General features: G+C 37.0%; 6 protein-coding genes and 2 long non-coding RNA genes across 14 annotated transcripts; 3 read left to right on the plus strand and 5 right to left on the minus strand.

Annotated features, from left to right (window-relative positions):
* Positions 1 to 23,852: 23,852 nt before the first annotated feature.
* LOC113303718 lies at positions 23,853 to 28,037 on the plus strand. Of its 4 annotated transcripts, XR_003337720.1 has the most exons (8): positions 23,853 to 24,055; positions 24,468 to 24,682; positions 25,358 to 25,440; positions 25,536 to 25,700; positions 26,128 to 26,418; positions 26,867 to 27,064; positions 27,430 to 27,516; positions 27,624 to 28,037. It is a non-coding gene; the product is annotated as an uncharacterized LOC113303718 (long non-coding RNA). The 4 variants fall into 4 exon arrangements; XR_003337722.1 differs by lacking the exon at positions 26,128 to 26,418 and having other exon boundaries at positions 27,624 to 28,036; XR_003337721.1 differs by lacking the exon at positions 24,468 to 24,682 and having other exon boundaries at positions 27,624 to 28,036.
* A 7,488-nt stretch (positions 28,038 to 35,525) lies between these two features.
* On the minus strand, positions 35,526 to 47,128 carry LOC113306310. The gene is made up of 6 exons (XM_026555261.1): positions 46,747 to 47,128; positions 44,668 to 44,720; positions 37,569 to 38,114; positions 37,348 to 37,465; positions 35,938 to 36,561; positions 35,526 to 35,779 (listed from the first exon to the last, which is right to left on the minus strand). Exons 1-6 carry the CDS (start codon positions 47,126 to 47,128, stop codon positions 35,526 to 35,528), a joined length of 1,977 nt encoding a protein of 658 aa, XP_026411046.1.
* A 2,247-nt stretch (positions 47,129 to 49,375) lies between these two features.
* On the minus strand, positions 49,376 to 53,864 carry LOC113304750. Of its 3 annotated transcripts, none has more exons than XR_003338355.1 (5): positions 53,622 to 53,864; positions 52,957 to 53,008; positions 52,637 to 52,781; positions 50,392 to 50,527; positions 49,376 to 49,768 (listed from the first exon to the last, which is right to left on the minus strand). XR_003338355.1 is itself a non-coding variant. In XM_026553892.1 (4 exons), exons 1-4 carry the CDS (start codon positions 53,704 to 53,706, stop codon positions 50,510 to 50,512), a joined length of 300 nt encoding a protein of 99 aa, XP_026409677.1. In that variant the 5' UTR covers positions 53,707 to 53,864; the 3' UTR covers positions 50,200 to 50,509. The 3 variants fall into 3 exon arrangements, 1 of the variants encoding a protein (XP_026409677.1); XR_003338356.1 differs by lacking the exon at positions 49,376 to 49,768 and adding an exon at positions 50,029 to 50,047; XM_026553892.1 differs by lacking the exon at positions 49,376 to 49,768 and having other exon boundaries at positions 50,200 to 50,527.
* A 7,654-nt stretch (positions 53,865 to 61,518) lies between these two features.
* Positions 61,519 to 78,584, plus strand: LOC113303720. The gene is made up of 2 exons (XM_026552779.1): positions 61,519 to 61,718; positions 77,548 to 78,584. The coding sequence occupies exons 1-2, from the start codon at positions 61,660 to 61,662 to the stop codon at positions 78,260 to 78,262; spliced, it is 774 nt and encodes a 257-aa protein (XP_026408564.1). The 5' UTR covers positions 61,519 to 61,659; the 3' UTR covers positions 78,263 to 78,584.
* Positions 78,074 to 80,682, minus strand: LOC113303721. 2 transcript variants are annotated; one of them, XR_003337724.1, is made up of 4 exons: positions 80,520 to 80,682; positions 79,886 to 79,937; positions 79,536 to 79,672; positions 78,074 to 78,319 (listed from the first exon to the last, which is right to left on the minus strand). It is a non-coding gene; the product is annotated as an uncharacterized LOC113303721 (long non-coding RNA). The 2 variants fall into 2 exon arrangements; XR_003337725.1 differs by lacking the exon at positions 78,074 to 78,319 and adding an exon at positions 78,881 to 79,265.
* A 48,545-nt stretch (positions 80,683 to 129,227) lies between these two features.
* On the plus strand, positions 129,228 to 130,735 carry LOC113303722 (peroxidase 27-like). Its single transcript, XM_026552781.1, has 4 exons — positions 129,228 to 129,508; positions 129,611 to 129,799; positions 129,890 to 130,055; positions 130,165 to 130,735. The coding sequence occupies exons 1-4, from the start codon at positions 129,296 to 129,298 to the stop codon at positions 130,569 to 130,571; spliced, it is 975 nt and encodes a 324-aa protein (XP_026408566.1). The 5' UTR covers positions 129,228 to 129,295; the 3' UTR covers positions 130,572 to 130,735.
* Positions 130,736 to 130,847: 112 nt separating this feature from the next.
* Positions 130,848 to 137,064, minus strand: LOC113303724 (probable glutathione S-transferase). The gene is made up of 3 exons (XM_026552783.1): positions 136,934 to 137,064; positions 136,204 to 136,831; positions 130,848 to 131,322 (listed from the first exon to the last, which is right to left on the minus strand). Exons 2-3 carry the CDS (start codon positions 136,522 to 136,524, stop codon positions 130,963 to 130,965), a joined length of 681 nt encoding a protein of 226 aa, XP_026408568.1. The 5' UTR covers positions 136,525 to 136,831; positions 136,934 to 137,064; the 3' UTR covers positions 130,848 to 130,962.
* A 163-nt stretch (positions 137,065 to 137,227) lies between these two features.
* LOC113303723 (probable glutathione S-transferase) lies at positions 137,228 to 138,273 on the minus strand. Its single transcript, XM_026552782.1, has 2 exons — positions 137,827 to 138,273; positions 137,228 to 137,721 (listed from the first exon to the last, which is right to left on the minus strand). The coding sequence occupies exons 1-2, from the start codon at positions 138,145 to 138,147 to the stop codon at positions 137,362 to 137,364; spliced, it is 681 nt and encodes a 226-aa protein (XP_026408567.1). The 5' UTR covers positions 138,148 to 138,273; the 3' UTR covers positions 137,228 to 137,361.
* Between the last annotated feature and the right edge of the window lie 5,906 nt (positions 138,274 to 144,179).

The following is a 144,179-nucleotide window of genomic DNA, read 5'->3' on the forward strand; positions in this document are numbered from 1 at the left end:
ATGGTTTTTGGTTTTGAATTCACAGCAAAGGTTAACTTGCATAGTATATCAGCTAGAGATCCCTACTAGTTATCAGTCATCTCTTACTGACAATGAGAGCTTGGAAAAACTTTTATCTGTCGATACTCTAGTTTAGAATCATGTCCGTCATCGTTGCAAGTTGTGTGCTGTATTTCTGATTGTGATACTTTTTTTTATCAGTTGTGAAGTTTTAGAAGGTTCTTTTTTTGTATGAAGTTTGATTCTGTGTTCTATCATATCACTTACATTATGTCACTAAGTTACATATCTTATACACATGGATGTTTGGTAAATGTTACTTTACAGGTTACTATGGCAGAAGTGGTGGTAGATGAAAATGGACTTCCTGTTTCGAAAAATGCAACTAAGGTCGGCCACCTGAAGGGCGTTCTGATTCGCGCTCATATTCCCGTCTCCTACAAAACTTGGAAGGATGTGCCGGATAAATACAAAGATAATGTCTGGACTGAATTGCTGGTAAATACTTATCTTGCGCTATGATTTATGTCAAACTGTTGGTTAGAACTGAACCTCTGTTTTTTCAGACATCGTATCGATTACCGGATACTTGTAAGATGAATTTTATAAAGGGGATGGCTCCTATATGGAGGATATTCAAGTGGGATCTGAGGAAAGACTACCATGATCCATATAACACCTATGAAGAAAGGGTCGCTCATATTCCTCCAACTGTAAGAGAAGAGGACTGGATAAAATTCTATGACAATGAAAAAGAGGAAGCCCAGCAGAAAAGCAGAGAAGAGCATAAGAAATAAAGGAAAAGATATGATTACGCTCATACTTCTGGTCACAAACTTCATAGTATGGTAAAAGCTGAAATGGTATGTATATCACCTCATAGTACATGGAATCATAACTTGTAGTTTCAAATTATTACTTGATTTTAGTTCTACATCTTGTAATGGAGTAGTCGCTGAACTTGTTAACTTGTTAAGAGTAGTTTTTAAGATATTGTATCTGTAATGGAGTAGTCGCTGAACTTGTTAACTTGTAGTTTTTAAGATCACTACCTCTAATCACTTATCGTATTTCTTAATTTAGGAGAGCGAGAATCCTGGAGTTGAGATCACCACCTATGATGTGTGGATTAAAAATCATACACAAGAGGGTGGGAAAATTCTACCTAGTGCGCAACCATACTATATGAGTCAGGTTATGCTTTGTTTTTGTTTGTATATTGTTCTAATTTGTTCAATCCATCTAGGATTACAATATGTGCTCTACATTACAGGATGAGCTTAAGAAGGCGCAAAAAGAGACCAAGGAAAAACTAGATGCTGGTGAACCTGTGGATGAAATGGATGCATTGATTAAAGCATTTGGAAAGGATTCTAGGGGATGAGTTCATGCTGTCGGTCCTATTTCCCGTACACAGTATGATTATTCTGCTCCTGCGCTTGCCAAAGTTGCTGAATTGAAGTGCAAAGATGGAGAACTTAAACATGAGGTGAAGCAGTTAAGTGGAAAGATGGAGGTTTTGCTTCAAAGCTTTGGATCCTTACGTAACATTGTGCAGGACATCTAATCTGGACAAGCATCATATATTGCCTCGAACCACTTCGATAATGCACATGGTCCTGCGTGTTCACCTGCTCAGACTGCTTCAGCTGGCCAGAATAGTTCACCTTCTCATTCACTTCCACATAAAGTTGGATCAGCAGTAGGCTCTGATGGGGTCAAATGTTCATTGGTGAACTTGAATAATGAGACCATTGCTATTGGTCGATTTTGTGGCAGTGAATTTAGACGTACGGCTCACGGATCACCTGTAGCTGATGATCATGCAAAGGTGTTGGTGGACCTCATACTATTGCCAGATGAACCGACCATAAAAGCTAACAAGTTTGTGAAGACCTTTCAAGAAGTTGGAATTGGTGGCTATGTGTTTCATCCAAAATTCTGCGTCCAATATGATTAGAAGGGTTTGTCTTTTTGGAAATGATGAAGATATCTCAGCCATCAGCCTATGCTTTTTTGCTATTATGTCAGCCATCCTTTTTGCTATTTTTGCTAATGTTCACACTTTTCTATGTATGCTGAATATATCGATATGTAATCATATGTTGTTTTGCATAGGTAAACTCTGATGCAGTTGTGCTTAAGGGAGATTCTTATGCAAATGTGCGTAAGAAAGTACTAATTTTAACTGAGAATGATTTTGATATATCTTTTGTGAATTTTACTTTGTGTATGAGTATAGTTTTTGTTGCTATGTATGTGTTTTTAGTTGTGTAGGTGATTTCAGTTAAGGTATGCTGAAGCAATAAGAGCCACCATGGAAATATTAATCCCTGGTAATTACTTTATATGTTTCTGCTTGTTCATGGATATAGTATTACTTGATTTGTTTATGCTCGACTGCAGTTAAGATTTTAACCTTCAGTTTTACACTTTCTTGCGAGGTACAACACTTAATGATCAAATTGTTGTTGGATTATGCTGTTGGTGACCTTCATCTGGTAAGTCTCTTTTGTGATATTCTTGACATCGTTCACAACCATGTCTCTGTAAAATAAAAAATGTTTTTAATCTTAAATAAACATTAGCCATTAGGCATTAGGTTATCATCACAATGCAAGACATATTCCAATTTTTCGTCAAAGTGATATCTCATCATGCAGCGCATTTGTTTTATGTCATGTATTTGATGTCAAGAAGAAGAAGAAAATATGACGTGCGGAACCATTTTAACCTTCAGTTTTACTACTCACTTTGACCTGTAGAATGAAGAATGTTTTACTACTCATTTTGCTTCTTTTGAATGGAGAATAAATGTTTGAGCTGTAGAATGAATTGCAACTGATGATGTTTTTTGTGCGATCTAAACTTAGTAGTTTTACTACTCACTTTGACCCTTATTGTATTACTAGGATGTGACCCGTGCCGTAACGGCACGGGCTTTGGTTTGTTCATGTTGACATTGAATACATAAATGCTAGTTTCTCAACGTATTCGACAATCGGTTTTTAGATGAATTAAAATTTTGCACTCCCTTTATCCCATTATTTTCGTCCCTAATATTATTTTTATTTGTACCACTGTAATATCTACATCCCTCCCTTCGTCGTTGGGAGTGAACCTTTTGTAACTGTGTCATGGTACAGTTAAGGAAACTTAAGGAAATCGGAACTTAAGTTATTTTTTTACAGAAAATTTACCTTATTGAAGTCTAGCCGCCACTGTGAAGATAAAGTGAACATTACTTAGAGCAAGTCTTATGGTGGAATCCAACCTATTTCAAGTGTGGAAAAACCATGGAATGTCAAGTATAGTGGCTTCCAAGTTGGGGTCTTCCACAGAAAATCCAAGCAAGGTTCCATGGTTTGGTAGAAGGGTCCGTGGAATCCATCTAAACGCTAATAAGAATAGCGTTGAACGCTAATAAGAATAGCCCTAAAAAAACGCTATTAAGAATAGCGTTTTTTTTTATCCGTAGATTTAAAATGAGTTGTTGATCTAACGGCTGGGAAAAAAGCGTTATTCTTAATAACGTTTTCTTAGCGTTATTAAGAATAACGTTTTTTTAATGCTATTAAGAATATCGTTTTCACCATTCCACCGCTACATTTGCACTTCCATCCACAATTCCAAATGCTGAGGTGGCGTGGAAGATGGAAGATGGAACTCTTCCGCCATCAGACTTGCTCTTAAAAAACGGGTAATATCAGAAGAAAAAAGGACAAACATGAAAAGCCTTATTTTTGTGGGACGTGCAGTAAATTTTTACGGCTTCCCCTAAAATACAAACTTTTTGGTCCTTACTATGTTGGTTGATTGTTTATTCGGGTTAGGTTTCTATTAGTGTCGACCAAAACGCACAACTCATCGGTTGTAACTATATAAAAAATCATCAAGAGAAAATCTTTGCATTTCTCTACATAGTTTTATTTCCGCTCACCCTTGCAAATTAACTGAACTCAAGTGAGGGTATCCAAATGAATTTCATATAGCTTAAGCATTCTCTAAGATTCTCTTTATGCCAGTATGACACCCGGCCTAAGAAAACAATCAGATGAAAATTTCGACAAACTTGGGAGTTAATAAATCCAGGTAATAAACAATTTATCTTGTCCAGGAATTGTTTCAACTTGGGAATCTATGTGTTGTGGAAAATTCATTCATTTTTGTTTATGTTTTAACCTTGATCATTAAACAATCGCTTGAGGTGGTATCATCCCGTTCTTTGCTCCGGCCATTATTTACCGCCCATTTTTTTTAATGGTCACTACAACATGACAGGAGGTCGGGTATCTAAGCACCTGCAAATATCAAACCATGGAAATCATAGATTATGACAGGAAGGAAAACCTAACTGTGTACTGATATCCAAATTTAAATAAAACAAATATGAGTTAAGAAGAAAGAAATAAGTCTGTTCGACAGATACAACACAACAACCTTTCTCAGTGGTAATGTTAGGAGCTCCCTCACCAACAGTTACAAATTCATTGTTTTTTTTCCCCAATAAAGGTTAAAAAGAAGGGAATAGCGACAAAATGAGCGTTGGACGAAATCAAACTATGCAGTACCATTAGACAAATCATTAACATACAAAGCCATAATTTAGGATGATAATATGACACACACCTATATCATAAAAAATGTGGCCATCAGTTGTAGATGGATGCTCGAGCTTTCAGACATAATCGGACAGTCTCGTTGAGTACCAGCTCATTAACATTTGTAGAATCTCATTTTAGCATTTAAAATGAACGTCAATAACTTACTTAATAGTGCAAATGAAGACAATTAAAAACTAAAACACATAAGTTGAAAGAAAATTAAGAATCTAATTTTTTCTACAAATTCCAGTTCTCTTCGGCACGGAACATCAGGAATATATTTAGTTTCCAATTCTTGAAGTGAAATAGCTTAAAATACAATATATATGTCGGACAAACACAATACCAAAGGGATCGGTAGCAACTGAGCAATCTGGAAACACAACAAAGATCAAAACCAACTTTGGCATCGAATATATATGCCTAAGTAATTTGCTTTTATCAAAAACCAACTTTCCGTATAGCCCTTTCTACACTGATTTTATCCAGACGATGCTATATTGGGAGCTAACAAATTGCAATATAAGAAAACCTACAGACAAAGAGATGTGTTGGTGGTAAGCATTATATTCCTATTAGTTGAATTTGAATTTGGTCAATAAAAAGTACGAATAATAGGAAATCTAGGCATGAAGAATACGCCGAGTACCAATCCACCCTAAATTTCACTTGAAAATGATCCTTTTTGTTATGAAGTCCGAGCAATGTCAATCTATGTCAAGTGAAACGCGAATAAAGGGATCTAAAAAACATTTTAATGGAAAGATATATATACACAAAAATTGGTAACAATCAACATGCACGCACTAAAGGATACACAACCACTTGAACACCAAAAAAAGACATTAAGAAATATATCATCTTCTAGATAAGTTGTGCAGGTATTTCATTTTTACTTGAAAACCTCCATAAAAAGAATTGTTATACAAACAATATTGAAATAACAAATTAGAACCTATATCTATCTCTATAAATAAATAAAAAAAAAAGAACTGGCAACAAAAAATTTTTTAAAGCAAAATCCGATCATAAAAACGTTGATTAGTTAAGATACCGAGCAATTTAGCACAATATACATTTCACTAAAAAATCAGCAACCGAAAAAAAATCAACAAAATTAATGTGAGATCATTACCTATGTTTTGGAGAGTAAGAGGTGATTAATAGCTTATCAGAAGAAGAAGAAAAAAGGATGGAGGAGGAAAAGTAGAGAAGATCAGAAGAAAAAAGAAGGCATACTCTTCGACTACAATCCAAGAGCTTAGATTATTGTTTTTCTTATTTCGCGTTGAAGTGGGAAGGTCATTATTAAACGGGGATGTTAATGGCATTGTCTGGGAATTTTATTTGGGTGTAACGGAAGAATCATTACGATGAAATTGAAGGGGGGAGTTAATGACACGTATTAGTCTGGACCATCCTTTATGAGATCAAAATGTAGATGACCGTACATATAATGGCTCAATCTTTACCGTCTTTTATGTGTCCAAATTATAGATGGCCGTTGATGTAGAAAAACACCGTTGTCCCTTATAATATAGATTTGCAATAGCGTAAAACTGAAACCGCAACTCGTTTTTTTTATCAATCATAATCATGGATAATTCTGTGTCATTGGTATTTTTATACATGCAGGTGACGTTAAAGGAACCGGACTCAGCTAAAAATGCTTGTGAAGAAGCTACACCCATGATTAATAGCCGCAGAGAGCTAACTGTATCCTAGCTTCATAAGGTGCATGTCGTCCCAGGGTGATTACTTCCAACTGATAAAATGGCAACTGTCACGTTACACCAAATCTTGTAGAATGCATAATGTCTAGTTTTACATAATCTTGTGTACTTGTTTCTTATCTTGTGAATCCAACATACTAAGTTCAAATGTTGTCTTGTGTCAATATGGTATGCGAGGGTTTGCGAAACTCTATTTCTAAATGTATTGTTTACTTGCTTGCAGACGAAGTGGTTATAAAGAATGTTGAGGACAAGCGGATATTGAATAAAGAAACAAGTGGATTCAGGTAAAAGAGTCATCTGCCTATACTTAGCAGCTATGAATCATCTGACAGTTGAACTCATTATGAACACAAGTATCATATACTTAGCAGTTTTTTTGCTTCATGGTTGAATGTTGAAACAATGAATGTTTGAATGACTTCTTCTGAATGAATGTTTGAATTGGGTTGGATTGAATAACAACATAATCCAGGGGATATGGTACTTGCAAGGTAAAACAAAATGGGTGGGAATTAATTTTGACCAGGTCAATGAAAATTGACAGTTTTTTTTTTCAGTTACCAAAAAATTAGTAACGGCAAAAAAATGTTACTAATTTTTACCAGGATAATATGAGTCAGTCAACGTTGACCTGGTAAAAATATTAGTAACCCTAGTAAAATTTTAGTAACGGCAAATATCTGGTTACTAAAATTTTACCAAAAAACTGAAGTCAGTCAACGTAGACTTAGTCAATATATTCGTAACTCTATTAAAAATTTGGAAACTGTCGTATGGTGGTTACTAATTTTAAATCCGTAACAGCTCATCTTCGGTTACTAAATCAGTCACAATCCAAAATTCGTAAAGGAAACATGTAGGTTACGAAAATTTGGTACACCCTCTTTTGTAACGGCTCGGGCGCGTTACAACCCCATTTTGTGACTGAAATAGTGAGTTACTTAACCCTGAATATGGTGTAGTGACACTTTGTAAGAGTTTTTCAAATAATTAGTGAAATCTTTTGTTTGTCGAATCGTTGTTTGTTCTTTTTTTGTTCTCTATATTGTTATTAAATCGTTACAACATCTTATTTGAGACGAACCTATAGTAGTGTTTCTCTATTAAGAGAGAACTCTATTAGATTCTATAACTTTCTCATTTATCATTATTTCTTGTACTTGATTTACTTATTACTCATCATAATATTCCAAGTAACCATTTTTTTTGTGGTCTATATATCCGGACATATATTAGATGAACATTTTTGATACATTACTTTGTGGCATGAGATGAAGATATTCTATAAAGATTGAGGAAACATGAAAATATTGGGTTATGTGCAAACCTTGTACATTCAAGTACTTTAAGAGTTGGTAAATCAGTTTCGTCCCTTTTTTCCTTCTTTTTTTTTGGTATGCAAAAACCTTAAAGTGTATAATAAGTATAATTAATAATTAGACTCAAAAGTATTGTAGCACTATAAAAACAATTTTCTACATGAGCTATAATTTTATATATAAACAAATTTTAAAGTAGACTATTTCTATATAAAGAAACTTTAAAGTAGGCTAAAACTATTCTGGTAAGGACGACATTTCTTTAATGGTTCTTGACGAATTGCTTAAGAACCATGGACATGACCTTATTCATGTATGATGATATGAGCGGGAAAAAATATTTAGTGCACCAATGTGTTATAAAATCGTCATATCATACAAAATATTAGCGATGGCCAACAACTACACAAGAATACAATCTAATCCCTGGTCCATTAACAGAGAATAAGAGTGTTGGAACAATTGCTGGATTATGCCTGCACAAAAAATAAAAATCAAACACGGAGCAAACGTTATGGCTGAGTTTCGGACTAGGTCGCTCTTTAAGACTTTTCCGACTCTGCCCAAGATTGTGCAAGCAGTTCGTCTATGTCACGTCGTCCCCAGGATAAAATAACCGAGATCAATCTCTTACAAAATCGCTCTTGCACGGTCAGGGGACGTGAAACTTCTAAACTTTCATTCTTGCTCCGAATCACTCTTGTTGAAAACAAAAAAATGTTCACACTTTTGTTATCTTTCTAAAAAAGCATTTTTATTTTCCTAACTCAAAAAACATAAAGAGAAAAAACTGTTTTCATTTTTCCACCCAAAAATATGATTTATAGTCAAAGGTTTTAAAGATTTTAATGAAAGTTAATTATGTTATAACTCACATAATTAACACCAATTAAACATGAAACGGTCAAGACATTGAAAACAAAATAAATACCTTCTTTTATGCAAAACATAATGAGTATTAAAACTACCTTTAGTGGGAAATTAAATTTTGTTTTAAAAACATATATCCCAACAATATCCCACTTAATGTATATTTTTTAAAACATTGAGCAAGAACTTATAGAGTTGTGCATAAGCAAAGGTGTCCCGCGACTTGAACCTTTACGTAGTGTTAATAAGCTCTCTTAAAATCTCGCTAAAGAGTGAACATAAGTCTTGAACTCTATGAGATAAAAATATTTCTTAACACACACGACTATACCAATGTAAAGTCTAAAGTTAGCACATTACGTCGCTGCACTTGTATCCCAGTTTAATGAATGATCTAGAAAACTGCCCATATTTTCATAGAAAGCGGTCACACTTTCACATTCATATATGTGAGCTTATCAAGAATACTTCTGAAAGTACCTCACTCTAAATAGAGATATAAACATCATTAAGATTTTAAAAATTAAACTCAACCTTTAGTCACTCCAGGATATCATGCCATGGATGAATTCTTCAAAAGCATGATTCTCGCACGTCCATATTATCTATGACTTGGTGTCCCATTTGAACCTATATTTTAGGAGCTCACTCCATAGGTAAAGGTTACCCTTTTGAACCTACTTTTGATATCTTGAGTTATAGTTTGGTAACCGCATCATAAATAACTCGATCCCAATAATATATATCATTCATGACTTCGTTTAGTCCCTCTGAACCTATTTCTAGGTTGGGTATCAATTACAGATGATTCAATCTCAATGATTCTCATCCCGTAATATGTATTCACATCTTCTTATTAATCCTTTCGTCAAAGGATCGTAAAATTTTTCATACACTATATAATCCATTCTTATAACATACTCTTATAGTTTTAGTTGTAGTTCCCAACTCTTGCAATAGCCGCGGTACTATCACATTGAATTAATATGTCTGTTAATATTTCTCTATCTAGTAGAAGACTGAATTGCTCCAACCTTTAGAGGATTCACCTGAAATGTATTTCCAAGTTTGAGATGCATTTCAAACACCTCATAACCTTCTCAATATTTTACTAATTTTCAATACAAGGATTATTTGTTTTTTTGTTTTTTTTATCATCAAACCATAAGTATTTCATTCCACAAGAAACGTATACATGATGGTTTTAAAGAGAAACAAGTACAACATAACATGAAACAAATACAAACAAAGATAAAAACGTAAATAAATCGCGAACAGAAAGAGCGATCTACTACGATAACACCCAAATCTTGTACTATGAGGTTGGAGATGAAATGGTATTCGAAAATTATAAATCGACCATTTTGATAGATTTTCTTCTTGGAAAAGTGATGCTCCTATGACAGAGGAGTGATATGCCCAAAATTCTTCATGTGCAGCGACTAACCCGAATTCTAGATTTATTTTTCTGATGAAGAAATATTGATCTTCGCCCGTGCCAAATCGCCGATGTACTTTTGTCAAGAAAACCAAACACGAACAAATCCGTAGAAAAAAAAACACTATAAAACTGTAGATAAAATCACCCAAATAGCGAAGATAAAAATCGCTCTAATAGCGAAGAAATTATTGGAAACAACAAAAATAGGGGTAATTTTCATTACCTCCCCTGTAAAGGTTGGTAATTTGCATTACCTCCCCTACAAAAATAAAATTAGCAAAACCTTCTCTCGTCAATGATTCCTTCTATTCCAATTTAGCTGACTCAGCACTAACTTACACATGGTTTTTTGTAGGGGAGGTAATGCAAGTTACCAATCTTTACAGAGGAGGTAATGTAAATTACCAATCTTTACAGAGGAGGTAACGCAAATTACCCCAAAAAAATAAAAACCACGTGTAAATTAGTGCTGAGTCAGCTAACTTGGAATAAAAGGAATTATTGATAGAGGAGGTTTTGCTAATTTTATTTTTGTAGGGGAGGTAATGCAAATTACCAATCTTTACGGGGGAGGGAACGCAAATTACCCCATAAAAATAACTAAAAAACAAGAAATCTTTGCTCAGATCTAGCTCCTAAAGGACTAGATCTGAGCAAAGGAAGAAGAAGAAAGTTGGTGGGTTTTCTCTAGTTTTTGAGTGGTGAGAGAGGAAGAAGAAGATCTTACAAGGATTATTAGTAAATCTGCAAAAAAAAAACCACTATGGAAGCAATATATTAAACCCACACTACTGAATATATATATATATATATATATAGTCAATAAGTAGCAAAGAAACATACTAAGCTACCATACTCATGTCTAATGCAAGCAAACACAATCTCAAAAGCGTTAGCACTAAACCAAAAGAGTGAAAACGATCTTACAGTCAGACTATATATATATTTCTATTTCTTTTAAATTATCTTTTCATTATAGTGAAATAGATCCAAAGAAAGAATAAATTCATTTTAAAAAAATATGCACCATCTTCATTTAAGTTTTTCATGTCAAATAGTAAACTAAGCATGTTCTTAGTTTCATTTACACCATCTAAGTTAGAATATGAATTCAAGAAATTACTTATGCATACAAAACCAAGATTATTGTGCATTTCACTTTCATCAATTCTGAAATCATTCGAACTAATCAAGTAAACATTTTTTCTTAAGTTGTTTCAGAATATATATGATGATTTATTTAACTTATATGCATTCCTTTCTTGTAAAAACTTCGAAGTTTTCCACTTGGTCAACAGAGATTCTTATCTTTAACTTTCACAATCAAGTATATGTTTCTTCTTATGACTATAACAAATCATACATGTTAATTTAGCGACATGAGTGAAAATGTCAATGAAATGTATATTCTCTGTATGCTTATCTAAAAATAATAGGCGCATAAATTTTGCCAAAGATTTAATTTTTTGAAGAACAAAGTTACTCTCTATGAGAAGTTATCTTCCAAATTATAAACAACAAAATATTCATGACTAAATATTAGTCTCACTATATATGCTTTTCTAGGTTCATTCTTAGTGAATTACTTGTCACCTTCATTTTTCTAATTTCTCTAATTTAAATCAAAGTTGGTAAAACATAGGGTATGGAACCCCCACTAGTTTTTTTTTTTGACTCAAACAAGAATTTCAAAACAATATCTAAAGATTCCAAAAATTGTGAAAAACTAATGAACCAATGATCTAAACCCAAAACGTTTTACACAATATAGAGAATAAAAATTCAAACAATTTTCGTGAAAACAAAATTGCCTAATTCACTAGTCAAAAGATCATATTTGATATCAAGACAAGTTACTCGAAGCATCTTTATAAAATTCTCAAATATTTTATTTCATCCAATATCATCGCAAGTTGTGTAAGATTTGAAAGTGTACATGCTTTTATGAGTTAGGTAACATTACATACATGTTACTCAAACAATTCACCAAGTTTATAAGAAAATATATCATCCTCATATTCATCACTAACTCATTGATTTCTTAAAAGCATGACAAAATCTCATATTTCAGAATATCCAAAATTCAATTCATGTTATGATAAAATTGTAATATTATATTTAAACATTTTATCCATAACATATCATTTGTAGTAGTGCAATGATCAAATTCAACAAATTTCTAATCTCAATATTGTTAATAACAAAATATGCAGAAACTAGATTCTTTCTCATTTCGGAAGTATGAACATCTTTAGTAAAATTGTTCTACACGAAGTATACTTTGAGACTTACCAATACCGAAACTCCTAGTGATGTGAGTATATTTCAACACCTTTTTATTTCAAATTGATTTGATTCAACTTTTGAACCATAACTTATCAAAACAAATATGGCGTAAAACACCAATATATACCAGTCTCTCACCGTATCTACAATTCACATTAACCTAGCTTGAAAAGCGTTGTTAATAGTGTTTGATATCCTTGCAACGTCGTGCAAGCATAACAAATAACTTCTTAATTAATATTATGTTCATTTCTTGGTGAGAGTTGATATTTACATTTGTTTTGACTAGGTTTCTAATAATTTTGGTTTTATTTTCGTATCAAATTCTATCTCATAAGTTTTAAACTTATATGAGTCACATGTTTATTGTCATACACGTTAATTCTCAATATCTTATTTCCCTAAATATATTCTAAGATTAAACAATCAATTTATTTTCAATCTAGAACGCAATTATTTGATCACTATAATTACAAATAGTTCATCAAACATACCTCATTTGCTTTGAAATCTCAATTGTCATAAACCATAATCCATTTTTTGTTCACCAACAAAGAAATCAGAAAAACCATTGCTCCACACATCAATTAATCTCCCGTAATTTTTATTTCATTGGAAAATAAAAACTTTCTCAAGTAAGTGAATTCTCACATGTCACAATCATTTACATGTGAGCATTTGAAACCAAAAATAAGTAAGGTATGCACTTACATAATTACTAAAAATTAAAAGTTAGTACTCCAAGTTTCTCTTAATTGTCAAATATAAACTCAAAGTTCTATAGTTATTACATCTTTAATTTATAATTTTCTACTAAGCAAATTATTAAACATGTCTTGCACTAGTTTGATTTTTATCAATAATCTTATTTTTCATTACTCAAATAAGAATATGAAATACTAGAATCAAAACATGAATTTTAAATGTAATTTCTTACATCTCTAATCTCAAGTATCATGTCTCCTATTTTGGACAAACATACACGATGATTTTGAAATGATCACACTAAAAACCCAAATAGAAAATTCCAAAATGGGTCTGGAAGATAAGTTCCCGATCTACAAGTTTCATGTTACACAAGAATCCAAAATCTCTATAGAAATATTAGGACAAACAAATTCAACCAAAACTAATGCAACATTGTGCAATTTTGTGTAATACCTTAAAAATGCTTTTCGGACTCCAAAAATTATGAAATTTGGAGGGAATGATCCTCATGATGTCTAATATATCCAAAGTTAAAATTTGTAGTCCCAGTTCATTTTCATTAAAGAGATGCACGACATGTGAAAAATATCGGTTTATCATCAACAATATTTTGCTAGCCATGTTACAATCATAGTCCATTAAGATTAGACATAAAATTTAACTCAAGGTATCTAGTAACCTAAAATTTCCAAGCATCATATAAAATCGTGAAAGAAAAATTACATTGTTAATAATTCAATAAGACTTTTATAGCTCTGTACAAGATTGTGCAAGCAGTTCGTCGATGTCGCGTTGTCTCCAAGATAAAACAGCCAAGATCAATCTTTTACACAATCTCTCTTGCACATTGAGAAGATGTGAAACTTTTACGCTTTCATTCTTGCTCTGAATCACTCTTGTAGAAAACAAAAAGATGCTCACACTTTTGTTAACTTTCTAAAAAAAATATTTTTATTTTCCAAATTCGAAAAACATAAGGAGAAAACACTTTTATCATTTTTCCAACCAAAAATATGATTTATAGTCAAAGGTTTTAAAGAGTTTGATGAAATTTAATTATGCTATAACTCACACAATTTACACCAATTAAACATGAAACGGTCAAGACATTCACAACAAAATAAATACCTTCTTTTATGAAAACTTAATGAGTATTAAAAATAAAATAAAATATTATTTTAAAAACATATATCCCAACAAAGAGTAATACGAAGTAATCTAACTAGCATTTAAATAAGGTCCAAAATAAACAAAATAGTTACCTTATACTCCGTGAACAAATTTCATTAGCAATTATATTTATTGCATCAACCACACTCGGAGTTGGTGCACGGCCCCTTGGGATAATAACATCGTTGCCTACATGCTTGATGAACGCTTACGCATTATATTTACATTCAACGTAAATGTTGTGCAAAATGCAACTTGCACGGACAATATCTGGTATAAATTCGGGGTCACTGTCTATTTCATTGTAGAAATAAGACCATCTCCCTATGAGTAGTCCAAAAGCTTCCCTGGCAATATCATGAATATCTGAAATTGTATTATTAAGGAACCGTTGTTGTAAAGTATCTGTATCTCTTTGGTAAGGTACCAAAAGCCACTCTTTTAGTGGAAGTGAATGTCCGCCGATCAATATCTCGCCTTGGACCAATATGAAGAAGGATTGTTGTATAGACCAGACTCCACGAAAACTTTCTGATATATCATTTCTACAGCAATTCCACCATCACATAAATATATCGAGAAAGATCCCTATGGAGTCGACAACTCCTTGAACTGACATGAAATATACTTCTTTTGTTAACGAGTATTGTTCTACCATCCGATGATTGAGAAATCTTTCCTCGACGTGCTTTTCTTGATCTTGAGATGTGTAGTATACATGGTTCCGACGATATTAGGAATTTGTGATTTATATTTAAATCCCTTCTTAATTATATTTCTCATGTTGGTTTCTATACTGAGAAAGGTAAGGTATTGGGACTTCAGGTGCTTGACTGTTGCAAAATATCCTATATGGATCTCAGAGTGTTCTGATGATCAATATCATTATTCACCCTACGGAGTAACTTGTGGATGCATGTCGAGTTGACCGACCAACGTTAAACATATTAACCTGATCATATTAGCTAATATAATATGAGTGTATTCCAAAGATAGTATTAACTAATATAATTGAGCTTCTATTGTTTGTCTTTTATTGCAGAACTGGAATTCAGTAAAAAAAAAACACAAAAAAACCCATCCTCTATGGAATAAGGCAGTCATTTTAATGATCGGGTCTATACCAAATTTTCTTGCAACTTCTGGCCCAGATTTCCCATGTGCGAGCTTCCATATAATCATAACAATACACTCCTCAGGAGAATAATGCAGCAAGTCATTGTTCCAGTGATCTTTCATTTTGTAACAAATAAAATCGAAAGTGGACTTCTTAATCTTGAATTATCTCCTAAAGTCATCATCACTTAAGCCTTGAAAGGTTCTGGACCACTCTCTGTCTTCCAATTTTCTCTACCCACTTACTACTACTAGCAATACCACCATCAAAATTCATTTTCAAAATTCTTCCGACAAAACACTCAGATTGTTTCTAAAAAAATCCCACATGTATTCTCAATTCCTCTAAGGCATGTATTTCCTCTTTCCACTACTACTCTGACAACCAACATCGAAATCCATTCTCAAATTGTTTTCAAGATTTCCACTTCTTCTCAATCCTTATAATTTGAATGCAATTTCACCCCCAAATATCAGCTAAATTTCATGATACAGTAAAACCTCTCCGGAGGAATACTCCATATAGGAATAAACTCCATATAAGAATAAAAATTATGATCCCAACTTGGGCTAGTTATATTTAAGAATAATCCCTATATTGGAATAAGTCATATTTTTTTCTTGTCCCATGTTAAAGCTCCTACCTCCATGTAAAAATAATTGACATTGTAATATATACAGCTCTTGTCATAATCAAATTTTAAGATGAAGATATTTTTGTAACAATTTTACAAGTTCATTTTGTTTCAAAATGGATTTTTTGATTTTTTGTGTACAACTTAATACTTATATATTTTCATTCATCGATTCTGAATGTGATAATTGTGATAATACAAGTTTGATGATTTTATGCTATTACATATTTTATGATGCATTAGTTTATCATTATGTTCAGTTGCCTCTTTTTTTAATAATGAATTACAATTAATATAATTTTATCCCATCTAGGTACTCGTAGATTTTTGTTCTTTAAACTAGGAATTAAGAGATCAAAAAATAAACGAAATTCGGAGTTCATAATTTTTTTCCATAAATAACTTCAACTGTCCTTAAATATTCTCTTTAGGTTTCCATTCCTTTTAGATATTGATATTATCCACAAGATTTTTTTATGACTAGACTTCTTGCTTTGATGGCCCTGCAACAACAAACACAATCAACATAGCAACAACTTCTCTTCTCTTCCGAACAGAGATGAACATGTTACAAGTAATGATAATTTTTTTAGATATGTTTGATCTGTTATTCAGTGCCCATTCTTCTGCCCCTGAAACATATAAAACTCAAGTAGAATTTTGATATTTTATTACTAGTCATATAGACAATTTCTTAGTTTCTTGCTGTTTTTTTTTTGAACACCCAACCAAGGTAACATCAACATAATAGTTAGTCAAATTCATTATAATGTCCAGAATTCAACGGAAGCTTAGACTGCACGAGTGTGAATCGGACAAAAGCATATTGAACAATTTATGATTGTTCAATGATCTCATGAGAATCGATAGAAGCATAAGGATATTTTTTTTTGATTACTCAATAATTTATTAAAATAATAGTAGATCGATGAGAAATTAAACGAAAGTAATGTTTTTATTTATTCGATGGAACGATCAGTAATAAATGTAGTACAACGAGTTAAAAATTTCATTTTTGTCAAAAACATTGGACTAGAATTATGTACTCTTTGTTGCAGTTGTGTAGATATATGTCGTAGGCTTTCTATCCTCGCTTCCTCAGCAATAAAGTCCTTTGCTGAGTTATGTCTCCTACTTATATACTTCACCTACCCTTAATGTAATTCACTTAAAATATCGTGGATTCCTGCGAAGTGTTTTCTATTGTCCAAGAGATCTATGTGCTAGTCTTGTTAATGTTGTTTGCTAGAATTTTGCAGTCGGTGACAATGGAGATGATTGACATAATGTTCTCCTTTAACCATGTAACTTCCTTAAGTAAGGCTTTTGTTTCCGCATGAAAAGCCAAAGATGCACATTTCGGCCCCGCAGATATGTGCATGAGAGTTTCATGGTCCACTGAGTAGAGAATAAATGCAAAACCCATATGAAAAGACGAGGGTACCCAAATACACCACAATCTTTAAAATATCCACCTATAAATCCTCTTACCGAAAGTGATTGTCTATGGACAAAGTCGAGAAAATACGACAAATCGGTATTCACACTTTGTGTGATCGTCTATGGATATGAGATCAAGACAATACAACAATAAAAGTGTGGTTACTTGATAATGGGTTCGGACTTAACCAAACTCTATAGGATCACTATCAAGTAATACGAAGTTAACGCTTGTGTATTTTACTTTTAATTATGATAAACAATTATAATTGCGGAAATAGAAAAGTAAAAGACACAATAAGATTTTGTTGACGAGGAAACCACAAATGCAGAAAAACCCGGGGACCAAATCCAGAATTAAGCCGCTATACAAAATCTAAACCAACTTCGTATAGTTGAGACCAAGCAACTAAACCTAGTTCACTTGGTTTCTTCAGTAGACCTGAGCTTCCGACATTCAATAAGTACACGCACTTGAACAATTCCTTTGGATCGTATTCCAAACAGTAAAGGAACACCAAATCTGTTTGTTAACAACTCTATTGATTCTTTCCAGATAAAGATATCTCAAGTCATATGCAAAGGCTCTTCCGTTTAAATAAGTAAACTCCTTTGCCTGGTTAGATCAATCTAATCTCTATTACCTAAATAATAAGATTCGAATTTGCAATCAATCAATATAGAATCCAACAAGAAACTATAAAGCGATGCCGATCTCATGCAACTAATCAATCAGATAAATCCGATTCTAGTTGGATCTCAGCCGATCAATGTTTGTGCTACACAAAGATATGAGAAACCAATAAGAAATCTTCTTTGTCTTCAAATCTTCTTTAATCTTCAATTAAACCTTCACAACACCACTTGAATCTCTTGTGATCAATCACGCACAGAACAAAGTCTGTTCACAATGGATTATCACAAGATGTCTTTAGATGTATTCTAAAGATCCCGTCGACACGTCGATCTCGTTTGAGTGAATCTTATATCATAAGAGAATATTCTCAAGAATAAACAAACTAGGTGCAATCAAAGTTTAACAAACGTTAGTCAATCAAATCAATCGAAAACTAATAAACTGCAATTATCTAGTTTCCCACCAATTACAAGGATCGATTACACAATTCTTTTGTGATCGGTTACACCAATTACAAATATAAATCATACCATCCCAGGTGATTACTTAGGATCGGTTACACTAATTAATCAAAATCAGTCATACCAAATCATAAGTCAGGCATTGTGATTAGTTATACCAAGATACATAACAAGTTATGATCGGTACTAACGGACAAATATTGGTAATCTAAAGATATGCAATGAATAAAAATACCAATAAGCCTAGCGATCTCCCTTTCGATTCATAAAACAAGTTCACGAATGTACTTCCTTTAAAAAAATGTAAACGTTGTTTCCTAGGATGAAACTTTCACCTTTACCCATACACATAATCACAATAGCATTCATACGATTATGTCGATGTCATATCTACGGAGTTCAAAAGACAAGCGTTATACTTCGTACTCTAATTCCTTAACACTATGATCATGTCTCACTACTAGAATATAATAATCATTCACAGCTTAGCAGTTATGTTATCAATATAACACGACTTGAAATATACGTTAGGAATGAAACAATTCAAGTCAATATTACTAACCTCAAGAGTAAGGATGATGTCGTTGTTGTAGCTCGTTACTTCTTCACATTCTTTAGGTCTTCGAGTAATACTTTTATGTCTCATATTCCTAGACTTTCTAGTCTAACCTATACGAAGTTGTCTCTAGTTATAATCAAGTGACTCTTAGATGAGTTTTGATTCATTAAAATATGACAACCAAACTTGACATACTAACGCTTGGTGGGTTCAACCGAGCTATGCTCTAACACCATGGAAGTGTTATATTTCCTAAAAGAGGCGTCGATAAAGATTATCCAATCTGTGTTTATGCCGGACTTTGTGGGTTAATTCCCTTTTGGATAATTTTAGGGGGAAGATTGCAGGTACCTATTAATCTGATTAATTAGATTTATCTTGTGTTGATTTTTTCAAAAATTACCGAACATATATGTTTATATATGAGGATTGTGGATATTTTTTCCGCGAAGGGAACTAAGTATGAGTCTGAAAGCCAACCTTTAATTCAAGTATTCATCGAATCCGTATTACTTCTCGAGATATTATTTTCTAAAGATAGTCCTAATCAAACAGCTCTGGCGAACTGACAAAAACTGAAAAGGTGTTCGGTTTTTTGTTCTTGGGAGTTATACATCTGGCAGTGGGCATCGATAGTTGCATTATTGGATCGAAGTCTGGTTGAAGTTGGGAGGGATTTCGCGACAATTTCCATATAAATAATCTTATTCTTGGAATAACTTGTATTTTCCAAACTTTTTTCCAAAGAAATTCCGTTATGTTATCATTATCTTGGTCTTGCTTTACTATTAAGTTGTTGATGTTCTTTCTTTACTAGAAATTTCTTGTATGGTGATGCCTCCATATAATTTTGTCTTGTTTTTGTCTCTTTGGAGTTGTTGGTTAAAAAATTTTCCCCTGACTTTGAGTTATTGCTTGAATTTTTTCTCTGACTTCTGGTTGGAAGTATTTGTTCACTTTTTCCTAATCCTAGTTATTTTCTTCCGTTATCAGCTCTTGAACCATTTTTGGTGCATGTTCTTGTAGATTGGTTGGTTGTGAGATTGTATCACTATTAGGTATCCATAGGTCCTTCCATATTTTAGCCAAAGTTCCATTTTTTACTTGCCAGATAAAATTACCCTTAATCATGTCTAAACCTTTTTGGATGCTCGTCTAAATCCATAATAAATTCGAGGTTCTATAGGTAACTAAATAGCCGCGTATTTGAAAAGTGTTTGGCTTTAAGAAGTTGGACCCATAATTGATCTTGTTCAGTAATAAGTCTACTGACAAGTTTTGTGAGCAGCGGTATATTGAATTGATGAGGGGTTTCAATTAATTAATAACTAGATCTCCTTGTTCTATAGGATTGTAGGTACTAGCCCAAGCTTTGTTAAACGCTCCCTGTCTTTTTATCCCGTATTTTTTCCACCAGAAAATTCTTTGAATACAGCCAGTTGATCAAATGTTTCTTTTTAAAGAGCAAGAACTTGCATTTGATAAGTTGGGCAAGATTGTAAAAGGGATCTTATCAAAACTGTCCTACCAGCTTGAAAGAGAAGCTTAGATTTCCATCCTTGCAGAGTGGAGTAATACTTTTGGAGAAGAGGCTCAAAATTTATTTTTTTATTCTTATCAAAGAAGAGAGAGGTACCAAGATATCTATCATTTTTAGTCATCAAATGGACTTTTTTTAGAATTTTCGCTAGCTATTATTTCCCTATGAATGCGAGGCTACAATAGGCACTATATTTTGGAGGTTTAACATTTCGTATGTGATATCTCCAAATAAAGATATGATGTCAGGAAGATTTTTAGCATCCACCATATTTTCTTTGGTGAATAAGAAACCGTCGTTGGCGTAGAATAAATGAGAGATATTCATGGTGTTTTTGCTGAATTGAAGCCCGAACTTTTTTATTTTTTTATTTTTTTATCTTCAATCGCTTTTTGAAGGATCCTTGAAAGAATTTTCATGCTGATAAGGAAGAGGTAAGGCGAAGGAGGATCACCCTGTCTTAATCTTCTCGAAGTGTTGAACTTTGGATCGGGTGAACCATTGAGAAGGATAAAGAATGCGGTCGTCGAGATGCATTGATTAAACAGAATACAAATAATGCCTTCTTTTCTTGTGTGAAAATTCACTACACCCTGTCAAAAGCTTTTGAGTGATCTAATTTATAACATTTTCTGTGATTTGTCTCCCAAGAAAAAAAGCCGATTGATTGGAAAATATTATTTTGTTTAGAATGGGTTTAACCGTTTAACTTATTCCCTAGAATTTTTGATAGGTATGAAATCCCTAATAGTGAATATTTTCAAGTAACCTGTTATAGGGGCTGATGAAACTATTAGAGGGGCTGACATATTAAGACAAAAAAGGGTCACCTGTTAGTAATTTCAAAAACCCCTTATCTATAATATTTTTTCATAATGGCTAAAAAACCCTTATTTAGTTAGTGTTGTTAATTGAATTAGCTAATCGTTAGATTAATGAACTTTTTTTATACTTAATGAAAAATTAAATCAGATTAAGAGTTAGTTTTGGTGGAGAGATAAAATAGAGAGTTTTTTTTCGAGATTTATTTCAAAAACCTAGATTTTGATTTACTCAACCAAAATGAGTGATTTCAGTGGCAAATTGGAGGTGGGTGAATCTCTATATGATAGAAAACCCATATTTTACAGATACTCCACGATGGAGATCCTATCATAGTTGATCTCTTAGCTCAAATGTCCGTTCCAGAGAAATTTACGGTTGGAATTAATCATAGAATCCAACCGTAAGGGGTCATTTACCGTTGTAATTATTCATAAAAGCCAACCGTAGCGGCCATTTACGGTTAGTATCTGAAGAACATCCAACCGTAACTGGTTAAAATTGGGAAAACTCAATCCCAAACCAGTTACGGTTGGATTGTTGTCCTGCGAGACGAACCGTAAATAAGTTACGGTTCGTTTTTTGATGGCTAGTATCCAACCGTAATTGTTTACGGTTGATACTATTTAAGTCAAAGCCGGTCGTAAGTTGCGGTTCGTTTGTCTATTGCTGGTATCCAACCGTAACTACGGTTGCTAACGTTTAAGTCAAAGCTAAACGTAATCAACTCAAAAACTTAAATTATTTTGCTCAGGAATTTCTATGGTTGGTACTGTTAAAATCGTTACGGTTTCAAAATGAACCGTAACTGGATATTTCAAATAGTTTTTTAAGATTTACGGTTGGTAGTTCTTCGATCACCAACCGTAACACCTTCAGAAATTGATTTTACGGTTGGTAATTAAAGAATAACCAACAGTAACCCCAAATGCAACCCTAATTTAATTTAAATTTGAATGCATCTAACCTAATTCAAACACAAAAAAGTAACTCCTGCCTTGCACAACTCCTGCTAGTTAATCTATCCAGTGGTTTAAGGGTTTGAAAAGAAATTAACGTAGATTTAAGACTAAAGGAGAAGAGAAAATACGAAGAAAAAAAACTGATTTTAATTTTATTTTTTTTATTTTATTGATTAGGTTTAAACGCATTGTAGGGTAATTTATCTTTTTAAGGGATGGGAATGAGGGTAATTTAGTCCTTTAAAAATGGAAGGGTAATCTAGACCTTTAACATTACAATAGGACAGCCCCTAACTAATTTGTGGACATTATTTTCATGAATTAGTCCCTATAATAGAATCATCAGCCCCTATAATAGGTAGGGCTGCACAAGACCCGCCCACGATACCCATACCCACCCGTACCCGCTAAACCCGTGGGTTTTTAGTCCATACCCGTCCGTTGTGGGTGCGGGGTTGGTTATGAAAAAAAAATACCCGTTGTCCGTGGGTGCGAGGTTGGTTTTAGCTCATACCCACCCATACCCGCCCGAAAAACCCGCAAGATATAATGTAACATACGTTTTGATATTTTTTGATTGCTACAAATTATGCAAAGTTATTGGGAATCGAAAAAACTTTCGTACCTGGAGCAGCGTACCCAATCGAGCCATTTATCCTGACTGAAGTACCAATGTTGTGATCTTCCGATTCTACATTGGTAGTGACTTCACCTAGAAACTTAGCTAATCCAAAATCGCCGACATGACCATTCATATCATTATCAAACAAAATGTTGCTTGGCTTTAGATTACAATGGACTATTGGCGTTTGCTTGTGGTGATGGAGATAATCTAATGCATATGCAACATCTATGGCTACATTCAGTCTCTCTTCGAAACTCAATGATCTCCTTGTCAAACTTTGAAGTCGATCGTCAAATGTAACTGGGTGCAACCGGTTCTCGAGACTCCCATTTGGCATGAACTCAAAGACTAGAGCTTTGAATTCATTTCCATTAAAATCGACGCTAGAACAAGATGTCAATATCTTCACGAGACTGGGATGCTGGATGGAACTTAATGTTTTGAATTCAGCCGTGAAGTTTTTGAAAGATTCTCGTCTTTGAAGATCTAGTACTTTCACTGCAACCACAGTTGCTGTTTCCTGATTTACTGCTAATACACCTCTGTTATTGACTTCTGTTGACTGTTATTGGCTTTGTTGAAAAAAAGCGGGTTAAACCCACTTAAACCCATACCCGCCCAACCCGCAGCGGGCGGGTATTAACACCCGCCCGCTGTTTGTGGGTGTGGGGTTGGTTATAAAAATAAAAACCCGCAGCCTATGGATGCGAGGTTGGTTTTAGCTCATACCCGACCATACCCGACCATGTGCAGCCCTAATAATAGGTTGCATTTTCGAAATAAGGGTTACGAAAGATTAGTAATGTTGTAATTTTTCACTGTTACGTTTTGATCCTAACATTGATAACATATTTATATTTTAGTCCCTAGTACACTTCGTAAAATATTCCGGACTTACTCAAAAACCCTTGGAGGTGTTGTTTGTTTCTACTTTCTAGGGTCTATAGAAAGTTATTTCAATCGGTATATGAACTGAGGGAACAAAATTGAACTAATCAACAGGTTGTTATTATTAATTCATCAGGATCGATACGCTCTGCTGTTGAATTCTGTAAATTTTATCTCACATGAAATGGCTTTTATTGGGTTTCTGAACATCTTCTTCAATGGAAGAAGAGGAAAAGGTACCGTATAAGCTATTTTTTGTTTGAATACAAACAACATTTTACTTCCATAAATTTATTTCCATTATTATTTAAGAATCAAAATTCTTGTTCTTATTTAGGAAAAAATTTCTTTGACTGAACCACTTAAGTTCATGTGCCTTCGAATGAAGGTATTTCTTGGAATGCAGTAAAATAAGTGACTATTGAGGAGTTTTAGTTTAATTTCCACATACTTTGTTTTATTTTCATCATAAAGGTTCTTTTCTGGAATATGAATGGTGTTACTCAAATTGGAAATTACTGCATTTGAGTTCTTTATTAGGACAATCTTGCATTACATCTGACTCATATGTTTTCTGCAACTTGGGTTTAGGGATAGTTAAAAGTCATACACAATTTTGAAGCAGCAAGTGTTTTCTTTGTTGTTTAGGTGGGTGCTAATGAAACATTGGATTGCGTCATTGGAGTTCATTTAATGCCTTCATGTACATGCTTAGACAGATTACACCATGCTATAAATTAAGACAATGAATAACAGAAAGAGGTGTAGTGTGGATTGATCAGCATCCATCTTGGTGTGGTTGAAGAGATCGATTTGAGAACATTGTAGACGATCAATAGCAAAGAAGCTAGACAGTTTATTGTGTAAGTCCTAAAGTAAACAGAAAAAATAGATTCAGTTATTCTAGTACTTTACTGTGTTATTATTAAAAGTAATTTACTGTCTTAGTGGTGAGACGCTTCTTGAAATTATTGAAGCTTGTGCAATCTTTACGTTCTCAATGCATCCTACATCCAGAACATCTGTCTTCTTGTGGTCAGTATTTTTTGTGTTGTTATATCTCCACTTAGATTTTGTCGCTCTCTGCTGGGTGGAAGGTCTGATTTATTTGAATGATTGTTGTCTTGTGTGTAAGTCTGTAAGACTGCCAGTGTTGAGGCTTGTCAAGGGATAACTTCGGCTTCAATGGCCACCATAGCTTTTAGTTCTTTGCCGGGGCCTTGGGTTTACATCTGGTGACTCTTTGAGAAAATTAGTCTTTTGTCACAGAAACTGGATCATCCACCATCTTTATAGTATTCCTCTAGTTTTCTGTTATGTGATTTTCTCTGTCTAAAGTAGAACTTCAAATTTTGTTTTGGCTGCTGGAACCTTTAGCTGTGGGTTATTTAACAGCAGTGTCACTATACCTACCTCACTTGCATACCATCAGATTAGTGCATTGCTGACAGTAGAATTCTTATTTATATTTCCTCCATCGTGCTAGAGGTTCTTTTTTGTTCCCTTTCCTGAACCGCCATTGTTTTCTTTTTTTACAGATTTGCTGATATGAATTTTGGGAACACCTCCTCTGTTACCATTTCTAATTTCCCCGCTCTTCATCGCATCAACCTCACTTCAGGTTTGTCTAAGTGAAAGCTACCATATCTCCTATGTTCTCTTTTTTGAAGTCCTAGAATGTTGGGACTCAGAAGTTGTGCTTTTCTGGTTGTGCAGAAGTTGGTCTTGCAAAAAGCAGGACATCTCTGGTGTTGTGTTGCAATTGTCTGCAAGAAGTGAACCTTACTGATTGTGGAGCTCCCGGGGAACTTTATTTGTGAACTTTTAAGCTGAGGGGGTGGTTGCTCGGTACTCAAGTCACTGGCTTTCGATAACTGCAAGGTTTGTGTAAACTACTAAATTCATATTTTTCATTATCATGAAAAGTTGGCTTACATTTGGCAGGCATAGAAATCATCCTGCATCTAACTCATTACTCATTATTATTTTGTTCAAGTTTATGCATGTGACGTGGTTAGTAGTAGACACCAACTTGCTAGATACTGATCCTGACGTGCTTAATTACTGCTTTATTTCTAGTACTTGCTAAACATAGATTTAACTTTGTACAGAGTCTAACAGTAGTAAGATTCAGCAGTATTTCCCTAGTTTATCTTCGTGTTGGTTTCCGAGCCATGACTTATCTTGAACATGTTCATCTAGATGGTTGACACCTTAAACACGTATAATTTTGCCCCGTGAGTGAGTGAATATGAAATTGTGATCTGTCTTCTTTCAGTGGGGATGTTTTACATTTCTCTTAATGCAGATTCTACTGTTTAGTGGGTACCTACTCTGGTAGATTAAGAGAACCAAAATTTAAAGCTCAGCCATCCCTTCAACGATGGTGTCTTCAATTGTTACACCCTATACAAACCAGAATTATTATTTTTTGCTGTAAGTTGGTCTTCGGTCGCTTAATCTAGGCCTATGCCCTAAATTGGAGGCACTTGACATTGACGCACGTTAGATGGGGTTGCTAGAACTGAAGGAATGTGGTGTTTTATTCGAAGCATCCATTCGTTGTCCTCGTCTTATGTCATTAGATTCCATCTTGTGGGTAATACTTTTTCTTCTCTGTATTCCTTTGTGCTCTTTCATTAAGGTGCTTTGCTTAGTCTAAAATCTGTAATATTATAATGCATCCAATTTAAAGATGATTCCCTTCAAAAAAAAATAAAAAATTTAAAGATGATTGCTTGTCTGCCACAACCGTTGTGTGCTCTGTTATCCACACAATGTTTTTGCCTTTTCGGTGTCTTGCCAATTTGTTGGTTCTGATAGTCTCTCTTCTTTGTGTTGGCTATCACATTTGACATTCCTTGATTTATGCGATGCTTTCCTGTTTTAGTATCCTGTTTGCAGTTAAAGTAGCTTCCAGCGTTGATCCCTCTTCTTGCATCTTTAGTAGCTGCTTGTTCTTTCCGAAACAGATTATCCCGCCATATAATGTGAAACAGCAACGGGTTAGTGACCCTGATATAGTAGGGTTTTCTTTTCTTCTGTAGGTATTAAAAGTGCACGTTTGCAAGTATTTAGAGGACTTAAAAGAAGGCGTTCTTCCATCCCTCAGAGAATTGGACCTCTCATATGGTAGTATATGCCAGTCTGCCATAGAGGAGCTTCTTTCTTGCTGTACGCATTTGACTCATGTTAGCTGAACGGTGGCAGCAATATGCATGACCTTAACTGGAGATCTTCTTGAGGTGGCCCTCTTTCTGAATTACAGAGCATCATATCCCATTGTCTGGGGAGAATTAACGACCTACCAAACAGCTTGACCATTTATTACAGAATCTTAACTGCGTTGGTTGTTCTAATATCAAAAAGTAGTTGTTCCTGAAATTTGCACTCTTTTTTCATTTGTCCTTACTGAGTCTTTCAGTGTGCAAATTTCTAAGGAAGTTGATGCTGCTTGTTTTAACATAGGCTTCCCCAATTTAAGAATTTATGTGCAGTATCATGGTATTTTGGGGTAACATACAGTGATGTGCTATTGATATTTCTTCCTGACGGTTTCTAATTTTCAGTTTTTTTTTTTTTTAAATTGACATCGTTGGGATGGTTCTAGTGTTGCCGCATTTCTGAAGAAGCAGTTGAAGTTGCAGTTTCACACTGCAACATGCTGCAAACTTTTGATATTCGCTTCTGTCCAAAGGTAAGGGACAGACCCTAATTTCAATAAGTTCCTATAACCATTTTGCTTTAATAATAATACTTAAATCCAACACTAAACAAATCTTGATCTTTTGCATCCCTGAATAGATTCACTCAGTGCGCACGACAAAGTTCCGACCGGTATGTCCAAGTCTCTGAAGCATATCTTTAGTAGTCTCATCCCCACTCCATGAAATGATTGCAGCACACCCCACCAATTCTTACTTGCCAGATCTCTTTCATGGTCTCTGTGAAGTCGCATTTCATCGACCTTCACCTTCGTCCGCCTTGAATTCAGTTTTACTGGTCCCGTTGTTTGATGCAATTGCAATTTACATATATGGTCCATTTTCTGTTGTTTTTCCTATCTGTTGTGCTTGATAAATCAGCTCCGCTCGATTAGGACGACAATAAAATAAAGGGGAATATATTTTTAACATCAAGATTGATTTCAGAATAAATTTTTGATAGCCATACTGATTCCATTTGCTGGATCGACCATGTTTCTAGTAAAAATCATTGCTTGTGATTTAGATTGTAAATGGTTAAGACAAGTACTGGCAAGAAATTTCTCTTCAATTCTGAGTTATTATTTCAGTGCGTAGAGATACTTATATCAAACAATATTTGTGGCCAGTTTCTTAAGTTTTTTAACATGCTGGTAGTCCCAACTCCTAACGCATACTCAAGCTTAAAGTTTCGCCAAACTTCTGCTAACTTTTCCAATGAAATTTATCTCTGGTTAAACCATAATCCTGAACTGAGGTTTATCAAGGATAGCTTCGTCGTTTGTGGGTGGGCCGTGGGGCTAACTCGAGAAAAATATCTGTTGGTTCTTTTTTAGGTGGACTCATGTCTGTTTAGTCCTTTGGTCAAACGCCTTTACTGTTTGGTCCATAATTTAAAAAAAACAACAGACAATAATACCCTTACTTTAACTGTTACTGCCTTCAACCCACGATCTCCTAAAACCGCGTCAATTGTCTCTCTCCTTCTTTTCAGTTTCATTTTCAGAGAACCACAACTTCTTCCTCTTCTTCACTCTAAAACCCAGAGAACGAACATCATCAAAACCAAGAATCCACCAAAATCAGTCGAAATCATTTCAACTTTCGCAAATCAAAATCAAAACAGTCTTCAAAATCAGAAAACCAAACCCAGAAAATCGAAAAACCCTAAAAAAATTGAAGAAATCAAAACCCTAAATGGGTAAATCGAAGAGGAAAGTAGTAATAGATACATCTTCAGACGAAGAAGTTGAAGAAAGAGATAGCCAATTAATTATTTTTGAAGGAGATAGTCAAGAAGAAGAAGAACCGGTTACAAAGAAATCAAGAGTAAAGAAAGCAGCAAAAGGTAAAAACACTAGTTCGAAGTTGATTTTTGATCTTCTGAAGTTGAATTTTGATCTGTTTGTTGTTGATTCAGTTTATATTCCAATTTTTCTGCTGTCTGCATGTTTCTCCTTTGGTGTTTGCTGGACTTCATTTCTAGAATGAAGTCTAGAAAAATTGTGATAAGTCCATGTTTCTCCTTTGGTGTTTGCTGGACTTCATTTCTAGAATGAAGTCTAGAAAAATTGTACTAAGTTCATGTTTCTTCTATGATGTTTGCCGGACTTCATTTCTAGAAATGAAGTTTAGAAAAATTGTGCCAAGTCCATGTTTCTACTTTGATGTTTGCCGGGCTTCATTTCTAGAAATGAAGTCTAGAAAAATTGTGCTAAGTCCATGTTTCTCCTTTGGTATTTGATGGACTTCATTTCTAGAATGAAGTCTAGAAAAATTGTGCTAAGTCCATGTTTCTCCTTTGGTGTTTGCCGGACTTCATTTCTAGAATGAAGTCTAGAAAAATTGTACTAAGTCCATGTTTCTCCTTTGGTGTTTGCCGGACTTCATTTCTAGAATGAAGTCTAGAAAAATTGTACTGAGTCCATGTTTCTCCTTTGGTGTTTTCCGGACTTCATTTCTAGAATGAAGTCTAGAAAAATTGTACTGAGTCCATGTTTCTCCTTTGGTGTTTTCCGGACTTCATTTCTAGAATGAAGTCTAGAAAAATTGTGCTGAGTCCATGTTTCTCCTTTGCTGTTTGCCGGACTTCATTTCTAGAAATGAAGTCTAGAAAAGTTGTGCTAAGTCCATGTTTCTCCTTTGGTGTTTTCCGGACTTCATTTCTAGAATGAAGTCTAGAAAAATTGTACTAAGTCCATGTTTCTCCTTTGGTGTTTGCCGGATTTCATTTCTAGAATGAAGTCTAGAAAAATTGTACTGAGTCCATGTTTCTCCTTTGGTGTTTGTTGGACTTCATTTCTAGAATGAAGTCTAGAAAATGTACTGCGTCCATGTTTCTCCTTTGGTGTTTGCTGGACTTCATTTCTAGAATGAAGTCTAGAAAAATTGTACTGAGTCCATGTTTCTCCTTTGGTATTTGCTGGGCTTCATTTCTAGAGTGAAGTCTAGAAAAATTGCTCTTCAAGATTTTACAGTTCATTATCTACATTCTTATACCTGCATATTCTACCTAGATTTTGTACAAACATGAAGTAAGCCGGTGTTGACATTATCTAGATTCATTCTTGTGTTGGTTCTTCTTTGAAAGCCTCATTTTATTGAATGAACTTCGAAATGCTTGAGAGTTCACCAAGTAGAATCAACTGAAGTATTGGTCCTTCTCAAGCCACACTTTATCTTCTTTTATAAGCTATTATTTAAAAAAATGTAACCATTAATCTTCTTTTCTCTTGTCTTTATAAAAATTGTAGATAAGAAGATAAAGTGTAGCTTTGCTGGAGCCATTGCTCTTGCTGCTAAGATTAAAGCTCTTCCAAAACATGAGACTTTGAAGGAAGAACAGAGATATGCTTTGTATAGGAGTCCGTTGGGGAGTGTACCAAAGTATTTCTGGAAGGGGAGATTGTTGCTACTGAATGAATTAAGTCAATACCTGCTATCCAAGTTATCTGCGATGCACACCAGTTCATTCGTGAAACAAATGACCATATGTTCATTTTCAAAGCAGGGGAAGAAACATATGTGCTAAGATCATCACCTGAAAAGTTGTCGTTAGTGTTTGGAATACCATGTATTCCTGGAGGTGGAATAGAAGAATCTTTCCTGGACACTAGAAACGTAGCTAACTACACTACTGGAAGGTTCTATCGAACCTACGAATTTGTTCCACCTAAAAAAAAACTTTCTGATATATAGAACACATAATTGAAAGAAAAAATCATTGAGTTGATTAGGAAGAGAGGATATACTGAAGATCTTGTAACCATATTCGAGCTCTTTCTATTGTCTACTATTTCTCTTACTACTGGTGATGAAGGTTCCATCCACACCAAGTACCTAGCCTGCCTAGAGGCAATAGATAGAGTATCTCTGCCGCATCTCATACACAAGCATTTTATGGAAAGCTTGAGAAGAGGTTCTTCTGAAGGGTGTTACCTTTACTTGTTGGTGAGATGAAAGACTGTTCATTTTGTCATTTTGAGGTTTGATATTGAAATTAATTGTTGTTGATAACTGAGCAGTATAATTCTTCTCTTTTACAGCCTTGGTTTGCTGAGCATTCAAATAAATTAAAACCCAAGTGGCAGGTGAAGAAAATAGTAGACTACCGTCCAAGATTTGCAAGGTGGAATATCGATACCATTTGCAAACACTTAACGTCTAAGATGAATGTTGATGATTTTAGAGAGGTAAAAATCTAGTACCATTATATTTTATTCAATTTCATATAATGAACTATGATGCTTTAAGATAAAACTGGGAATTCATTCCATAAAATGAACTCTGACTATTAATGTCGAATCATCTGATGTTCTGGTTCATTCTCCTTGTATTGTAATGGATACCTATAAGGAATGTTTAATGAGTGTGTTCATTGTGTGTAATGAACTCAATTTTTTTTTTGTGTGTGTGCAGCTGTCGGATATGTTCTTGGAAGAATATAACGATGCTGAAAACAAGCTCCTGCAAAAGCAAAAGCCAAGACAAAGGCTGAATTGCTTGAGGAAGAATTCAGTCAAATGAATGCCCAGATAGAACATATGAAAGCTACACATGTTCAAGAAATAGAGGACCCGAGAGGTAAACATGCTGAAGAGATACAACAGTTGACAAAGAAGCATACTGAGGAGATGTTTGATCTTTTTTTAAGGCAGGAAGACCTTGACAAATCACTTGCAGAAGCCACAACTTCGAAGACACTCTTTGATAGAAAGATGGAATGCTTTGAAATATACTTGGATTCAAATAAACCTTAGGTTGATGCATTTCTAGCTCAAGGATGGAATGTGGCGAAATTCATGGCAGACCAAGCATTAGAGTACATGCGTACTAAACTTTTCACTGATGACCATAAGGCTGCTAAAGATATGCAATCAGATGCTGTTGTGGATGAGGCCGTGGAAGATGGTGTTGGAAATATGAATGATGATGTTGGAATTGCAAACCCAGATGCTGCTGTGGATGATGGAATGCAAGCAGTACCAGATGATGTAAATGAAGCTGCTGGAGGTTCTGATCATCTCTTTCCCGCCTTATCTGTTGGAGATCCTTCTGTAGAAGTTGATGCAAGTGATATTCAGAAAAATCTCCTTGATGAGATGACTGAAGTAGAGCTTCCTTCAATTCCAAACAACACCGCAGCTCCTTTGAGTATTGATCAATGTGTGAACCTGGGTAAGAATTCTAATTTTTTTCTTCCTTCTGCAAATATTTTAGTTTTATTTTTCAAGCAGAGGTTGGAGTTCATTATCATGGATGAACTCTGGATACCGTATATAAGTTGGACTTCATTCTGGAAATGAACTCTGACTTTTCAAGCAGAGGTTGGATTTCATTCTCATGGATGAACTCTGGCTACAAATATAGAAGTTGGAGTTCATTCTTCTGAATGAAGGTGTATACCATGTTTGATGTTTGATGAATAATACCATGTTTGCTGGACTTCATTTCTAGAATGAAGTCTAGAAAAATTGTACTGAAAATTGTTGTTTGAGTTCATTCTTCTGAATGAAGGTGTATACCGTGTTTTATGAGTTCCTTCTTTAGAATGAAGGTGTATGCCAAGTTACCTCTTTGATTTTGATGGAATTCATTTCTAGAATGAAGTCTAGAAAAATTGTAAAGAGCTCATTCCTACAGTGAACCATGTTTCTCCTTTGATGTTTGCTGGACTTCATTTTATAGAATGAAGTTAGTAGACCTATATGATGATGTTGTAGAATGAAGTTATATCTATTTATGAGTTCATTCTTTAGAATGAAGGTGTATATTTGTTTGATTTATGCTTTTTGAATTATTTGTAACAGCAAGTAACACAGATGATATATTAGATAGAGAAGAGCATGTGAGTCTGCAGTTTATTGATGACAAGAATGAGAAGAATGAGGATTTGAATTATGAAGAAGCTGACACCGTCAACAAAGCTACACTAAAGGCGATCAATAATGACTGTATTCCTCCTAGTTTCTCGATTGGGATGACACAGTACCAGCCCACCCCTGTGTCACAAGAAGCAACTGGAGTGGTTATTAGATCAAAGAAAGCAAAGACAACTACCGCAGATGTGGAAACAGCTTCGCGAATAGTTGCATAACTGAATGAAATAGGCCATGGTTCATCGTTGGAGCAGACTCAGAATACACCTGTGAAAGTAGTACCGGAAGAAACTAGTAGAATGGATACTAGATCAAACAAACCAGTGAAACCAATAGGGGATGAATTCATATCAGGATCAGATTATAGTTTAAAGAAAACAAGATTCAGACTGATGTTGAACAAAGAAAAGAAGGTAGTGGCAAAGGTACCACCTCAAGTTGATAGAGATAAAGAAGTGAAGAAGAAGAATGTACCACAGCGCAGCAAGAGATAAAGAAGAACCCTGTTGGTAAGAGGAAAAAGGATCCGAGCCTGCAAATGTTCAGGCAACACACACAGGCGCAACAAGAACATCGGATTCAAGAAGCAGCAGCACAGGCTCCTCGAAGAGTAAGACAAGAAATCAAGCCAAATCTACCAGAACTGAGAGGATCTCCTTTGTACCACAGATTTGATAATGCTGCGCTGGCGGTATTTGGTGATTTCTTCGGCAAAGCTATGACTACGTATGTTTCTCTTACTAACTCTTTATATGTTTCTCTTCAATAATTCTTTTTTGGTATAAACTTTTGACAGTTCATTTTTTCTTTGTATTTTTGCAGTCAAGCAGCTTGGAAAGCAGAGAATCACAAGCAAATTCCAATTTCAGTTCAAGGGAGTGAAATCGTTTCTCTGTTGTTCAATGATTACTTGGATACCACCTTGCTGGACTACTATATATACAGAAAGTATAAAACAACGAAAATGCTCAATGATAGCGAGGACAGTGAGACTCGAAGAAAGTATATCAACTTCGAGATTATGAATTCAACAGCATTCGTAAGTGTGTTTCTTCCTATCCATTGATAAAAAGTGAACTGTTTGCTTGCAGTTTGTCTGATTTAGAGAAAAATGCATGCCTATGAAGGTTATTTTATTTTTATCTATTTGAACTGTATAATCCAGCATGCATAAGAGAACTGCTTATCTAATTCATTTCTCTTTTTGTTTTTCAGACATTTTTTGCGTGGCACAATGAACTTAAGAGAACAGAAGAAGTTGATCAGTTTATAAAAGGCATGCCTGAAAAAACCGAAAAGCTTCATTCCTATGAATACTGACCCACACAGTGGTAATGCAAAATCAAAAGGGTCTCTAGGTGAACACTGGATCTGCTGGTTTTTGACATCGGCAACTACACATGGAAGCATTACAACTCCATCAAAAAGGGAGAGCTTGGTAAGCAATGCAAAGCTGACGCAAACAGAATGGCTATGTACTGCATGAAACACATCAACTTGTGTCTACAAGCTCATGGTAGGGTGAGATGCAACAATGTCAACTTTGAAAATCTTCCAGGAGTGCCAGATCAATGAGCATATCCAGATTTCCTGTCGTACACCTGCTATTGGATCAATAGAAGTGTCAATCCAACCACAAACAAGTCGCAGAGTGTTTTGAAGAAAGCTGACATGATAGAAAAGATGCAAGCAAGAAGAGTTGGGATGGCCTACAAACTTCTTACTACATCAGGAGATGAAGAGAGCTGCGGTGAATTTTCCAACTCAGAATACCTTAGCAATTGCTTACTTGGAACAGATTAAACATACAAAACTCTTTTTAACTATAGTACATTGCACAATAGATTAATTCTTATTGCAACAGAAAACTCTTATGTCTAACATCACATGAATTACCTTCTAATGTAATTGATACTCTAGTATGTTTTGTATTTCCATCTATCATATTTTGGATAGTATATAACATCAATGTTCTATCTTATGCCTTGTGTTTCTGTCTTATTTTCTTATGAATTTATTTTGTAGCATGAATGTTCCTTCTTTGATGTTTTGGTGGACTTCATTCCTGAAAATGAACTCTATGGAATTCAAGTCAGTTCTAGGAAAACTAGTGTGCATTCCTGAAAATGAAGTTCATTTCAGTAAATGAACTGATAGAGGGGCGGTTCATTCCAGATAATGAGAAATTACGCATTGTCTTACTATCTAATGGATACCTATTAACTCTAGTACTTCAGTATTTTGTCTTCTGTCTTATGTATACCAGTTCATTTACCAAAATGAACTCTATTGGTTATAGGAAAACTTGTGTTCATTCCTGAAAATGAAGTTCATTTCAGTAAATGAACTGATACATATCCCTGATAATGAAAAATACATATCCATAACCTGCTACAAAATATCAGTACATATATATCCAAAAATAAATAATATCTAAAACAAGCATTTCTAAGAAAAAAAAGGGAGTTCATTACAGAAAATGAAGTTCATTCCAGAAAATCAAGTGCATATCAAAAAGTTTTTTTTTAAAAAAAAAACTACAACCAGTGCATAATCAAACAGGTAAGAGAAGTTCATAAAAACATAAAAAAAAAACATAAACTAGAAAAAAAGGTTCATGCATACTACTCCAGCATTAATACACGACAAGTAGCTTTGTTGTGGTTCCCAATCTTCTTGCAATTTGAGTACTTCATAGGCCTCCTCTCCTTCTCATAAGCACCACGAATGCGCTTCTTTGGTGGTCTTCCCGGAGGTGGCCTTGGAATACCAGGTAGGACTCTCTCTTCAGGTTCATACGCTTCTGGACTGTCGTAATTGGGAATGGGTCGAATTGCAGGAGCATACGTATGGGAAAATGATTCGAACCAAAGTAAGGCTGAACAAACCTCAACATCTCAATACCACTCATAGTAATAGCAGAAGTGGCGTGAGCACAGGGGAAACCAAACACTTTCCATCTGTGGCAAGTTCACGTCATATGCATCAGATCAACAACATGAGAGCTAGGAGAGTGAACCTCATATATACCATTACCTGACTCCGTAACACTCCATGGACGCCCTATATCGACATGTGACTTGAGTAGAGATTTATAGATGGGAGTAAAACTATTACTATAATTTCTACCGAGCTCACGCCTTTCTGCACTCATCCTCATAATCTTTATCCTAATCTCATTAACAAGAGCAGCTGGAGGCATATCCCTTTCAGGAAGAATCCAGTTATTGAAAGACTCTGCAATAGTTGACGAGTGTGTCCCATACCTACATCCTACGGAGAAAGCATTTTCCCAATGCTTGGGATAGATATTTCTGATGTACTTGGAAACCCAACTACATCCTATGATACACATCTCATTTAAAGTAGACTCATATTTATCAACACTATAGCAGGATGCAGCTTTATGGAACAAATCTTGAACTTGTTTATACTTCTCATGTGATTTCTTGATGGGGAGGTTATTCTTCAAATGATGGAAACAGTAACTATGATAAGAGTTGGGAAAATACTTGGGAATACTTTGCTTCAGCCCTTCATGACGATCAATGATAAAGGTGATAGGACGAGATTCGATACAATGCTGCAAGTTCTCTATAAACCACTCCCACCCTTCAATGTCTTCTCCGGGAACTAAAGCATACGCAAAAAGAAAAAATCCTACAGAATGAAAAGAACACAAAAAAGAACTAAAAATGTTAGTTCATTAAAAAATATCTATAACAAAAATGAAAGTTTCATTCTTAAAATGAAGTCCATTCTGTAGCATGAACTGTATAATCAAAAAATCTATAACTTTTCTACACTTCATTCCAAAAACGAAGTCCATTCAGTAACATGAACTGTAGAATAATCAATATCTATAACTTTTCTACACTTCATTCCAACAATAAAGTCCATTCTATAACATGAACTAAGACCTTCTTCTTCAAAAAATAACAAAGTAAAACATAAACAAAAGAAGCAGGATTTCATTCCCCGCTTATGAACATCTAAAAAACTTAACAGAGAAGCTTCATTCATTCACATTTCTATTAAAAATCAAAAAAATAAAGGTTTCATTCTATATAATGAATTCCATTCTGTAGCATGAACTGTATAATCAAAAAATATATAACTTTTCTACACTTCATTTCAAAAATGAAGTCCATTCTATAACATGAACTGTAGAATCAAAGCAGCAGGAGTTCATTCCCACTTATGAACAACTAAAAACTTAACAAAAAATAAGAGTTCATTCTTAAAATGAAGACCTTCTTAACAAAATAACAAAAGTAAAACTGATAGAAATTACTTTCTTCTTGAACATAAAATGAGTTCATCCTAAAAAATGAAAAGCCTTAACAGAGAAACTTCATTCATTCACATTGCTCTTAAAAATCAAACAACAAACTCATATGAGTTATTCAGAAAAGAAAGAAAATTTAACTTGGTTTCCATTCACACCAGTGGCAGCCATCAATGTTCCCTTGAATCTCCCATTTAGAAATGTTGCATCACAGTAAAGCATAGGGCGAATGAACCGGTATCCTTCCATACATGCAGCAAAACATATGAAAAGCCTCTGAAAACGTTTAGTCTTTATCATACTCAAACTTAATATAACTGCCAGGATTGGTAGCCTTTATTTCTTCAACATACCAAATAAGATCTGTATAACTTTTTACATCATCGCCATATATCTCTGCCTTAGATGTTTCCTTCCCTTTATAAGCATGATGGTATTTTATGTCAATACCATAACAACTCTTCACCTGAGCAACCATATCATTAGGTTTTATCGACGGATTTGACTGTATTTGATCCTTGAATAGATGCTTAATCAATTTCTTCTTCACAGGTGGGTCCTTCAGCTTATAAGCACCACCACATTTATGCTCCCCATTGAATTCCTTGATAGCAAAGACACTTTTAGCGGTATCGATTGGAATACAGTGCAGATACCAAGGACATTCTGCATTCCTACCACACTTGCCTGTGAACCTGAGTCTGTCATTCTTAACCTTTGCAACTGTATAGCCATACTTTTTGCAGTATTTGCTGACAGCTAAGCGAACCTCATCAACACCACCATGAAAAACTTGACCAGCACCTTTAAAAATATACTCCCAACCTTCGGATAAAAGAGGTTTCAATTGCTCATGACCTTCCGTCAGGTGTTTAATCTTTGAAGTCTCAGTGAACCCAGTGCATGATTCATCGTCACTGAGCGACTGCGTGGAAATACCAGACGAAGAGCTAGAAGTAATGATGTGTTTTCAAAGTTGTTGTAGTAGTATGATTCGTTTAAGACTTGTGAAAACAGATTTTTAGATTTTTTTTTAATAAATAAAAATAGCGAACTAAATTAAAAAGATGTTGTGAAAATTATGGAGAGAATAGGACTAGGATTCCATAATCGGTTGATATTAGTGATTTAATAAAACAATAATTATGCAACTCAACATTCAGATTGATTCTAATAGTATTGCCTAGACATGTAGATTTCCAAAAGAATAGATGTTAATCCAAGCATAGAATATCAAAACCCTAAAGCAAGCATATTCTATCAAGAGAAAATACACCTAACTAATCAAAATCATATAAACAATTTTTAGTTCAATGCAAAAATCATAATAGAGTTGTTGTAATTAATTAATAAAAATATATCACTTTTACCGAAACAACGACTTCCTCCATAGCCCCAAGGATTGGGTTTAGCTCCGCATATTGGAAACACACTCAGAATAATTTTCCATTGCTCAAAAGTGTTTGCAAGTGATGAAATGGGAGAAAATAATGATTAAACCGGGTTTTCTCTAAACGATCCCCAAACTCTCCCTCTCCTCACTGATACCCAAGACACTCTTATTTATACTGTGAAGCCAATCTTAGGTCGACAATCATCTCAATTACTCCAAAATATCTTTGCAGTTAATGAAAGTATTTCACGGGAATATTTCCTCTCCATTTTCACACGTCTTCTGAGTTGTATGGTATATCCAAATCTTCTCATTTAATTGAGCCAAATAATGAAGAGAATATCTTCAATTAATTCCGTGAATAATTCCTTCCTGTTTTCGAAAATATCCAAAAGTATATGATTTCCTTCCATTAAAGACAAGTACAAAATCTTACTATCATGGTAAGAAGATAATCATGTCTTAAAGACACAAATATCCCCATAATATCATGACCAGAATCTCACACAGTTGAGATTTCTTTTCCCGCCAAATATATTTCCCGTGAAGAAGAAGATGGGTACCCCCTATCCGGTCCTGGGGTGCGAATAGCAGATGCCATGAGGGGTGTCTCTGATCAGCTGCTTGGGTGCAAATATCCTTTGGGTACCCCTTATCATTTGGGCGCCCCTTATCCACAAGTGAGAGTCTGAATAACAAGTTCCTTTCGGTGCTTTAGACGACTTTTCGAGACGATTTTTCCAAGAATGTTTATTTCCAAAAATACCTAAAAACACATAAAATACCATAATAAGTACAAAAAATCGAGTACCAACAATACATGAATTAAGGACAACGTAGACACAAAAATGTGTCTATCAAATACCCCCAAACTTATTATTTGCTAGTCCTCGAGCAAATCTAGAAAATAAAAATGACTACACTTAGCACGTGCAGCAAGTCGTTAAACCGCTAGGTGGCCCTAGTGGCGGAGTGTTGTCTCCGGAGGGTTTACCAGAGGTGTACCCACAAAACCTTTACTCCAGACCCTATCTATCTATGCAGAACCCTGGAAGGCACTAAAGAATCTCCTTGGTTGGCATACAATCATTGACTATAGGAGGAAGTACCCTGATGCGAAATTCCAATTGTTGTACACGAGTTTGCACTCAGCATACTAAAATTCATATATAAGTGACAGAGCTCTACTCAGATAGTTTCTGTACATCATAACCGGAGTCAACCAATCACATGGAAAGATTAAGAAGATGGATAAAGAGATGGTTAAAAGTGAACGGTGTTTCCCATATCTGTCTGAAGGCCTCTGCCAAGGTGAACCTATCCTAATGGACTGAGATACCGGTCTGACTAATATCAACACATCTGGCATATACAAGGGGACCAGTGGTCGATAAACCTAACTCTAGGTCAACACAACTGGCATATACAAGGGCACCAGTGGTCGACTTTATTGAATTTATTCCGGTTGGTCTAATGGTCTGGTCTCTTTTTTTTATTATTATTATTATTTTTTCTCTTTTTTTTTTGTTGGTATCTCAATCACTCTATTCCACCCTAGAAAAGGTAACAACTTGAATCGTGTGCCCCACCAAATCACTTAAAAAATAAAAACAGAAGGATTAGTATTCAACGAGATATGGCGAAACTACCATGTTTTTTTTTTTAATTCTAACACCTGAGCTCTATGCTTTTATGAATAGACTCTTTAGATGTTTCCATCTAATCAGATTGGTTCCTCAACTCCTACAACCAAGATGTTCCCATCCACTTAGATTGGTTAGTGCCAACCTTAATAAGCATAAATTTCTAGGCTCTGGAGTTTATTTGTTGCAGTTAAGAGCTAACAAAAAGTTTCTTCCCCACCCCCAAACTTAAATCTAACATTGTCCTCAATGTTCTAAAGATGAAATTAAAAGCATGAACAATAAGAAACTGTTACCACTTGATGGATGGAAAAAGAAATAAGGAAGGATATTACCGTAAGCATGAGTACCTCCCAGGAAATGCTAAATTTAAAGTCTTCTTCTAGACATCAAATGCCTATTGTTACCTTCCAAAGTCATATATCAATAGTCGAAACAATTGTGGGTCCATAAGACCAAATAGAGCTGACACCAGTATGAGACAACTGCACTGATTCAGAAAAATGAAAAGAAGGAGCACGTCCTCATCTAAGGTTTCTGTCAAGAAAACTGGGTTTATCTGCGACGCGTAATTGAACTTCATATGTGTGTATCGATAAATATATTCATCCGAAAAAAGGGTCTTTAATACCTGGGTTACCTCCCCTGGACAGTATCAGGAGGATCGGGTTGCGGAGTCTGAAAAGACTCAAGTAATATCTCAGATGTACAAGGCTCGAGTCCCAAGTTAGGGAATCTAATTAGGGATACGATACAATCACAAGAACCATCATTACCACCGAACTTAGGGTTCACAGACAAACCTCTAACTATTTCTTGAATTTCCTGATCTTCAGAGTCCTTAAAATACTCAAGAGATTCTTCTAGTTCTCTACCCCCAAACTTAGGGTCATCATTATTCTCAGAAAAACCTAAACCTATTGCCTGAATTTCTGGGTCCATAGAATCTTTAAAATACTCAAGAGCTTCTTCTAAAGATTGATTACATATCTGATTTAAGAGAATGGTTTACTCAAAATCATCTAAAGAAGCTACCAGTAAAGTGTCAAGCCAATTATCCTGAACCAAATCCTGAACTAAAGTGCTAATCATATTCACTTCTTCTAAATCATCATTCTCAGAAGGTTGTCTAGTAACATTAAAGACATTTAGTTCAGTGGTCATATTACCAAAGGGTATGTTCATAAGCCCAGTCCTACAGTTGATGAAAGCGTTAGCTGTGGCTAAAAATGGGCGACCTAAAATCACTGGGATTTGATGACTTGGGTCCTGAACAGGCTGGCTGTCTAGAACAACGAAATCCACGGGATCAATAAACTTATCAACCTCAATCAGAACATCCTCTATGACACCACGAGGGACTTTGACAGACCTATCAGCTAATATTAGTGTCATTTTAGTCGGTTTCAACTTACCAAGACCTAGCTGGGTGTGTACATGATACGGGAGTAAGTTAACACTAGCTCCTAAGTCAAGTAAAGCTTTATCGACCATGTGATTACCAATCGCACAACATATGGTGGGGCATCCAGGATCCTTATACTTAGGGGGTGTTTGGTTCAGAAGAATGGAACTTACCTGACCAGCTAAAAAAGCTTTCTTATGGACATTAAGCTTACGCTTTCGTGTACAAAGATCTTTAAGGAACTTGGCATAAGCAGGCATCTGCCTAATTGCTTCTAATAGCGGAATTTTGATGTTCACCTGCTTAAATGTTTCCATTATCTCGTTGAAAGTCGACTCCTTCTTTGTTGGGGCTAACAAATGTGGATATGGAGCTCTAGGCACAAAGGTATACCTGTCAGGAATTTCTTGGGAATCCTTAGAGACTGTTTCAGTTTCCTCGTCTACGGGCTCCTCTTGGGAAGTAGAAGGTGGAACTACAGTATGTTCACTAGGCATGGCTACCTTATTGTCTACCGTTTTACCACTCCTAAGGGTTGTTATCGAGTTCACATGGTTTGATGATTTCTCACCAGCTAAAGATATTTGATGGACTCCCCTAGGGTTGGGTTGTGGTTGACTAGGAAACTTTCCTTTTTCTCTCAATGTCTCATTTATCTGACTAACCTGGGTTTTCAACTCGGAAATAGCCTGAGAGTTAGCCTGACCTATTCTCTTATTTTCTTCTAAACCTTGAGCAACAGATTGCTGAAACTGCACAGTGTTACGAGTTACCAAAGCAAGAGACTCTTATAAACTCATAATCTTCTTATCCGAATGGTTCTGAAACTGTGACGGAGCTGAAGGATTCTTAGTATAGCCAAAACCTAGGGGAACCTGGGCATTACTAAACTGACCTTGATTCTGGCCCTTGGACCAAGAAAGGTTTGGATGGTTTCTCCAGCCAGGGTTATAGGTTTCTGAATATGGGTCAAACTTCTGTTGGTTATCAAACCTAGTGTTGTTATAAAGAGCATTGGCTTGCTCTTCAACGGCATGGCCTTCCCAAAAAGGCTCATTTCTTCCACTACTACCACTAGAATGACCTAATTCTAAGGCTTCTAACCTTTTGGCTATAGTTGCTATTTTGGCATCTGACTCATAAGATCCTTCTACCCTATTAACATTTCCTCTACTTAGAAGAATTGTTTTCTGTGGTTCCCTACTATTTTCCTATTTTTGTGTCTTATCGGCGATTTCATTCAAAAATGTCATCGTTTCATCAACAGTTTTATTCTCAAACCCACCTGTGCATAAGGACTCAACCATGGTTGTTGTTGTATAATCTAAACCCTCGTAGAGGATCTCAACTAACCTAACCTTCTCCAAACCATGATGAGGACATTGAGATATCAAGTCATTGAACCTTTCTAAGTACTTATATAAATATTTTCCCTCTTGTTGGGCAAAAGTACATATTTGCGTCCTAATAGACGATGTTTTATGCCTTGGGAAAAACTTATGCATAAAGGCAGAAGTAAGTTGGTCATAGGTTTCAATTGACTCGGAGTCCAAACTATACAACCAATATTTGGCTTTATCTTTTAAGGAAAAGGGTAAAAACCTAAGTTTCAACGCATCATCACTTAGGTTTTTAATTTTCAGAGTAATACAAACTTCCTCAAATTCCCTAACATGAAAATATGGGTTCTCATTCTCCTTCCCTAAAAACATTGGGAGCATCTGTAAAGTCCCAGGTTTCAGTTCATAATTTGCCTCGGTTTCAGCTAACTTGATACAAGACGGACGAGAGGTCCTAGTTGGGTTTAGCAAAGCTTTCAAAGTTGCCATTTCTGGCACTACCAAAGGACTAGGAGTATTAGGGGTACTTTCCTCACAAAGAGACAGATTCTCAAAACTGAAGTTTCCAAAAACGGGGCTCTCAAAAGAAGAGTCTTCGAGCTCCCCGTCTTCACAAGAAGAACTACTAGGTTTTTCACTAATCAAACGACCTAGAGTGTTTCTTTTCCAAGCTCGTTTAAAAACTTCGGGCATACACTAGAAAAACAAAATCAAAAAGAAAAGCCCTAAAAAGGAAGGGATGTTCTATGCAAACACAAACAAGGCTGACTCCACCACAGCAAACCTACTGATTTCTAGCAAACAAAAAGCATGATGGATCCACTTAGATTGTTTCTAGACCAGCTTCTAATCTTTCGAACGGGAATTCGTTACAATTTAAGCAAACCCCTCTGGAATCAATCCGAGTTAAAGTAAGTTGAATAGAGGCGAGGGAAGCTCGGTGGATCTTTGATACCCAAGGACTCACCGGTATTACAAGGCGGCGCAGTCACGCATTCAACTTACAGAAACCGTCAAGAACTTCGAAGTATGCTTAAAAGAGTAACCAATATTTTTCGAATGACTTTCCTGTTAAGCTCGTTACCCTATCGGTCTCGTTCTAGTCAAAATTTTAGGCTTAGGTTCGTGTTTCTTTTCCCGCCATATATCTTTCCCGTGAAGAAGAAGATGGGTGCCCCCTATCCGGTCCTGGGGTGCGAATAGCAGATGCCATGAGGGGTGTCTCTGATCAGCTGCTTGGGTGCAAATATGCTTTGGGTACCCCTTATCATTTGGGCGCCCCTTATCCACAAGTGAGAGTCTGAATAACACGTTCCTTCCGGTGCTTTAGACGACTTTTCAAGCCGATTTTTCCAAGAGTGTTTATTTCCAAAAATACCTAAAAACACATAAAATACCATAATAAGTACAAAAAATCGAGTACCAACAATACATGAAATTAAGGACAACGTAGACACAAAAATGTGTCTATCAAGCAACACCATGACAAGCCTCCTCAACAAACAGATCAAAACTTGACAATTCCCTTGAACAAGTAACATCAATTAGACCTTGAAGAGAATAATCACAATTCGTGAGAGCTTTATCACAACGACTAGTAAATCTTATGCTCCGAGGAGTCAAGTTTCTCCAATAATCACAAACATATATTTTAAAGTCATGAATCATAGTATCTAAAGAAAATTTCAACGGAATACCATCCATTTTGTAGTACACAACAGCATAACAACTGGATAGGGCCATACTGAACCTGGAAAATGAACACACACACACACAAAATAGTTCATTATTGGAATGAAGCTGAAATGAAATAGCTTCATTCAATAACATTCTAACAAAATAAAGAGTTCATTTCACGAATGAAGCCTTAAACAAAATGATCTCATTCATTAACATCCTAATAGATAAACAGAGTAGCAACAATACTTCTTCCATGACAAAAAAGAAAAGTTCATTCTCGGAATGAAGCCTTAATAGAATGACTTCATTCGTTAACATCCTAACAGATAAACAAAAGCACCAACAGTACTTCTTCCATGACAAAAGAAGAGTTCATTCTCGAAATGAAGCCTTAACAAAATAAAGATTCTTAACAGAACAACATTAATAGATTCTTCCTTAAACAAAATAAAGAGTTCATTCTAAGAAATGAAGCCTTAACAGAATAAATATTCTTAATAGAAACAACACTAATAGATTGTTCCTTAAAAAAAATAAAGAGTTTATTCCAAGAAATGAAGCCTTAACAGAATGACTTCATTTCGTTAACATCCTAAAAAATATAAAAAAACAAAGCACCAACAGTACTTATTCCATGGTAAAAGAAGAGTTCATTCTTGGAATGAAGTCGTAACGCTATTAATAGCTTCTTCCTTATCAAAATAAAGAGTTCATTCTAACAAATGAAGCCTTAACAGAACGACTTCATTCATTCTAATCAAAGAAAAACTTAGCTGATCTATAATTCAAGGAAATGATTAGCGTGAAAACTCACCAGAAACAAGAAGAATTCAAAATCAAACTCCAAAAAAACACCGATCTGCGAATCTATAATTCCAAAAACCTAACTCCAACCGAATCAATCTTCACTTCAAAAAAGTCTTGAATCAAATCTTCAAAAAAGCCTCGAATCAAATCTTTTGTAATCAAAATCTCGAATCAAATTCACTCCAAATCAAAATCAAATCAATCATCATAACCAAGTCAATCTGCTGTAAATCGAATCGATCTTGGTATCAAAAACGAAATCGAGGAAGATTTCGTAAACCCTAGAAAAAAAATCTGCAACAAAAGAAGAAAAACGAGATCAGAGTAGGAGAGAGAGAAAATTTCTTGAACCTGAAATTTATTGTTGTTGTTTCTTGTTTATATATGTCGGTAAAAGGACCAAACAATAAAATTTAGGACCAAAAGGTAATTTTTTCACGTGCAGGGGTATTTTGGTAACAGAAAAAGAATATTCCGTGTGGGTGGACAAAACCATAGGACCAAACTATAATTTATATTGCCAAAATGGACCAAACAGACAATTGACTAGGTCAATTGGACTAGACTCTCTAATATATTATTCCTAGGACTATATGGTATTTCCTTGTAAAAGTTACTAGTACTGTATTCTGGGACCCACAAATCGCACAAGGTCGCTGGTTAGAGACTTGGGACAATAATTTTTACTCTGGGACACAACAATTAGGGCAATGCGGTTGGCTCTTACATCGTATTTGCATCTGAATGGATATGACTCACCTTGATACGACTGAAATCACCTAACATTTGTTTTTTGTGTCAGATCTGATTCACCTGACTCAGAAATATACGAGTTAGTGTCCAATCCCATGAATTGGGGGTGTTTTGTTACCTGACTCAAACATGTTTAAGTCAAGTAGCGAGTCAGATCTGACTCAAAATAAAAAAATAAATGGTATGACATCTAACTCGCAGCGAGTCAAGAAACCGGAGGCGGAATCGTATGCAAACAAACATGATACTATTAATATTAGTAATTAGTTCATAATCACCATTTATTAGAGAAATAAAAAATTCATAATCACCATATTTTATTCTTTTTTTTGGGTTTTGCGAAAGAAAAATTCATCACTCAAACGTAAAGAATGACCTGATAAATTGTATAATGACCTGGTAAAAACAAAATTTTTTGAAGAGAAAAGGAGCTCAAAAGAGCTCCACATTAATAAAGGACCTCAAACAGTGAGGTTTGAACGGATACAAGCAGGTGGAGAATCAGCACTCCACCACATATTAACATTTTCATGCACAGCATGTTGGCATAACAAATGTGCCATTGTTTGCACTTTTAGGAACTGAAACAAAGTTTATATCAGTAAAAGAATTGGATAACTCTCTAACTTCCAAAATCACAGACCTAATACTCCATGGAATGTCAGAAACATTACCAAGCACAGCAGCAGTAACATTGAGAGCATCACCTTCTATTATCACTTTGGTTAAACCAAATCTTATACCCAGTTCAACTCCCAATTTGCAGGCCAAAGATTCTGCTAACAAGGAAGAAGTAGAATCAAATGTGCCGGTAACACAACCCAGAAACATACCATTATGGTCCCTAGCAATTGCACCCGCAGCACCATTGTTTGAAATGAAGGCTGCGTCAACATTGATCTCGATAGGGGTGCACATACCCTACCCATATCCGTTATTTCTACCTTATCCGCCAATGATTTAACCGTATCCTACCCTACCCGCCAATGATTTAATTCTGCAGGGGATATATAGTCCTGTTGGTACTTTTTATAATTCTGCAGGGGATATGTTCAGTTGGCTAGTTGTGATATATAGTCATGTTGGTACTTGAAGTTGCATATCGAGCTTTGAGGGGTTGTATTGTACTTTCTTTTGTAATCTTAGATAATGTTGACTAGTTTTGATATAGTCCTGTTGGTACTCGAAATTCAGTATCGTGCTATGGGGGGTTTTATTTACTACCTGCTGTTAAACGGAGATGTGGGAATGGTATGTATGATAATAGAACTGTTAAAGAATGAACTCCAGTAATAGGTAATTCACAAGAAAACAGAAGTTTTAGTGGCTTAGCGGTGCTTTAAACATCATATGTCTTGACCTCTTGCTGGTGAATTGTGTCTTTTTTCTTGTTGCTTTACGTTGCATATTATCTCGTTTTGCCCATTCTAGATTTGTTATCTCGTGGGGATCATCCCGGTTCTGTAATTCTGCTGCTACGTCATTCTTTTGGTTTTCTTAATAGTGGTTCTTTCTTCTCTTTGCTGTTGTTAATTTACTACTTGTTGTATGTATATATGGACAGGTCCTTCCCAAATTTATCTAAGCCTGAAATAGGGTATTCCCACTTTCTTCTCTCATATTTGTGATGAGCTAATGGATTACACCTATACTTTGTTTTTCACTTCCCCCTCCATTGTTTGCTTTCAACAACATGCACCAAAAGTGAAATCAACATGTTATGTCATGTCTTTTGTTGTACTCTGCATTTGGAAACTGCATTGAATATCTTGGGCATTTTTATGTTGAACTCTCCTCTGTTTTTATGTTGATTGGCTTCAACTGTTGTTATGCAGCTTTATTTGGTGATCTTAGTGCGTATTCCATCATCGTAGATGATGATTGAAGAAGGTCATATGAAGAGCTTTTGGTGGTGATACTCTTATTTGAAGAACAAGGATGTCCACATTTTCAAGGATACTCTTATTTGATTCTCTTTGTTTCTTGAGACTACAAATGGCCTAGCAGGATGCTTTTGTTTGTTTATTTTTTCCTAGTTAGATTGGCACATATTGTTGTTGCAAGATTTTTTTCTGTTTTATTGGAAAGCATATTATATTATTATGTATACAGAGTGAATAGTAGTTGTTAACCAGATAGAAAAAAAAAAGAAAAAAAAACGGTTATACCCGCCATCCTATCCTACCCGACCCGCCAAATAATGGGTCGGGTAGAATCTTACCCGTTTAGTGGCGGGTAGGGTGGCGGGTAAAAAAATTCTTACCCGCCAGTTAGCGGGTAGGGTGGCGAAATAGCCCATATCCTACCCACCCTACCCGTTGTGCTGCCCTAGATCTTGATGAAAGGATGAGAAGGAGGAGACCTGGTAAAATTGTATTCGTGGTTCATGATCAGATAGACCCATCGTTTCAAAGGGTTCACATTTTAGACCTAACGTTTAACATTTAGATGGTGCCACGCATTTCTTACGTCCAGAATAACAAGACTTGCCACACCATAGCACTGAATTCGAAGAATGCCTCGGGTCGATTATATTTTCAGCCCAAAAACTGAAACACACATCTGTCATAGAGCTCCACAAATCTTATGTGTTAAAGCCTATACTCCTAAATTGAATGTTCCGAGCCTTTAGTTCAAAAAATGAAGAATAGACTGCTCAATTGGAAGTGAATAAACCTAAATATGACTGGTAAAATTATCATGGTAAAAATGTATCAACTTTCTTGTATGCTTATTAAATGAATTGTTTTAAAATCAGTTAAGATACATAACAGTATTACTAATCTATAAAGAGATTACTGGTGGGGGAAAAATGAAAAATGAAAACAGGAAGTCTATTAAAAAACTGGAAATCGGTTTGTAAACCTTCGGAGGAAGGAGGTCTAGGAATAAAAGACATAAAAAAAGTTCAGTATGACGATGATTGCTAAGATTGGCCGGAGGCTAAAGGAGAAACTTGATTTTTATGCACCCAAGTCCTCAAAGCAAAATACTACCAAATAGTGACATTTTTTACATAAATAATACCCCCAACAGAAAAGATAGTTTTGGAAAGGAATTGATCAAATCAAAAAGGGCTGTTACTAGGAACTAGGAAATGGAGAAACTACTGATATATGGGAAGATTTATGGATACCAGGAACAAGTACACTGATTCATTAACATACTAATGATACTGAAGGTTTAACAAAAGTCAAGCAACTGATTACAAACAACACTTGGGACATGGAGAAGCTTACAAAATGTTTGATAACCAGACAATTGAAAAAGCTAAGAAGCTAAACATATCTTCTGAAAACAGAGAGGACACAGCCCACTGGATGTTCAACGAAAAAGGGATATTCTCAGTAAAAGTCATATACAATCACATTATCTCTAGAGGAAACATAAATGAAAACTGAATAGAAATCTAGAACATGAACACTCCATCTGTTAAACATTTCACTTGGAAAGCACCTCATGCCACACTACCAAACAGTATGCGTATCGCAGCCATCACTCCCAGATATTGATACAAAATGCAATCTTTGTGGTGAGGATCAGGAATCTCTAACCCACCTATTCATGAAATGTAACTACACCATTCAGGTCTGGCAATATTTAAACTTTGACATGCCAAAAGACTTCTGTATTTTAGTAGTTTATCTATTTATGGACAACTGGTAGGATATACTTATCTCCCTCTTAGATACCTAAAACATGACAAAAGTTACCTGAGTGCCGACCCTAACTACTGTATCTTAGTGTGCAGGACTTGCTAGTTTACAGGGATGGAACAGAACAGGCAAGTCTTAGCATCTTCTGATAGTTCTTCACCGTTGAAAGCATTTCATATACCTACACTAGATGCATGCAAATGTTTCAAATATCATTTATTAGTTAAAATTAAAGATTTTGAATCTTAAATTGGTGTAACCAACCTTGCACACCAATCTTCAACAATAGGAGACTCGTCTTTGTGAAATAGTTATGTTCTTAAGTCACAAATATTGAAGTTTTACGACAATCAAAAAAAGCATTTGGATTTCACAATAACAGCATTTAGATTGATTCACAATTGAGATGGTCTAACCATTATAAGCACCATGTAAGCTAGTAGCACCAAAAAAGTACACTAAGAGTCATAGGGGACACAATATGATTTAACCCCTCCATTGAGAAAAAACACAACTTTAACTGACCTTGGTTTTAAAAAAACTTTACAATTGATTGCTGACAAATTTCCCTACTCCGTCTTCTGACTGTGCAACAGAATAACGTCTGAACTGCATACCCTTTAGATGACTGAAGTCTATTTTCTTAAGCTACGACAGAATTCTGTTACAAAGAATGAAAAGAAAAATGTGAGTAGGATAATTTATTCGGTCCCAATGAGAATGTTAAAGCTGCGTAATATACAGAAGTGTCCACAAAGATCTTTACATGTCCCAATGAGAATGTTAAAGCTGCGTAATATACAGAAGTGTCCGCAAAGATCTTTACATCAAGCAACAAAAGTGCAAAACATATATAATAGCAGACATAAGTGGTATTTGTATAGTATATGAAATTCCAACTGTAACAGAACTTTTAGATAGCCTGATTCATGCAACTGACGTAACATGGGAAAACGATCTACAGGTATTCGACATCTTTAAAATGTTAGCAGAATTTATGTACAATGCTGTTCTTTTTCTTTTCATATTCGTAGTTCTCTCCTACCAATACTTCACACCCTTGGAATATTAAAGTTAAAACATCTAGCTTGTATAGCGACAAATGCTAATTATATTTGATGGTAGCAAATCATTCGGAAGGACAAAGTACATGAGGGTGAAGCACCATCAGTAATTCGGGATGGAAGCACCAAATGTAAAGGTTTCATACTCAAACCTAGTACTATTATGATGTAATTGTGCCAACTCATATGGGTATAAAAGATATGCATGTCAAACGTCAAACGTTTGCCAACCACCTGGAGAATTTAATTGATTAGTTATAACTTATAACATAAATGACAAGCTCCCGTCGGCCTCAGAATACCACAGTGCCAACACTCATTAGGTGAAGACGCTGTGAGTTTGAGTTACTTACTGGGAAACTTAACTACTCAAACAACGAATAATTGCAACATTCAGTTTGATTTCTCCTAGGAGATTGGTTTTTAACCTAAAGAGTATTTGCAATTCTTAAAAGTTTTGGACTCTAGCCAATACAGGATGAAAACACGTACAGGAAACAGTTTTAAGCATAGCGTAACCACAATGGATGTTTCAGTTAAGCCAAGGAAAGGCCAACATAATCTAATTCATAAAAGCTTCTGACACAGAAAAAACATAGTATCAGAAACTATGCTTACTATTTGTTCCACGATTTCTATCTATACAAGTTTGTCAAGCTACAGTTATTCAAAATGAATTTTACAGGGAAAGGTATTCAAATATAGTTGGTTCAAGATGTGTTTCTGATGTACAGCTGTACTGTAAAGCACGGCCAAGTGGGCCACACTTCCACATCTAAAATTCAAAGTATCATTTATGGAAGAGCAGCAGTAAGTTCTACTAGGCTACGTTTACTGATGAGGTTGGTAATCCATGGGCACCATCCCAACGAAACAGATACAACATTTAGCAGCAAGCCTGGACACTTATTCACTTACCAGAATCAACTGAAGATCTTTTACGATTGGCAGGTAAAGCAGATTCAATATACTTTCAAAAGAATGGCCAATTGCACATAACTCGATGGATACAATACATATTAAGGACATTAGGGAACATTAGCAAAAGCAGAACCAATATTTTCTCAAGAAAAACCTACTTTAGCACAGATTTAACTAACAGCTAACTTTGATGTTGTAAAAGGACTGCAATTCTAGCTCACTAAAGCATCGCAAAAACAAACACAACACCAGTTATAAGCATATGGAGATGCTATAGAAACTGCTGATCCTGCAGTTTCATTACTAAAAGGCCTCTGCAAATTTTATAAGAATGTGCAGGTTATGCACGTATAGAATGAAACATGTTCATTGTGATACTTAAAAATCAAAATTGCATCTCAAAAATCCCTCAAATATGTCTTTTCATTTGCATTAATGGTGGAATATAAAACTAATTAGTTGCAAAACTCAACGAATACCTACAAAGTTTACCTTGTTTACTGGACGCAGGGAAAATAATTGGAAAAAAAGGGGAGCAAGGTTATAATGACTGATGGGTCAGAAGTGAAGAGTTGAGTATTTTAAGAGAGGATAACATCTTTTCTACTGTTGAGAGAAAAATTATTTTGCTTCGTATCATTCCAAATTTCCACATATACAGTTCTTTGCTGACGTCAGGAATGCATATTAGTGTAACTAACCACAGTATGTGTCATGAAACATTTCACTAAAATAAAATGTAATTCTTTAGATCAAAGGAAAGTAGAAATGATAAGATATCTTACAGTGTTGTTGAGCATATCTAAAGCCATGTAAGCAGCTTTCTGGAAACGTTCTTTTTCTTCGTCTAACATTTTCTTCTTCTCAGTTGCAGACTCCTTGCACTTTTCAATTTCTTCCATTATTCCACTTGAGCTTTGATCTATTTCACTGTTTCAAGAATCATCAAAAATCTTATCTACAATAATCTACACGTTCGGAGTCTGCGACACTAATATACGGAGAATAATCTAACACTTTCGATGATATAATTGGAATATTGAATATGGAAGGACTATAGATACAAATCCTGCAGTTCGGTGCAAGTATGAGAGATCTGACTTACTTAGTCATCTTAAGCATGTTCTCCATTGCTGCTTGCACTTGTTGTGAGACATCTGCAATCATCAAAAGAAAGCAAGCAAAACACATCAAACATTACACCAGTCACCAAAAGTAGATTAAGAAAATCAGGAACATTTAGTGGATACTCGTCTAATTTATAGAAGCAAGACCAATTAACTACTAAATCGAACCAAATTTGGCAGGATTATCAACATTTCAGGAGTTAATAAGTACACTTCTGTGTTGAATTTGAGCTAATCAAACAACAAAGAGCTTCAATCTCGAAATCTATGTACATCGACAATCTAATGACAGCATTTCTAAGCAAACACATTGAATCTTCATTTATTAACAAAATCCTCACAAATAACTATCTCTGTCACATATCAAATTTCAACCAAAAACTTCAAAATCAGATACAAAGTTCATCAAATCCTCCTTAATTTGACGAACTTGAGGGTGAAATATTCGAAATCCAGAACAAAGACAAAGTTCATCAAATCTTCCGTGATTTGTTGAAATTGGGTGAAAATTTCAAAATCAACCACTTCACTTTCAACCATAAAGAATTGAACAAGATTTCGTATAACGGAAAATCACAAAAAATTGAAACATCATTCAAACGAGAGTATTACGAAGTTTTTTTGAATAGGATGGTTTACTTACCATAGACGAGAGATGAGAGCTGAGTATCAGCTGCTTCTCTTTCTTCTGTAACTACTAGAGCTAGGGTTTGTGAAGGAGACGACATGACTGGTCAAGATTTCAAAGGATTTTTGAGAGAGGAAAGTGATTGACAGGAAATGAGAATTCCCAAAAATGAATGTGTATGTACGATTCTGCTTTTTTTCTTTTCCTTTATTGGAGGGAAACAAAGTGTAGTGAGGGTTAATGATATGACACCAGCAGCGCACAATAAAAGTTAGGAGGTGTTTCGCGTGAGGAGAGAGGAACCAGTAAAACTTTCAGACGGCAAGTGAAATGCAGAAGTAAATTGGTTTAACTTGCACGGTAATGCTGTCTCAAAACTTGAGCCGTCAATAATTTACACATTTCCTACTAGGGAGGACTCGGTAGCAGTAGGCTGATACAATATAATCATCGGGTGGAATGTGAAAAACATGTTAAGCTATAAAAACCAAGATAATACTGTTTGAGTTACACAAACAACATCCATATTATTTGGGCTAAATAAAAACCATATTCATAAAAAATGAAACAAAAATCTCATTTCCATTTAAAATTGTTAAATATAGTTTTTGTTACTGTATGTATTTTCAAACCTGTCCTTATACTGTGCGTATATATTTTTCCTCTCCTCTCGTGATTTCTTTTTTTTTTTTTTTGCCTCTTTCTCCTAAGACTACCACCACCTCCTACCGTCGCACCACCACCAAACCACTACCACTTCGAGATCAGAAACCAACACTTCGTCCTCTTCCTCCTCCTTCGTATCCACCAACACCTCCTTTTTTCTCCAATTATCATTTCACATCGCCACCAACAACACATCTGCTTCCACCAAACCGGTTATGATGTTCAGATCCGACATCAACACCACCTCCTTCATCGCCTCCTCCTCCTTGTTCACTACCAGTAGCATCACCTAAGCCCTAAAATGAGAAATCATCTATTCTCATTCGATTTTTTCCCCAAATTAGTTAGTTGCAGCTGAGAGCTCAGATTGGATCTGAGATTGAGACTGGTGATTTATCGATGTAGGGGATTAAATGGGTTATATATGGAACTGGTGGTGGAATTGATTGCCGAAGTAGACAAAGATCGATGTATCTGAGATTTTGATGAATTTGGTTGATTGTTGCTGTTGAAATTCATGGGTTTGACAGAAACAAGAGCGGTGATGTTTAATGCCGGAAATTATAAAGAAGAGATGGCTTTGCTGGTGTATTTGATAGATTGGCAGCAACATCAGTGTGGGTATGGTGATGAATATTGGAGCTGAAAAGATGTGTTTAATGGAGGTAGTGAATGATTGAAGTTGCAGTGATTGAGTTTGTGCCTGTAAAATCGGTTGAAGAATGAAGGGAATGAACCCGTTTGATATTGTTTTGGTTCATGAATGAGATGCATTTGTAGTTGCTTCAAATGGAGGATACGAGCAGTGAAGATAGTCACCAGCAATATGTTGGAACCCTTTTTGGTTTCATCAATTCTACTGTTATTTTGGACCAAAATAGGTTGGAACCCTTTTTGGTTCCATCATTGGTTTTCTAACTGTGCATTATTGAGTTGTCCAAGTATATCGAATTTGGCTTGGCTTGTTGTGTTATTAATTATTATCATGACTTGATAACATTGTGTTGAATGTCGATCGCCAAAAAATGTCCTTGGTGTGTTTCCTGTTATAGTTTAATATTTCGTTGTAATTAGACTTCTTCCTGGAACATGAGAATTTTCCACGCCTTGAAATATATCAAAATTTTGAGTTTAAAACAAGTTGTGAGACGACCATTTTCCTTTTGGTTTCACATGCAATATGTTGGAACCCTTTCTGGTTTCATCATTTTACTACTACGGCAGAATAGAAATATGCTGGAACCTTTTTTGGTTTCATCAAAAAATAGACATAACATTATGCGACAATATGGTTTGGGTTAAACATAAGTAAAACAATTACAAACATTGTTTACAACTAGTTGACAGTATACTAATTGAAACCATTTAAACCTTTTATAAACTATTATAAGCATTTAAGTTTACAACTAGTTGACAATACACTAATTTTTATGTCTTCCTTTATGATTCTTTCAGTGGGTTGTCCATCAGGATCTTGTAGCACATCTTTGCTCTCATGTTTTCCACCTTTTCTGAAATATACTCTTCAAGAGACCGTGTTTCCCTTCAAGAGGCTCTTCATGTAATAGCAAACATGAAGGCCACAATCTACCCCGAAATTACAAAACAAATTTCTCAATGGTTAGCACTTGCAAAAGAAAATTGTTGGTATGAAATTACAAACATTACTGGTAGAACCAACAAGGGAATCTTCACGTTTTTCCCTGAAAAAAACTGATTTTAGCATCCAAAACAAGAATAAACTAACACTGCCATACCAATACTGGTAGAACCAAGAAGGGAAGAATAATTAAACCAAAATTGGTTTCATCAAAACTATCAGAATTAACCAACACCACCAAACCAGTACTGGTGGAACCAAATTCGACAAGGGAAGAATGATGAAACCAGAATCAGTTTCATCAAAACTACCAGAATTAACCAACACCACCAAACCAGTATTGGTGGAACCAAATTCGACAAAGGAATAATGATGAAACCATTTTTGGTTTCATCAAAACTACCAGAGTTAATCAACACACCAACAGAGTTTTGGTGGAACCAATTTATACGAATTGAAATAATGCAACCAACAATGGATTCATCAAAACTACAGAGTTAATCAACACATCAACAATTTTTTGGTGGAACCAAATTTGACAAAAGTGAAAATACTGTAACAAAATTTGACTAGAGTTACTTTCTCAAAAAATGGTTTCAGTCTAAATAAGATCAACACGAGTAATTATTTTACTAAGCAATTCATTAGTTTATGAAGAATAGATAAATTGACGATGAATCCAAACACATAAAATGCCGATCCATGTTAGTTCACACGCTTAATAATTTACGTAGAACATGAAACAAAAGATTCAGTTTACCTTTTGGAGTATTTTTGATCGTTTTACAAAGAAATTCATCTTTCTTCTTCACTTGTTGAGCATTTTTCTTCACCATTTTTACCAGCTTTTCTGATTTTAGGTCGTAATTTGTTTCAATTTTGATTTCTAATCTTAGGTTTCAGGAGAATGGATTGATTTCTAATCTTAAGTTTCAGGAGAATCGATTGATTTCTAATCTTAGATTCTAATCTTAGGTTTTCAATCGATTGTTTATCAGGCGAATCCTAGATCTGTTTCTGATTTTTGAGAAGAAAAGGAAAGAGAATAGCTAAAATAGAACGATAGAACGAGGAAATACTTATTTTGGTCTGAAAAAGCAAGGGTATTTCAGACAGTTCTGGAATTTTGGGTTTTTTTTATGTCATTTGTTTCGTTGGACCTATCTTCCACCGATAGTGACAGCCCTGGGGCTGTAACCCGCGCGTTATGTGAAAAATACTATAACCCCCTTACTATATGGGTTCAATATAGAGAAGCCCCACAAAATGGATCCTTCACTATCAACTCCATACTTTTAGTTTTTGATATTTATAGGCCCGGGTTTTGAAATTTTCCGGATTGCTGACGTCATCATTTTTTTTAATAAATCTGAAAATACCAAAAATAACCTCCACTATTTATAATTGATTTATACAGGAATAGAAACTGAAAATTAAATCAGTTTTTTTTTACTCTCTCATCTCTCTGCTCTCCGGCGATTTTCTCTTCATGATATCAAATCTTCCGAATTCGAATTGTTTCTTCACAAAATCGCTGCATTGAAGAACAACAAACAGGTGCATTGATTTTTTGATTCGTTGTATTGAAGACGAGAGGAAGAACATCATGTTATTTCTCAGAAAATCGTTGAATTGATTCAGTTGTTTTCAGATCTGACGAGAGGAAGACACTGCATTGAAGAACAACAGATAGGTTTGTATCAATTTTTATTTTCTGTTTGTATAAAACAGGTCTGATTCACTAGTTTTTCTGATCTATTTTTTTATTTGGATTTTGTACTGATTATCGTTTTTTGTTTTTTTTTTGCTTGGATTTTGTTGAGTCGGAGAAGAGGAAGAAGACAGGTTGGAATAGAGAAATCAACATTGTAGATATGTTTTCGATCTAGTCTTGAATTCTATTGATTTCGATTTTTATGATTTGGATCTTTCTTTTTTCGCTTTTTTATTTTTTGATTTGGTTGATACTGAGAACAAGATTTGGTTGACACTGAGAACAATAAGAGAAATAACATTGTTTCATACGAAGGAAAACAACAAATCTAGGTACGAAATTTATTTGGTTTGATTTCAAAACTTTTTCAATTTTTTTTCGATTATTTGTTGTTCTTGCATGTCGGATCTGAGAATTTGTTGTGAATGTGTTGTTTATATTTTGTTGATACTGAGGAGGATGAAGAAACAATTTTGTTTCAGAAGAACAACTTCAAATTGATGTAGACATGCTGTTTTTTGTTACAGTATGTGTAACTTGAGGTTACATATATATATATATCCTGTTGTATTTTTAGCATGGAATTTGTATTTTTCTGATGTTTTTTGTTTTTCGTGAATTTGTTGTGAGTTTTTTGTTTGATACTGAGAAGAGGATGAAGAAACAATGTTGTTTCAGAAGAACAACTTCAAATTGATGATGTAGACATGCTGTTTTTTGTTATACAGTATGTGTAACTTGAGGTTGCACATATATATCATGTTGTATTTTTAGCATGAAATTTGTATTTTTCTATTGGTTTTCTATGAATTTATTAATTTGTTGTGAGTTTTTTGTTTGATACTGAGAAGAGGATGAAGAAACAATGTTGTTTCAGAAGAACAACTTCAAATTGATGATATAGACATGCTATTTTTTGTTATATAGTATGTGTAACTTGAGGTTTCACATATATATCTTGTTGTATTTTTAGCATGGAATTTGTGATTTTTTTGTTGGTTTTTGTGCATTTGTGAATTTGTTGTGAGTTTTTTGTTTGATACTGAGAAGAGGATGAAGAAACAATGTTGTTTCAGAAGAACAACTTCAAATTGATGATGTAGACATGCTGTTTTTTTGTTACAGTATGTGTAACTTGAGGTTACACATATATATCATGTTGTACTTTTAGCATGTGTAACTTGAAGTTACACATATATATCCGGTTGCATGTGTATTTGTAAACAATTGTAGTATTTATATCTGTAAGACACATTGTATCTATTGCTTTCTGCATATGATATATTTCTCCCGTTGAGTGTGTTGATGGCTCATTTTATGTTTAGCTTGCTGCATAGGATATGTTTTACACGAGGGGGCAACGTCCCCGAGTGAATTGCTTTCGTTTGATTTTTGATATTTTTATTGTATGTTTGTATTTTTCAGGTTGTCATGGCTGTTGTGAGTTCCATGGAACATGGGACATGGAAACTTCCAATATTGGTTTGTTTTGGTTTAGAACATGGAAACTTCCGATAAATCTACCCAGGTTTAAAGATGCAGCTGATCCTCGTTTTTGTTATACATGCATCACAAATCTTTTTGGCTCATTTTTTGCATTAATTTGTTATTGCTTTAATAGCAAGAATGAGTAATTGGATTTGTGACCCAAATTCAAATTCTTGTTCATACAATTTGTACTTGAGAATATTCTTATTGTTATTGTTGTGAAAGACTTAAAAATGAGAGTTGTAATGAATAAGAAAAAACAGAGTCAGAATGGAACAAGCTATATTTATGTGTAACTGCGAGATACACATGCTAATTGGATGTGTAGACGGAAGTTACACATGCTTACTGGGTGTGTAGAGGAAAGATACACAAGCTAATTGGATGTGTAGACAAAAGTTACACATGCTAATTGGAAAAAAATAAACTCAGTGATGGAAAAATCTTGAATAAAATACACAAGCTATATGGATGTGTAGATGAAGGTAACACTTGCTGATTGATGTGTAGATGTAAGTTACGCATGCTAATTAAACAGATTGAGACTTGGAAAATCCTTGAATCAAGTACATAATCTATATGGATGTGTAAATGCAAGTTACACATGCTAATTGGATGTGTAAACGAAAGTCGTACATGCTAATTGAAAGAAAAAACAGACTCAGAACTGGAACAAACTATATCTACGTGTAACTGCGAGTTACACATGCTAATTGGATGTGTAGATGCAAGTTACACATGCTTACAGGGTGTGTAGATACATGTTACACATGCTAAGTAGATGTGTAGAAGAAAGTTACACATGTTGTACATCAGCACATAAAAAGTAACAAAATTATAGTTACAGACAAAGATAACAAATATCTAGAACAAAATTGCATTTGATTGAACAAGATAATTAATAATAAATACAAATTTAAGCATAATATTCAATGTAGATAAACAAAAAAAAAACATTACTCTTAAATCAAATTTTATAGGCGGATCACTCAATGTTGATCTTCGTTCTTCGCTTTCAACAATTGATTTCACTCCAATCTCACTTTTACTAGATCTTCTACCACCACTACCACCGGCACCATCAATATTCTTGTAACCACCATCACCGCTGTAAGAAGAGTGCCATAACCATAAATGCAAGCTAATTAATATAAAAACTTATCATATAACAATCACCAGCATAACCACTACATCAATATCATGTCAGTTACATACTTTCAGTGCCATCCAAGATCATATATACCTACTCTCAATATCATGCGTATATAATCTGAATAATTTAACTACAAACACAGTTTTATGAGTATAACCTACATATCAAGGCATTTCAATACAACTTTGTAAGAGAAACTCATATTCATCTAATTATATGAATGTGTAACTTCGAGTTACACATGCTAATTGGATGTGTAGACGGAGGTTACACATGCAAATTGGATGTGTAGACGCCAGTTACACATGTTGTACGTCATCACATAACAAAAGTCATCTTAAAACATGAACTTGATAACCCAATATACAAGTGTACTTGTATCAACATGAACTAGAACATCAACTACAATATTCATCAACAATGAATTTTAGGTTGTAAATAAACCCTAAATTTATACATAAAATTACCTGTATTCAAAGGAAAAATCATTTGATTCAAAAGAAAATATCGTTTTGTTCTTTTTTCTTGGATCTGTAATAAGAAAACAAATCAAATTAACAAAAATTGATTGATTCAAAAACAAAAATATTGAAACTTAAAAATCAAATTAACTACAGAGAAATAACAACTTTAGTTAATCGCCTTGTTCTTTTTTTTCCTTTCAATGTTCATACAATTTGTACTTGAGAATATTTTGATTGTTAGAATTCAAAACTAACAGCTGCAAATTAAAACATACCTATTTGTTTATCATCAGACTCTTTCCTCTCGTAATCTGCAGTTGGTTTAATCGATTCAAATTAAATTGATTTAGGATTTGAATCTGAAACTGAAATTCTTGTTTCTAACGTTTTACGATCCGTTGTTCTGATTTTAGGGTTTATCGATTCAGAAGATGATGAATAGATTTGGATTTCTATCTGTGTTTGCAACCGATTTCAGCAATTTTTCTTTTTTTTTTCGTTTTATTTTTTTTTCCTATCTGTTTCTGTGTATGGTGAGAGTGAGATCCGGTTTCTCTCACTTGAAATGAAAATGAATGTGTCTGTTTGAGAGAAAACCTAGGTTAGATAGTTATATAGTGAAGGTCAATTTGATCATTTCGATCTCTATTAAAATTTATTTTTAATTAGGGACCTGGTTTTAAAACTCTTTTAACTAGGGGCCTCATATTATGAATTATTCATGGGTGGGCCTTAGCCTAATTTTATAGTTTTTTTTTAAGAAATTTACAATATCGAGGATGATCAACCGTTAGGAATAAGAACTCGACTAACATAGTACTGGACACAATAGTATATGTTTCCTACCGTCCAAAATTAGAAGAAGAGGGATGATAATCTTATCATAAAAAGAACAGAAAAGGAAGGGTCCAAAATGGTTTGGTTCTGATTCGATACATTCAAACTTCGGTATTCAGCGAAAAGAAGTCATGGCAACTGCTACAATCATCTCTCTGACTTCAGCTACATCATCATATTTACTGCCTCCCTGTGGGCACACAAACCACGAGGGGGTCCGAACGCTCACAATCAATCATTATCATCTAAAGAGATTATGATGATGGTACCCTGGTGTTGATTCATTGGCTCAAAACCTTCGGGTTTATCATGGCCTCATCCAACAACTCCATGCGTGGCGTTTGTGCATGGGATATAAGTATTAAGGAAAACAAAACATATAAGCAAACATGCGCGGAGCTAAATGAATGTAAAGTGCTGAAATGTAAATAAGACCAAGGTTTACGTGGTTCAGCACTAAGGCCTACATCCACGGGGTTTGTTGTTTTACTATGTTCTTCACGGTTACACAAATAGTTGAATGACTTTTGGGGTTTACATGTTTCTTTCCTCTAAGGGATTAACTTACCCTTACTATTTCTCTCTCTCTCTCTCTCCTCCCCTTCCTGATCTCTCTTCCCCCTCTTCCTCTTGGTGGAGATTGGGTATTTATAAGGTTAGAACGTGGGACCCATCTCTGAAGACCGTTGGAACCTTATCTTCTTGTGTCCTTGCGTTCATCACGCGGAGGTCTGCGTTTGCCCCTTGATCCCGCAGAGGCATCCTCGCTCGTTCCACAGGTTGGTCGACACGTACACTGCTCAGAGTGTTTAATGTGGGTAGTTGAGGGGTCTGCTCGTGTCAGACAAGTGTCTTCTGCCCCTGTCAGTCCATGTCAGCTAACTTTCTCTCCACCGTTGATCTTAGATCCTCTTTTTGGGATGAGATAAAGTAACTCCTCGGGGTTTATTCGGTGTTTCGTGACGCATCATGTTTTGATGTTTTGGCCTGCATGCTTTCCACGTACCTTTTTATATACACGTGTCTGATAGTGAGATATATGTGTACACAATTTGCCCCTTTTCTTCAGGCTTGAATGACTAATGGGTGCCTTGAAGAAAAACTATCGTCGCATATTCTTCTCACTCCTAATAACTTCTCCTAGATACTTGGGCACGTCTTTTATTCGTGCATTAACTGCTTATGTAACGGGCACGTTTCCCATTCCTCCCTTAATTTCCTTCTCTTTCTTTCGGGTATTTTAAGGATAGAAAGAAAATTTAATTTCATTCTTCCTAAACACTCTCTCAGTTTTCATTCTTCCTTTAAATTTTCTGTCTGTCTTCATTGAACCTGTGACCTTAAATTCTCTGTCAGTCTTCATTGCACCTGTGATCTTAAATTTTCTGTCAGTCTTCATCGCACCTGTGATCTTAAATTCTCTCCACCTTAGCATTAACCACGCCCGCTTCTCCTGTTTGTTTCTTCTACTGCTGTTTTTGCCGGTAAGTTTTTCTTTTCTTTATTTCCACCGTTTTATGCTGTGTTGATTTGTGAATTTTCTGCTACTGTTGTTCCTTGTTTGTGATGAAGAACTTCTTCTGATGCTTGCATACTAGTTTGCCCCTGTTCTTCATCTTAAATTAAGGAAGCCATTACTTCGAGGGTGAAATTTTGAGCATGTATACTAATTTTAGGGTTGCTACGTTATCGTGGTTGTATTGCTATGGATGTGTTTTTTGATTTTTGGTGATGTTTTTTTTTGTGTAACTTGTTCTTGATTTTATTCTTTCCCGCCATGTCTGACCGTCCGCGGCCTACTTATCAGACTCCTGATTCTGGGTTATCGAGATCTCCTCCGCGTCGAGAGTCTCAAGATGATGTTCGTCGGAGTCGAGTTTCTTCTGGAGCGAAAGCCTCGTCCTCTAGGGAAGAGATTCCTCCGATAATTCCGTCTGGTTCTCGAAGAGTCTTTGATCGCTCAATGGCTCGTCCTCGTGATGATACTAGGAGTACGCAGGCTCCGCCCCGCGCTGTTGCTTTTGACATTCCTCCTCTACGTTCGTTAGTGCCCGAGCATCATCTACGGTCTTCTCCAACTTTTAAAGGGAAGAATACGAAGGCGTAGCTCCTAGGGTTGAATCTTCAAAGAATCCCCCCGTGAAGAGAAAAGCTTCGGAAGCGTTCGTTAGTTCATCCGGCCCCGCCGAGGAGGATGAGGCTGCTCCCTTGATACGCAGTGTCTCTGTTAGCAGGAAAAAAGTAACCTTCAAGCATATCGATCTTGAAATATTCAAGGAAAAGCATGAGCTTCAAGCCTTCGGGGTTCGTTTCTATGCCCCTGAGGATGATATTACGTATGAGCTTATCTCCAAGTATGAGTTCGATGAATTTCATTTGTTAACGACGGTTGGGGCATTCGAGGCTGGTCTGATGCTGCCGTTGTACAAATCAGGTGATTCCTTCTACTACGACGTGCTCGCTAGTCGTGAGGGTTCTTCCACCAATACTCACAGCCGTTCTATCCCAACTATCGGGGAATTATCTCCGCCCCTGAAGGAATGCTATCTGCGGAGTAAGGGGGAAACGTCGATGACTTGTTACGTCCCCAATCCCATGGAGAAGGAATGGTATACTCCTGAGAATTTCAATAACTCCTTCGGTGATTACGTCAATAGTAGGAATCGCAAGCCGTGGAGTGTCAGCCTTCGGAATCTCCCTGCTCCTCGAGGCGAGATTCGTCTGTTAAATGAGGTCAGCGATGCCAAGCTGAAGTATGTTCCTGGCACGGAGGCGTCCAGTCGTCGGAAACTCTTCCCCGCGCGAGAGAGGATCAAGCGCGATCATGACTACGAGTGGCACGCCACCGTTATCGAGATAGTTGGTCCGTGGGCTTACGGTTGGATTCCTGGTCCCCGCGGTTGGCGGCCTACCGAGAATAGTAAGCCCGCGAATCTCCTCCTGTTCGCTATGGAGATTTCTGCCCCTGGCGTCTGAACTTTGCGGGCATGAATTTTCCTTATGCCCTGGACGTCGTAGAGGGAGACGAGGAGGATGGTTCCGGTGCTATACTCCCACCGAAGAATATCTCAGCTGCTCAGGTACGCAGATTCTAGCTGCGCTTCTTTTTTAGAACTTCCATCAGACGGGAAAAATAATTCTTTTTGTGGTGTTGGTTTCAGGTATTGAAGAAGAAAAAGATTAGGCCGAAGCAGTCTTCTACTACGGTGATGGGCGAGGTTGAGGCCCAAGAAGAAGTTACTAGTCCAGTGAACGAAGAGTTTGCTGAGGACGAGATTACAGATGGGGAGGAACGTACTGGTACCTCCCCTATCAATGTCGAAGAAGAGGTCTTCGCTGGTCACGCTGGTGATGAAGGAAGGACAAAGCTGTGGTGGCTGATGACGTTGTCATCGGGGATGTTTCCGTCCCTGCTGGTGATGTCGCGGATACCCTTCCCACTTCTCAAGAATTTTCTTTTGATCGGATGTATTCCACGGGGGAGTTCTTTGACGAAGCCCTCGATTTTCCCGAGGACTTCTCTTTACTTTCCCCCAATGATGATTGGGATGTTCTTGGTGGTGATGGTAATGGGGATGCTACTGTAGAAGATGTTGGTGCGGAGGAGCCTGCTGTGCATGTAGGCGCGGAGGAGCATGCCAACATTCGTGTGAGGGGGTCGTGTCAGAGAAAGGAAAATCTGTCGTTGATGCGCCTGCCGATAGTCTTCCCCAGTCGCCGACGTCTGAGGGTGAGGACGCCATCATGGATTGGTTTAAGGAAAAGAATCTTCTGTTTGTCTCTCATCCCGCTCCTGTTGTTGCTGGGGAAAAGGAATCAACCGCGTATACCCGTCGCATGATGGAGATGTCTTCTAAGGCGCAGGTGTCTGAAGCCTGGGGAAAAAGGTTGACTGTTCCCGAAGCTACCCTCGTGCCGGAGCCTCCTACTTCCGTTGCCGATATGATGGCTATCGCCGACGGGTATCAATATGGCTTTCCGCAGCAGCGTGTGCTGGAGGTAAATTTTCGTACATACTTCTACGTGACGATCAGACGCTTCGGTGAAATAATGTTTTGTCATCTTGATGTGTAGATGATGAGGAGCGAGCATTGTAACCACGTGCTGTATCAGTTCTTCAAAGCGAAATCTCTGAAGCTCGAGGCTAAGCTTCGTCACCGAGAAAAGGAATTATCTGCGGCTGAGGTGGAAATAGAAGAGCTGAAGAAAAGCCTTAAGGAGAAAGAAAAGCTGGGTGAAGCAGAGGCTGATCTTCGTTCAGAACTTGTTGCAGTGCGCGCTGAGTTAGAGCAAACTCGTAGCCAAGTTTCCACTTTCACAGGTTTGGTTCTTTTCCCTCGCCGTATGTCGTCATTCTTTTATCTCTTAGTTGTTCTGTCTGAGTCTCCCCACCCTATCTCCAGTGGGTGGTCCCCGAGCTGATATGGCTTCGAAACGAAAGAGTTCGGCAAAAATCTCGTATTAGAGATTTGGTTGAGAAAATTAAGAGTGAAGCTAAGAAATGGGATGCTCGGGCTGAGGTATGGCGCGCGCGGCATGTTCAGATGGTCGACATGCAAAATCTGTACAACCATGATCGTGCTTTATTTAATGGCACACTGCTGTGGACCCGTGATAATCTGCGGGAAGCCCGTGAGCGCACTTCCTTATTGGAATCTAGGATTCAGCTGTTGGAAGAAGAATTACAGACGGCTCGATCCATTCCTCTTTCAGGGGTCCAGGATAATATGCTCCGTCTTGCCAGAGAAAGAGATGATGCTCGTGCTGAAGTCTACGCTCTCAGCAATGCTCTTTCTGCGTCTCGTGCCGACGTAGCTCGTCATGCTGAGTCTGAGAGGAATCTCGAAGTGTGCATGTACAGACTCAGCAAAGGGGTCTCAGAGATAAATAAAGAGGTCGACCATCTTCGTCATATGGACTCGATGAAGCAGGTAGAATTAGATGCCTGTCAATTTACTCTCACCAACCTTCAACTAGACTATAAGAAATTATCCGCGGAATATGATCATCTTGATGAAGTGGTGGGCCCGGGAAAGCGTATAAAATTGAAGCGAAATGAAACGGGCCTACAGTAATACCGCAAGTGCACGGTCGTCAGTTGTAGCTCGTGCAAGTACGGGTCGATCCACAAAGACTGGGTGTGTTTGGAGTTCTCTAGCTATTTTGGGCTCTAATTTGTTGTTGGTTAACAATGAAGCCTTTTGGGCTTTGGGCTTAGGGTACCTTTGGATTATAGGCTTGTTTGATAATGAAGTGAACTGAGCTTGGGCTCAGTTGGTCTTGAAGTGCACTGGGCTTTGAATGTCAATGGGCTTTGAGTACCCTTGACAGTGAACTGGGCCTTTGGTGGACTGAATTAGGCTTTTGCCTTAAACCTGAATTGGACTGGGCCTTTAATTGAGTTCAGGCTTTGATTGAATCAGGCTTTTACTTTAAAAGTGACCTGGGCCTTTGTAATGACTGAGAACTGGGCTTGGTAACCTAATGATGAGCTGGGCTTGTGCTGTGAGCCAAACTCAGTTGCAGCAGCAGCAGTGGCTGTAGCACAGGGCAAGAGAAGCAAGCTGGAGCAGCAGCAGGAGAAGTTGAAGTAGCAGGAGAAAATAGCAAACAAAATGAAGGAAAAGTGAAAGTAAAACAGTGGCAGTGAAGGAATGAGGAAAAGTGACAGTGCAATGAAACTAAACAAGAACAATGGAACCAAGGCCTAAGCCAAGGGCAGGGGTGTGAAGAAGACAGTGAAGTAAAAAAAAAGGAAGGAAAAAAGCAAAGCCAAGGCAATGGCTTTAGGCATTCATCTAGAGTGGGAAGAGAACCAGCTTGCTCACAGTCACTAGTGAGCACTAGTTTCTCCCCACTGCTCAATCAACTCAATGCTCTAAGGCTCTAACCTAGCATTGACACACAACAGTAAACTAATCCTAACATTTGAGAAGCTAACAGTTGACAAAACAAGAGAGCCTAGGCATACAACTAGAGTGGGAAGAGAACCAGTTTGCTCACAGTCACTAGTGAGCACTAGTTTCTCCCCACTGCTCAATCAATCCAATGCTTCAAAGGCTTTAGCCTAACATTCACACAAAACAGTAAACATCACAGAGATAACATAGTAACATACACAAATCAGGAGCATTTACAGTGAAATTAAACAGTGCAACATTCTAATTAAACTATCCTAACATAGATTAAACAATGAAACATTAACAAAATTTACAAAATAAAATTAACAGTAACACAGACAATTAACAGCAAACACTAAGAATAAAATTGAAAATTGAAATTAACTGAATTTGAAATTAAAACTAACCTAAACATGGAATTAAACAATAAAGTATGGAATTGAAATTTGGACAGTGGCAGCAAATGAAGAACCCTAAATTAACAGAACCCTAACTGTTTATGAAATTGAAATTAGAATTTTACAAACTAAAATTAAACCTAATTGGTAACTTGGCTAGTCCAAGAACAACCTTTAACATCCTACATCAGTTCCTATTTATAGTTTATAACAAAATATAAAACCCTAATTCGAAACCCTAATTTTTTGGGGAAAATCAAATTCTCTCACCAATTTCCTGAATTGAGCTCGACCCATGCTTGTTGATGTCCCTCTGATGCTCTTCCTGCTCCAATTAATGTACTGCAACCCTAGCTCGAGTTGTTTCATCAACTCCACACCTAGGTCAGAGAGATGTGGGTTTGGGGAAACGACTAGGCTAGGAAGAGAAAACTGTGGTACGTACGGGTTTTGGTAGAGGCGGAGAGGGGTGTAGTGAAGCTCGAGGAGCAGCAGTTGCAGGCTGCCATGGTCGGGTGGAAGGAGGAGCTGGTTTTGGGGAAAATTGATTTGGGAAGAAGAACCCGATGGAGAAGAAGGGTCTGTTTGGTTAGGGGTATAGGTTTCTGATGCTAGGGTGTGAGGCGGATGTATCAAAGGTTGATGATCAGCGAAGCGAAAGCGTAGGATGAAAAGGTGATGGAATGATCCAACAGTGCGATAGGAACGACCTTTGGATGATGAGACACAACAAAACTGACGGCTTCAGATGGAGTTAGGTACTATAGTGTTTGACAGGAGCTTCGGATTTTGATGCACAATGATGAGGCGACCGTTGGATGACAAGATGGATCCAATCTGACGGCTCTCATGGAAATGGGTATGGATAATGGAAATGGATTTGGGTAAGGGTTTTGGGCCTTGGGTATGCCAAGCCCATATCTTCTTTAAGAACAATTCTTCCTCTTCAAGCCCACTTCTAGTTGATCCGGCTCTTGCAAACATCATTCTTCGCTTCCTCCTATCGAGAGTCTTTGCCGTTCCTTTGCTCTTTTCGCTCCGTGAGATAACCAGGATTTATTTAGTACCTAAAAATGCAAAATTAATTAAGAAAAGTATTTATTCTTGAAAACAACGAAAACACAGAATATGGGATAAAATGTAGAATTAATGCACAAAAGATGAGTTAAATTCCAACAAAAAGGGATAAATATATACATTATTTGGCACTCATCATGAAGCGCGATATGCGGTTGTTAATGAGTATGAAGAGGCTTCGGCTTGTGTCGAAGGTATAATCCCATTTCATCGAGTGTGAGCTTGTTTTTTGTCTACGCTAACTCCGTGGTGTTGTCTTTTTCAGAGCTCGAGGGACGCCTTCGCGTCACAAATGAAAAACTTGAAAAGGCTCAATCTTCCTTAGCGCAGCAGGAAGAACAGACCAATCACTTCAAGAATTTAGCAGCAACCCGCGAGGAGGCCGTTGGTGCTGCTTCTAGAGAAGTGAATCGGCTATCTTCGTTATTATCCCAAGCCCAACAGCGGACAACAGTTATTAAACACAAGGCTCGTTGTCAATTGGCTGAGGAGACGAACAAGATGCTGGAGAGGATAGAACTTGGCCTAAGGAATGAACATGGTCTCGTGAAGAACTATCCTCGTCGTCCCGTTCCTTCTGCCTTGCCCAGCTCCTCGGGCCCCTCTTCTGGTGGGAGCGTCCCATCAAGTCTTCGGAATAATCCTGCCGATGGGGCCGCCACTTAGGTAGAGATCGCAGCGTTTTGTAGGATCCGCGGCATCATTATACTTTTTGTAATCATGTAACAAGGATATTTTTTGCTGATGATCCTGTAAAAGGAATATTTTTTGATTGTGTATCCTTGACTTTGGCCTTTCACTTCTTGTAATCACCCTTTATGAAATGAATCCTCTTCTTGATATACCTACAATGTTGTTTTGTTTTTATTTTAAGTATTTGTGTAAAATCAAAACAAAAGTTTTTAAGTGTTTTTGAGTGCGATACTGAAGGAAGGTACCTTCGTGATCTTCTTGAGACCTGTCACCCCGCTGGCGAATCCTGGGCCAGAGGATTCCCAGACGGTGGGGGCCGGGGCAACGTTCTAGGATATGGGATTAAAATATTTACGCACCCATTCCGTCGACCCGTTGCCTTAAGATTGGTTGGGTATCTCTTTCTGCTGGGTGCCTTCCCCCTGGTCCTACACTTATGGACACTGATGGGGGAGCCCTGAGAGATTGTAGATTAACTACTTTCCCCAATATTGTAGGTAGATTCCACTGACTTGATAATTTGAAAGCTTGTTTGATTGATAAGTTGAGGTCTGCAATTCCTCTTCCAGAGATAGAAACATGTGGAGCGGTCAGGCTCCCTTCTTCTTCTGGTACACTCCAAGCAGATTCAAATCTGCGTTGCTTCTATGGGAAGTATGGTTTGAGCCATTTAGCATTCCAAGGATGCCGGAGGACCTCGCCTTTTAGATTACAAAGGTAGTAGGAACCATTACCCGCAATGTCATGGATCATAAAAGGTCCTCCCCATGTAGGTGCTAACTTTCCCCATTTCTTTTCTTGCTGATACCGTGGGATTGTTCTCAACACATACTGTCCCTCTACAAAATTCCGTAGCTTTACCTTTTTGTTGTACTCCCTTGCTAGTCTTCGTTGATAATTTTCCATCTTTTGCAATGCTACTTCCCTTCTTCCTTCCAAGTCGTCCAACCTTTCTAACATCATATCTGTTGTGAGGTTTTTCTCCCAAGCTTCGGTCTTCGTGGTTGTCATGTATGCCCATAAGACATTATGCAGTTGTTCGCACCATCTTCCCTTATGCTCGTCTAATTGTTTTTTGAGTATAAGGGCGAGGGTCTTGTTGGTAGCTTCCGCTTGTCCGTTGCTTTGAGGGTATAAGGGGGTGGACTTGTTCTTTCTTATTTTGAAAGTGTCGAAGAGAATGTCTATATTTTTTCCATGTAATTGCTTGCCGTTATCAGATACAATTTCAGCAGGTATACCAAATCTGCAAATGATGTTCTGGAATATGAAAGTGAACACATCCGCGTCTCTGATCCTGGCCAAGGCCTTAGCCTCCACCCATTTACTGAAGTAGTCCGTGGCTACTATCAAAAATCGTCTCTTCCCTGATCCTTCGATGAAAGGCCCGACGATGTCTACGCCCCATTTTGCAAATGGCCACGGGCTATCGACAGAGTTTAACATTGTTGCCGGCGCGTGGATTTTTTTCGCGAAGCGCTGACATTATTCACATCGTCGGGACATCCTCGCGGCATCTTGTATCATTGTCGGCCAGTAATATCCTTGCGTTTTTGCCTTGTCAGCTAGTGATCTCATGCCGCTATGATTCCCCGCGTCACCATAATGGATATCATTTAGAATTCGATGCCCCTCTTTCCGGGACAAGCAGCGTAGTAATGGTCCAAGGAAGGATTTCCTATACAGGACCCCCTCCCGAAGATCATATCTTCCCACTTTGGAGAGCATCTTCCTAGCTTGTTTCCTATCCGCAGGTAAGCTTCCTTTTTCGAGAAAGGCATGTATTGTCACCCTCCAGTCATCTTCGTTGCTGAAGTCTTCGTCTTGTTTTGCTCTTGACAGGATGTCCTCTTCATCAAAGTCATTATGGATGTCTTCTCCTACCTGGTCTTCGATATTTTCTTCCATCACATCTTGATTGGTAGCGAAGGAGAATTGAGATGCAATCGAAGGCTCGTATACCCTTTCTATTTTAATACCTTCGGCATTTTTATCCCTCAGCATGGATGATATATATGCTAGGGAATCCGCGTGCCTGAGGTCCCTTCTGCATAAGTGCCGGAACTTAATGTTCGGGATTTGTGATGCCAATGTTTGGACCAAGGCCATGTAAGCTGAAAGGGTGTCATCGTACACATTATACGCGAGCCCTATTTGCCGTATGACAAGCTGCGAATCACTTTTCAGCCTTACATCGGTTACCCCCATCTCTATTATTATACGTAGGGCATGTACGACAGCTTCGTATTCAACAATGTTGTTGGTATGCTCTTTGAATTCCAATCTAAGTGCCTGTATAATCCTTTCTCCAGTTGGGGTGATAATGACAATACCTATTCCTGCTCCTTCCTTATATTTAGATCCGTCGACAAAGACTTCCCATTGTCTATGACTCGCAGGTTCGAGGATATCCATTGGATCCTTGATTTCTTCCTCGGCTTCTGGTATTCCCTTAATCTCTTCGTTGTTGTCAAGGGGGAGGTCTGCTAAGAAATCTTCCAGCACTTGGGACTTCTGAGAATGTTGAATTTCATGAATGATGTTGAATTGGTCCAGATGGGTATTCCATTTGGATATTCGGCCCACTTTTCCCGTGCTTTTGAGGACTGCTTCCAATGGTGCTTTGCATGGTACCCTGACGAGGTGAGTTAGGAAGTAGGTTCTTAGTTTTTGGGTAGCCCATACCAGTGCGAAGATGAGTTGTTCAATCTTAGTATAATTTCTTTCCGCGGAATTGAGTGTCTTGCTGACGTAATAGATAGGTTGTTCTACCTTTGTATTGGTTTTGACTAATACCGCGCTGACTGCGTCCTCCGTTGCTGCTGCTATGTACAGTGCCAAAACTTCATCAGGGTCTGGCTTCTGCAGGATCGGGATTGAAGCTAGATGTTCTTTGATTTTTTGGAATGCTTCCTCGCATTCGGCGGTCCATTCGAACCTGCTCCCTTTTTTAAGAATATTGAAGAAATGTTTGCATTTGTCCGAAGACCGTGCAATAAATCTGCCCAACGCTGCTATGGACCCATTGAGCTTCTGCACTTCCTTCAGATTCTTTGGGACGGCATCTCTACTATGGCTTGAATCTTAGCTGGGTCTACCTCGATGCCCCTTTTCGTCACCAGATACCCGAGGAACTTCCCCGAGGTGACACCGAAAGTACATTTCTCCGGATTCACTTTCATGTGATGCTGTCTCATTGCTTCGAAGATATTCCTCAGGTCCTGGTGGTGATTTTTACGCAGCTTGCTTTTGACGAGCATGTCGTCCACGTAGACTTCTAGGGTTCCTCCAATCCATGGCTTGAAGATAGCATCGACCATCCTTTGGTATGTTGCCCCTGCGTTTCGGAGCCCGAAAGGCATTCTGGTATAGCAATAAAGGCCATGTGGGGTATAGAACGCTGTGTGTGGCTGATCTTCTTCTGCCAGGGCTACTTGGTTGTAACCAGAATATCCGTCCATGAACGACAGCTCTTCGTACCCTTCAACTGCTTCAACCAGTTGATCTATGCTCGGCAGGGGATAGCTGTCCTTTGGACATGCCTTGTTGAGATTAGTAAAGTCGATGCATATTCTAACCCCTCCATTTTTCTTAGGAACAATGACCATGTTGGATCCAGGTAGGGTACTTGACTTCCTTGATAAATCCTGCATCTAGTAGCTTCCGAAGTTCTGTTTCTACCTCCTCATGATATTCTGGAGCCACTTTTCGTATTTTCTGCCTGAACGGGGGCGTGCCCGGTTTGATGCGTAGTTCATGTTGGATTACTTTTGGGTCAATCCCCGGCATATCTCCTAACTTCCAGGCGAACACATCCGCATATTCCTTAAGTAATTTGGTTAAGGAATGTTCTCTTCCTTCGTCCATGATGGTCCCAATTTTGACCATCTTCGGGTCTTCTTCCGTTCCTATGTTGATTTCCTTTACGGGTTCTACTGGTGTGAACAGGCTTCGGGTTTCCGAGGACTGGGGCGCTCTTTAATTGCTATTTAGCGTGTTTCTGCTCTTCGCTGGTTGTTGAGGTACTTGTTTCCGAGCCTTGGACATTACCATCTTTCGTCAAGCCTTTTCCTGTAGTTTCCTTAAGGAATAGGTCTACGGCTTTCTCTTTCGCGGTTTCTTGATTTCTTACTCTTCGGATTTTTCGCTGCTCTTCTTGCTCATTGTTGATATGATCCTGAGTGGCCTGGCACTCTCGCGTAGCGATTCGATCTCCCTTGATCTCCATTATTCCCTCAGGTGTTGGAAATCTGAGGTATTGGTGGTATGTTGCCGCAACTCCTTTGAGCTTGTGTACCCATTGTCGTCCAATAATGGCGTTGTAGGGGGAAGGGGTGTCCACCACACTGAATCGGGTATCCAGTTTCATGGGCCCTGCGTTAACCTGTAACACGATGTCTCCCAAGGGCTTCGTGGCTGCTCCATTGAATCCGTAGATGGTGTGATAAGAGGTCATCAACTGTTCATCATGGAGCTTCATCCGTTTGAATGCATCATAGAATAGGACATTTACAGAGCTTCCCCCGTCTATGAGGATCTTTTTGAGGTTACATCCAGCTACTGGTAATGTTAGGACCAAGGGATCGTTATGGTCTTCCATATCTTCTTCGATATCCTCGGCATCGAAGATGAGGAGATTCCATCCATTCTTCGTGTTCGTCCACCGCTATCCCATCGACCTTATATAACTCGCAGCGGTCTTCGAATTGCTTCCGTAACCTTTTTCCAATCTCGCTGTGTGAGGGTCCTGTGGCTTCGGAACACGAGATGGTGTTGATTGTTCGGTTTTCTTCCGGAAGTTGGACTGGTTTGGTTCGTTTGGATCTGTCCTCGGTAACCTCCTTTCGTATGTAATGTTTGAGCTCTCCCGCATCAATTAATTTTTGGATCATTATTTTAAGGTTCTTGCATTTTTCGGTCTGGTGTCCGTTGAAACAGTGATACTCACAGTAATCTTTAGACTTCTCGGATCTCGGGGGCTGCTTTCCCTTAGACCATGGCCACTCTAAGTTTTCCCTCCCTTTGATCTCTCGTAGGATACGAGCATAGCTAGCGTTGAGTTTCGTGTAAACTTGATCTTCGAATTTTCGGTCGCCTGTTCTTCGTTCATCCCTCCGTTCCTTCCTATCTTCGTGAGGTCTCTCATCTGAGCAACCCCTTTTGGCCCCATTGGTTTGTTCCGCTGAATTGGTGCGGTGAGACCTCTGCGGATATGCCCTCGGGTTTTCCCGTTGAATTTCTTCAAGTCGAGCGTGCTTCTCGATAATTATTCGGAGATCTCCTTCTGTCTTGGGCACGCTCCCGTGAATTTCAACAAATAGGGGACTCATTCGGTCTAAGCCCCATTTGTAGCAGTTGATGCTTACCACTGGGTCCACGCTCCCTATGGCTTGGCAGATCTTATGCCATCTGTTTGTGTACTCCTCGTGGTTTCCTTGTAGCCAATTGCTAGTGAAAAGAGCTTATCCATCCCGGTGTTTACAGTCTTGTTGTACATGTATGTTCTTAAGAATTTCTCTGCGAGTTGGTCGTATGAGTGGATGGAGTTTGGTGGCAGATTATCAAACCATGATAACGCCGATCCCTTCAAGCTTGACGGGAAGTATCTACAGAGTACGGCGTCGTTCTGACCCCATCTAGCTAAGACACGGTTGTAGTACCGAACATGTGCAGCAGGGTCGCTGGATCCATCATAGCATTCGAACGTCGGGACAGGGCATTTCAGTGGAATAGGGGTGTTGGCCAAGCGATGCGTTAAGGGCGTGGAGTTAGCTTCTCTCATGACCTCTTCTAACCTTCCCCCACCTTGTTTATTTTTTAATTGCCTGATCTCTGCCATCATCTCATCTCGTAGTTCCTCCATTGCGCGTTGGTGCTCTAAATTCTTCAGCTCATTACCGTCTGACTCTCCATCGTCATAATCCGGGTCGGATACGCTACGTCTCCTTGTCGCGTCTTCATTAGCCGCTAGGACGACTCTACAGTCTTGGTTTGGCTCTGGTGCTTTGGAGCTTGCTTCATCAAGTTGTTGGCTGGTCTTCGTGCTTAGAGCAATCCGCTCCTTTAAATCTTGATTTTCTCTGGCCAACAGAGCTACAGCTTCTGCGTAAACCTGCTGGTTCTTCCTCAGTTCCTCAAGCTCAGCCATTAGTCGGTGTGATTGGTTGGACCCCTGATTGGGAGTCCCAGCGCGTGCCGCTACAGCCGTGGTGCCGCCCTCCTCCATGGTCTGTACTAAAGGTGGCAGGGGTTCAGCTTCGGTTGCTGGTGTTTCCAAATTGGAGTGAGCGCCCCTCTGCGGTGCCAGAGCCGCCGGTATGGTTTGATTCTGATTATTTGTTAGCGGCATTCCAAAGGTTAGAAGGTGCGCGGGTTGGAATGTTCTGGATTCATCCACCCTTTCTCTTGGTTGATTAAGTTGACTCATGGCGAAGGTATTGCTAGCCTCCGCAGCCTTCGGGACTACCGCAGCCTCCCCGTACTTTATCGTTGCTGCTCTGAGAGCCGCCGCTGCAACTGAATTAGCGTTCATGGGTGAAGTGATTTCTGCAGTATCTTGCCTTCGATTGGTCATTTTAGCTTTATCTCCTTTCTGCTTGCTTCGGGTGATGATCGGGGTTGTCCTGGGTGTTTCTTTTGACAAAGCTTTGGATTTTCCTGCTTCCTGCGTCTTTTCCATCACGTGCCCTTTTGTTGATAATGAAATCTCGCGTAAACTTGCCTTCTTTACTCACAACACGTTCTCTCTGCATAAGTTATTTCAAACAACAGAAACGGGAATATCCGCGTGAAGCGGGTTAGTTGGCGAAATACAATTTTTCAAGAGGGAATTAATACCCGCAGGCTATAAAATACGGGTTAAGTTTTATTAAAGGAGATCCTTAGTATAAAAACTACGAAAATTGTAAATCCGATGGATTAGAACAATAACTCTTATCGAAGACCAAAGGTGGGTTTTTGAACATAATACAGTTAACGAATGATCTATACGGTCCGAGCTGATAAAATCAGAGCAAATATGCCAAATTAAAATGAAATCACAGGACAAGATAAATCTTTTACCGGGACGAAGTCCCTGTTTCTAGCGCCAAATTGTGGCACACAACCACGAGGGGGTCCGAACGCTCACAATCAATCATTATCATCTAAAGAGATTATGATGATGGTACCCTGGTGTTGATTCATTGGCTCAAAACCTTCGGGTTTATCATGGCCTCATCCAACAACTCCATGCGTGGCGTTTGTGCATGGGATATAAGTATTAAGGAAAACAAAACATATAAGCAAACATGCGCGGAGCTAAATGAATGTAAAGTGCTGAAATGTAAATAAGACCAAGGTTTACGTGGTTCAGCACTAAGGCCTACATCCACGGGGTTTGTTGTTTACTATGTTCTTCATTCACGGTTACACGAATAGTTGAATGACTTTTGGGGTTTACATGTTTCTCTCCTCTAAGGGATTAACTTACCCTTACTATTTCTCTCTCTCTCTCTCCTCCCTTCCTGATTTTTCCCCCTCTTCCTCTTGGTGGAGATTGGGTATTTATAAGGTTAGAACGTGGGACCCATCTCTGAAGACCGTTGGAACCTTATCTTCTTGTGTCCTTGCGTCCATCACGCGGAGGTCTGCGTTTGCCCCTTGATCCCGCAGAGGCATCCTCGCTCGTTCCACAGGTTGGTCGACACGTACACTGCTCAGAGTGTTTAATGTGGGTAGTTGAGGGGTCTGCTCGTGTCAGACAAGTGTCTTCTGCCCCTGTCAGTCCGTGTCAGCTAACTTTCTCTCCACCGTTGATCTTAGCTCCTCTTTTGGGGATGAGATAAAGTAACTCCTCGGGGTTTATTCGGTGTTTCGTGACGCATCATGTTTTGATGTTTTGGCCTGCATGCTTTCCACGTACCTTTTTATATACACGTGTCTGATAGTGAGATATATGTGTACACACTCCCAATTCCAAGTGCATGTTAGCCAGGAAAAGAGCTCTATTCTTCTCACCGTTGCATCATGTCTCTTCAAATTTTGCTTTCCCTTCTTCTCTACAATTCAAAAAATGTAGGCAACCCAGAAGACCAGTAATTAAGGCTGCAAGAACAGAGTCTAAAGGGGTTTTATTAGGATCTAGAGCTCCTGATTTCCAGCTTTTAGAGCCCCTTACTGGAAAAACTTGGGAATTGGACGATTTTGATTCTCATCCTGCGTTACTGGTTATGTTTATTTGTAACCACTGCCCATTTGTAATACACTTGAAGCAAGACATCGTGAAACTTACCAACTACTACATGAAGAAGGGGCTTGCAGTTGTTGCTATCTCTTCAAATTCTGTAGTTACGCATCCACAGGATGGTCCTGACTTCATGGCAGAAGAAGCAAAGTTATTCAAGTACCCGTTTCCGTATCTTTATGACGAGTCACAAGATGTTGCACGAGCATTCAGAGCTGTCTGCACACCTGAATTTCTACTCTACAAAAAGGTTGGCAGAAGACCATTTGAGCTCGTTTATCATGGCCAGTTTGATGACTCACGGCCAAGTAATAATATGAGAGTTACTGGAAGGGACTTGAGCATGGCAATAGATTCTGCTCTCAGTGGGCAGCCATTGTCTTTTGTGCAAAAACCAAGTGTTGGATGCAGTATAAAGTGGCATCCTGAGAAAAGCATGTAATCCTTATGCACCTGTCTCCAACTGTGACGCATCTTACGAAGACAATTATCCTGAATACTGAGAAGTGAGAGAACCAAAGAGATAATATGATGGAACAGAAGAATCCAGATTAGAAGTAATTCAAAGAAAATGTTGACTGCAACTTGTGGACAAAAGGGAAGGTAATACTATTGTTGATATTAATAAGTAATTTTAGTTTGTAGTACATTTTTGAGTATATGTAACCTCCATGGCATTCGACATGATATGACTTGAAGTGTTTAATAAGAAATGAAAAGACTTCATTTGGAATTTGATGCAACACAATGTACCGTTATGCTCATTTGATCAAGTTATCTAATTTGTTGCCATAAAATGTGAATTCAAACTAAAATTATGAATTCAACTTAAATGCACATGCCTCTTCAAATGTACAGTTAAACACCGAGGCACGGACGCATAGCATGGGCCATACTTCCATATATCGTCAGGCAGGAGGACTAGTAAGTTCTACTAGGCCACATTTCCTGAGGTTGGGAATCCACTGGCATCATTCCGACAAAACAGATACAACAAAAAGCAGCAAGCCTGGAAAACTTATTCACTAACCAGAATCGATGGAATATCTTTTCAAATTGGCAAGTAAAGCAGATTCAATATACTTACAAATATTCTCAATGGTCAATTTTGGCAAGTAAAGCAACAGAATTTCCTCAAAAAAACTAGAAAACAGATTTAACTAACAATTTCATTGATGTTGCGAAAGGACTACAGTTCTAGCTCACATAAGCATCACAAAATGCCAGATAAGAATATGGAGATGCTAAACTGCTAGCGCTGCAGTTTCATTATTGAAAGGCCTCTGCAAATTTCCTTAAGGGTGTGCAGGTTATGCATCACACGCGTAGACATGTTCATTGTGATACTTTTTTTTTGATCGGTAAAGAATTTGATGCTGGCGAGTTTCGAACTCAGATCACTGGTATCATCACCTAGTGACTTTACCACTGTACTACAGCGGCACCTGCAATTCATTCATTGTGATACTCAAAAATCAAAAGTGCACCTCAAATGTCCCTAAAAATGTGTTTTACTTGCGCTAATATGAAACATGAAACTAATCAGTGACAATAATTCAATGAATGCCTGGTAAGTTTAACCTTGTCTACTGGATGCAGAGAAAAAAATGGATAAAACAGGGAGCAAGATTACAATGACTGATATGTGTCATGAAACACTTCACTATGAAATGAAATTTCTTTAAAACAGGGAAATGATAAGAAACGTATCTTACAGTGTTGTTGAGCATATCTAAAGCCATGTAAGCAGCTTTCTGGAAACGTTCTTTTTCTTCGTCTAACATTTTCTTCTTTTCAGTTGCAGATTCCTTGCACTTTTCAATTTCTTCTATTATTCCGCTTGAGCTCTGATCTATTTCACAGTTTTTAAGACTCATTAAAAATCATATCTAAGGTTCTAAAACAATAATGTACAACGCTCTCATTAGGTCGGGTGAACTACACAATGGAGTCTGCGACACTGATATTAATCCAACACTTCCGATGATACAATTGGAATAGTAGATAACGGGAGGACCAAGGATACAAATCATACAGTTACCTGCAAGTATGAGATACGACTTACTTAGTCATCTTAAGCATGTTCTCCATTGCTACTTGCACTTGTTGTGAGACATCTGCAATCATCAAAAGAAAGCAAACAAAACAACATAAAACATGACACCAGTCACCAAAAGTAGATTAAAGAAACTCAGGGACTAGGATACTCGTCTAATTTAAAGAACATAGGCCGATTAACTACTAAATCGAACCATATTTGGCAGAAATATCTATGTTCAGATTGGCTAACCCAATAGAAGATCTAATCACACAAAAAAGTGCTTCAATATCTAAATCCATGTTCATCAACAATCCTAAAAACATTGAGTCTTCACTTATTAACAAAATCCTCACAAATCTCAGCAACTGTCACACATCAAATTTCAACCAGAAATTTAAAAAATCTGATACAAAGTTCATCAAATCCTCCTAAATTTGACGAACTTGGGGGTGAAATTTTCAAAATCTATAACAAAGTTCATCAAAGCTTCCATGATTTGTTGAAATTGTTTGAACTTTTCAAAATCAACCACTTCACTTTCAACCGTAAAAAATTGAGCAAGATTTCGTATAATTTAAAGAACTTTTAACGAAAAATCACCAGAAATTGAACCATCAAACGAGATTAATGCGAGTTTTTTTTGAATAGGATAGTTTACCATAGACGAGAGATGAGAGCTGAGTATCAGCTGCTTCTCTTTCTTCTGTAACTACTAGAGCTAGGGTTTGTGAAGGAGACAACATGACTGGTCAAGATTTCAAAGGATTTTTGGAGAGAGAGAAAGTGAATGAGGAACTGAGAGCTGAGGCGCGCGACCCAGAAATGGATGTGTAGAGACTAGAGTAGCAGTGTAGGTACAATCTTCTGCTTCTCTTTTTTTTCCGTTTTTGGAGGGAAATAATGTGTGGTGAGGGTTAACGACATGACACCAGCAGCGCATCATAGGAGTTGGGAGATGTTCGTATCGACCGGCGTCCGTGGCAAGATTACCCGTTGGTTTAGTAACCCTAACAGTTGGTCTTTGCACGGAATGGCGGTAATGACTCATTGTTCCTCCCAACATCTCCGGTCCTTTCCCCGCCTTGGTTATAAGGGGGATACGAAGGGGAAGATGATACACTCACCGCTGTTAAATCCCGCGATGAATTCCGATTGATAATCCAGCGGTGCTGAAATAATATCGGGATTAGTAATGAGTGAAAGCGAGAGATAGACTCGGTAAACCTATCACTTTCGGGATACGAAGTCTATTTCTGCCGTGGGGCTTGCGTCCCTGCTGAGATCGCATTGATCGAGTGATGCCGCGCTTGTTCGATCCTTGTAAGATTAAACAGATCTGCACAATCTGAGACCTTGGCGGCTTCTTCTTCAAACTCTATGAAGGTTGGAAATAACTAGATTCCATCAAAACGCTATGGCCATTCCCCGTACACATATATTTAGTGATAGATGTTTAAATCGGGTAATCAATTTTCCTACTTTTTCGTCGGGGTGCTGAGTGCATCCTCCCAAACCAATCGCCTTGATTTTTTTCTTGGCCGGGTAGAATTTATTTAGAAATGGATGGACCATTTCTTTCCAGGGTTTGATACTTCTCAACTTTAGGTTGTCATACCACGTAAACGTAAACGCCGTGTGTGAGAGGGACTTTCGGAACTTCTTCGAACACACGTTGTGGTCGTTCACATAGGCATTCATGGAAGATATGAAATGATTGATGTGTTTTCGAGCATTCCTTTGTCCTATTATATATTTTGAATTTTGGTGATGTGTGTAATCCTCTGGAAAGTAATAGTATGTCACTTGTACTGGGTACAGTAACTCCACAGCTTGTTGACAGTCATGCCTGTGAAGAATAAAACGGCTATGCATGAGAGGCAAGTCATCGAGTTAGATATAGTTTGTTGAAGCTTTCTTATCTTTAGGAGATTGAATAAGTCATTAGACTGAGTCAGTTTGTTGGCATCATTTTAGGAGTCAGTTTCGTTTGTGTTAGTTGTCCTTTCATGATCTATTTAAATGATCATTGTACGTCAGTTCAATAAGATATAAGAAATCTTCAGTACAGACTAGTGATCTTGTCTCTGATATACCAACAAGTGGTATCAGAGCCTGATACGAGCCTGGTGAGAGAGAGGAAGAAGATGGGTGATAGAGATTCATTGTTAAGCATTCCGAAATTCGATGGAGACTACGAGTACTGGGCCATGTTGATGGAAAATTTGCTCAAGTCTAAGGAGTGGTGGGATCTAATTGAAACTGGGATCATAAGACCAGAGAGGAACGTGATTCTGACTGGTGTACAGAGAACTGAGTTAGCAGAGGCAACGCTAAAAGATCTCAAGGTGAAGAATTACTTGTTTGCATCAATAGACAAGTCGATTCTTAAGACAATCATGAAGAAGGACACGGCCAAGGATCTATGGGATTCAATGAAGCAGAAGTACCAAGGGAACCAGAGAGTTCAAAGTGCACAGTTACAAAGATTGAGACGCAACTTTGAAGTTTTGGAGATGAAGGAAGGAGAAGCTATAGCAGATTACTTCTCGAGAGTCATGCTAGTGGTGAACGACATGCGTAACCTAGGAGAAGAGATGACTGACTCCAAGGTGGTGGAGAAGATCTTGAGGACGCTTGTTGAAAGATTCACATACGTCGTGTGTGCGATCGAGGAATCCAACGACATAAAGGATCTTACGGTTGATGGACTGCAGAGCTCTCTGATGGTGCATGAGCAGAAACTGATCAGACATGTAGGGGAAGAACATGCTCTGAAGATAGAAGGAAGATGGAAATCTGATGGAGGTAGAGGTCAAGGAAGTTCAAACATGAGAGGTCGAGGAGGTTATCAAGGTAGAGGAAGAGGGAGATCAAATTTCAATAAGGAGTCAATTGAGTGCTACAAATGCCACAAGAAGGGCCACTACAAGTTCGAATGTCCAGACTGGGATAAGAATGCCAATTATGCAGAGCTCGAAGAGGATGTGTTACTTATGGCACATGTGGAGACAGTTCAAGAAGAAGAAGAACATATATGGTTTCTTGACTCTGGTTGCAGTAATCACATGTGTGGAAATAGGAGTTGGTTTGGTGATTTTGACAGTAGCTTCCATACGAATGTGAAGTTAGGAGATGACAGAAGAATGAAAGTTGAGGGAAGAGGGAGTCTCAGTCTGAGAATTGATGGAGTTGCACAGACCATTACCTCAGTCTACTTTGTGCCGGGACTTAAAAATAACCTACTGAGTGTGGGACAACTGCAACAAAAGGGGCTGAGAATCATCATTGAGAATGACGTCTGTGAAATATGGCACAAGCAACAGATGAGATTGTTGATGCATTCAACGATGAGCAAAAATCGTATGTTCATCATCGTGGCAAAGATGAAGCAAATTGACGATGAAGTAAAATGCTTACAAGTCACAGAAAGAAAGACAGAAGAGTTGTGGCACAAAAGACTTGGACATCTTAGTCACAAGGGAATGCAAGAGCTGGCTGAGAAGAATATGGTGCTGGGAATCCCATCTTTAAAAATCAGTGGAGAAAAGAACTTGTGTGATACGTGCATGAAGGGAAAACAAAACCGAGAAAATATACCAAAGAAAAGTTTGTGGAAGTCAGATCGTGTGCTGCAACTTATTCACACAGACATCTGTGGACCCATTACGCCAGTATCATCAAGCGGAAAAAGGTACATGATAAATTTTATTGATGACTACAGTCGAAAATGTTGGTCTTACTTTCTTGTCGAGAAGTCAGAAGCTTTACAGACTTTCAAAGAGTTTAAAGCGGCTGTGGAGAGAGAACTTGGACAAGCATTGGTATGTTTAAGGTCAGATCGAGGAGGAGAGTATAACTCTAAGGAGTTTGAAACTTACTGCAAAGAAAAGGGAATCAAGAGACAACTAACAACTGCATACACACCACACCAAAATGGCATAGCAGAAAGGAAAAACAGAACAGTCATGAACATGACAAGGTGTATGCTTGTAGGTGTCGGTACCAAGGAAGTTCTGGGCTGAAGCAGCTCAGTATGCTGTTCATATTCTGAACAGGAGTCCATCAAATGCACTAGGAGATGTGACACCAGAAGAACGATGGAGCGGTCACAAACCTTCAGTCGCTCACATCAGAACCTTCGGCTGCATTGTTTATGCAATGGTACCTTATGAGAGAAGGACCAAGTTAGATGAAAAGGCATAAAATGTATCCTGCTGGGAGTAAGCAAGGAGTCAAAGGGTTATCGTCTCTACAATCCAGAGACACAGAAAGTTATAATAAGCAAAGATGTGAAGTTTGATGAAGATCATGGATGGGAATGGGAGGAGAATCAACAAGAGAATGGCTACGTATGGGAGAAACTAATGACTGAATCAGATGATGAAGAGGTGAAACAAAAGCTACCCCACCTGAAGAGGAAGTGAATACTGAGACAGAGGTTTCAGATACGCTTAGACAAGAAGAAGAAAGTGAGCCTGAGCTAGGAGACACAAGTGGAACAGCTCAGAGAGATTCTAGTAGAAGAAGAAAGCAAGTCCCTGTTTGGATGAAGGATTATGTGGGGCTCTTTGTCGAGGAAGATGAGGAAGAATACGTTATGGTAGCCCACCCAGAGGATGAATACGTTATAGTAGCTCACCCGGAAGATCCTGAGAGCTTCAGAGAAGCAGTTCAAGACAAAAGATGGAGAGAAGCGATGGAAACAGAGATAAAATCCATCGAAGAAAATGACACATGGGAGTTGGTAGAACTACCTATGGGAGCCAAAGTGATTGGAGTAAAGTGGATCTTCAAGACGAAGTACAATGAAAAAGGAGAAGTAGACAAGCTTAAAGCAAGATTGGTGGCCAAAGGATATCATCAAAGACAAGGTATTGATTTTCATGAAGTGTTCGCACCAGTTGCGAGGTGGGACACGATACGTGTTATCTTGGCCATAGCAGCTCGAAGAGGTTGGGAGATGTTCCAGTTAGACGTAAAAAGTGCTTTCCTGCACGGTGAGTTAAGTGAAGACGTCTATGTAGATCAACCAGAAGGATTTAAAGATCAACAGGACACAAGGAAGGTCTTCAAGCTAAGGAAGGCTCTTTACGGCTTGAAACAAGCCCCTAGGGCCTGGTACACTCGCATTGAAGGCTATTTCTCAAGAGAGGGCTTTGAGAAGTGTTATTGTGAGCACACCCTGTTTGTGAAGCGGAATGGAGCAGAGATCTTGATAGTAAGCCTGTACGTTGATGATCTGATATACACTGGTAACTCAGCCACATTACGTGAAAGGTTCAAGGCGTCGATGATGGAGGAGTTCTCAATGACAGACCTTGGAAGAATGAGATACTTCCTAGGAGTTGAGGTGATTCAAGATCAAGAAGGAATCTTCATCAATCAACACAAACATGCTTTGGATGTCTTAAAAAGATTTGGAATGGAGAGCTGTAATCCAGTGATGAATCCAATTGTTCCAGGACAGAAACTATCTAAGGAAGGTGAAGGTGCTGCAGTTGATCCAACATTGTTCAAGCAGCTCATTGGGAGTCTCAGGTACCTCACTGTTACCAGACCTGACTTAACCTTTTCAGTAAATCTTGTGAGTAGATACATTGAAGAACCGAAGGAGATACATATGTTGGCGGCTAAGCGAATCCTGAGGTATGTGCAAGGCACAAGAGAGTATGGAATTCAGTACAAGAAAGGAGGAGAAGATAAACTGATTGGCTATACAGACAGTGATTATGCGGGAGATGTAGACGATAGAAGAAGCACATCTGGCTATGTCTTCATGCTGAGTGGCGGAGCTGTCTCGTGGGCGTCAAAGAAACAGCCCATAGTAACCTTGTCAACAACTGAGGCTGAGTTTGTGGCTGCTGCGTATGGAGCTTGTCAGGGAGTATGGCTCAGGAACATTTTAGAAGAGATTGGAGTTAAACAAGCTGAAGGGACTGTAATGTTCTGTGACAACAGCTCAACCATCAAGCTGTCAAAGAACCTGGTGCTACATGGAAGGAGCAAGCATATACATGTCAGGTATCACTTCCTACGCGAGCTAGTGAATGATGGGATTATTCAACTTGAGTATTGTCCGACATTGGAGCAGCTCTCGGATTTCATGACCAAAGCAGTAAAACGAGACACATTTGAGAAACAAAGGAAGAGCCTGGGAATTGAAACTAAAGAAGGTTAAACTGGAAGGGAGGAGTTCCAGTTTAGGGGAAGAAATGAAGAATAAAACGGCTATGCATGAGAGGCAAGTCATCGAGTTAGATATAGTTTGTTGAAGCTTTCTTATCTTTAGGAGATTGAATAAGTCATTAGACTGAGTCAGTTTGTTGGCATCATTTTAGGAGTCAGTTTCGTTTGTGTTAGTTGTCCTTTCATGATCTATTTAAATGATCATTGTACGTCAGTTCAATAAGATATAAGAAATCTTCAGTACAGACTAGTGATCTTGTCTCTGATATACCAACAGCCTGATCATATGGTAATGTGCCTCAACGAATTTGGAAATGGTGTCTTTTGAGGTAAGTGATGGCAATGTCTATTTAATGTTGTCCACTTTTATTCCTGGCGCGGTGTCTCTTCCTCCATTGGATGAGTTCTCTCCATATTGTTTCCCTTGCATCTGCTTGCTCATGATATGTATTTCTTGTTGTCTTGTCATGTGCACGTCCAACTCTTTAAGTATATTCTGAATGTCCTGGACAATTAAGCTATCATTTCCCGTTGCTCTGTTCTTTCCTCCGATCAAGGTGTCTTCTGCTCTGAGCGTGTCGAATGACCCTCCATTTCTTGTTGTCGCGGCTTTTCCCTTTTCTGCCTGATTTCATAGAGTGGTTAAAGCTCCTTTGACGGGCATTGGGTTGACTTCAACGACGTCATCTTTCATAAATTTTTTCATCCCGGCTGTCTTCTATGATCGGTGCATCTATATACATCGTGTGACGTCCCTGTCGTACATTCTTCATTGCTTTGTGGTCGCCAATGTTACTAGGGAGAATAAGCTTAATCTCATTAGAGTAGTCTCCTTCCATTTATAGTGTCGCCCTCCTTGGTATTATTCACAAGCCCTTCCTTTAAAAGATATTTACAAGTATATCATTCCTTCATTTTTAAACCAAACTTGACTCTTTCGTCTCCATCCTTGGACTTATTCTTTGACCTTCCTTAATGGATTATCATAAATTCCTCCTATTACGCCCAAATCACCTCAAGACCTCCACAAAAGTCTTGTTATCACCCCTTTTGGTCTTGGTTCTTATATGATTATGTTTATCCAATTAAGTGTGCACGGAGTATCTTACAAAGATCAGAAACCAATCAAAAATTTTTTTGGTCTTTAAATCACCGGTCTTCAATGTATCTACATAAATAACTTTATTTTCATACGATCAATTATGCGCAAAACGGAATCTGTTAATAATAGTTGATCACAATCCTATCTTCAGATCTAAAAATAGATCTGAACTTTATCCTTCATCTAGTTCGAGTGACCTTATAAGAAGAGAAGAATCATGAAATAAACAAACTAGTGATTATCAAGGTTCAACTACAGTTAGTCAATCAAATCAATAACTGAATACTAAAATAACAATACGATTATAGTTTCCCACCAATAGTACTTCTAGATGCTCTTGATCCTAAAGAAGTCTTTAAAGAACGGACGTAATAGATTTCGCCTAATTAGGTTACTTTCCTCTCCAAGAACGAATAATACTAGCAGTCGGCTGTCACACTGACTACAAAATGAAGTGTTTGTGTGTCGGTATAAGTTTGTAAGAATATCAAACTTCACTATTTATAGACCAAGGTATTTTGGACACCAAGGAATTTTCATAACCAAAAATATCAATATATATATGCAATAAATACCAAGTTTCGGTTTTGTCTAATTCCAACTAATATACCGAAATATCCAGTGGATGACAACTCAATATTAGCTAGCATACAAGTATACTTTACTAATATATTCTCCAGATATATGTTTTAATTACTGGGAAAGTAAAGACATACAAATTCGAAAACCTAATAAAAGATTCTCAAATATTTCGGTTTGGGATCTCACTTTGAGTATCAAGGAATATCTTTGAAAAATAAATAAATAAGATTTTAGCACATGTTCGAATTACTCACCATGTCGATAGTGAACATTCCTAAATAACAACTCATATTCTGAATTCCATGTAAACCCTAATGTGTATATGAAAAACCGGAAACACGATTGTTATAAGGGATCGGTCATGCAAGTGATCCCGAAGGTAGGATCAGTTATGCTAGAGATCCCAAGGTAGAGATCGGTTCTGCTAGAGATCTCCAAGCAGGGATCGGTCTAGCTAAAGATCTCCAATAGGAATCTGATCAAAAAATACTTTTGATTCCTTTCAACTATGAAACAAGTTCGCAAGTCTACTTCCTTAAACTCATGCAGTTAAACATAGTTTTCTAGGCATGGAATCAACTCAATGTTCATCACACAATCTAGCAAAAAATTACATAGATAATATTATTTCGTATAAATATAAACGTTATACTTCGTACTCTAATATACCAAAGTTGTAACACAACTTGTATATCCTTTCTTGATACTTTGATCATAATGTAATGATCAACTTACTAATACTAGAGACTAATACATATAACTTCACATGTTATGTTTTTAATATAAATGACTTGAAAGCAACGTAGATAAAAATGGAAACAAGTCAAGTCTTGTATTATTAACCTCTAATATAAGGATGATGTGTTCATTGATGTCGATACGTCTTCAGGTTCTTCAAAGTAACACGAGTTTTTCTCAATATTTCTAGACCTCCTAGTATAACCTAACAAAGTTGACTCTAGAAATCTAATCAAGCGACTCAAGTTTTAGAACGAAAATATGACAACCAAACTTGACATAACAACACTTGGCGGGTTCATTCGATCAATGCTCTAACAGTACGTTAAACAACATAAATAGTTTCTAATCTCAAATTGTATTGAACCTACAAGATTTGCTCTTGTGAATTCGTATCTTGAATTACAAGACTTGGTCTTGTTGGAATTCGGTTAGTGAAAAATTTGAGTACATCCTAGGTTAAATTTTGGTTATTGGTTTTTGAGGTCGTCAAAGTAACTGCATTATAAATTAGGTACAAGGATCTTTATTGTTGATCTATACTTACTGATTGTAGCAAGTTTGTCCATACAGGTTCCCAAAAGAAAAAGTTGGTGGTGTACTTGGTACCGGTCTCCCCTTCATACTGATTCAAGTTTGTTTCCTTCCAGCGGGTAAAGTTGTTTCCTTCAAGGGCGGTCAAATTCACTTGTAGAGATTGCACGATAAATCTTGTACTAATAGACATTCTTAAAATTATTGGAATAAAACTAGTGTTAGGAGAAGATATTATGTCAAAGCATCAATGAATTTCTATCTTTTAAGAATGTTTTCCTCTACTGGCCACAAAGGGTTTACTTGATGTTAGAGCACTGCTCGGTCGAACTCGCAAGCATTGATATTTCAATCTTGTTTGTCAAGTTTAGTTTTCAAAACTATAAGTCTTGATTTCTACTCTACTTATAGTTATGTCTTGGATTAGGATAGAATGTGTAGTTGAGCTTTAGACTTCACGGAGTTCATCGATTGAAGACGAATAACTACTAAGGGGATTGTTAGAGTATTGCTCGGTAGAACTCGCATGTATTGCTATCTCAAGCATGTTTGTCAATGTTAGTGATCAAAACTATAAGTCTTGATTTCTAGTTTACTATAGCTAAGTCTCGGACTAGGATAGAAAGTGTAGTTGTGCTCAAGGACTTCATGGAGATTCATCATACAAGAAGAAGAACTACTCAAGGAACTGGTGGAACTTCTCGACAAAAAGGTATGTGAATACTTGAACTTATCTGTCACTCAAAAGTCTATCTACTCTATCTCCTACTTCTTGAGACAAAAAGTCGTATACTATATATAGACTTAGATTATACACATTTGGTATTTCGAGCCGAGTATACCTCGCCTATCTATATCTTGAAATATGTGTTGGTAAGCGTTTCGCTTCGACCATGTTTATCTTTACCTAGTGATGAAAGTCATGGTATGTTTCAATCACTTTGAAAATTGCTTTGACGAGAAATTGTGTAACGACTATGTAACGTCCTCTAAGAATGTTTCAATGGTTGGAATGAGAGTTTAGATTACATAACCAATGATGGACATAAGTATTGTTGTGGAAACACATATGTGCATAAGTCCTATCCCTTGAACCAAAGTTTGCGAACTTTGTTGATCAAGAGAAACCGGAAGAATGGCTTGTTGCCAAGTCCGCGAACTCAGTATGCGGACTGCCGAACTTCTCATCCCTAGAAATTCTGCTGGAGTTGACAAACTTCTTGCATGATTACCAGTCCGCGAACCAGCGGAAAGTCTTTGCTGAGATTTTCTGCTGGAATTTGTAAACTTTGCCCGGTTGCTTAAGTCCGCGAACCTAGTGTGCGAACTTAAGAAGGTTATATATATGAAGATGATTTATGAACTTAAACTTATAAAGAACTAAGGAATGCAATTCGCAAATTGTAGCTATAAATTTCATGAACCAATTCGAGTGAATCAAATCATCTTTGCTTCAATTGTGTCTTGTGTAGTACATAATATTTCCTTGCAATTGAATAACTCTCTAACTAGTTCAATTGAGTCATTTGAACTAGTTATGGTGAATAAGAATATGGTTGGTATGAAATGCTCATACGGCTAACCTTTTGGTTAACTATTGTTGAACCAACAATGTACATGTTTGGGTACGGTTAACAAACCTAGAAGCGTGCATTTCATTTGTGTATAACAAGCTAAGTTTTCGATCTAACGGTTAAGAAATATTAGCTTGAATCTAAATCAGGTTTTCATCTAACGGTGGATATTGTTTGCTTTGTGACCAAGGCGAAACCCTGATTTTAAAGACTATATAAGGGGACATTTAGCAAGTCTGCGAAACTAATCCCCACACTTCACGTGTGATACTAGTTTGCATAGTAGAGTCGTTTCTCCTTTAACCTTTGGTTTTCTTCTTTTAAAACCAGGTTAAAGACTTAAAGACTTCATTGGGATTGTGAAGCCAGACCGATACTACTTTTGTCGTAGTTGTGTGATCTGATCTTTCATATTCTATCGTACGAGTACAATCAGATTGATTGGCTTGAGATTGATATCTCCTAAAGTAAAGATATAAAAAGTAATCACAAACATCTTCGTCTCATTGTTTGTAATTCCGCAACATCTTGTTTTGCTACCATACAATTAAGATTGTTATGAGGTGATCGATAACTCTAGGATGTTCTTCGGGAATGTAAGACCGGATTATCGAATGGTTCCTGTTCACCTTTATTATTATTATCAAAAGACGGAACAAAAACTTTAGGGTTTTTCTGTGAGAGACAGATTGATCCTTTGATATACTTGTCTGTGTGAGACAGATTTGTTTATTGTTAAAGCCTGCGATTTTGGGTCGTAGCAACTCTTAGTTGTCGGTGAGATCAATTAAGGGAATCAAGTGCGCAGTATTCTGTTGGGATCAGAGGCGTAGGGAGTACAACTGTACCTTGGATCAGTGGGAGACTGATTGTGGTTCAACTACAGTCCAGTCCGAAGTTAGCTTGGAGTAGGCTAGTGTCTATAGAGGCTTAATACAGTGTGTGTTCAATCTGGACTAGGTCCCGGGGTTTTTCTGCATTTGCGTTTCCTCGTTAAAAAAATTTCTGGTGTCTGTGTTATTTCAATTTCCGCATTATATTGTTTTATCTTTATAATTGAAATAATATAGGTTGTGCGCTAGATCATCAATTAGAGTAATTCAACCTTCGGCTGTTGAATACCATTGATTGATCCTTGGATATTGGTCTTTGGTACCATCCAAGTTATTCCTTGCATTTGATTAGAACTCGCAGTTCCTGCTTGAGTAAATCAAATCAAGAGAGAGATAGATAAACTCGTTGATATACTTTTAATTGATTGATTCTTGTTGATTCTCTTAAAAGTATATTCGAGTTTGTCCATACAGATTGCTAAGCGAAATATTGGGTGGTGTTGTTAGACCCCCGCTTTTTCAATTGGTATCAGAGCAGGCAAACACGTTCAAGACCTTACAAGTCTGTGTTTGTAGCGATCTGACTCTATAGACAGTAGTGCTATCTCAATAAATGCACAACCAGATCCAGGGATTTCAGAATTCTCTTCCATGAATGATTTAATAAATTTTGTAGAAGAAATTCTATCTAAACCTCCACCAGGTTTAAAATCCCTTGAAGTGTTTTCAGGGATTGAAAAGAAGCTTGAGAGCTTATCTCTTGATGTTGAGTTATACCTCCATAAAGAGCAAGAATCTCTTGACAGGCTAAATCAAGTTATGATGAATAATATTCATGTTGAGGTTGATATTGATTTACTAATCAGTGAGAGCAACGCTCCTCCTATGTGTAATCCAGTTAGTTGTGATAAACTAAACGAATTACAAGAGGAGTTTAAATCTCAGTCATCTGAGTGTATCACCTCAAAGCATGAATTGATTCGTTGCTCAATTCCTGATACTTCCTATCAAGATAGTAGTATTGTCTTCTTTTATGAAGAATCTAGGACGTCTCTTTTTATCAAAAGAGTTTCCCTTCGCAGTACTAAAAACTATATGTAGAAACTGTTTTTTATAAGTTGGAAAACAAGAAATCAAAAACACAAATCTTTTTGGGTTCTCTTGAAGTCCTTTGATAGACTTATAAAAACAGTTCCTTGGGTGTTTCTCAACACTACAATATTTAAGAGTTGTTGGAAAGAAACTCTTTCTTGGTGCCATGGTGAGAAAGACATTGTTCACCTCAACACAACTTGTTTGTGTTGAAAGTGCATCCTCACTAAGAAATGCCCTGCTATGTATACGGTGAGGGAAGCACAACAACTGGGGCGCACAGATTATATTTGGTAAGGTTGTAGAATTCAATTGGACTTTTCTAAAAAGGTATGTCTATAAACTTGAGCAAGTTTTATGTTTCTATTACTTGTTTGAGTACTTATAATGATCCATGTACCTTGATTATCGTTCATTTCTACCTAACTTGATTTGTGTTTAAGGTTCTTAAATGTTTAGGTTTGAAAACATTAGTTCGGGATGTTTGGACTTCATGGTGCATATACCAAGTATGCATAAAATCATTTAAAACCAAAATCCATGGGCTTAAGTTCGCAAACCCCGTCTGCATACTGCTCCAGGATACGAAAATTCGTTTGCAAACCCGTATGCATACTTGACGTCGATATTCGGTAAACTTGTTTTGGTCGTATCTTCTTCATCCGAACTCGGAATGACCTCGTTCTTTTTTCAGTATCTTCCTCTTTGAATTCTCTTCCAAATGGAGGTGATAATTATTGAATTTGGATGAGTTAAGATTGGTATTTGTACCGTCTCTTGTTTTTGAGTGTTTTGCTCCGTTTCGTTGCACTTGTTCCACATCTCTTGGACTTGTGCACTTGGATTCATGGAGTAGTACTCTTATAAGCTCACTTGTAGCTTTTACAAGAATGTTGTTGGTGAATCACAAAGAAGGAAGTTCAAGAATGGGCAGTAGTACGCATTACTATGGGATTCTTGAATGTTCACAATCATTTTATGTGAACTATGGTGCATGGTCGTTAATGAATTTGTATGTTCTTATTTGAAAATATTTTTGTACGCCTTTGGTAGCTATTCTTGGTATAAATCCGGACGAAAAAGATTGATTCTACTCTCTAAGGACAAATCACCTTGTGTGCATTACGAGTTTTTCTTGATGCCTAGGAAACTTCTTGTGAGAATTTATTCTTGCTTTTGAGAAGGATTACTAGTGCTTGGAATAACAATGATTGTGATTACACATAGCTATGTCCAACGTTTTCATCTTCATGTCTTTAGATTTATTGGTTTAAATTTTAAAAATATTTGGAGGATGATGTTTTTGCAGTATTAATCTTTATGATTTGATATATTGCAATTTGTTATTGGATATTGGTGTTTACGTCCGTGAACTATGTTTGTCCCATACTCTGTCAAAAGTAAAGTCGTTCGTAATTGGTATTCACGTACTGGTAAAAGAATGAATGGACTTTTGACAAATACAAAAGTTAAGCCTATATTGTCAATTCTTTGATGGAAGATAGATTAAAATCTTTTGTTTTCAAGGATTATGTCTATTAATTGTCGTTATGCAAATAGTGATTGAAGATAGAATCCTTGTGTATTCCGCAGTATTGATCATCCTTGATCCATATTTTTATGTATTACTGTGAGGCTCCGTAATGTGTCTTATGTTGAGCACGATACAACCAAGTTGATTAATTTTTGATTAGATTTGTTGGTTGTTCCGTAAGATACATTATATTGAGCATTCTTGAACTAAATTAATCATCTTGTTTGGTTATTTAGTTATTGCTCCATAAGTCTTTTTATGTCGAGCAAAACAAATGACAATTAAATTGATTACTTTTGTAATTAGTTTGGTTGTGTATTCCAATTAGATTAATTATGAGTTCTCTTATAATTAATCTAGTTGAGTATTTTCATACTCCGTAAGATTCCTCTTATGTTGAGTATATGAACGACTATCCTATTCATTTCTAATAGTTATGTTAGTCGTATGCTCCGTAAGTTCTCTTATGTCGAGCATAATCAATTAAGTTGGTGACTTTTGTGTTTAATTTGATTGCATATTCCGATTAAATTAATCATGGGTTTACTTGTGATTAATTTGATTAAGATTTTGGATATAGAAAATCATTCTCGTGATTTTTGGTGTCCAATCAAAATCCTTCTTTTCTTTTGAAATTAAGGTCGCTCTTGTTGTTCCCTTGAGAATGAAATCTAAGGGGGGAGATTTCTTTTGAACATGTGCTTAATGGTCATATCTTGAGGGGTGCGCGGCTGTGGAATTTTAAAGGGGTTATCTTGTATCTTTAAACTCCTTGATGAATGATATTAGCTTCGGATATATGATTGCATCTAAATTAGATGGTATGTATTTTCTTTTAGTCATGAAATGTCTCTTACGAAAATTTCATTATGATCCCGTTCTTGTACCTTTGCCAATTTTATTGACAAAAAGGGGGAGAATTAATATGTAGTTCACACTACAAATACATATGATTTTCGGATCATTGTGTAAGGGGGAGTGGTTTCCATGTGAGATGGAGTATTGACTAAGGGTGAGTGATACATATCACTATAGTATTATTGTTGAAGTTGTGATACAATTGTACTTTGACACTGTGTAATAATACTATGACACTGTATAAGAATGATCGAGACCGATGCTTTCTCATTGTTATAACTACGGATCTTCAACAATGGTGATGCTAAACTTACAACCTTTGGGATCATTGGAGTACTTGGAAGTGACGAAGATTTCGAGGAATGTTGAAGATTAGACATGTGGAATAAGATCTACTAAAGTTTCTTTATCTTTTTTGCATTCCATATGTATTGATAGTTTTGTCACTAAAATTGACAAAAGGGGAGATTGTTAGAGCATTGCTCGGTCGAAATCGCATGCGTTGCTATCTCAAGCATGTTTGTCAATGTTAGTGATCAAAATTATAAATCTTGATTTCAAGTGTACTATAGCTAAGTCTCGGACTAGGATAGAAAGTGTAGTTGAGCTCAAGGACTTCATGGCGATTCATCATACAAGAAGAAGTAATACTCAAGGAACTGGTGGAACTTCTCGACAAAAAGGTATGTGAAGACTTGAACTTATCTGTCACTCAAAAGTCTATCTACTCTATCTCCTACTTCTTGAGACAAAAATTCGTATGCTATATATAGACTTAGATTATACACATTTGGTATTTCGATCCGAGTATACCTCGCCTATCTATATGTCGAAATTTGTGTTGGTAAGCGTTTCGCTTCGACCATGTTTATCTTTGCCTAGTGACGAAAGTCATGATATGTTTCAATCACTTTGAAAATTGCTTTGATGAGAAATGGTGTAACAACTGTATAACATCCTCTAAGAATGTTTCAATGGTTGTAATGAGAGTTTAGATTACATAAACAATGATGGACATAAGTATTGTTGTGGAAACACATATGTGCATAAAGCCTATCCCTTGAACCAAAGTTTGCGAACTTTGTTGATCAAGAGAAACCAGAAGAATGGCTTGTTGCCAAGTCCAAGAACTCAGTCCGCGAACTTCCGAACTTTTCATCCCGAGAAATTCTGATGGAGTTGACAAACTTGTTGCGTGAGTACCAGTCCACGAACCCAGTCCGCGAACTGGCGGAAAGTCTTTGCCGAGATTTTCTGTTGGAGTTTGTAAACTCTGCCCGGTTGCTTAAGTCCGCGAACCTAGTGTACAAACTTAAGAAGGTTATATATCTGAAGATGATTTCTGAACTTAAACTTATAAAGACTAAGGAATGCAATTTTTAAACCGTGGCTATAAAGTTCTGAACCGATTCGAGTGAATCAAATCATCTTTGCTTCAATTGTGTCTTGTGTAATACATAAGATTTCCTTGCAATTGAACAACTCTCTAACTAGTTCAACTGAGTCATTTGAACTAGTTATGGTGAAGAAGAACATGGTTGGTATGAAATGCTCATATGGCTAACCTTTTGGTTAACTGTTGTTGAACCAACAATGTACATGTTTGGGTACGATTAACAAACCTAGAAGCGTGCATTTCATTTGTGTATAACAAGCTAATTTTCGATCTAACGGTTGAGAAATATTAGCTTGAATCTAAATCAGGTTTTCATCTAAAGGTGGATATTGTTTGCTTTGTGACCAAGGCGAAACCCTGATTTGAAAGACTATATAAGGGGACATCTAGCAACTCTGCAAAACTAATCCTCACACTTCACGTGTGATACTAGTTTGCATAATAGAGTCGTTTCTCCTTTAACCTTTGGTTTTCTTCTTTTAAAACCAGGTTAAAGACTTAAAGACTTCATTGGGATTGTGAAGCCAGACCGATACTACTTTTGTCGTAGTTGTGTGATCTGATCTTTCATATTCTATCGTACGAGTACAATCAGATTGATTGGCTTGAGATTGATATCTCCTAAAGTAAAGATATAAAAAGTAATCACAAACATCTTCGTCTCATTGTTTGTAATTCCGCAACATCTTGTTTCGCTACCATACAATTAAGATTGTTATGAGGTGATCGATAACTCTAGGATGTTCTTCGGGAATGTAAGACCGGATTATTGAATGGTTCCTGTTCACCTTTATTATTATTATCAAAAGACGGAACAAAAACTTTAGGGTTTTTCTGTGAGAGACAGATTGATCCTTTGATAGACTTGTCTGTGTGAGACAGATTTGTTTATTGTCAAAGCCTGCGATTTTGGGTCGTAGCAACTCTTAGTTGTCGGTGAGATCAATTAAGGGAATCAAGTGCGCAGTATTCTGTTGGGATCAGAGGCGTAGGGAGTACAACTGTACCTTGGATCAGTGGGAGACTGATTGGGGTTCAACTACAGTCCAGTCCGAAGTTAGCTTGGAGTAGGCTAGTGTCTATAGCGGCTTAATACAGTGTGTGTTCAATCTATACTAGGTCCCGGGTTTTTTCTGCATTTGCGGTTTCCTCGTTAACAAAATTTATGGTGTTTGTGTTATTTCAATTTCCGCATTATATTGTTTTATCTTTATAATTGAAATAATACAGGTTGTGCGTTAGATCATCAATTAGAGTAATCCAACCTTTGGCTATTGATTGTCATTGATCAGTCCTTGGATATTGGTCTTTGGTACCATCCAACTTATTCCTTGCATTTGATTAGAAATCTCAATTCCCCCTTGAGTAAATCAAATCAAGAGAGAGAGATATAAACTCGTTGATATACTTTTAATTGATTGAGTCTTGTTGATTCTCTTAAAAGTATATTCGAGTTTTCCCATACAGATTGCTAAGCGAAATATTTGGTGGTGTTGTTAGACCCCCTCTTTTTCAGGGAGCTTGTGGAACTTCATCAACAAAAGGTATGCGGAGACTTGAACTCATATATCACTGAGAAGTCTATTCTATTCGATCTCATATTGAGATAAAAGTCGTATAGATATATAAACTTTACATTATACACATTTGATATTTCAAGATGAGTTTAACTCGCTTATATCTTTCTCGAAATATGTGTTGGAAAGCTTATTGCTTTAACCATTCATCATTATTCTTGACAAAATTCAAAATATGATCATGTGAAAATCACCTGGTAACATCTTACATGATTAGTGTGAGATAGTCATTTGATGTAGGCTCGGAATGTTTCGTATTGATCATTCGATTACTTGAAAAATTGCTTATAAGCTAATAGTTTGTGTGAGACTACTATTGTCGTCTTCTAAGAATGTTTCAATGATTGAAATAGGAGTTAAGAGCTAAAACCCATGTCTGGATACATTACGGTTTGTGTACTTAGCGTACAAACTGTTTTGACGGGATTCAAGACCGGAAGTTTGCATACCCGTTCGCAAACTTATTCAACTGTTTAAGTCAGGGTACTTAAGTTTGCATACCCGATTTAACTGTTCAAGTCCAGTAACCAAGTTTACGTACCCATTCACAAACGGTTTAAACTGATTCCGGTCCGGAGCTAAAGTTTGTGTACCCATTTGCAAACTGTCGGCTTGTGACCAATGTCTGGAACGTAAATTCGCGTACCCTTTTTCAAACTTAAGTGGTTCAAGTTTTTAAGTCGGTTAAGTATGATTTCATACTCATGAAAAATACATTTATAAATTAAGGAATGCAATTTTTGCAAACGGTGGCTAAAATGTTCATGAACTGATTCTTTTGAATCAATCTGATTTTGCTTCAATTGTGTCTTGTATACTTCAATGAGAATGTAAAAAATTTAACAACTCTATGAGTAACACAATTAGATTCATTTGATTATCAATTGATCTAGAAGTGTTTAGATGAATAAGGTTAAGAAAAAAGTATTTATATGACTAACTTCGGTTAACTGTTATTGAGCCAACTCAATATACACGTGTAGGTACGGTTACCCATATCTAAATGAAGGTATATTTTATTTGTGTATAACAAGCTAAAGACCATATAACGGTGGAAAGATATTAACTTGAATCTTAAATCAGGTTTCATCTAACGGTGAACATTGAATGCTTTGTTACCAAGGTAACATTGATTACAAACTCTGATTTGAAGACTTTACAAGGGAGAATTCTAGCAACTGGGAAACCTAATACCCACACCTCATTTGTGATACTAGTTACGACTAGATTCGATTCTCCTTTAACCTAGGTTTTTCTAAAACCATTATAGGTTAACGACTTTAAGACTTCATTGGGATTCTGAAGCCAGACCCAACTATTTTCTCTGTAATTGCGTTTTCTGATCTTACTTTGTTCTATTGTATTGAGTACTATCTTCTCTAAGATTTGCTCGAGATTTATCTCCGATGGGTAAGATATAAAAAGTAATCACAAATCTCTTCGTCTTATTCTTTGTTATTCCACAATAACTTGTTCTAATACCATATAGTTAAGTTATTGTGAGGTGATTAATATTTGAAGGATGTTCTTCGGGAATATAAGACCGGATTATCAATTGGTTCCTGTTCACTTTGATTTTTTCGTGGGAGAAAGATTTATCTATTCAAATATACTTTTTTGTGTGAGACAGATTTGTTTATCAAGTCTTCGACTTTGGGTCGTAGCAACTCTTAGTTGTGGGTGAGATCAACTAAGGGAATCAAGTGCGTAGAGTCCTGCTGGGATTCAGAGGCGTAAGGAACGCGACTGTCCCTTAATCATTGTGAGATTGGTTAGGGATCAAATACATTCCAGTCTGAATTTAACTTGTAGTAAGCTAGAGTCTGTAGCGACTTAATACAGTGTGGTGTTCAACCCTGGACTAGGTCCCGGGGTTTTTCTACATTTGTGGTTTCCTCGTTAACAAAACTTCTGGTGTCTGTGTTATTTCTTTTCCACGTTATAATTTCTATATAATTGAAATATCACAGGTTGTGCGTAGTTCAATCAATTAGATAATCTAACCTTTGGTTGTTGATTGAAATTAATTGACGCATGGATATTGGTCTTTGGTACCATCCAAGTTGTTTCTCATATTGACCCGGTTCACAGATTCCTATCTGTTCGATTGCAGATTGATTTGAGAATTTGAAATATAACTTTTGGATATATTTTCCTTGATTGAGTCTAACTGTCTAGTTGATTCTCTTGGAATTATATTGGAGTTAGTTCATACAGATAGCCTAAACGAAATATTGGGTGTGGTTGTAGACCCCCGCTTTTTCAGTTGGTATCAGAGAAGGCAAACACGTTTAAGACCTCATACGTCTGTGTTTGTAGCAATCTGACTCTATGGACACTTGTACTATCTCTAGTAAACGCATCACCAGAGATAAAAGTTCTTTTTCTATGAATTCTATGAAAGGGAAACACTTGTCGATCTCGCATATATATGAACATGTTGTTCACATGAAACAGACAAGTATTGATATGTGTTACCCTGATTATCTTACTGACGAGTCTGACTCTGAATTAGAAAAGCATCCCAAGAAAGTGCAGCGATTCTAAAACTTGTTAGAATCCAGGCAGTTGAAATCAATAGGCTGAAACACAAGGGAAATACAATGGCTGGTATGGTAAAAGATCGTGATTCCCAATTAAGGGTTCTTCGTGAGGAAAACGCTGTAGTTTGTTCTTCACGAACCTTACTCGAGGCTAAACTCAAAGAATATTCTCGTGAAATGGAACGACTATTAAGTAATCTTTCTATTCAAGGTAAAAGTTGTTCTGAGGAGTCCGTCATACCAATTACTTCTGACATTGTTGTGATATTAGAAAACGTTACTGGTTTTAATCATGTTTCTCTAATGAAAACAACTTCAGAAGTTAAACTGCAAACTCTTCCTATCGCTAAAGAGGTGCTTGGTTCTTCCACTGATCAAGGAACTACCACATCTCATGGAAGGAAGAAATCTTATAACGATGTTACTAATGCTACACACTCTAGTCACTCCGGTGATCAGAAAGTTTTTCTTTTTTGTGATTCAAAAGGACATGTTCAACGGAAGAGCAAACTGAAGCTGAATGATAATTACTTTGGTCGACTTCAACACACCTTAATTTAATACTCAAAGGTGTATCCGATATTCTAATATATAAACCTATTGGTTTTAGTACCCACCCTGTGAATGCTTCGAGGAAAGTCAGTTTAATATGTTCATCGAACATTGGAACTAATTGTAGTACTAATACAAATCGGTCAAGGAGATTTCAGAAAGGTCTGTCTCAATCTAATGTGAAGGATGATGCTCATGATGTGAGAAAGGTGCCAGAAGGCGGAAACAACAATCGAGATATGAAGGATAACCTTAATCTGATAATTGAAGGATACAAGGATCTTATCAACAGGCTGTCAAAATCCCCCATACAAACTTCTTCTGGTAAGGATTCAAACTCAGTCTCTTATTTTGATGACAACAAGTTTTATGATACTTTTTCACATTAAAAAGGGTTTCCTCCAAAAATTAGAAGGAAAAAGAGGATTAACCTTGAAGAATATTCATTTGATGAGCATAAAGCTCATATTTGTGCTAATTAATCACAAGGGTTGAATTCTTACTCATAAAAATCCTGTTAAGTAAGATTTGCTAATAATCAGGTATACTTCTTGGTATAATGCTTTCTGTTTAGTTGAGCTGTATTCTTATCGTCCATAGCTAAACTATTATCTACAAATATTTTTGCCTAAAGTATTGTGTTTTTTAGAATAGAGTGTTCACTTCTTAATATTGAAAAAGTATTTTTACTTTTTGTGAGCTACTTTTGTGCTCTAAATTTTTCTTCTTGTGAGAATATAAAATTTATTGAGCCAAAAAATTGTGAAAGAAAATTTTCATGTAGCAAAAATTTTGTTGTATTCTTTTCACCTTGTAAAGAGGTAGTCTACTTTTTTTTTAAAGTTTTGTTTTGGGGACCATATTAGTTTTCGTACGGGTATCCATATTGACTTATCACGAACCAATTTTAGAAACCCTAAAGTCATTTACTAAAAAACCATTTAAATACCTATATTATTGAGTCACATACGCGTACTCTAGGTTATTTTCTTCTTGTCAAGATATCTTCAACTACTCGCACTTGTGATTTTGCAAGAGATTTTCTTGATAAAGGTATTGGTTTCGAGTCCAAAGGGAAAAAGAAAAGAACCCTGGTAGATGTTTATGATATCAAATATCAAAATCCTAAGGATTATTCTGATGTCTCATGCTACTATTCTTATACTCATTATGAGATGGTTTCGACCGAAGTGGTTCATGATTTTCTTAAATAATTTGAAGAAGCAAAAATGCAAGTCGTTGATACTATGAAGGGTCTCGATGTGTTAAGAACTGAGTTGAAAAAGGTTAACTCTGAACTTATTCTTATGAAGACCCATGTTAAAGATCTTCTCAATGAGGATATCTTCTCTGAAGAAGCAGTGGATGCTGTCAATCACAAGATCATAGGTCCCAAGACTCGTGAGGATTCCGAAAGAGCTCTTTGATTTCAGTTCATGATCGTTTTTGTTGGTATAAGAGTCTTTTTGTTTTTAGCTTGTTGGTTTTTATTATGTCTAAGAAACTGCTTATGAGAATTTGTTCTTGTGTTTTAAGAAGGATAACTAGGGTTTGGAATACCCTATATTGTGATTACACATTGCTATTGCCAACGATTTTCATCTTGCAATGTTTTTTAGATTTATTTATTTAAATTCTAAAGTTTATTTGGAAGATGATTTTGTAGTATTAATCTTTATTGGTTTCAAGGTTTTAAAAAGCGAAAGCGTGAGGCGAAGCGCTCTCATACCAAAGCGTAAAGCACTGCGAAAGCGAGCTTTTTGAAATATATAATACTATACAAAAATAAGAAGTTATCAACCTAGGAAAATAAAACTACGAAGTTCAGACATAATGAAAGGGAAAATTATACTAACTAAGCATATGGCATACGGATATTGCATATTCTACCCAAGAGCTATTGAAATATACTAGCCACGAAGGTATGTATCATTCATATCATCATGTAGATATTCATCGTCATCATGATCACCATTCCCTATAAATTAAGTTTATTAGTATTTAGTTAGAAAATGTGAAACATGCCCTACTTGGCTTCAAAGGCCGACTTTTCACTTTCTAATATAAACCAATTCGTAAAGCGGCGCTCTAGAAGCGCCTAGGACCTGAAGCGCAAAAAAGAGGCTTAAAGCGCGCCCCACAAACGCCTTTTTAAACCATGTTGGTTTTATATATTGCAAAAAATGTTATGGGATATGTGTGCTTATGACGTGAACTATGAATGTCCCATGCATGTCAAAAGTTAAATCTATTGTGTTATTATGCAAATATTGATGGAAAATAGAATGAACTTTTGAATTATATGTCAAAGATTAAGTCTATGGTATCATTATGCAAATATTGATGAAAAATAGAATGCATCTTTGAATATTCCGCAGGATTGATCTTTAACTGATCCACTTCTATGTGAAGTACTGTATGGCTCCGTAAGTTTTTTTATTTTGAGCATTTCCGATTAAATTAATCATTGAGGTTTCTTTGTGGTTAATTTAATTGAGTTTTCTGGATACAAATTCATGTTTCATGTGATTTGTTAATGTCCAAAGAAATCCTTCTTTTCTTGTAAAAGTAAGATCGCTCTTGTTGTTCATTCGGGAATGACATTTTATGGGGGAGAGTTCCTAATTGAACTTGTTATTAATTACCAAATCTTTGCGGGGAGTGCGCTGTGGAATATTGTAGGAGTTATCTTGTATCTTTATAAACTCCTTGATGAATACACTAAGTTTCGACTATGTGAAATCATCGAAACAAAGTTGATATGTTCTCTTTTAGTCGTGAAGTATCTCTTTGAGAATTTCATTATGATCCCGCTAGTTTTCATACCTTTTCCAATTTATATTGACAAAAAGGGGGATAATTATTTTGTAGTTCACACTACATATACATATGGTTTACGGATCATTATGTATGGGGGAGCGGTTTTCATTGTGAGATACATATCACCATAGTATTATTTTCAAAGTTGTGATACAATTGAACTTTGATGTTGTGTAATAATACTATGAAACTATAACAATATGAAAACAATCTTGTTGATTATTTTTATGGCTACGGATCTTCAACAATTATGATGCTGAGTTGATCACATTTAGAATCACTGAAGTACTTGGAGTGACGAAGAATTCAAGGAATGTTGAAGAACCAAGGAAATCAAGCATTTGGATGAGGAGCTACAAAGTTTATTTATTTTGTAATCCATATGTATTGATAGTTTTATCACTAAAATTGACAAAGGGGGAGATTGTTAGAGAACTTCTCGGTCGAACTCGCAAGCGTTGCTATCTCAAGCTTGTTTGTCAAGTTTAGTTGTCAAAACTATAAGTCTTGATTTCTAGTCTACTTATAGCTATGTCTCGGATTAGGATAAAATGTGTAGTTGAGCTTTAGACTTCACGACGTTCATCATTGAAGACGAAAAACTACTAAGGGGAGCTTGTGTAACTTCATCAACAAAATATATGTGGAAACTTGAACTCATCTATCATTCAGAAGTCTATTATATTCTATCTCCTATTGAAACAAAAGTCGTATAGCTATATATAATTTACATTATACACATTTGATATTTCGAGCTGAGTTTAACTCGCTTATATTTTTCTCGAAATATGTGCTGGAAAGCTTTTTGCTTTAACCACGTTCATAATTATTCTTGACGAAAGTCAAAATATGATCATGTGAAAATCACCTGGTAACATCTTACATGATTAGTGTGAGACAGTCATTTGATGTAGGCTCAGAATGTTTCGTATTGATCATTCGATCACTTGAAAATTGCTTATAAGATAATAGTTTGTGTGAGACAGCTATTATCATCTTCTAAGAATGTTTCAACGATTTAAATGGGGGTTAAGAGCTAAAACCCATGTCTGGATACATTACGGTTTGTATTCTTGGTGTACAAACTGTTTTGACGGAATTCAGGACCGGAAGTTTGCATACCGGTTCGCAAACTTATTCAACTGTTTAAGTCAGGGTACTTAAGTTTGCATACCCGTTCACATATTGATTTAATTGTTGAAGTCCGGGAACCAAGTTTGCGTACCCGTTTGCAAACGGTTTCAACTAAGTTCGGTCGAGAGCTAAATTTTGCGTACCCGTTTGCAAACTGTCGGCTTGTGATCAATGTCTGGAACTTAAGTTCGCGTACCCTTTTGCAAACATAAGTGGTTCAAGTTCTTAAGTCGGTTAAGTATGATTTCATACTCATGAACAAATACATTTATAAATTAAGGAATGCAATCTTTTCAAACGGTGTCTAAAATGTTCATGAACTAAATCTTTTGAATCAATCCGGTTTTGCTTCAATTATATCTTGTAAACTTCTATGAGAATGTAAACAATTGAACAACTCTATGAGTAACACAATTAGATCATTGATTATCAATTGATCTCGAAGTGTTAAGATGAATAAGGTTAAGAGAAAAGGGTTCATAAGGATAACTTCGGTTAACTGTTATTGAGCCAACTCAATATACACGTTTAGGTACAGTTACCCATATCTAAATGAAGGTATACTTCATTTGTGTGTAACAAGCTAAAGACCATCTAACAGTGGAAATATAATAGCTTGAATCTTAAATCAGGTTTCATCTAACGGTGAATATTGAATGCTTTGTAACCAAGGTAACATTGATTGCAAACCCTGATTGGAAGATTATATAAGGGAGAATTCTAGCAACTGGGAAACCTAATCCTCACACCTCCTGTGTGATACTAGCTGCGACTAGATTCGATTCTCCTTTAACCTAGGTTTTTCCTAAAACCATTATAGATTAACGACTTAAAGACTTCATTGGGATTCTGAAGCCAGACCCAACTATTTTCTCTGTAGTTACGTGTTCTAATCTTACTTTGTTTTTTCGTATTGAGTACTATCTTCTCTAAGATTTTATCGAGATTTATCTACGATAGGTAAGATATATAAAGTAACCACAAAGCTCTTCGTTTCATTTTCTGTGATTCCACAATAACTTGTTCTACTACCATATAGTTAAGTTATTGTGAAGTGATTGATATTTCTAGGCTGTTTTTCGGGAGTATAAGACCAGATTATCAATTGGTTCTTGTTCATCTTGATTTATCAAAAAACGGAACAAAACTTCGTAGGTATTTTTATGGGAGACATATTTATCTATTCAAATAGACTTTTATATGTGAGATAGATTTTCTAATCAAGTCTTCGATTTTGGGTCGTAGCAACTCTTAGTTGTGGGTGATATAAGCTAAGGGAATCAAGTGCGTAGAGTCATGCTGGGATTCAGAGGCGTAAGGAACGGGACTGTACCTTAATCAGTGTGAGATTGGTTAGGGCTCAACTACATTCCAGTCCGAAGTTAATTTGTAGAGGCTTAATACAGTGTGGTATTCAAATCTGGACTAGGTCCCGGAGTTTTTCTGCATTTGCGGTTTCCTCGTTAACAAAATTTCTGGTGTCTGTGTTATTTCTTTCGAGCATTATATTTTCTATATAATTGAAATAGCACAGATTGTGCGTAGTTCAATCAATTAGTAAATCCAACCTTTGGTTGTTGATTGACGCTTGGATATTGGTCTTTGGTACCATCCAAGTTATTTCTCATATTGATCCGGCTCACAGATTCCCGTCTGTTCGATTGCATATTGATTTGAGAAATTGAGATATAATTACTCTTGGATATATTTTCCTTGATTGAGTCTGACTGTCTAGTTGATTCTCTTGGAATTATATTGGAGTTAGTTCATACAAATTTCCTAAACGAAATATTGGGAGTGGTTGTTAAACCCCCATTTTTTCACTTGAAAACTTCTTTGAGGATACAATTGACCATAAAAATACTTTTTGTTTCCTGATGATGCTTAATACTGTTGCAATTTTTCTCATTGTCAATGTTTTGTTGTTTTTGGTGCATACAATTTGTAGGGGCAATATGTCTGTTGGTGATGACTCTTCAGTCTCAACGTACATATCGTATTATCAAATCGGTATATGCTTGTTGGATTTGAATTCAGTTCGGAACTCATATTACCAACCGATGACATATTGTACACGATCCAATAGTAACTGTTTTACCGACGGGACACCAATTTCTTCCCGAATATTCCTGACATGAATCCAATCCCTTCCCAAGTATTCCTAACATGACTTTAGTCCTTTCCCGAATATTGCTGACATGAATCCAATCCTTCCCAAGTATTCCTAACATGACTTTAGTCCTTTCCCGAATATTCCCGACATGACAATATCTCTCCTTAGGCCTTAGCAACAAAAAATAACAACCATTTTGTAGTATCACCTGCGAAACCTGATTCAACGATAAAACCAAAATCATAATTTAAAAAAAAAAATCTGACAGTCTACTCCAAAACAGTTTACCCCCCCCCCGTAGGTAAACACGTTATTTTCCAACATTTTAAATCTGCATCAACGCAATTTAGGAATAATTTAATCTGATCTCCAGCTAACATTAAAGTGATCCCATGTTTAATTGGTGAGATCGTAACGTATAACCAAGTGAGAATTTGTTTCACTTTCTTTAGCACAGAAACAACAAATATCCGTAACTAGTAAACATTGTTAAGAAAGATGGTTAAAGTCGACTAATATAACAAAAGAAGAAACCCAAGAGCATGCAAAATAACAACTAAAAGAATATATAGGAAAAAATATGAGCTAAGCGTTGGGATATTACTCATTCCGTTTAAAGGTCCAAAAGTAGTTCAACTCTTTATGAAGTATCAACCATATGCGTGTTCGAGAATTTGTTGGACCCACCGAGTAAGTTATTAACATTTTTTTTACCAATTTAACCTCCCTGGTCAAGTCTTCCTCCTTAAAGGCCTTGACAAAATAAGCTCTCACGTTGAACGGTGGTTGAAGCCTCACTTCTTATTGGTTGAAATAGGCATTCTCTACTGTAGAAGCTATGGTGAGGACAATTGCCATAAACCTATTGGTCAGAATACTAAAAATAGGATTACACTTTGTTTACATCAAGTATTTAACCGTCTTTTAATAAATTCATCAACAAAAAGGAAGGTGGACATCACTTCCGTGAGAGTTTTTAATATAATTAATTTTCTTACATCGTGTTTACAACAAATACTTAACTGTACATTGGTAACACCGTCTAAGGGGGACAATACTTCCGTCAAAAATTTATTATGGAAAAGGAAAACTTAACTTACTGTGTTTAGAATTTTATGGAAGTCCAAACTCAATTTGGAAATCGAATACCTAATATAGTAGGACTCTTTTTTCCAAATTAATACATTAAGGTGAAAAAAAAACCACATATTTTCTGCGAAGATAAAATAAAAAAATAAAAAAAATTCCTATCTTTTCTCCACCTATTTAATGCATTCATCCCGCCGCACCAAATTAAACATGCATCGTCACGGGGCGGGGCTCACCAAATCAAAAGGAAAAAATGCCCACGGGGGTCTGACAATCACACCCAATATTTCGTTTAGGCAATCTGTATGGACAAACTCTAATATATTTCCAAGAGAATCAACTAGAGAATCAGACTCAATCAAGGAAAATACATCCAAGAGTTATATCTCAATTTCTCAAATCAATCTGCAATCAAATAGACAGAAATCTGTGAGCCGGATTAATATGAGAAATAACTTGGATGGTACCAAAGACCAATATCCAAGTGTCAATCAATTTATATCAACAACCAAAGGTTGGATTATCTAATTGATTGAACTACGCACAACCTGTGATATTTCAATTATATAAAAATATAATGCGGAAAAGAAATAACACAGACACTAGAAATTTTGTTAACGAGGAAACCGCAAATGCTGAAAAACCCCAGGACCTAGTCCATATTTGATCACCATACTGTATTAAGCCGCTACAGACTCTATCCTGCTACAAGTTAACTTCAGACTGGAATGTAGTTGAGCCTTAACCAATCTCACACTGATTAAGGTATAGTCGCGTTCCTTACGCCTCTTGAACCACGCCAGATTCTGCGCACTTGGTTCCCTTAGCTGATCTCACCCAAAACTAAGAGTTTCTACGACCCAAAGTTGAAGAATTGATAAACAAATATGTCACACACAAAAAAGTCTATTGAATAGATAAATCTGTCTCCCACAGAAATACCTACGAGTTTTTGTTCCCTCTTTTGATAAATCAAGGTGAACATGAACTAATTGATACACCAGTCTTATATTCCCGAACAACAGCCGAGTAATATCAATCGCCTCACAATAATCTTAATCGTATGAAAACGAAACAAGATATTGTGGAATCACAAACGATGAGACGAAGATGTTTGTGACAACTTTTTATCTTACTTATCAGAGATTAAATCTCTAGAAAATCTTAGAGAAGATAGTACTCAACATGATAGAACAAAGTCGTTAACCTATAATGGTTTAGGAAAAACCTAGGTTAAAGGAGAACCAACTCTAGTCGCAACTGGTATCACACAGGAGGTGTGGCGATTAGGTTTTCCAGTTGCTAGAGTTTTCCCTTATATAATCTTCAAATATGGGTTTGCAATCAATGTTACCTTGGTAACAAAACATTCAATATTCACCATTAGATGAAAAACTGATTAGAGTCAAGCTAATATCTTTCAACCGTTAGATCGAACTTAGCTTGTTATACACAAATGAAATATGACTTCATTTAGGTTTGAGTATCCGTACCCAAACGTGTGCACATAATTGGCTCAACAATAGTTAACCGAAGTTATCCATATGAACACTTTCATATCAACCTTGTTCATCTTAATCACAATTAGTTCAAATGACTCAAATGAAACTACTTATGGAGTTGTTCAATTGTTTATATTCTCATAGAAGTATACAAGACACAATTGAAGCAAAATATACTTTGATTCACTTGAATAAATTCATGAATTTTATATCCACGGTCTGCAAAAGATAGCATTCCTTAAAATATAAATGTATTAGTTCATGAACAAACCGATTTTAGAACTTAACCCACTCAAGTATGCAAACGGGTACGCATACCTAGAGTTCCGGACTTGGTTTGGGTTCGCCAGTATGCGAATGGGTACGCATACTGTTGTACGTGACCAAACTCAGTTGAGTTCCCGGACTTGAACTTCTCAGCTGGTACACATACATGTATGCATATTAAGTTCCCGGATTTCAACTTCCAAACCAGTACACATAAGAGTATGCATACTATGGTTCCCGGACTTTGAATAACTTGCAACAGTTAGCATACAAGTACGCATATTGTGTTATATTCAATAAATGGTTAATCGTTCTAAACTCCATATTTATCATTGAAACATTATTGGAATATGTGAATAGTTATCTCACACAAACTATTAGCTTTAAAGAAATTTTCAAATGATCAATAGATCAATACAAAACATTCTGAGTCTACATCAAACGAATGTCTCACAAAAATCATGTAAGATGTTACCAGGCGATTTTCACATGATCATCTTTTGACTTTCGTCAAGAATAAAGATGAACTTGGTTAAATCGAAAGCTTACCAACACATATTTCGAGAAATATGTAAGCGAGTTAAAATCAGCTCGAAATATCAAATGTGTATAAATTAAAGTTTGTATATCTATACAACTTTTGTATCAATAGGAGATAGAATAGAAATAGACTTCTGAGTGATAGATGATTTAAAGTCTCCATATACCTTTTGTTGATGAAGTTCCACAATCTCCCCTCAGTAGTTCGTCGTATTCAATCGATGAACGCCGTGAAGTCTAATGCTCAACTACACATTATATCCTAATCCGATACATAGATATAAGTAGACTGGAAATCAAGTCTTATAGTTTTGGAAGCTAAACTTGACAACAAGCTTGAGATAGCAACGCTTGCGAGCTCGACAACGCTTGCGAGTTCGACCGAGCAGTGATCTAAAAATATCCCTCTTTGTCAATTTTAGTGACAAAACTATCAATACATATGGATTACAAAATAAATAAAATTTGTAGCTTCTCATCTAAATTCTTGATTTCCTTGGTTCTTCAACATTACTCGAAATCTTCGCTACATCCAAGTACTCCAGTGATTTTGAACGTGTTCAACTCAGCATCATAGTTGTTGAATATCCGTAGCAATAAAAATAAGAAAACAATTGTTCTCAATAATTGTTATACAGTGTCATAGTATTATTACATAACATCAAAGTCCAAATGTATCACAACTTTGACAATAATACTACGGTGATATGTATCACTCCTCCTTAGTCATATTTCTTCTCACAATGAAAACCACTCCCCTTACATAATGATCCGTAAAACATATGTATTTGTAGTTTGAATTACACATTAATTGTCCCCCTTTTTGTCAATATAAATTGACAAAGGTACGAAAACTAGTGGGATCATAATGAAATTCTCATAGAGATACTTCATGACTAAAAGAAAACATATCAACTTTTTTTCGATAATTTCACATAGTCGAAACTTAGTGTATTCATCAAGGAGTTTATAAAGATACAAGAAAACTCCTACAATATTCCACAGCCGCACTCCCCACAAAGATTTGGCAATTAAGCACAAGTTCAATTAAGAACTCTGCCCCACAAAATGTCATTCCCGAATGAAACAACAAGAGAGACCTTACTTTCACAAGAAAAGAAGGATTTATTTGGACATTAACAAATCACATGAAACATGAATTTGTATCCAGAAAACTCAGTTAAATTAACCACAAGAGAACCTGTGATTAATTTAATCGAAAATGCTCAACATAAGAGAACTTACGGAGCCATATAGTACTTTCACATAAAAGTGGATCAAGAAAAGATTAATAATTCGGAATATTCAAACATTCATTCTATTTTTCATCAATATTTTCATAATGATATCATAGACTTAATCTTTCCAATAAAAAGTTCATCCTATCTTCCATCACTATTTGCATAATGACATAATAGGCTTCACAATCATAGTTCACGGAAACCAGTAAAGATTAATACTGCAAAATTATCTTCCAAATAAACTTTAGAATTTAAATAAATAAATCTAAAAAACATTGCAAGATGAAAATCGTTGGCAATAACATTGTGTAATCAATTCCAAACCCTAGGTATCCTTCTTAAAACACAAGAATAAATTTTCATAAGAAGTTTCCTAGACATTGAGACCTATGAAAAATTCTTTATCGTCCCCAAACTCCTTGTCGTCAACATCCATTGGAACATAAGGTTCATGAAGAAAGGAGTCAATTCCAACATACCTTCTTGACTGATGTCGAACCAGGGCCTTCTGAATCTCAAGAGTCCTTAAAACAATATCCTTTATTTGTTGAATCTCCTTGCTAGTTTCCTTCAACTCTTCAAGAACACCAGAAAACTTCTGATGTTTAGAGGGAATAACCTTGGTTTTTTCATATTCTTCATTTTTCTCTTTAAAGTTGTAGATGAAGGATACTTATCTTTTTCCTTCATGATTGATGGCTTAACAATCATATTAACATATTTTCTATCAGACAACATAATGCTTGGGGTCTCCATACAAGTACAGAATTGTGAAAGAAATACACAAATAAAGCTCAACAATCAATCTTGTGATAAAAAGAGTTTTCAGGGAAGGAAAAAGGAATGTTGGGTTACGGAACCTATATACAGAGAAGGATTCACATATGACCAATTCATAACCCTAAAGAAGGTGGAATTGTCGATTTTAACCCCTTTTTAATGAAAAATGAAATTCTTTTCAATATCAATTTATGATATGAAAAGATTAACATAATGCCAAAAGCAACAAAAAAAGAAGAAAAAAATTCTTTTCCTAAAGCCTGAACAGTGCAAAACTCTTGTCTCTTTGAAGTCAGGCACGTGAGACAAGATGCATTTTCAACACACTTAAGCTGTGTTGGGGTGAAAAATAATCTTTCCACCATACACTTCTTATATGGAATTCCTAAAACCGCTTTTCACAGAATGTTTAGACCTTGTTCTTTTCCGGAGCGGTCCAATTAGTTCTTTAAAAATTAACTTTTTCGGAGAGGAATTGAGTTTTTACTTACCTCAGGTGAATTAGTCTTCTGAACAAGTTTGAGCTTGTTTGCTAATCGATTTATCTCCATTGAAGTTTATTGACATATCTTATTTTATGTCTGTACTTGTAACACATAGAGAGTTGATGACCCGTAAAAGTACAATAAGAACATGTCAATGTGGAGCACCATAGCTGAGCATGCTGCTAAACAAAATGAAGTACCTGAAACATGTGAAATAGAATTTTCAGTAGACAGAGAAAAATCCATTTTATCCTCCATAGTGGTTGATGAAGTTCCTCCAGGAAGAATATCAAGATTGATGTACGTACTGCTACAATTTTCAAAATCAATATTTTCACTAAGGAGTGCAACACTTGGCTTTCATCTTTATCTGAATCATAATGATTAGACACCTCATCAAGAGTTGCAGCAAGACCTTTGTTCCCAGTGTATTTTCTACGATTTGTACATTCATTAGCAAAATGACCAAAACCTTTACACTTGAAGCACTGTGGCATATCCTCATCGTCAGTGTCGATGGTGTCTCTGTTTTTAGGAGGGGCATGGTCGTGAGGTTTGACTGATGACCTGGGTTTATCTCTGATGAACCGTTTACTTCTCTTCAACAGAAGATCTCTTAACCGTTTAGTGATCAGTGAAACTGAGTTGTCAAGATCTTCATCTGATGAATCAGCCACAATAGGATCAACTTCAGAGGTGCCAACACTTTTACTTTTATCAATTAATCTAGTGTTCTTTTGTGCTTTTAAGGAAATATCCTTCCCAGATTTGGATGTATGCTCATGATCAAAGATATTTAACTTCTCAATAAGAGTATTTCTGGATAAGGTATCAAGATTATTTCCTTCAACAATGGTGTGTTTCTTAGAATCGTATCTAGCTGGAAGAGATATGAGAATTTTCATCACAATGTCCTTTTCAGGAATAATCTTACCCAACGCAAAAGATGCATTAACAATTTCAGACACTTTGTGATTAAACTCACCAAATGAATCTTCATCAGCTATACAAAGATTTTCCCAATCAGAATATAGTTTTTGAAGCCTAACTTCTTTCTCAGAGGAATTTCCTTCGAATACAGTTTCTAAGGTACCCTAGGCTTCTTTAGACTTAGTGTACGTAGTCACTTGGTTGCGAAGATATGTGGTAATGGCATGTATGATGTCATTCAAACCGTCATAATTTTTCTTCGCAGCAAGAATCTCGTCAGGTTCATATCTACCAATATCCTTGGGAATAGTTACATCACCGTCTATATCAACCGGGGGATCATAGCCATTAACAACATGAACCCATGTTTAAAAATCATGATCTTGTATAAAAGAACGCAAAATTTTTTTCCACCATGAGTAATTCGATCCATCGAATACTGTTGGTACGTTTATAGAGATATCACTCTTGTCCATAGAGTCAGACTGCTACAAACACCGACTTATGAGGTCTTAAACGTGTTTGCCTGCTCTGATACCAATTGAAAAACCGGGGGTCTAACAACCACACCAAATATTTCGTTTAGGCAATCTGTATGGACAAACTCCAATATATTTCCAAGAGAATCAACTAGACATCCAGACTCAATCAAGGAAAATACATCCTAGAGTTATATATCAAATCAATCTGCAATCTAACAAATAGAAATTTGTGAGCCGGATTAATATGAGAAATAACTTGGATGGTACCAAAGACCAATATCCAAGTGTCAATCAATTTATATCAACAACCAAAGGTTGGATTATCTAATTGATTGAACTACGCATAACCTATGATATTTCAATTATATAAAAATATAATGCGGAAAAGAAATAACATAGACACCAGAAATTTTTTTAACGAGAAAAACCCCAAGACCTAGTCCAGATTTGAACGCCACACTGTATTAAGCTGCTACAAACTCTAGACTACTATAGCCTATTACACGTTAACTTCGGACTGGAATGTAGTTGAGCCTTAACCAATCTCACAATGATTAAGGTACAACCGCGTTCCTTACGCCTCTTGAACCACACTGGATTCAGCGCACTTGATTCCCTTAGCTGATATCACCCACAACTAAGAGTTGCTACGACCCAAAATCGAAGACTTGATAAACAAATCTCCCTCACACTGGAAAAGTCTATTGAATAGATAAATATGTCTCCCACAAAAATATCTACGAGTTTTTGTTCCGTCTTTTGATAAATCAAGGTGAACATAAAACAATTGATACACCAGGCTTATATTCCCGAAGAATAGCCTAGTAATGTCAATCACCTCACAATAATCTTAATCGTATGGAAGCGAAACAAGATATTATGAAATCACAAACGATGAGACGAAGATGTTTGTAACTAATTTTTATCCTACCTATCGGAGATTAAATCTCGAGCAAATCTTAGAGAAGATAATACAAAGTAAGATTGGAACACACAACTACAGAGAAAATAGTTGGGTATGGCTTCAGAATCCCAATGAAGTCTTCAATTCGTTAACCTATAATCGTTTAGGAAAAAACTAGGTTAAAGGAGAATCGGCTCTAGCCGCTACTAGTATCACACACATGAGGTGTGGGGATTATGTTTCCTAGTTGCTATAGTTCTCCCTTATATAGTCTTCAAATCAGGGTTTGCAATCAATGTTACCTTGGTAACAAAGTATTTAATATTCACCGTTAGATGAAAACCTGATTAGAGTCAAGCTAATATCTTTCAACTTTTAGAACGAACTTAGCTTGTTATAAACAAATGAAGTGTTACTTCATTTAGGTATGAGTATCCCTACCCAAACATGTGCACATAGTTGGCTCGACAATAGTTAACCGAAGTTATCTATATGAATTGATACAGGTGTATCCGTACTTCTTTAGGGAACTTAGTTTACCTCAAGCTAAGTTGAGGGAAGAATCCTATTCTAGGCAGGAATCCTTGTTTAGGAAGAATTCCTAGTTAGGGAAGAGTTTTGTCTTAGGCAATACTCTTAGTTTAGGAAATATATTCCTAATAGAAGTCCTTGGTGGGCTGAGTACGATGAAGGATATAAATAAAGGGGCTTTAGCTAATAGCTAAGGACACATATACAATACACATAAACCTAGAGAAGTTTGTGAGACAATTAATTATGTAAAAGCAAGCTTAGCAAACATTTTAGGGTTTACTGTTTAGAGAGATTGTGAGCGTAACAAAGGGAGAATTGTAATCATTTTCTTGTTCATAATCTAGAGAAGATAATTTCTTCGAATTACTACTTGTGTTCCATTTTATAAGTTTCTCGTCTATTATTATTCTGAATTCCACCTTTATAGTAATAGCTACCAAGGTATAAATATCATACTATCAAGTTGGCATCACGAGAAAGGTTAGTTTTTAGGGTAATTCCCTGTGGTTTATGGTTTTCACTAGATGTCCCTACATAAAGATTGGTGAGGTACTCGAGAAACTAGAAGATGTTAAGAAAACAAGGGGATCAAGGATGACAAAGTAAGGTGATGATCCTAAGGAAGGCGAACCACAAACTATGGAAGAAAAGGTGGTTACGCTGCAAACAGACATGAAATCTATTCAAGTTACCATTCAGGATCTGAGTGAACATATTCGTTCTCATACACCCAAGTCGAAGACGAAGAAAAACATTACACCTACACCTGAAGCTTCGGAAAAAGATGATTCAGAAGAAGACGATTCAGAAGAAGAAGAAGAAGAAGAGAGAGAGAGAAGATGAGGATGAAGATAAGAAGAAAAGTGAGCTTCTTAAAAGTTCTATATCAACTAAACCTCATGGTAAGAATCTGAAAATTGATTTTCGTGTTGATATTCCACTTTACGATGGAAGTGTCGATGTAGAAAAATTGGATGATTGGATTGAACGTCTAGAAACGTATTTTTCTTTCTTTGAATATGGTTTAAAGGAAAAGATTGCTTTCGCGGCATTGAAGCTACAAAAGCATGCTCTAACCTGGTGGAAAGCTTATCAAAGACAAAACCTAGGTAAGGGAGCATTGTCGTGGAAAATATTCAAGGCAGTTGTAAGGAAACAATTTTATCTGGTTGGCTACCTTGAGGAGAGATGGTTCAAGTGGTACAACTCGAAGCAATCATAGAACCAAACCGTACAAGAGTATACTTCGGAATTTCGAAATCAAGCTATGGTTTTGGATTTAGACTTGGAAGATCATGCTATCTATATGAAGTATATTTTCGGTTTCCATGAGTATATAAGGAAGGAGTTGAAGATGTTTTCGGTGGATACTATCTCCGAAGCAAGTATAAAAGCTAATGCTATTGAAGGCATGCTTAAGAAATATGATCAAAGTGAAATACTAAGGTGAAATCTGTAGGTACCACTGTGAAAGGAGGTGAAAGGATCAAAGAAGAAGGGAAGTCCAATGACAAGGAAGGTTTGTCTTGCACCCATTGCAAGCAAATAGGTCACGTTGTCGACAAGTAATGGGGTTAAGAACCCTCATCTAAAACCTAAAGGGTTGCAGAGGAAAGAAGCCAAGGAGGCAGCACTAGTCGCTCAAACTCCAAAAGAAGTCCACGGACTAACGGAACCCAATTCAAAGCTTTCTCTTATGACATGGGCAAAAAGAAAGACCTTCAAAAGATGATCTTAGGGAAAAACTCTTCACAGTGAAGATGCAAGTCAACACAACACTAGCTGATGCTGTTATTGACCCGGGAAGTTAGAAGAATTTACTTTCAAATTCTTTGGTGCAGAAGTTAGGATTGAAGACTATCAAACATCCAAAACCATACCCTTTAGGATGGCTACAAAAGGAAAGTAGCTTACAAGTTTCACAACAGTGCACATTCAAATTTTCTCTAGATGAGTCATATATTGACGAAGTTACTTGCGACGTAGTTCCTTTGGATGTTTTTCAGGTGGTACCAGGTAGTCCTTACCTATGGGATAGAGATGCAACTCTACAAAGGAGGGAACAAAAGTACACCTTTACCAAAGATGGAGAAAGTTTTGTGATTCGGGCTATTGATTCTCTTCTTGAGAGAGCAAGCTTGATTACAGCCACTCATGCTAAGCGGTTGGTGAATGCTAGCACAAAGTTCACTCTCCTTGTGACCCGTTCTCTTGAGGAGAAGCCGAGTAGAGTTGGTTTGGCAGTCTTGACTGCACAACAAGAAGATGATCTAGAAAGATTGAAGTTGAAGTACAAGGATCTATTTTCTGATGTCACATGATTACCGCCAAAGAGGAGTGTGGAGCATGAAATCATGTTGGCCGAGGAGAGTTCTCTACCTAATGTAGGTCTTTATTGCACGACCATAGAGGAATCTAATGAGATCAAGAAACAAGTCCATGAACTTCTAGAATTAGGAATGATAGTTCTAAGTGCTTCACCTTGTGGATCAACGGTGTTTTTGGTGCCAAAGAAAGATGGAGGCTGGCGTATGTGTATTGATTATAGAGCATTGGACAAGATCACAATCAAGAATCGTTACCTTTACCTAGGATATACGACATGATGGATCAGTTGGAAAAAGCTCGAGTGTTTACAAAGTTGGATTTCAAATTCGGATACCACCAGATGAGAGTTCGAGAAGATGACACATGGAAGACTGCTTTCAAAACCAAACAAGGCTTTTTCGAATGGTTGGTGATGCCTTTTGGTTTGTGTAATGCTCCAGCGACGTTTATGCGTTTGATGAATGATTTGCTACGACCTTTTATAGAAGATTTTGTGATTGTTTATTTGGATGATATCCTTATATACATCAGAACTTGGGAATAGCATCTTGTTCACGTTGAGAAGGTGTTTTAAGTATTACATGAAGGCCAGCTGAAGTTGAACGTAAAAAAGTGTGAGTTTGGGAAGGATGAGTTAGTGTACCTTGGATTGTTGGTGGTGGACAACGAAATTGATCCAAAGAAGGTTGAAGAGATCACTAAGTTGCCTAGACCTAGTACTGTAACTGAAATCAGGAGTTTCTTAGGGGCTTGTACATACTTGCGTAAGTCTATACGACATTTTTCGACCATTGCAGGACCACTACATGGTTTGACGGGAGCCAAGGAAAAGTTTGAATGGAAACAAACCCATGAAGACACTTTTCAGTTACTAAAAAGAAAGATTTCAGAAGCAGCAGTGTTGTCATTGCCTAACCTACAACGTACTTTTGAAGTTGAGACCGACGCTTCTAAATATGCATTGGGAGGGGTGTTATTACAAGATGGTAAACCAGTGGAGTACCTTTCAGAATTGTTCTCAGGTGCTATTAAGAACTACGCACCCTATGACAAGGAATTTATGCTTTATATCAATGTATCAAGCATTGGCGAGTGTATCTCTTAGGTAAAGAAGTAGTGGTACATTCAGATCACAAACCATTTAAGTATCTACACGCTCAAACGAAACTACAACAAGCCCGACATATGAAGTGGATGTCTTACTTGATGACTTTCAATATTCTCATTAGGTACAAGAAGGGAGTAACAAACAAGTTGGAAGATATGTTATCTCGACCTCCAGTTCGAGCATTAATGGTGGCCATGAGAATTCAACCAATTGTTCCTCAATAGTATGAGGAGTCATACGCATCCATCAAAGACTTCAAGAAGGTGTTAGAAGGTGTAAAGAGTGGTTTGAAAAACGAGTATGAACTCCGAGATGGATTGTTATGCAAAGGTCAGTTACTTTGCATACCAGAAGATGGAGATCGTTTACAGTGGTTGAGAGAGGCACACACTTCCCGAGTTGATGGACACTTTGGGATGAATAAAACTCTCCTTAACCTCCGACATTATGTATTTTGGTCAAAGATGCAAGATGCTGTGGCTAAGTTGGTTAGAGGGTGTAAGTTGTGCATCATATCTAAACCTTCCAACAGAAAACGTGGGTTATATCTACCATTACCAGTACCATCAAGGCCTTGGGAGAGTATTTCTATGGATTTTCTTGGTGGGTTACCGAAGACCAAGTCTGGTCATGATTATTTGTTCGTTGTGGTCGACCTATTCAGCAAGATGATTGCATTAATTCCATGTGCAAAGACGGTAACGGGAGCCGGTGCAACAAAGATCTTCTTTGAGCACGTGTGGAAACATTTTGGTTTACCTACTTCAATTATTTCTGATAGGGATAGTTGATTCCTTAGTCACTTTTGGGATTCTTTATGGCAGATGATGGACACTAGGTTGAAGAAGAGTACAACTTTTCATCCACAAACAAACGGACAAACAGAAGTGGTCAACAGGACTATGGTTCACGTGTTAAGGGGATATAATTCTAGGCATCCTAAAACTTGGGATGAGAGTTTACCATATCTACAGTTTGCTTTCAACAGAGCAGTTCACAGTTCTTCGGGGAAATCTCCTTTTGAGACGTGCTATGGTTACTTACCACCTAGTCCTTTCAATCTAGTAATTTCTAGTGACACCTCAATGGGGGGGAAGGAAGGAAGTAAATGTAAAAAGGCACAAAGGTTCTTGGATAAGATATCTCAGATTCATGCGAGTGTTGAAGCACAACTAAAGAAGTCACAAGCCAAATACAAAGCAAAGCATGACAAGCATCTTGTACCTTATAATTTCGGTGTTGGTGACTTGGTATGGTTAAAATTAGGTAAGGAACGACTGAAGGGGGAAGGTAAGAAGTTGAAACCATTGAGATATGAACCATTCCGTATTCTCGATCATATTGGTGACAATGCCTTTCATCTGGATCTGCCACCTTATCTTTGAATGTACTCGGTTATAAATGCCGAATACTTGAAATTGTTTGAACCACCATTACTAGATGATGATGGTGACGATACTATGATCTTACCACGAGTAGAAGACTTATGGTTTGATAGAGAAGAACCACTCAAGGAAGACTTCATATTGGAGCGAAGAGTGACTAAAACACGACAAGGAGAGAAAGAAGCTTTTCTAATTAGATGTAAAGGTCAAGTTCCTAGCAAGGCCAAGTGGTTTAACAAGGAAAAGGGACTCTCGAGTTCCCTAACCTTCATTTTTAACTCCCACAGAAGTTCAAGTTATGAAAAGGGGGACCCATGATACAGGTGTATCCGTACTCCTTTAGGGAACTTAGTTTACCTCAAGCTAAGTTGAGGGAAGAATCCTATTCTAGGCAAGAATCCTTATTTAGGCAGAATTCCTAGTTAGGGAAGAGTTTTGTTTTAGGAAATAGTTTAGGAAATATATTCCTAATTGAAGTCCTTAGTCGACTGAGTACGATAAAGGCTATAAATTAAGGGGCTTTGGCTAATAACTAAGGACACATATACTAGACACGGAAACCTAGAGAAGTTTGTGAGATAACTAATTATTGTAAAAGCAAGCTTAGCGAATAGTTTAGGGTTAACTATTGTTTAGAGAGATTGTGAGCCTAACAAAGGGAGAATTGTAATCGTTTTCTTGTTCATAATCTAGAGAAGATAATTTCTTCGTATTACTACTTGTGTTCCGTTTTCTAAGTTTCTCGTCTATTATTATTCTGAATTCCGCCTTTATAGTAATAGCTACCAAGGTATAGAGATCATACGTATCATGAACACTTTCGTATCAACCTTGTTCATCTTAATCACAATTAGTTCAAATGAAACTAGTTATGGAGTTGTTCAATTGTTTATATTCTCATAGAAGTATACAAGACACAATTGAAGCAAAATCGATTTTGATTGACTTGAATCAATTCATGAACATTATAGCCACAGTTTGCAAAAGATTGCGTTCCTTAAAATATAAATGTATTAGTTCATGAACAAACCGATTTTAGAACTTAACCCACTCAAGTATGCAGACGGGTACGCATAATTAGAGTTCCAGACTTAGTCTGGGTTCGCCAGTATGCGAATGGGTACGCATACTGTCGTACGTGACCAAACTCAGTTGAATTTCCGGACTTGAACTTCTTATCCGGTACGCATGCGGGTATGCATACTAAGTTCCCGGACTTCAACTTCCATACCAGTACGCATACGGGTATGCATACTATGGTTCCTGGACTTTGAATAACTTGCAACAGTTAGCATACAAGTATGCATACTGTGCTATATTCAATCAATGGTTAATCGTTCTAAACTCTATATTAATAATTGAAACATTCTTGGAAGACGGGAATAGTTATCTCACACAAACTATTAGATTTAAAGAAATTTTCAAGTGATCAATAGATCAATACGAAACATTCCGAGTCTACATCAAATGAACGTCTCACACGAATCATGTAAGATGTTACCAGGTGATTTTCACATGATCATCTTTTGATTTTCTTCAATAATAAAGATTAACTTGGTTAAAGCGAAAGCTTACCAACACATATTTCTAGAAATATGTAAGCGAGTTAAAATCAGCTCGAAATATCAAATTTGTATAGATTAAAGTCGATATAGCTATACGACTTTTGTCTCAATATGAGATAGAATAGAAATAGACTTCTGAGTGATAGATGGGTTCAAGTCTCAACATACCTTTTGTTGATGAAGTTCCACAAGATCCCCTTAGTAGTTCTTCGTCTTCAATCGATGGACGCCATGAAGTACAATGCTCAACTACACTTTCTATCCTAATCCGAGACATAACTATAAGTAGACTAGAAATCAAGACTTATAGTTTTGGCATCTAAACTTGACAACAAGCTTGAGATGATAGAGAGGGATCTTATTAAATCTAATAATGAGAGGGAGAAGAATATATTTAAAGGAACACCTTACTCGCTTCCATCCCCATCACATTTTTGTGTCTAGATTGTTGACAATATCTCCAAGGTAATAATTTCCTCCCACTGGCAAGTAGTAAATTCAAAATACATGCAGATATAATAGGTTCTGTGTACATATAAAGTTGATAATAATTAGGTTGAGATTCTAGTATCATAGTCAAGAGGATAATATGTCCAGTGCTTCATTGCAGATCAGCGAGGATGAATTATGCTGCATACTCTTTGAACAAACAATTGGTGTAGAAGATATTGTTTTTTACCTTAACATGGAATGCATTTTCTGTAATGGCAAGTGACAATTCAAAACATCACTGCTTATATAGCGATTACTATCCATCTCAGGTTTCATATAACTAGCATTGCTGTATACGACCATCTGAATCAGTTATCCGTTTCAATTTATACTTCCATGGAAATACGGACTTCTTAATGTGTGGTACCCAGTTTATTTTATCGACCATATGAAATATAATACATATTAATATGTTTCCGCGGGTTAGGAAATATTTAAACCAACCAATTCTTGGTAAAACAACACCACTGCAGGATAAGGTTTAGAAGAAGCACAACTGCATCATGTAAATTGTGTAAGTGCTCTTTATCCCTCTCTAAATATCTGTCATTTCCTCTTTTATGTATATTATCGTAAGATTTTTACATTAATTAGATGCCGCTGTTATAAGTCTAGCACATAACCTCACAATGTGGACAATATTTAGTTAGGGTCCAATGTTTCTTTTTTGTTTCGTTTCAACTGCATTTATGAATTCCAAAATATCATGACAGTAAGAAGTATTGAGTTCTAGTCTTCTTTATCATTAAATCTCTATGCTTTATCTATTATTATATCTTAAACTCCTCCAATCGTGCTTGTACTCTCGCATAACAATCATTTTAGGAATACAAAACTTCTGCAGATCCACTAGAAATAAAGGATTGGAGATACATCTTAATTCCATGGTTGGCTCCACTTGAAAAGTTTATCATATAGTTCAAGTCTTGTGATCTTCCATATAACATTTGTATTATTCTTTCTTTTAACTTTATAATGGAGCTATATTTGGGGATTACCTGTTCCACCTATCCTAATAAATGATGATATGGAGTGCATCAATGGAGTGCCTACTTAATATTATACCTTTTTTTTCACATTACCCATTCTGTTTTCACGACATAGTTGACACTCTTTCGTCACCTCATTACACATCCTTAGTTTCTCCTATGTAGACAGTTGTGTAGTTTGTGTTTTTGGATACATGTATCATAAATATACTGACCAGACAATACATGGCATGAAAAAAATGATGTATAATGGTTTCAAAATATCGTATAAAATAATTTTGGTACCTTTATATGTCGAAAAATATACGAGGGTTAATCGGGCAATATGACTTGTTCGACTGTGGGAATGGGAGGTTGATGAGGCGTAGTCCTTGCCTAAAACAAGATGATGGTCGTTCAAAGACTACTTCAATCGCATATGGAAGGTAGGGTTGGTCTAAGGAGGGAATACGAAAGAGAATAGATTAGAGTTTCTCAGTTGCAGAGAGTTGCAGACGAAGAAACTTTAAGAGATATAGAGTTGCAGAGAAATTGTTGTTGTATGTTTGTTGTTTAGAATGACCAATCATAGGTTTTATAGATATACAAAACCATAATCCCTAGTCGGTGGGATAATGATAAGGAGATAGGATCATCAGCTTCTCCTAATTCCCAGGAATAGATAAAGATAGATAACCTGTCTAATCTGTCCTAATATGACACCTCAAGACTGAGTATTCTCTTTATGTGTGGGTAAATTGATACTCACAAGTTGCCGAAGACCGCTAGACCAGAACCGTAAGTTTACCCCCGCCCAATTTGTGACGTGACCAGGCTTTGTATGTGATGTATCGTCCGACATGTTAGCATTCTTCTAAGTTTTCACAACTTTATATATGCTGGTATGTGGAGGTCTCCTGGAGTCATGTCAATATCTCCAAAAGCTTTGTTATAGCTGTGTGCCATGTGAAGAGCACAATATTAACTGAGGCACATAGTTACCTAATCATGAATGTTGATACAGGCCATTTGACCTCGACTGAGGCGGTCAAACATAGACCTACAAGAGCAATCCATGCGCAATGGAGGTAATATTCTAGGCCTGACGAGACACTGCGGCGATCCTTTTGACCTTGGCTAAGGAGAGTCTTTTGACCTCGACCGAGGCGCTCCACCATAGACCTATGAGATATTTTATATTTGAGTGGTGAAGTCCCTTGTCTTTGGAGTAACCAGATTCCTTTGCCTTCAGGAAATAAAGGCTCTCTGCTTCGAGTGATGAAGGCTCTTCGCTTCCGAGTGATGTGGGCTCTTCACCTTGAACAGATGAGAGATTTTCTGGCTTAACCAGGATTCTTCAACTTTTAGTTGGCTTCTTTTTCTTCAGGAGTTTGAACTTCGTCACCCTTTCTTGGACTTCATACTGTTTAAGTTCACACGCTCCTCTGTATGGTTAGTGGTTGATCGTATTCATGGGAATGAGTACCTCGATTGGGTTGAAAATTTTGGCCAAATGATGATTTCGCAAATTATGATTTTACCCTTAGATAGTAGAATGGCCGTTTAACCCTCGGTCCAAAAATCACCGTCGCGAAGGTCGTATAGAATAAATTGGGTACATATGCCGGTTGGACGTATAAAGTAAAATGGATAAATAAGTCAGTTGAACATATTAAAAAAAACATAAAACTAACCCATTCAATATTCGTTTACAAATGATCTATCTATAACTTCATTCATTCGAGCGAGCTTCTTCTTCATGTTGATCCTTTTTTTATCTTCAAACTCAATATCATGAGTAAATATTGTTGAAGCTATCCTTACATGTTGGATACGATTTGAGACCGTATTTAGCCCTTCGATCAACCAGATGACGACATTTCTGGCCAATAGCTCATAGAGATGGCAACACTTCGCTAACTTGTAGATCGCTTTGGTATGGATGCAGAATTTTCATCTTATTCGACTCGGTCATGCATAAATGTGAAAGAAATCGATCGACATTTTCTTAATTGAATGGAGGCATGACTTTGTAACTTTAGTAAGGAACCAATGCTTCAAACATAAGTTCACAAGAGATATAATGATGCTGACTAAGAAAATGCAGTTAATGATTCTGCACCCAAAATAAGTTACTTAGATCTATGCTAGTGCCACCTATTGTGTGCAGTTTCATTTCGTCAAACATCTCTTTTAGGTATTTATTATTTAGATTATATGTATTCATTCTCTAATTATCATTGTTATATAGTTGTTTAGGAATTTCAGAAGGAAAAAAAATCTCATTCCCTGGTAGACCGTCTTACCAAAATAACAACCCAAAATTTCTCAAGTACCATATAACTAAAAAAATCTCAGATTCATATTCAAGAAAGTGAAAATGAAACAAAATCAAAACGGAATTCTGATGTAAATAGATCGATTTAACAAGATAATTACATAACATAGAGGGTTAGGGTTTCAAGTAGAAAATGAAGGAGATGAAGATAAAGCAAAATGGAAGTATATAAATACCATTTGGATATGATTCAATCATCACTATATATCTCTGCGAGCTTGCAAATGAAGGAGATGAAGTTGAAGGGGAACCTGAAAGAAAAAGGTAGGAAATAATGAAGGGATAAAGAGATGGTTGGCTCAATATATTTCGACTTCCCCGAGTATGACATAGCATGATATACCCATACAACCTAACCTAATATAACCTAACTATATTAGTTACTCGACCAGGGGGTTAAATAGGTAAAAGGGTGAATAAATTCGGTCGATCCACCCATTCTCCAACACGCACATGGTTGAGGCTTTTTAAAAAGTTAGAATACTTAATGACTTTTAGATGGAATAGATAATATTCCAGAGGTTTGCTCAGAATATCAAGTAGAGTTTTAGGTTTCATAACCCAATTGTTACCTACTATAATATAGTGCAAATTTTCACAACTAACATCTCCTTAGTCCTTAGCGCTTCTCCAATGGCATGTGTGTGAGGGTAAACATCTAAATCCACATAGGATACAAATCAATTTTCTCTAAAACCCTTCTCCAACCCTAACTTCTTAAATGAACGTGGAGTGACGTGGCTTAATTTTGGGAAGACACATTCACCTTGACAATGTCTTCCCATCCTAATCATTTTTATGTTAGTGAAATAAGTTATAAAATTAAAATAGAATGCTTGTTAACCAATTATTAAATGACACTTCATAAACAAAAAATTAAGATTGATTTGGGTTGGGGATGAATTTTTTTAGTCCCCAATATTTAGGAATTTATATCTATATATATATAAAGAAAGTTTTACCAAAAGAAAATCAAGATAATGTTGACACATATGAAATAAGCACATCGAGCATTGGAGAAGCTCTGAGTTAACAAAAAAAAAATCCTTTTCTAGAGCTTCTCCAATGGAATGTGTGTGAAGAAAAAAGTCTTCATCCACATAGGATACACAACCATTTTTATAAAAAATCATCTCCAACCCATTGATATGAAGATGATGTGGTAAAAAAAAATTAGACATCCTCTAGGTGAACCTCTGATTTTAGACACTCACTTAGAGGATGTCTTCCCATCCTAGTCACACTTTTATTAATAAAAATCATTAGAAACAAAAATGGAAATAATTTTAATTAATTATATACCTACAAATAAGTAAAAAAAAGAATACAATACTTTACGAATTGGAGATAAAATTTGTTTTCTCTATTATTTAGAATTTTATATCAAGAGGATGTCTAAAATGTGATGCCACATGTAAAACATCCACATTCACCGTTGGAGAGGCTCTTAAACAAATTTAGTTAAAAATGACACTACATTTTATTTGTTTATTATACTATTTGAATTGTCGCCACTTTACCTTATTCTATCATCGATCGTGGCCACCACAATCTCTAATTTATTTGTTGTTCATATAATTAAATGATTATATCATGTGAGATCAAACATGAAAATTTGAAAACGAATTCATTTACATATAATTCAGAAAACTAATCACCAGGTTAGAAATTACAACCCAACAATAAATAAGATTAAAAGGTCGGACCTGCAGAATGGGTGGAATTAGGTAAGGATAAGTAGTGACGGTATGTTCTTGTTATTTTGTATTCGCTTATTTTCAAATTTAAACTTATTATAATCTTAAATTTTCATTAATGAAAAGGTTCCATGTTTACAAAAAAAAAAAATAAATAAATAAAATAAAATAAAAATCCTCACCTCCCGATTAGCTACTACAATTAGTTCGTTTCAGATTTTTCCATGCACCAGGAACCTTTTTCTTTTTTTCTTTTTTGCGGCTCCTTCACGTCTTCAATCCTAAGCCGAGTTAAATTGGTATTAATATCTAGCCACCAATTCAGATAAAGGGCTAGAACTGGTATTAATATCTACATACAACTTTCCTACTAATATTTCACTAATGTTTTTCATATATCATAGTGCAAGCTTATAACCACATACCAAATGAATCAATTACTATATGCTTCAAATAAATGTTGCTTAATTATATCATAAAATCCCATTACCAGTCTTGATGATCAACTACAACCAATAATAGCCTAGAATGTCTCGTTGACTACAGCTACCTACTACCAATGTTACAAACTAGCCAATAGGATATAATTTATGTTGGCTGCTCGTCTTATGATGTTCATTGGCTTAAATTATTCCTCTAAGCGAGACACTCTTAATTTGGCTCGATCTGGTGGATGCCATTTTCCCATGAATTTTGGGCATTATTGGTAGGTGCAGTGAACTTATCATTATCGATAAATCTTTCTTTATCGAGCAAAAGAAAAAAAACAATTCACTGCATCCGTAGGTATATTAGCGAGGCCAAGATTAGAAATACAAGAAAGGGAAAACAAAAGAAAAACTATACGGGGGCAAAATAAACGGAAAATGGATTATTTGTCCAAATATTTTTACAATATGGTTCTAATGGACGAGTAAAAAGTATTATGGGTGAAATGGATAAAAAAAAATAGCAAAGATGAAACTGGATTCATCGTGGCTTAAATTTAAAAATTAGCGAGATGAAACTGGATGCATCTTAATGTAAATTAAAAATAAAAAAAAATATTTGAAATTGGGTAGGATGAAACTGTTTACATCCTGATTATTTTAACATTTTTGTCCATTTAACATTATCAAAACCTAGATGTCTTTTTCACCCAAAAATTATTTATTTTGGTCTTTTTAACCAATTTGTGCAAAATAAAAATGGGTTCTTTTATATCCGGCTCACTCACCGGTCTGGTGCATTACATTTTCGGGACAGTATGACCGTATAAATGTATAATGACAGTTCATATACTGCTTGCTTGCTAGCTAGTAGTGCTTGTTGACGATTAATCTGTAGTCCGGTGAGTATATTTATACTGCAGAATTATTAACCTCTCTACCTAACCCCAGAAGATGATAATTAAACCACTATCATTAAACTAATTATTAAGAAGTTTATTAATCATATTTTAACCCACGATGACAGCCATTCCACTGTGACATATTCAAAGAAGTTTACTAAGGTTTTAAAACCCATGCTAGTACTATATATACATGATGGAATTGTTATATCATCTTCATCAGCATCATCATCACTACTATCAATTCATTGCATTGCTACACTAGGAGTTTCTTCATTAACTCCTCGAGCATCAAACAGTCATGGCCAGTACTCTGAAGTGTCTGTCAGTTTTGGTTCTTGCTTTTCTTGTCACAGACGCAGCTAATGGCCAAGGTCTGAAATTGGGTTTTTACTCAAAGACATGCCCCAGTGCAGAGTCTATTATTCACAAAACAGTCGCTTCATATGTTTCCTACAATCCTACTTTCCCTGCTGCGTTATTGAGGATGCATTTCCATGATTGTTTCGTCAGGGTATGCTTTAATGCATTATCGCGTAAATTTTTCGTAGCTACTTATGAATATATATGAGTTAGTTAAACTAATTATGGTGCGTGTCTATAAATATATATGCAGGGTTGTGATGGTTCGGTTCTTCTTAATTCGACAAGCACGAATCAAACTGAGAAAGCCGCAATTCCTAACTCATCCTTGAGAGGCTTCAGTATTATCGACGCTGCAAAGGCTGCAGTCGAAAAAGCGTGCCCTGGAGTTGTTTCATGTGCAGACATCCTAGCATTGTCTGCAAGAGATTCAGTTGCTATGGTAACTACTCAGCTGATTGTTTAACTATAATGGACAGATTGACCTGTATGCGTTAGTCTAAATAAACAATTTTTGAACTAATCGATACAGATTAAAGGACCATGGTGGAATGTACCCACCGGGCGAAGAGATGGGCGAGTATCGACCATTGCAGATGCTTTTATACATCTACCACCACCATTCTTCAACGTCACTCAATTGAAGGCATCATTTGCATCAAAGGGGTTGAATGCGAAAGACCTTGCAGTCTTATCAGGTAAAGATGCTTATATTTATAAGTCAGTTTGTGGGTAAACTCCGAAACCCGAGTCCATATTAAGTATGAGGTTCAAAAACTGATAACTTACGTCTGAATATATCAACAGGTGGACATACAATTGGTATTTCCGCTTGTGCATCATTTTCACAAAGATTGTACAACTTCACTGGCAAAGGAGATTCAGACCCATCACTGGACAGCGAATATGTACCGCGATTGAAGAGCAAATGTAAGCCAAATGATATCACGACTACAGCCGAGATGGATCCAGGGAGTTTCAAGACATTTGACTCGAGTTATTATAAGCTTGTTGCTAAGAGAAGGGGATTATTTACATCTGACGCAACTCTTCTTGACGATGCTGAGACTAAGGCTTATGTTAGGAGTCAAGCAACAAACAATGGACCAACTTTCTTCAAGGATTTTGCAGTGTCTATGGAGAAGATGAATGCCATTGAAGTTCTCACTGGTAATGCTGGTGAGATCAGGAAACACTGTGCTTTTATTAACTAAGAAGCAGCAGTCAGATTTATGACTTCTCTGAAGACAACAGAGAAAATGGGAGATGATATTGTTGTGATATGATTTATTTTTTATCTTTTGTTGTAATTTGTATCATTTTGAGCATCATTCGGCATTTGTTTTTATGAAAATTTCTGCTTGTGCTTTACTTGCAACATTAGTTTGCTACTCCGTATGTTGTCACCCAAATATCACATTCGACACCAAACCCATAACACAAATGTTTGCAAAGTTACTAAATCAAAGCTCAAGTTCAAACAAGAAGCAGAAATAAATACAAGATTATTTATTCAGACCCGCGGTAAAAAAGACTAGAGACTAGAGATTTTAAGAAAATGATGAGGATATTAACCACATAAACTGTTTTTTCTCATGAAAATTATCACGAAGACGCTGTTGTGTACTTTACCCTTAAGCCTTTGATATAATCCAACAAATCAGTATACTTTGTGAGGTTCTCTTTGATCACAAGAACTTGTTTAATGCTTTCAGTCCATTCATGAAATTTAGGAAACTTATGTGCTTCAAGTATTTTCCCTCCTACTACTTCTTCTATTGCTTCCAACCAGTAAGCCATGGGTGCAATTGCCAAATCTGCCAGTCCAACCGTATCACCTCCGTGAAACTTCTTTTTGCCAAGACCACTTTCTTCTTCGATAGTTTTTAGCATTTCTGAAATTTCACTTTGGGCTACCTCTTGTTGTTCACCTGTTGTTAGAAGCCATGTCTCGATGCTTATACACTGTATAAAAAAGAGGCAAAACACAAATATGATCAACTAAATAAAAACAAGACGATAATTAACTTCAACATAGCAAGATGAGGTTTAATGATATTAGTAATGGACAATATATTTCTGTTACCTTATTTATCTGGGAGAATATACGATATGCAATAAAGTCTCCCAGATTCTCCTGTAACTCTATTTATATGATTTTATGGAATAAGAATAACCAACGGATTGATTAACATCCGATATGGTATCACGAGGCCAAAAACGGTCCTCCTTCTTCTTCTTCTAAAAACACCAACAACACCAATAATCATCAATGGCAAACAATCGATCCTTACCGAGTAATAAAAACACCTTACATCCGGCTTTCGCCGTTTCCAACATCAAAGTTTTGATTCCTGTTACACTAGATATCAAACAAGACGAATACTCTTCATGGGTTCTCCTATTTCAACTTCATCTTCAAGCGCACAACCTCCTTTTTCTTATAGACAGTTCTTCCCCCACACCAGATCTTGACGATGCCACCATCCTACAGCTTGACGCCCTATGCCGTCAATGGATGTTCTCCACCATGACCAAAGATCTGATGCTGACTGTTCTCAAAACTGGAAAAACTGCGAAGGATTTGTGGGATCATCTCAAACGTCTCTTCCAAGACAACAAAGGAAACCGCGCTGCCAGCCTTGAAAGTAAGTTTGTCAATCTAAGATTTATTGACTGTAACAACGTTGATGATTATTGTGATAAGCTACAGGCACTCTCCAGTCGATTGAGTGACCTCGAGTTTCCAATGGATGAAAAACGACTAGTTATCCAGCTCGTCAATGGACTTCCGGAGGAATATAATACTGTTGCCTCCTTCATTCAACAATCGATGCCATCGTTTGACACTGCTCGATCTCAACTACGCACTGAAGAGATTCGCCGTGAACATCAATCTACATCAAATACTCATGCTGCCCTTGCTGCCGGAACACCGCACACCTCCCATCATCTTCCTGTTGTTGCACAGCGTCATCAACAAAAAGAGGATCGCACAGCGCCGTTGCTTCCAAATCCAACAGGCCCAGCGTTTTCTCAACCGCAGCTCCCTACTGAATCAAACAGAAGCCCACTACTGCCCAACCCAGCAAGCCCATTTCCCCCTTACCCACACTGGGCTTATCCGGCTACTCCCTGGAACGTTACTGCACCTGGCCCATATCCGGCTACTCCCTACTGGGCTTCTCCCTGGAATGCTGCTTCACCTGCCAGCCGCGGACGAGGTCGCCAGAACCGTGGTAGAGGACGAGGACGTGGTCGCCATCCTACTGCCGGCCGATCACCGCAAGCCTACATTGCTCCGACCACAGACTACCTACAACCGTCAGATATCGCCGAAGCCTACAGCTCTATGAGTATTCGGACACCTGATGATGATTTCTATATGGACACCGGAGCAACCTCTCACATTACCTCGGATCCAGGTACACTACAAAAAGTTTTTAATTCTAGTCATGTTCGTTCTATCTTGGTGGGAAATGGCAATAGCATTCCGGTAACTGCTAGTGGCTCTAAGTACATAAATCTTCCAACTCACACCCTTCACCTCAACGACACCCTTGTCGTCCCTTCCATCATCAAAAACTTAATCTCTGTTCGAAAATTTACCACTGATAATCATGTGTCTGTTGAATTTGATCCTTATGGTTTTTCTGTGAAGGACTTGAGTTCGAGGAAGACTATTCTCCGATGTGATAGTTCTGGGGAGCTCTATCCCATCACCACCTCCGCCGTGCAATCCTCTTTTTCGCCACCACCTCACAATATTCTCTTGCCGTATGCTCACCTACCGTTTGGCATAGTCGCCTCGGCCACCCTGGCAAAGCTGTCCTCGATACTTTACGCACAAAATCTTTTATTCAATGTAATAAGGATAATTCTCCAAATCTTTGTCACTCTTGTCAAATTAGCAAACATGTTCGTCTTCCCTTTTATGACTCTCAGTCTACTAGTATTGCTCCTTTTGATATTATTCATAGTGATTTATGGACGTCTCCGTTGAATATAGATACGGGATTTCGTTATTATCTTCTATTTCTGGATGATTTCACCAATTATTTATGGGTTTTTCCACTAAAATTAAAATCCCAAGTCTTCACCAAATTTTTGGAATTCCAATCTTTTGTTCAAACTCAATTCGAACGCCAAATTAAATCATTCCAATGCGACATGGGTCGCGAATTTGACAATTCCACTTTTCACAACTTTTCTAGTAAAAATGGCATGGTTTTTCGCTTCTCGTGTCCTCACACATCATCTCAAAATGGTAAGGCTGAACGCATGATTCGCCGAATCAATGATATCACTCGTACTCTAATGTCTCATGCCTCCGTTCCTCCCAAATATTGGGTTTATTCTCTCCTTATGGCTACCTCCACAACATTCTTCCTACTAGACTCCTCAATTTCCAATCCCCAATGTCCATCTTATATAGACGCCAACCCACATATACTCATCTTCGCATTTTTGGTTGTCTTTGCTACCCTAATCTCTCCTCCACCACACCACACAAACTTGCTCCTCGCTCCACTAGGTGTGTTTTTCTTGGTTTTCCACCCAATCATCGTGGTTATCGTTGTCTTGACATTTCCACAAACAAAATCATTATTTCGAGACATGTCACGTTTGATGAGAACGTATTTCCCTTCTCTATTTCCTCTTGTCCAAGCTCTTCCCATACTCACGACCCACAAACCCATCCTCTCTATTCATTCCTAGATTCCTCCACCTATCCATCACCTGTGCATTCAATGTTGAGCCTGTACCCACGCCCATTCCGCTCCACCTCCTGAACAAGGCCCATCTCCTTCGACCTTGTACACTCCTCCACACCGCAGGCTAGCTTATCCCTCTCAGCCCATTTCCACCCAGCCCACTTCCACTTCTACTCAGCCCACTTCTACTCAGCCCATTTCCACTCAACCCACTTCTCCTCTGCCACTTCTATACAGCCCATCTCCCTCGACAGCCCAACAACCTCACAAACTCAGCCCATCTCTGTGCCTGCCTCTTCCAGCCCACTTCACCAAGCCACACCTTCCTGCCCACAGCTTCGAGCGGCATCCCGTCCAACCACCAGGGCCTCCCGGGGCATCTTCCGTCCCATCCAAAAACTCAATCTTCATGTCCAATCCACAATTCCCATTTCCCCTCTTCCCCGTTCTCATCTTTATGCACTTAGGGACCCAAACTGGAATGCTGCCATGAAGAACGAATATAATGCTATGATTATGACCAACACTTGGGAGCTGGTTCCTCGCCCTAGTAACGCTCATATCATTCGGTCAATGTGGCTTTTCCGTCACAAGTTTCACGCTGACGGAACTTTGCAACGTTACAAGGCTCGACTAGTGGCCAATGGCAAATCTCAACAGGTTGGAGTTGATTGTTTTGAGACGTTTAGTCCGGTTGTTAAACCAGCGACTATACGCACTGTACTCAGTATCGCAACATCTCGTTCTTGGGGCATTCGTCAACTAGACGTCAAAAATGCCTTTCTTCACGGTGATCTGGCTGAAACAGTATATATGCATCAACCACCAGGTTTTGTTGATTCCGCTCATCCTGATTATGTTTGTCGCCTCCGTAGGTCTCTTTATGGCCTTAAACAGCCCCTCGAGCATGGTTTCAAAGGTTTGCACAATTTATTACTGGTTGCGGTTTTCGTGGAAGTGTTTGTGATCCGTCACTTTTTGTCTATCACTCTGGTTCGGACACTGCATACTTATTATTATATGTGGATGATATTGTCTTAACCGCTTCTAATGATGCACTTTTAGAGCGTTTCATTGGGTTGATGAAATGTGAATTTGCTATGACTGACCTTGGCGCGTTACATCAATTTCTGGGTATTACTGTGACTCGCTCAGATTCAGGATTATTTCTATCACAGTCCTCATATGCACAAGATATTATTGCTCGTGCATCAATGACGAACTGCAACCCAGTCACTACTCCTGTTGATACACAACCGAAGCTCAGTACTACATCTGGCCCTCCACTCGAGGATCCGACTTTATACAGAAGCTTGGCCGGGGCTCTTCAATACCTGACGTTCACCCGCCCTGATATTTCATATGCCGTGCAGCAGGTTTGTTTATTTATGCATGATCCCAGGGAGATACACATGCAAGCTATTAAGCGTATTCTCAGGTATCTTCAAGGCACTCTTGATCACGGCTTATTTCTCTCCGCTTCCCCTATCACGGGCTTGACTGCATACTCTGATGCTGACTGGGCGGGTTGCCCGGACTCTCGTCGGTCGACATCTGGCTACTGCATCTTTCTTGGAGACAACCTGATTTCTTGGTCGTCCAAACGACAAGCACTGTATCTCGTTCCAGTGCGGAAGCCGAATACCGAGGAGTTGCCAATGCCGTTGCTGAAACTACTTGGTTACGCAACTTACTTCTCGAGCTTCACATCCCTCTACGTCGTGCCACAATTGTCTACTGTGATAACACTAGTGCTATTTACATGTCAGGGGATCCTGTCCAGCACCAACGCACTAAACATGTGGAGATTGATATTCATTTTGTACGAGAGCGTGTACGTATCGGTGAGATTCATGTTTTGCACGTTCCTTCTGACAGTCAATATGCAGACATCTTCACCAAGGGCCTTCCTCGAGTATTGTTTGTTCGTTTTCGTTCTAGTCTTAACGTGTGCTCCTCTCCCGTTATGACTAAGGGGGTGTAATGGACAATATATTTCTGTTACCTTATTTATCTGGGAGAATATACGATATGCAATAAAGTCTCCCAGATTCTCCTGTAACTCTATTTATATGATTTTATGGAATAAGAATAACCAACGGATTGATTAACATCCGATAATTAGATTTACCTTATCATCTATGAATTTAGTCCAAAACCTGGCAACAAATTTCTCATATGGATCCTTGGGTAGCAGTGGGTAACTCTCCGGCCACGTTTCATCGATGTATTCGACGATAATCGAGGACTCTGAAATGGGTTTTCCTCCATGGACCAAAACTGGTGTCTTTTTATGAACTGGATTGTACTTTGATAGCATTTCACTCTTGTTTCTCAGATCTTCATTATTGAAATCATATTTGATACCTTTTAATTCTAGAGCCCAAATTACTCTGTAAGTGAAAGGACTGGACCAAACCCCAAACAGCTTCACTGATGATTCTTCTCCCATTTTGTTGCTGTTAATGGTCAGACGAGTGGTTTCATGATTTATAATACCTTGATCTTGAGAAGTTGGAAATACGTTTCTACTTTGATATAATAATAATCACCATAGGTTGATTAGTGAATGTCAATGTCCAATGTTGAATATTAAATGGAGCTCTGATGTCATCCCTGACCTAACCTTTGCATATAGGATAGAGTTTTTTATGTTCTATCTTCATATACAAGTTTTCGCAACTGCTGACCACCAGGAATATGTTTTATTGGATCCCTGATCTCAGATGATGAAACTAAGTGTCTGCAATATAAATTGTCTTCACCAACGAATGCACGATTAGCTTAGATATAGATTGCTGTGCTTTTAAATGCGTCAATCAACCAAAATAAACAAAATACCAAACAAAGTAAGAAATTACCTGTAACAGATGTTCTGTGGATTTGTCTCACTGAGCAGGAAACAGTGTGGTGCTGCTGCTGCCTGTGTTTTGCAAATTAAAGATTAAAGTTTACCTCTTGAAGCACATTTTGAAGGAAAAGAAACGGTTGCAGCAGTAGTGTTAATAAGCTCTATATAATCTCTGTCAGGCATATTATCAAACAGCTAACCTGTTCCAAACTTGATGACAATGAAAATTTGACAATTTTTCGAACAGTATCACAATCTTCAACATCACATTTGACAACAAACCCATTTCATAAATGCTCACAAGTTACTAAATCCAAGCTCAAATTCAAACGAGACCCAGAAACAAACAATACAAGATAATTTATTCAGACTCCGACAAAAAGACTAGATATTTCAATACAAGATAAACTATACTATCCCATAGTCATATATATACCATCAAGGAGAAGCTGCTATGGCCCTTCCCTTTATGCCTTTGAGATAATCCAACAAATTATGGTAGTCTGGGAGGTTCTCTTTGATCAAAGGAACTTGTTTAAAGTTTTCAATCCATTCATGAAATTTAGGAAACTTATGTGCTTCAGATATTTTGACTCCTACTGCTTCTTCTATTGCTCCCAACCAGTAAACTATGGGTGCAATTGCCAAATCCACCATTCCAATTATATCACCTCCGAAAAACTTCTTCTCCCCAAGACCACCTTTTTCTTCTATAGTTTTTAGCATTTCTGAAATTTCATTTTGTGCTTTTTCTTGTTCTTCCCCTGTTGTTACAAGCAGTGTTACAACATTTGGAGCCTGTATATATATATATATAAAGAAGCAAACACAAAAATGATCAACCAAATTAAATCAAGACAATAACTTTGAATTTAACTAGCAAGCTGGAGTTTAATGATATACCTTATCCTCTATGAATTTAATCCAAAACCTAGCTACAGATTTCTCATAAGGATCCTTGGGTAGTAATGGGTAACTTTCCGGCCATGTTTCTTCAATGTATTCGAGGATAATCATGGACTCTGAAATGGGTTTTCCTCCATGGACGAGAACTGGTGTTCTTTTATGAACTGGATTGGACTTTAATAACACTTCACTCTTGTTCTTTAGATCTTCTTTTTTGTATTCATATTTGATACCTTTAAACTCTAAACCCCAAATGACTCTCTCACTGAAAGGACTGGGCGAAGCCCCTAGCAGTTCCACTGACGATTCTTCTTCCATTTTGTTTTTGTTTATGATCAGATCTGAGTGGTTTACCAAATTATAACACCTTGATGAGCTTAAGCTTGGGAAATGAGCTTCTACTTTGATACAATCACCATAGATTGAATATTAAATGGAGTGTTGATGTCATCCCTGACCTACATGGTTTGCTCAAATATCACTGAGATGTGATTTAAGTCAACATGTATGAGGTAGCGCTGGCACATTCTGCAGTCAGTCTTTGTATGATACATGTTCTGTACCTGCGCAACGAGAGTATATCATTCAGACCCATTAAAAGGGTAGCTGAAAATTCATATATAATTTCCAAGTCAGTCTAGGATATTTTCTACTAGCAAGTTGGATAACCAGTATGTACTCCTTAAACATTTTTGGCAGGTCAGGTGCCTAAATATAAATTATTTTTACACCAAACTTTGGTGATGCATAAATATTGTTGCAAAACTAAACGCCATAACTTTTTTTTTTCTGCAAGGCTTATTGATGCATAAAACGATTGCTGCTTCACCTATTTGTTAAAGGTTTGTTCAATTTTATTACTCATCTTGCTCATATGATGGTTTCTTATTTTCTCTTTTAGTATATTTTGTTGTTGCTTAATTACTAATTAATTTTATGAATTTGATTACGTAAATCGTCTTTCCTACGTGCACGTGGTTCTGTTTTTTAATCTATTTTTGTTGTATTCAATTTGCATTGATGATGGCTGCGGCAATTCGATTTCATGAATGCTGATATGTAGAAAATCCTAAGAATATATATATACCCAAAAAAGATGGCATGAAAAACTTCTTTGTTCTATTTTGCAGGAAACTGTTTCTCAATTATGTTATTTCTTTTTGGTTTCATTACTCCTTAACTTAGGTTCTTAGCGAGAACTTATTTATGTTTCTTTTAATTACTCCTCCATATTGACTAAACTTCTTTTGGGATTTTGTGGGCGAGGGTTTCTCAACATCATCATGTTTAGGTAATGTAGGTGCTACTATGTCCTCTAAGCTTCATGTGGAGGTATTATTTGAGTGATTGATTCGTGAAATATAAGCTTCATAGTAATGATGCTTAAGCATTGTAATATAACATCACGGGAAAGATAAAATCCTAACACTTATAATAATAATAAAATTAATAATAATAATAATAATAATGCAACGTCGACTAAACCCCAATATGAAAGAAGTAGTTCGAACTGAGGTTCTTAAGCTATTAGATGCAGGCATTATCTACCCTATTTCAGACAATAAGTGGGCCAGCCCCGTTCAGGTTGTTCCCAAGAAATCTGGTATTACTGTAGTCCAGAAAGATAACAATGAGTTAATCCCGACCCGAGTGACCACGGGTTGGCGTGTTTGTATTGACTATAGGAAATTGAACAAGGTCACTAGGAAGGACCACTTTCCCCTTCCCTTGATCGACCAGATGTTAGAGAGATTAGCTGGACATAGTCACTATTGCTTTTTAGATGGATACTCTGGATATAATCAGATCGTTATTGCCGTAGAAGACCAGGAGAAAACCACTTTTACCTGTCCCTTTGGTACCTTTGCTTATAGATGCATGCCTTTCGGGCTATGTAATGCCCCTGCGACTTTTCAGCGTTGCATGATGAGCATATTTTCTGACATAGTAGAACGGTTCTTAGAGGTCTTTATGGATGATTTTTCAGTGTTTGGTTCGTATTTCGATGAGTGCTTGCATCATTTGTCATTAGTTTTGACTAGGTGTAAGGAGAAAAATTTAGTGCTTAATTGGGAGAAATGTCACTTCATGGTTCGTTCAGGAATTGTTTTAGGGCATATCGTATCTTCTAAGGGTATAGAGGTAGATAAAGCCAAAGTTGATCTTATTAAGACTTTACAGGTCCCAAAAAACGTAAGAGATATTAGGTCATTCTTAGGACATGTAGGTCTTTATCGTCGATTTATAAAGGATTTTAGCTTAATTTCTAGACCTCTTTGCAATTTGCTTGCAAAAGATGTTAAGTTTGTCTTTGATGATGCTTGTTTAGAGGCTTTTGAGAAGCTTAAGTCATTACTCACTACCGCCCCCATAGTCCAGGCACCCAATTGGAACCTACCCTTTGAGATCATGTGTGATGCTTCAGATTATGCTATTGGTGTTGTGCTAGGTCAGCGAGAAAATAAGTTATTTCATGTGATTTACTATGCTAGCAAAACTCTGAATGATGCCCAGTTGAACTATACCACTACTGAGAAAGAACTTTTAGCCATCGTGTTTGCTCTAGACAAGTTTAGACCCTATCTCTTAGGTTCTAAGATCGTAATATATACTGATCATGCTGCTTTGAAATACCTTTTGTCTAAGAAGGATACCAAACCTAGATTGATTAGATGGATCCTATTGTTGCAAGAATTTTCTCCAGACATTAGAGACATAAAGGGCGCAGAAAATGTAGTAGCAGATCACTTGTCTAGGCTAGTTGTTAGTTCCCCAAATGATTCCCTTCCTATAATGGATAGCTTTCCTGATGAACAACTGTTCCTTGCCACCCAATCACCTTGGTATGCCAATATAGTGAACTATCTTGTTACTGGTCGAATGCCCTAACATTGGGGTAAACAAGATCGTTCTAGATTTTTAGCTGAGGTTAAGCACTTCTTTTGGGATGATCCTTATTTGTTTAAGTATTGTCCAGACCAGGTTATTAGGAGATGTATACCTGAGAGTGACCAGTCCAGTATTATTTCCTTTTGTCATGATCATGCTTGTGGGGTTCACTTTAGTGCTAAGAAGACTGCTGCTAAGATATTGCAGTGTGGATTCTATTGGCCGTCATTGTTTAAAGACTCCCACAATTATTGTGCCACTTGTGCACGTTGCCAGAAATTAGGAACCATTTCCCGCAGGAACATGATGCCCTTGAACCCGATTTTAATAGTTGAGGTCTTTGATGTGTGGGGTATTGATTTTATGGGTCCGTTCCCTAATTCTTTTGGTAATCTATACATCCTTGTCGTTGTAGACTATGTCTCTAAGTGGATTGAGGCGGTGGCGTGTAAAAACAATGACCATAGGGTTGTGATAGAGTTCTTGAAAGAAAACATACTTACACGTTTTGGTACACCGCGAGCTATAATTAGTGATGGAGGGTCGCACTTTTGTAATGGACCTTTTATGCTCTTGATGAAGAAATATGGTATTACACATAAGGTAGCTACCCCATATCATCCACAAACTAGTGGTCAGGTAGAGGTTTCCAGTAGGGAAATTAAACGTATTTTAGAGAAAACAGTTAATCCTAATAGGAAAGACTGGTCTTCGAGGCTTACTGATGCCTTATGGGCTTACCGTACTGCGTTTAAAACACCCATTGGAATGTCACCTTATCGTTTAGTATTTGGAAAGGCATGTCACATGCCTGTTGAGTTAGAGCATAGAGCCTATTGGGCTATTAAGCAGTTAAATTTTTCACTTGACAAGGCAGGATCCCATAGGAAACTCCAGCTCAATGAGTTGGAACACATTCGTACGATAGTGCGAAGGAGTATAAGAACAAAACGAAACTTGTGCATGATAGGAATATCCTAAGAAAGACATTTTCTCCAGGTCAAAAAGTTCTTGTGTATGATACCCGCTTACATCTTTTCCCTGGGAAGTTGCGTTCTCGGTGGACGGGTCCTTTTATTGTTCGCACTGTTTTTCCTCATGGAGCTGTGGAAATTGAGTCACCGGATGGTAGTAGTTCTTCGAAGGTTAACGGTCAGAGATTGAAACCCTTTTTGGAGCCCTTGCCTACAGGTGATGTTGTGGAGGTCCCTCTGGAGGACCCTGTTTACCCTTGATTGACCATCGAGGCGGTTTGTATGTTGTTTATTACTTTCTTCCTTAGTCTCTGTAGAAGGATTGTTACGCTTTACCCAGGTACTATCTTTCCAACTTCACTCTTTACCTTTGCCTCGTGTTATTATTCTTTTGGTATTGCTCTTTTCATTAGAAACATTGAGGACAATGTTAGATTTAAGTTTGGGGGTGGGGAAGAAACTTTTTGTTAGTTTTAAGTTGTAATAAATAAACTCCAGAGCCTAGAAATTTATCGTTATTAAGGAGGGCACTATCCAATCTAAGTGGATGGAAGCATTTTGGTTTTAGGAGTTGAGGAACCAATCTGACTAGATGGAAACATCTATAGAGTCTATTCATAAAAGCACAGAGCTCAGGTGTTAGAAAAAAAAAAAACATGGTAGTTTCGCCATATCCTCGTGATGGAAACATCGAAAGAATCCTGATCACTTCTTTTTGTTTTATTTTTACCATTACTAGGGTGAAATAGAGTGACTGATATTCAAAAAAAAAAAAATGAAAAATTGAGGCCAGACCACCAGACCAACCGGAATAAATACAATAAAGTCGACCACCAGTACCCTTGTATATGCCAGCTGAGTTGACCTAAAGTTAGGATTATCGACCACTGGTTCCCTTGTATATGCCAGTGTGTTGATATTAGTCAAGACCAATATCTCAGTCCATTAGGATAGGTTCACCTTAGTCAACATCATCCATGTACATCCACCTTCTTAATCTATCCATGTGATTGGTTGACTCCGGTTTATGATGTCCAGAAACTATCTGAGTAGAGCTCTGTCACTTTATATGAATTTTAGTATGCTTGAGTGCAAACTCGTGTACAACAATTGGAATTTCGCATCAGGGTACTTCCTCCAATAATCAATAAGTATGCCAACCAAGGAGGTTCTTTAGTGTTTTCCTAGGTTCTGCGTAGATAGCTAGGGTCTGGAGTAAAGATTTTGTGTTTATATCTCTGGTAAGCCCTCGCGAGACTATAACTCGGCCACTAGGGCCACCTAGGGGTCTAAAGGCTTATTGCATACGCTAAATGCAATCGATGATGCCTGCGAAAGTGAGTTAGGATTTTATTTTGTAGTTTTGATTTGCTCGGGACTAGCAAATAATAAGTTTGGGGGTATTTGATAGACGCATTTATGTGTTTATTATAGCTCATTTGTATATATTGTTAGTGCTCGATATCGTACTTATTTGTAGGTGTTTTTGGAAGAATGAGGCTTTGTGGCGAAATTGGCTAAAAATGCGACATTTAGACCTCCGTTGATAACTACCAGAAGCACCCCATTTCAGGGCATGTACTAAAGGGACACCGGAACTGGATAGGGGGAGGTCATCTTCAAAATTCAAAACAGAAATTGGCGGGAAGAATTGGCTGCAACGGCAACAATTTTGGAGTTGAATTCTTAGCGAGTTCTGAGGAGATTAAACGGGTGTATTTGGTACCTACGGACTCTAGAAGACATAATAGGCCTAATGCAATCGTCTAGACCCATCCAATTGGGCTGGATAAGTCGGAATAATTGATCAAAGTCCCAACAGGATACGACTTATCTGTTTAGGGTTTGGGATTGGTCAGAGAGATTTATGGGATATTATTGCGTGGATATATACCAATTCAGTTCATTCCAAGTCAGAGAATATTTTGGATACGAGAGAATAGCCAACAGAACCACGTGAATCAACATGAAAGTGATTTTTCTCCAAACTGCTCGAGAAGAATAATGAGATTATTCTCGGATTTGATCGAGTTTCTAGGGAGTTGGATAGCTATAAATAGTTGTGTTTTCATCATAAAAGGGTTAGAATACCTGAGGAGAGAGTTTAGAGTCCAGGAGAGCCGAGGAGAAGCGATTACAGAGAAGACAGTGCTGCTGCTGCTGCCATTGAAGAGCTTCAAGAACACGAAGAACAGACTCACATAGTCAGTCGTTCTTCAGCAGTCTTATATAACAATACCAGTGTCGTTCTTTTACAGCATAAAAGGCTTATCGTTTACAACAGTCTTCAATAGCACTTACCCCTTTGTAACAGTGACGCTGTAACACTTCTACAGCGTTGCAAATTCCTGTTTCATCTTATATACATCAATAAAAACACCTATTTTAGCCATGAATTTATCTTGTGAGTGTGTTTTTGGGATGAGGAGCTAAACCCAATCCCAGGGGTGATGGAGGAAGCCATTCTTCCAAAAGTTATGTGGTAAA

The sequence above is a fragment of the Papaver somniferum genome, chromosome 8 (assembly GCF_003573695.1).
Source record: "Papaver somniferum cultivar HN1 chromosome 8, ASM357369v1, whole genome shotgun sequence".
Classification (NCBI taxonomy): Eukaryota; Viridiplantae; Streptophyta; class Magnoliopsida; order Ranunculales; family Papaveraceae; genus Papaver; species Papaver somniferum.

What these genes read in the sequence shown, in the direction of transcription:
- LOC113306310 (XM_026555261.1), bottom strand. Translation starts at nt 47,128, where the DNA reads ATGTGCACCCCTATCGAGATCAATGTTGACGCAGCCTTCATTTCAAAC. An exon ending in ATTTGTTATGCCAACATGCT is followed by an intron (nt 44,721 to 46,746) that starts GTGCATGAAAAT and finishes TTCATTTTCCAG; the next exon opens with GTTCAGTATGGCCCTATCCA. An exon ending in AACATTGATGGCTGCCACTG is followed by an intron (nt 36,562 to 37,347) that starts GTGTGAATGGAA and finishes TTCATTCTGTAG; the next exon opens with GATTTTTTCTTTTTGCGTAT.
- LOC113304750 (XM_026553892.1), bottom strand. Translation starts at nt 53,706, where the DNA reads ATGTCGTCTCCTTCACAAACCCTAGCTCTAGTAGTTACAGAAGAAAGA. An exon ending in GCTCTCATCTCTCGTCTATG is followed by an intron (nt 53,009 to 53,621) that starts GTAAGTAAACCA and finishes TGATGATTGCAG; the next exon opens with ATGTCTCACAACAAGTGCAA. An exon ending in AACATGCTTAAGATGACTAA is followed by an intron (nt 52,782 to 52,956) that starts GTAAGTCAGATC and finishes TTCTTGAAACAG; the next exon opens with TGAAATAGATCAAAGCTCAA.
- LOC113303722 (XM_026552781.1), top strand. Translation starts at nt 129,296, where the DNA reads ATGGCCAGTACTCTGAAGTGTCTGTCAGTTTTGGTTCTTGCTTTTCTT. An exon ending in CAAGAGATTCAGTTGCTATG is followed by an intron (nt 129,800 to 129,889) that starts GTAACTACTCAG and finishes TAATCGATACAG; the next exon opens with ATTAAAGGACCATGGTGGAA. An exon ending in AGACCTTGCAGTCTTATCAG is followed by an intron (nt 130,056 to 130,164) that starts GTAAAGATGCTT and finishes ATATATCAACAG; the next exon opens with GTGGACATACAATTGGTATT.
- LOC113303723 (XM_026552782.1), bottom strand. Translation starts at nt 138,147, where the DNA reads ATGGAAGAAGAATCGTCAGTGGAACTGCTAGGGGCTTCGCCCAGTCCT. An exon ending in TTAAATTCATAGAGGATAAG is followed by an intron (nt 137,722 to 137,826) that starts GTATATCATTAA and finishes ATATATATACAG; the next exon opens with GCTCCAAATGTTGTAACACT.
- LOC113303720 (XM_026552779.1), top strand. Translation starts at nt 61,660, where the DNA reads ATGGCAACTGCTACAATCATCTCTCTGACTTCAGCTACATCATCATAT. An exon ending in TCATCATATTTACTGCCTCC is followed by an intron (nt 61,719 to 77,547) that starts CTGTGGGCACAC and finishes TGTACACACTCC; the next exon opens with CAATTCCAAGTGCATGTTAG.
- LOC113303724 (XM_026552783.1), bottom strand. Translation starts at nt 136,524, where the DNA reads ATGGGAGAAGAATCATCAGTGAAGCTGTTTGGGGTTTGGTCCAGTCCT. An exon ending in CTAAATTCATAGATGATAAG is followed by an intron (nt 131,323 to 136,203) that starts GTAAATCTAATT and finishes TTTTTTATACAG; the next exon opens with TGTATAAGCATCGAGACATG.